At 37.9% G+C, this 144,179-nt stretch overlaps 2 protein-coding genes across 6 annotated transcripts; both read left to right on the top strand.

Moving 5' to 3' along the window:
- Nucleotides 1-87,181: 87,181 nt before the first annotated feature.
- Nucleotides 87,182-102,424, top strand: RNPC3 (RNA binding region (RNP1, RRM) containing 3). Of its 3 annotated transcripts, none has more exons than XM_051624990.1 (15): nt 87,182-87,543; nt 88,561-88,608; nt 89,512-89,630; nt 90,752-90,832; nt 91,569-91,680; nt 92,168-92,236; nt 93,134-93,282; nt 94,236-94,361; nt 95,237-95,370; nt 96,213-96,374; nt 96,552-96,646; nt 96,726-96,784; nt 97,298-97,430; nt 98,400-98,471; nt 102,195-102,424. In XM_051624990.1, exons 1-14 carry the CDS (start codon nt 87,208-87,210, stop codon nt 98,457-98,459), a joined length of 1,683 nt encoding a protein of 560 aa, XP_051480950.1. In that variant the 5' UTR covers nt 87,182-87,207; the 3' UTR covers nt 98,460-98,471; nt 102,195-102,424. The 3 variants fall into 3 exon arrangements, with proteins under 3 accessions (XP_051480950.1, XP_051480949.1, XP_051480948.1); XM_051624989.1 differs by having other exon boundaries at nt 101,284-102,424; XM_051624988.1 differs by having other exon boundaries at nt 98,400-102,424.
- A 2,983-nt stretch (nt 102,425-105,407) lies between these two features.
- Nucleotides 105,408-123,796, top strand: LOC127386887 (pancreatic alpha-amylase). Of its 3 annotated transcripts, none has more exons than XM_051624564.1 (11): nt 105,408-105,485; nt 107,690-107,905; nt 108,958-109,104; nt 109,928-110,125; nt 111,681-111,911; nt 112,688-112,821; nt 112,908-113,030; nt 113,143-113,242; nt 113,454-113,575; nt 113,685-113,810; nt 114,137-114,436. In XM_051624564.1, exons 2-11 carry the CDS (start codon nt 107,738-107,740, stop codon nt 114,324-114,326), a joined length of 1,539 nt encoding a protein of 512 aa, XP_051480524.1. In that variant the 5' UTR covers nt 105,408-105,485; nt 107,690-107,737; the 3' UTR covers nt 114,327-114,436. The 3 variants fall into 3 exon arrangements, with proteins under 3 accessions (XP_051480524.1, XP_051480525.1, XP_051480526.1); XM_051624565.1 differs by lacking the exon at nt 114,137-114,436 and adding an exon at nt 123,497-123,796 and having other exon boundaries at nt 105,409-105,485; XM_051624566.1 differs by lacking the exons at nt 105,408-105,485; nt 107,690-107,905; nt 108,958-109,104; ... (6 more) ...; nt 113,685-113,810; nt 114,137-114,436 and adding exons at nt 119,747-119,929; nt 120,520-120,666; nt 120,870-121,067; ... (5 more) ...; nt 123,045-123,170; nt 123,497-123,796.
- The last annotated feature ends 20,383 nt before the right edge of the window (nt 123,797-144,179 follow it).

Here is a 144,179-nt window from a genome sequence, read left to right as displayed (position 1 = left end):
TTCTGGACCTTATAGAATATAAGGGAATTTGGTCACTTACCTGAAGTGGTTTTAGTTTAATTATAAGTTATTAATACAGTCACCTATGTGATTTGCCTTAAATATATGAGAGAGAATACAATTTTCAGAAGTATGCAGCTAACCAATCAACTTGAGCCATGTTTTCAAATCTGATTTAGGCACCTATACTCTTTAGGCACTATTTTGCCTGTGGGGCATTCTGTGAAATATTTGATAGAGATCATGATGAATTCAGAATGCAAAAAATGTTTATTTGCTACAATAAAATGCATATTTGAGAATAGTTACTGTATATTTTTCTTTGTTTTGTATCATTATTCTGTTCATCACAGTAAGTGGAAGGATTTTTTTTTCTCCCTCTTACAGCCTCTGCCATGCAGTAGTTATTCAGCAAACTATTGGCGTATGTTCTTGAAATAGCTGTCCAGAAGATGACCTGTGGACTAAAAATCCACTAAAAGAATTTGTTGCTCTACTTAAACCAAACAACTGATACTTAAAAATGCAACAGGTAACGCTTTAGTAAGAATTTATCTTAGTTTTATTTATCAGTTGGCTGAGAGGAAAAATTGATAAATGAGTTGTGTATGGGCCACAATTCTCAATCCCTGATTTTGAAGATAATCGAAAACCACACTGTCATCTTCTATTGATGTTTAATTTTGGCAACAAAGCGCTTCATGACACTAGTAGTCATAGCGCTGCAAATAACCACTTGACTATATTGCAAAATTTAGGTGACGCACTTGTTTAAGTTGCAGATATAATAAATGTTCTTGCAAAAATTACAGGCTGTCTAAAAAAAAAATAAAATTAAAACTTCCCTAGGGTTAGTGTTGACCTTTCAAGTAGGTGGGATAAATGGGGATAATGATCAAGTCAGAAATGAGTTTTGTTTGATCCAAACCTGTATTTTCCCAAGGAAATACTTCAGCTGAGAACATTTGCCTGGTGATGATTTTGTAACTGCCTTGAAAATATTCTTAAAGCACTATTCTTTTGCTCCTTTTGTTAACTCATTTTTGCCAGGTGATTGAAGCATATACAGGCTGTTGATTTCCCTTGCAATGTCCAGCTAGTTTAAGTGTCAGAGATAAGAGCTGAGGACTGACTTCAGGTGAAGTCTAAATAGATACCTATCTCAGACAAAATACCCATCTCTAGTCTGGATTCCTGCAAAGCCATGCTCATTGCTGCTGCAGGTGAAGGATGTAGAGGTGTGTAATGCAGTAGCTGTTGCAAAAAGTTTCCTCTTGCAGCAATAGCTCTTTACACATCATCCACTGGCAAGATCACCTCTGGCTCATTCACAGGAAAGCAACTTTCCTTTTTTTTTTTCCCCCACTCTATCTGTGAAGTGCCTATAGCTACTTCTGACAAAGGCACATTATGCCAGCTGTAGACTGGAGGCCTATAGAGTGGACTCTGGGGAACAGGATAATAAAAATTACCTAGGAGGGAATGGTGGCTCTTCTTCCTTCTGGGATGTCCAGAGGTTTCACAAAATGCAGTGCTGCTTGGTCAGTTCAGATTTTAAATTCTTGACCAAATACTAAGAGTGAGTACTTTTATTATTTTCTTAACTCTTGTCAGTATGACTGCTCTTCCAGTGGGGCAAGAATAGAGAAAAAGAAATTGGGAACATGTATGGAAAAATCTATAGGTTTGTGGTTTTTTTCCCTTTTTAATACTGTATTGAATGAAACATTTGGGTCCCATAAAGTTGTTAAAAGTTCGCTTTTTTTCAGGGAACAGTATGTGGATGGTTGATTGCTTCCTCAGATGTGAGGAGGAATTACAGTTTGGATAGGTTAAAAATAGTCTTTCCACTTGGTTCACACTTTTGGGAAAGGAGATCCAGGATCCTGGCTGTAAAAAAGGAAGCTTTCCAAAAGTGATCAGAGTGCTTAGCATATCTGTTAAGTGTAATTACTAATGAAAATAGAGTTTTCAAAATATCATGCTGCAGTTTCCTACATAGAGACCTGAAGGTACTCTATGTTCATGGAAAATGCTAGAGAAAGTATTGCACAAGTAAACCTACTGTGTGAAATATGATAGAAGAATATCCTCCTCTTTGTTATAAATGAATATCCATCTGTAGATTTCTTAATTAAACTTTTCGGTATCGGTATCACAGCATAAGACAGGAGAGCTAGGTGTTGCCTATGGTGAGGATGGTACACGGAGGAGTAATTGAAATGTGGAAGACAGTGCAAAGATTGAATGAAAGAACCTAGGAAGGACAAATTATTTCCTCTGGTGTTTGTTGGAAATAATTTGAGTGGTTTAGAAAGAAAACTGAAACAAAACCAATACAAAACAAACAAACCCCAACTAAAACCAAGAAACAAAACCAAACAAACCCCAAAATAGCACAACAGTTTTTCCAAGCTTTTTCAATTTCTTCTTAAAGATTCACTCATTAATGGAGAGTGAAAATAATGCCCAGTTTACAAGTTCCCTGGCAGAGCACAAGTATTCTGGACTATCAACTGTGTTAGAGCTGTGGTTCTGACCCTGGGATCACTTGCTTTGGAGCTGTGCTAGCTGTACCTTTTTTGGTGAATAATCACAACCTATTTGTTGCAAAACTTGTGCATTTCAGGGATTTTTCTTCTTTGGGAGGAAAAAATAAAAGCTTTTGTTGATACTATTGTTGAAGAAGGTGTTTAATTTTTTAAAGGTTTTCAGTTAAATGTAGTTCATACTACTTTTAACAAACTGATTCATATTTATTTACAGTTCTTAATCAAATAGTCACCATTTCAGTTAAAATTAATTTATTTCTATTTTATTATTATCTTTATCTGAGAGGCATTTTTCCAAATACATTTATTGATTACTTAGACTTCTTTAAGCAAGTTGTATTAGCAGATGAAACTTAAACTTGAAAGGCTGATGCAGAAGATTCAAGTGCTGCTGGTTTATTTTATGTAATATTCTAGGTCTATAGACTTTGATATATGATAGACTACATTTTTTATAACTTTTGCCCAGCACTGAACATGAGCATTTTATAGTGGATATATTTGCATTTCATGTGTTTTGGCAGTCTGATCGCCCAAGTTTATGAATCGGTTTTGTTCTCAGTTTGGAACATCTGTGATTTCACTAGAGTATGTTCAGGCTACTAAATTTTTTACTTCATTTCAGACAGCTAATTAGATGATCACATAGTGGTTTATACTGTCATTATTCTAATTTGCTCAAGCTTTTTCATATTAGATTATCCACTGGGACATAATTTTAAAAATGGAGCTATACTTTGTGATCAATGCAAATGTTTGTTCAAAACTTGGAATTTTCATCCACTTCCTCCCCTGAATTTCTTAGATGCATTCCATGTACAAAGTTTAAGTTCTACTAGTTCTTTGTGGATGATTAGCTTATAATCCTGAATTTCATATGAATCCAATATGTAAGTTTGAATACTACAACTCCTTCTGTGTTCCACCATCAAATATTAGTTTGTTCTGGTTGCTAAACATGCTACTTCTGCTATTTCTTATGTATGCTGCCCTCAGAAATCACCACCTTTTAAACACTGAATTGTCAACTTTAGGGGAAAATGCTGGGTCTGCAGTATGAATTTACTTGCTTATCAGAAATTCTCACTTTGTCCCAGTAAAAGATGGATAGATTTTTGCATTAGCAAACTGGAAAATAAAATGGAAATTAGCAACAGAGTCTTGTCTAAATGTCTTCACAGGAGCAAAAAAGAAATGTAACCCAGGAAGTATTTCTGTCAAGAACCAATGGCGTTTAATTAGCAGCTAAAGTGTAGAAGAGGTTTCCCCTGATATATAGCTAGCTGCAAAGTACTGACTTCTGTCTGGAAATTCCATTTTATTATGTAATATATTTTGGAGCAAATCAGCAACTACTGAGCCAAGACACAAGTGCTACAAGAAGTGGAATTTTCATTACTGCAAAACCACTGCTATATCTTTCAACTGCTTTAAATAAATCACTGAAAGAAAAATGTATGAATGAAATCTGGTACTTAAAAATCCATTTCTGTAGTTTGCTGCCTGGCAGCAAATATATCTAGGAGTGTAGTGTACCTCATTACATCAAGTGTTCAGACATTTTAGGAAGACAAAGCATATGACCTTAATTGTTCTTTGTTGTTCTATTTAGAACAGGATTAAAGAATTAAGAATTCCAGGAATGAAGGTTATTTAGAAACCCTACTCTCCCTTTTAGAATGGCACTATAATGTGTTTGGTACAGAATAAAGCTAATGACAAAATTTTGTCAGGGCTTAAGTTTTTTTTATTATATTTGCTTTGCTGATGAGTATATTGTTCCATAAAGCTACCAAACAGTGAAGTTGGTGTACATAGTTTTTAAAATGCTTGCTTTTACCTTTGCAGGATTCTCTTTTTTAGGTTATAGAAATGACAATGTATGACAATACAGAGACGAAACAGAGAACATCTCTATAATTAGGAGTATGGCTGGACACAGGCTAGTGGGGGTCCTGAATATCACTAGTTATAGAATTTCCAGACTGTTTGTGCATGGGCAGGAGGTGTGTTTTCTTGTTAACCAGGCAAGGAAATTGGGCATGTGTCATGCTAGCTCAGCTCTGCTAACTGTGATAGTAAGCCATAGGTGCGTACACAGAAAACTTACTAGCATCATCTTAATAATCAAGTGGAAGTTTCAGATGTGAGATATGGAAACAGAGCTGAATTTTCCTACACAAATTCTCTGGTTGTCCAGTATAAAAGCATAGTGGATAGGAAGAGTGACTTGCTTTTTCAGCATGTTTTACAGAATCCTTTATTGCACCTTTTCCTCAGTCTTCTCTTTAGAGAATAAATTCAATTATTTAAAGCTTTCTGCACTCCTGAAAAGCTTATAACTTTTTTATTGCTTCTGTATTTTCCACACCTCTTAAATGAAGTGGGTTGGCCAGAGTGTGATACGACCTTCTGGTGAAGTCTTTACCTGGGCTCTGTTGAATGGAATGATTTAATTTTGTGTCATGTCTGGCATCCTTGTCTGTACTCCAAATAGGATGTTTTCTCCAAATAAGACTTTCTCAAACTCTTTGATTTAGGGTTCCAGGCTGTGATATTTAGTGTAATTGTTGTTCTGAAAGCCTCTCAGCTCAGTTTGAGTGTTGCTTATCTGCATCTACCTGTAGCACTTGATCTGTTTAAATGTAAATACAGCTTGAAGTTGTTTCGTAAGATTAATCTGTTAATTTTCAAGGCACAGAAAACCGTCATTTTCAGCTGTGCAAGAAAAAAATTCATTGTGTCCAGAGCTATAAAGTGAATACCAATTCTAACTCCCAAGGCAACCTGGGTATTAAAGCTGTTTTTAAAAGTCATCAGTGAAGGACTTGTTCTCCCAGCAGCTGATTAAAATTTCAATCAAATAAGAACGAATCATGTCTGTGACAGAAAATTGGTATAATGTAATAATGTGTGTTGCCTTAAAATACATTTTAACAATGAAGGACCTGTCCATAAATAGAAGACCAATTTCACTGAACTTAGCTTAAAAATCGTACTTTAGTAAAACAATACAAATACGCATGTGAATCATCTGGAGAATTTTATTTTGACTTCTTTTACTGTGAGGTAGTAATTGACTTTTATCTGCTAACTTGCACACATTTAGAGCTGAATTTAGGATACCATTAAGTAAATGAATATTTTCCCCTTTGCTTTAGATGAACTGAATTAAGTCCTTAAAAAGCATTTTGAGGTTCTAGCTTCTTCATCTGGTTTGCATTCTAAAAACCTGATCTAGTGGAAGATGTCGCAGCCTATGGCAAGGGGGTTGGAATTAGATATTTAAGGTCTCTTCCAACCCAAACCTTTCTATGATTCTGTAAAATTACTAGAGATTATTTAACAGTAAAAGTGTATTTAAGGCTCTAAGAGACCCAAACATTCAAATAAAATATTAACATGCTGCAAGCCTTGCGTATTTCTATAAACATTGTCAATCTGAAAGTTGTCGTGTTTCTTTCAAGTAGCTTTTGTGCAGAGGATCTGAAGTTCATTTCTTCCAATAATCCAAGAAAAAATAAAATACTATGCTTGCAGACAAAGACTTTACTTTGATGGAATGCCAACAGTTATTGTAACTTATAGTTTGAATTTAAGATTACTAGTTTCCCGAAACAATGGGCTGTGTCCTGAAGAACAATGTTATCAGGTTGTTGTTAGTAAATGGCCTTACTGTAAGTGCTCACATTCTCTTTTTAGGAGTGATCGTAAGTAGGCTTACAATGCTGTGAAATAACATTTCATTAATGGTAATGTGACAATTATTAACTCCTATTACAGTAACTTTATGCATTTAAAATACAACTTTAGAAAAACAGTATATGTGGAATATTTGGATAGTGAATAATGTCAATAGCTCTATTGTTCTATTTATAGTAGCAAGTTGAAAGCAGGTCTTCCAACCTACTGCCTAATTAGTACATGTTTTCAATTATTTTTTTTCCTGAGCTGCTGTCTAGCTCTTGGAGGAATAAAGAAAGTGAGAAAACTAACAGCAGAAACTTCCAAATCTGCAACCGGAAAGTAAAATAAATATGAAAAATTAATCCCTTTGGGACCTGCAGTCAAATTTTCCAGACACAAGCTCCACTGGAATCCACTGGTACCACTGCCAAGGAGTTAAGTTCCCTTGATATGTTTTATTTACTTATCCAACTCACTTTGACTTTTTGGTTTAGTGTGTTTAATTCCTCAGCTTCTGAAAATTTATCAGCCTATTTCATTTCTAAAGAAAAAACAAAATAAGTACCTAGCTGCATGGGCAGGAAAAAATAGTTAAAACACTGTCCTCTGCTTCTCTTTTATGCTTTTATTTTTTGGCAACAATAGTTCAGGTAGCCAGGTATAAAGGAGCTTGCTAATGCATGACCTGGGATGCATCCGTAATGTGGCCAGCAGGTCAAGGCAGGTGATTCTCCCCTGCTACTCAGCTCTTGTGAGACCCCACCTGGAGTATTGTGTCCAGTTCTGGAGCCCCCAACACAGAAAGGACATGGAACTCTTGGAGTGAGTCCAGAGAAGGGCCACAAAGATGATCAGAGGGCTGGAGCACCTCTTCTATGAAGGAAGACAGGCTGAGAGAGTTGGTGTTGTTCAGCCTGGAGAAGGGAAGACTCCAGGGAGACATTATAGCAGCCTCCCAGTACTTGAAGGGGCAACTACAGGAAAGCTGGGGAGGGGCTATTTACAAGGGCATCTAGCAACAGGACAAAGGGGTAATGGCTTTAAACTGAAAGAAGCTGGATTCAAGTTAGACATTAGGAAGAAGTTCTTCACTGTGAGAGTGGTGAAACACTGGCACAAGTTGCACAGAGAAGGCCAGATTGGGTGGGGCTTTGAACAATCTGATCTAGAAGGTGCCCCTTCCTAATGGTGGGGGGAGGGGTGGAACTAGGTGCTCTCTAAGGTTCCTTCTAACCCAAACCATTCTGTAATTATCAGTTTCTGTCTGGTTTCTTGTGCAGTGCTATGACAAATCTTCATAGTCTGTAAAACACTTGCTGAAATTTTCTTGGGGCAGGGATGTAGTGGATGTGAAATCTTGTCTCAGTCAATAACAAGAAAATGAGACGCAGACTGTAGTTCCTAGAATGTACAATTACTTACGGGGATGTAAATATTTTTCTTTTGAAATATTGTTCTTTGTGACAAAAAGAACCTCAAGAACACAAAACAATCAACAAGCCATCCAACAAACAAAAAAGGAATACTTAAGAAGTATTTCTGAATGAGGCAAACTTGAGTCTGCAGCTGTAGACTGCTGATCTCTCTTGATGGGGCAAAGATTCTAACTGGCTGGAGAGGTCCTGTTTTTTCCAGCTTTACCACCTCGGAAGGAAAAAAAAAAAGTGCAGAAATCAGACATTAAGAGGGAAAGCAATTCTTAAATTCTACTTGAGCAATGCAACACTACTTGTATTTGTAATAGAAAGTTGAATAATGTTGCTTACTTCAAGCAGCTACATTATCTGAATTTATTTTTTTTTCAAGTGAATGGAAAAGCAAATTGTTTTGCTGGTGAGTTAATCACAATCACAGAATATTGGGGGTTGGAAGGGACCTCTGAAGATCATCAAATCCAACCCCCCTGCCAGAGCAGGATCAAGAAAACTAGGACTGATCACTCAAAAGCATCCAGACAGGTCTTGAAAGTCTCCAGAGAAGGAGACTCCATAACCTTTCTGAGGAGCTTGTTCCAGTGCTCTGTAACCCTCACAGTAAAGAAGTTCTTCCTCATGTAGAGGTGGAACTTCCTGTGCTCGGGTTTGAATCCATTTCCCCTCATCCTATCACAGGGCATAAGTGAAAAGAGGTTGTCCCTGCCTTCTTGTGGCCCAGCCCTCATGTATTTACAGACATGAATTAGATCCCCCCCCAGTCTTCTCCTCTCTAGACTGAGAAGCCCAGAGTCTCTCAGCCTTTCTTTGTAAGGCAGGTGTTCCAGTCCCCTGATCATCCATGTAGCCCTCCATTGGACTTCCTCAAGTAGATCCCTGTCCCTCCTGAAATGGGGACCTCAGAGCTGGATGCAATACTCCAAGTGAGGTCTCACTAGGGCTGAGTAGAAGGGGAGGACAACCTCCCTTGATCTGCTGGAGATACTCCTCTTAATGCACCCCAAGATACCATTGGCCTTCATTGCCACAAGGGCACATTGTTGTTCCATGGATAACTTGTTGTCTACCAGGACTCCAAGGTCCTTCTCCATGGAGCTGCTCTCTAGCAGATCACCTCCTAGCCTATACTGGTGCATTTTGTTGTTCCTTCCCAGTTAAATAATAATAGTGCTTGGAAACTAGCTATATGGTGTTCAAATGCTGATGTTTGGCCTTAGAAGAAAAAAAAGCCATCTATTGTTAAAATGAGATGTGAAATGTATTTGACTTCATAGTGGCCTTTCACTGGATGGAGCAATGTTTTTATTTGAATACTTAGGATAATTGTTTGAATAATCAAATTGGATGCGTTTACTGTAAAAAATGCTGCACCTTTTCAAGTTAATTTTAAAAACCCTAGTGTATCACATCTTAAAATTTCAAGTGATTTTAATGTGATTTTTACTTGTGAATGCTGAGGAGGGGTTTTTTTAGGTGTTTATGTAACACTGAATTAATTAGTCATACATAAGAGAAGCTGGAAGTTGCACTAATCTAAATAGTTACAATTTGCTGCAAGCTGCACATTAGTGGCTCTTCCATGAGGAACCAGACCCACAGACTCCAGCATCAAAAATAGGAAAAAAAATTGTTTCATAAGGAATAGAGAAGAAAGTCAAACTGCTTCTGAGATTGCACTGGAACCAGCAATCTTGCAGCAAAGAGGGGCTGGATTCTTCCCAATGAACACTCATTCTGAAAAAGTCTGGTATCCATCAGCAAGATTAAGCCCTTTCTCAACATTTTATTCCTCTGATACACCAAGTGGCTTGAATTAAGTTCATGCATAGGTAGTGTAGCTTGAATTAATTTTGTTTGGAATAGATTGACCAGATAATCAATATGGTAAAAGACCTAAAATAAAAGTAGTTGTAAAATGGCAACTGAAATATGGATGGTAGGAATAAAATGGAAAGGAGGACATGTAAGGCTTAGGGTGCTGCTAAATGAGCAGTGTCATGTTGTCTAGATTTCACTTCTTCATTGGGCTGGACTGACTGACATAAGCCTAGTTAGCAGTTGGTTTTGTGCTGTTCCCTTTATTCACATGGTTCCTTATATGGTATTAAAAAATACTTTTTATTAGATGAAAGATATGTATCTGGTATGTGACATGACATGAGCAGAGAATTTCTGTGTACTCTAACCAGGTAGTAATTTGTCTATTGGTCCAAAGAAATACTGTCCCACCAAACTAAAAATAGATATTTTTTTGTCTTAGTGGTTCATATGAAGATGGAATCCAGCTGCTTGAAATTTGAATAGTCAAAAGCAATATTGCTTAAACTACAGCTTGTGGAGTCTTTGTAGGTCAGTGGGCTAATTCCTGGGATCTGTGATACACTAATAGTGATGCACTTTCCTGGGAAGCCAGTATTCCCCTCCTGTCAAGTCCTGGCTGCAGGTCTGGCTCTGTGGAGGAGGAAGCCTGGCCAGGTGGCAGTCATGGGGCTCACGGAATGATGACTGTTGGGAGCTGGCCATGTTTAATTACCCTGGCTCCTGCAGCCCATTTCCAGCCTCCGTCACTGTTAGGCCAAAGAGTTTTGGATGTGGGCTGAAAGCAGACTCTGGTCAGATTTGTTGCAGTTGATTTTATTGCCCACAGTCTCTGTCACACACAGTAGCATCATACTAGGATTATAGCCCACATACTAATAATACAAGTATGTCTTGCCTGCCCTACTAGAGACATTAGTTACCCCTGTTGAAGTGCATAGCTTTTATTTCATTATTTACCTCAACTGTATTTTTTCAAATTAGTCTGTTTTTCTCCAAGAAAATACAGGATGATAATAACACATCTGCTAGTCTGTGATTCAATGGATCCTCATTAGAGTAAGACTGAATCAGAAGCTGTCTTATTAACCCCTTGAATATATTGGATTCTGTTCATACATAGGAATTCAAATATGAGTGGAGGAATCAAAATTCCTGCTACCCTTTATTTGAGGATGAAGAGCAGCTTAGATGTTAAGTCACTGCATATTTTTGCCTTGCAATCTTTTGTTCTTTATTAACAGAGAATAACATTTTTATCCCGGCGTATAATTGTGTTCCCAAGGTTCAGGTCATTCAGATCTGTCCAAACAGAAGAAGAAAACTAGCCAAGAGGACATCTGGAAATGTTAAAAGCAAACAATTTCTGGATGCTGGGATATTTGGAAGATGTGAAAATTGAACAGAAACAACTCACAGTTCTGATGTTCCAGGAGAGTAGCAAAATGTTTGAGTTATTCATGTAATAGTACATACTACTTGGACTGCTCTCAACAGCTGGATATTTTTTTTGTTAAATTCTTAATCACAGGGTACCCTTCTAGTTAGCATAATTGATCTTTTACATGTCTGTATGACCCTGCCCTGTTCATTTTTGGAGATACAAATGCAGAAAGCCAACTTAAGAAAATAACGCTCAGAACAAAAAGTTGGTTTTTCACATGCTGTTACAGCAGCCAATTCCATCCTTAGCTTTAGTGTAATGAGAGAGTATTTTTCTAGCACACTGCTAGGCTCACAAATCCCAAGTGCTTTAGTTATATCATTACAAGATACCTGCTTTCATACAAAATTATATATATAGCTTTTTTGCTGCCCTGTTTAATTTTTCCCCACCTTTTCTATAAGTTAATCTGGCAGGCTGCCCTCTTGTTACCTCAGAAGCAGATACCTTTTTTTTTTTTCTCCTAAACTTCGTAGCAGAATGTGCTGATCTAGAGTAGCTGAACTGTCTAAAGCCTGAGCATGGTGATTTTATGATGTGTTAAGCCAGTGCCACTGGTGCCCAAAATGTGATGCTGATCTCTGATTTTAGGTGGTCACACTTGTGAAAAGAGGCAAGAGAATTTGCAGCATCACGCTTCCTTTATTTTGCAGTCTTGCTGAGTCTCATATGCCATCTTTTTCATGTTCCTAAACTTTTGTGTGATGGTTTTAGTATACTTAACAGCTGCCATTCTCAGGAAGAACTGCCTGTCTTTTTAATGCCTAGTTTCAATAATACAGATTCTTCAATGCATTTTTCAAATACATCAAACATTTTTTGTGTTTATCAGGAATGTAGTTAAAATCTTAGGGCTAGGGGAAGGGTAATAAAGGTAGAAAAAAATGAGTGCACTTTCTTTAGTGTACTGGAGAGTAAGACTGTAGATCTAAATCTTGTATTTTCCTCTCCATATTGCACCCATTTACCTTTGGGATCTTAATTTCCTTCCTGCTTCCTTTGCTCTCAGTTTTGCATCAGGGCTTCATTCAGATCAGTATTATATTTCTAACAGGAGGAACGGAAATAATTCCGTGGATTACATTATCCAAAGATAACTATATTTATACCCCTTTTGTTGCTGTGTTTATAGATGTTATTGTAAACTAGTTTCCATTCTTTAAACTATCCTATACTGGATTTGCATAATTATTATTACGGGTGCTTGAATAATTTTATATCATTACATTTTTCAGGTTATAAATAACTCTTCTGCAATTTTATGGAGCATATATTGATGTATTTTATCATGTTTTGGGTTTTTTGGGTTTTGTTGGGTTTTTTTTATTGCTCTGCCACCATTCAAGGTTTCCTGTGGGCTATCCACAGCTCCACATTGCTTTTTTTTTTTTTCCAGATTGCTTCAGACTTTTAAAAATTCACTGTTCAATCCAGTGAACAGGATTTGTTAGATTGGCTTTACTGAAATTTAAACTGAAATTAGATTTCAAAATACTAATTAACAATTGGCCACCATACTGACTGGAGGCCTGGCTAGCATCTCTTGACATGACTACTGCAGGTGCTTTTCCCTCTTTCCTACTCTTTTCTCTGGCAGAGACTGTTCTGCATCAGCCTTTCCCATTTTGCTATTTTGCCTGTTTAAATCCTTAACCTACTTTCCCTTTAGGGCTGTAACACTTCATTATTTCTTCTTTGTCCCAACACTGCACGCTGGGCTGTTGTGCCCAGAACAGACTGCTGAGAGAAATGCAAAAGTAATAGTGCAACAGTCTATACTGAAAATTACACACTTGACCACTGTACTTAGCACTGCTGATTTCCAGCTCTTCTGTTTGGGCATGTTTTACTTGTCTGAATTGGTGTTTCATATAGGAAAAAATAGAAGGGTTTTTAAATTTCTCTATCTGAGAGATTATCTGCTTTCAGCTAATGCCTGAGTCTGAGCTGGTTGCTATTTTTCTCATGAAAACTTACTTCAGGGAGTCAAGATTCTCTGTTGGCAGAAAACATCCCACATTAGCCCCTGGTTTTCTCATTTTCAAAAAATAATCAACATGAAACAGTTAACATAAATTTTCACATACTTTAGGAATCACCTTAACATTTGTTGGGCTGCACTATAGCAAAATGGCTGAAGGAGTTATAGTAGAGAGAGGAAGAAACCAGTAAGAACAGATTAAGAGGAGGTGAAAGATGGGGTTTCATAAACCCTGGAGGGATCATTCTGAGGAAAGCAAACTTTTCCTTCAGGTACAAAATTTCTTCGCATGCAATTGTTTCCACACATTGGAGATTTGGCTTTACAAAACTGACCTGATAAGAAGTTAAGAACAATAGTACAAGTAGGACCTGAGAGAAGTGGACTACACTAGTGATCACATCCAAAAACTCACTTCACTTAGTACTTCTGCTCATGACAGTCTCTGGTCTTCCCCTCCTGTCCATCATGGTGGTTCATTATATTTTTTTTTTTCCTATTTAGTGTAAATACTGCCATTAGTTATCTTGTCTTTTTATTCCTGGCAGGACAGCAATCTGTGAGGTATACAGGCATGTTACAAATAGAGGCACGTGACAAGATATCTGATTCTTTTTTTTAACTCTTTTTCATATTCTGAACTCCATCTCAGCTGAGCTTTCACCCTAAAAGTTTGTGGTATCTTTTAAGTGCCTTTATTGGGTACCTTCTCAGTTGTTTGTTTTTCTGTAGCAAACTCTTGGCCTAGAGAAACTAGCTTTTTTTCCATTCCAATGGTGAAGCCCTAGCAAGTGAGTTCAGTTTGGCTGCTTTTATTCTCCTTCAGGTAAATGTTGTATTTTCATGTCTGAGAATCTATTTCTTGATTATGTTGATACTAGCAACAACAAAGCCATTTTATAAATCTTCATTATGTGTATCAGTATCAGGATTAGTACATGAACTGAGTCCAATCCATTTCTGGATTTATTTGTATTTTATGGGAAAAAGAGTAAATGAATGGGAACATGGGAAAAACTGGTAGAAATGCACTCTTTAGGGATGCACACTGCCTCTAAAATAATGAAATAAAACTATCAAGGCAAGCAGGAAAAGTATAAGAGCCCATAAAGAAAATCTTGTTCTTCTATGACTGCATAGGCACAAATGTGTAAGCTGAGTAGTGCCCTTACCCTTTATTTTCAGCCCCCTTATGCAACCCCCTAAAGTAATTCCATTAATTGCACTTTTTACCAGGAATATATTGCTTTTGGAGGGTGTTTTGTCGCTGCGAATTTGGAGGGGATTATTGACTAAGAGATGTGGATGGCTGTTTTGTATAGCCAGCCTTCAGTATGAGCTGGCATCTGCGTGACCTGCTTCAGCATGTAGAGGTAGGGAAGAGCAGGCTTTCTCTTAGTTGCTCAATGTTGCTTGCATGCCATGGGAAATCACACCAGTGAGTTACTGACTCGAAACTCAGGAATGAAAGCAGTACATGAATTGCAGCTTGTCTATTGAGAGAGCAAGCAAAAATTCCTCTTTGCAGTCATGCTTAAACCAGACTTGGCTCCATGCTATTCTTTCTCTTCATTTTTCTTCCTTTACAGTTTCATGAGCTTTTTACATGTATGCAGGTCTACTTACTTTGTTCATAGCAGAAAGCTAGGGCTATAAGCTCTGAGACAGACCAACTTTTTTCAGTGTTTGTGCAGTGACAAACCCTGTGGGGTCCTTCTTGTTCATGAAAAACAAAAGGATAAATAAAATATTATTTCACTTTTACTCATACAAGCAACGGTCAACAGTGAAGGTTCTCCCACAAATGGCTTTGGAGTCCTATACATGTTAAGGAAAATGTGTGAGTCCCTTGAAGGGAGCACTTTCTCCTAGAACAGGTCCAGTTTTGCCACCCTTATTGTATGTGGCATTGTACATAATTTCTGAAATGCTCTCACTAATTTCCAGACTTCCTTCTTACAAGTAAGGGATCAACTCAGAGAAAAAGTAGCAGGAAATGAAACACCAATGGACTCTCATTATTTTATCACACAGAAACCTTGGGATAATTAGACTTATTTCTTAAAAGCTGATGGTATTGATCTTTGGGTTAGTTAGGCAGAGATCTTCCTTCTGAAGCTGTCATATAGTCCAGCTCTGACAGGTGTGTTGGAAATTGTTGTAATAACTATGGAATATAACATATGGGATATAACAGAGCTCAGCAAATATTGAAACGTGGAAATAAAAGTATCATTCCTACCTAACAGTAAGTAAGAATTGATTACTTTTCTCTTTCCTCTGTTCCTGTAGCTGTTCAGTTAACTATGAGATTAGGAAACACTTTATTCACAGCTGAGTAAACTTGTGAAATATTTTACTATTTTAGCTCTCAATAGTCTAGTGAAAGGTACTGATTCACTATCCTTAGCTATAGCACAATATATGTATTTGGAACTGTTCAGGAGCTCTTAGTAAAGCATTTTTTTATTTAAAATTGCCTGGAGATCACATCTCAAAGATTTCATTTTAAAAAAGAGACTGGTGTGGTATGACTTATATATAATTATTTTTAAAAAGAGACTGGTGTGGTATGACTTATATATAATTATTTTTAAAAAGATAATGTTTTCTTCCTCAGTTCAAATCAATGTTTCTTTCACAGTTTATTCTTAGTGAACAGACTTATTTCTGAATCAGAAACAAAACATAAGACTCTTCAATCACCTAGAAGAGTGCTTAAATTGCTGCAGAAGCCACCTCCTTTGTGAATAATTAGATTTTTCAAAGCAATAATTTTCAGAGCTTTTTGGCCAGAAAACCCTTCTGTCCCATTCACACCATACTTCATAGCAGTATTACATGTGGAAAAAGAAACACTAAACATCAAATAATTCTGAAGTACGATATTATAACTTCTCTGGGGAGGGTCCTCGTGATTCAGATGAGCTGATTTTTTGCAGCTGTAGACCCATGCATGCAGTTCCCTGTGCCTGGCCTGGCTTCCTTTCAGAGGCTCTAGAGAGCCAGGCAGTAAGATCTGTAGTGTAGTTTGGTAGATACAGCTTGGAAATGAGGCTCATCCCCCATTTGCTGGGGAGCCAAGCTATGGTGCATCCCTGGAGAACTGTATCCTAAGGTATAACATAGAATATTTTTCCACAGTGTAGGCGAAGTAAAGAGCTTTTTTTCTGCAATCACTGTTCCACGATCTGCCCTGAATACATTATTTAATTAGTAAAAAATACTTAATCATGGAGCTGTTATTGAGAGAATACTGGAATACTGAGATGGCAGAAGATTAGCTAAAGAAAATTCTTCTAGGCAGAGTAAAAAGGTAAAGAAATAATTGAATATGATCAAAAGCACAATAATTAGTCTCAAAGGCTTTTAAAAATACGTCTAACTTTACGTATCTCTGCAATTTCTGTCATAATACATTTTGCAGAATCACATTTCAAAATGTCAGTAAGTTCTATCAACTAATATGCTCTAAAGATCTATTAATTTTGTTATTTGTTTAATGTATATGGTAGTCACATTAAGGACCTGAGTCTGTCCTCGCTATTTTTTGCTTTGCCCAAATCCACAAATGTTTCTTCCTTCAGGAGTTTGATTTAGATATGGGTTTTGGAGGCATATACTGACTCAAAATACATCACTGACAATTACCAGTGGTAGCAGCATTCAGATAAATCACTCTATCAATGTCAGTGGCATTTTTCACTAGATTTAGTATCATACTCGGAATTCTTTAGTATTGTATATATGTGTATATATATTCCAGGCTTAAGCACCCTTTTGTAAATGTGTATTTTATGTCAATTTATAGGTTTAAAGGTTACTTTTTCCCACCTGAAATCTGTGTATATTTTACCTGAACTAGCCCAGTGTGCTGCTGCTTGAAGTTAGCTCACAACAAATGCAGAAGGCAGATATGAATGCCCAACACAAGAAGATGGACCTGTTGCAGCAAATCCAGAAGAGGGCCACAAAGATGACCAGAGAGCTGGGGCACCTCTCCTATGGAGACAGGCTGAGAGGCTTGTTCAGCCTGCAGAAGTGTCCAAGGAGATCTTATAGAGGCCTTCCAGTACCTGAAGGGGCTACAGGAAAGCTGGGGAGAGACTATTTACAAGGGCATGTAGTAGTAGGACAAGGGGTAATGACTATTAACTGGCGTAGGGTAGATTTAGGTTAGACATTAAGAAGTTCTTCACTGTGAGGGTTGTGAAACACTGGCACAGGTTGTTCAGAGAGCTTGTGGATGCCTCCTCCCTGACAGTGTTTAAGGCCGAGTTGAATGAGGCTTAAACAATCTGGTCTAGTGGGAGATGTCCCTTCCAATGCAGGAGGTTCCTCCCAACCTTAACCATTCTATGATTCCATGAAATCTTAATTCCTGACTTGCAGACAGGTTACGCAGAGGTGCAAGGAAATGCCTCAGATTACTTGAGATTTTATAATCTGCAGCTAGGCCATTCAAACATGCGAAGACCTCAAGCCTAGTTCCTTTTTTGCAGATGAGCAAAATATTAAGTGTTCACCTAGGAAGTGAGTGCTTCTCCCTTCTTTTCTTGAGTGTGTTCACCTCCTTGCCTGCCTTGCAGGGAATGGACTGCTAGTTCATAACCTGTTCTATGCTGGTGCTGTCCTTGCTCTACTTTTTCCCACTTCAGATGCTTTTCTGAATTTTAGCCTATGTCTGCTTAATGGAAAATGCACAGCTAGTCACAGCAATGGGCTCCAACATCCACAGCACTCACTGGAGAATATACCTTTGAATCCTGTCAGGCTGAAGAGAAACCTGATTGGAATTTCATGGGCAAGTCACCTAATCATTAGGTAGTAAAAGGGAGGAATTACTTTTCTTCCTTTTTTTCTTTGCAGGTAGCATTTAAAGAGAAGGTGGGGTGGCTTTTTACTAAAGATTGGCAATTTCAAAACTCTTGTAATGCAATGGTTGAAATAAGTTAAAAAGCAGTTACCTGCATCTCATTCTAAAATCCAAAAGCTTCAAGTTGAGTAGCTGGGTAACTAAGATCCATATATAGGAAAAGTTTGTGTCTGTTTTGATTTTACTGTTTGGTTTTGGTTTTTATTTTTTCCCTTAGGGCTTTAAGGGGTTGGGAAAAGCTGTTGGCCCTCACTTCAAATAGGTGAACATCTGCTGTAACTCTCAAAATGAATGTATATATTATATATTTCTGTGGTTGGTTTTGAGCAGTAAATATATTATTATGTTGTACTTTGTATTGTAATCATCTGTATCCCTTTCTACTTCCAAGAGAACGCCTCTGTCTTTTTAAGCATTTGTTCTTCCATAAACCCACAAATGACAACCTAAAGAATAACTAAATATTCATTCTGGCAAACCTGGCGCTCTTTTCATGACTGTCGTGCCTTTTGCATTACAACCTCACATGGCAAAATGGCTTTGTACTGAAGGACTGAGGCATGTCTAATTGGCAGAGGCAGCATTTTATACAATGTTTAAACTAGAAATGGTTGGAACTTTCATGTGACAATCTATTCTCAACCTATAATGCTGTTTCTACAAACTAGATTTTTTAATAGATGTTAATTTTTTTCAGTTTGTTTTTTATCAGAGGAGGAAACTCAAAATGAATTACTCTTACCTGAATTAAGTTATTTCAAAACACACTAATATATTAATGTTTTGCTTTCTCTGTACATTGCTTTGAGTCTTTATAATCTTAAACAGGAATGTCTGTAGCCTATAGTTCCCATATTTTATATAAGATTTGCCAGATCTAGAGCTGCACTACTACTGCTAATGTAATGGTGCAATATTAATTTATTAATTTAAAAATCAGTTTATTGAAACCAAAACATTTTAGGTCACTTTCACAAGCTGAAAAAAACCAAACATTAATATCTGGGAATAGAACAAAAATTACACAAAAAGACTAGTATTTCAAAATTGATTTTTTCAGAACTTTATCACTTATATTGAGATGGAGCAACTTAAGTGTTTGAAATGCTGGAATTTCTCAGGTGACAAATATTCTTTGTTTCTGATTTTTTAACATTATTGCTAATATGCAAAATATAAAAAATGAAGTTAAAAAATGCAAATTGCATCATTCATTATGATGGAATCTGCATGGGATATGCTCATAAACTTCTTGACAATAAAGGAGTTTACTAGCATAAAATTAATACTTCAGGAAGTAATCACAATTACTTAAAAAATCCTTCCATAAATATTAATGGTTGTGCATTCTGAAAAAAAACAAACCTTTAATTAATTTTTCTTCAAAATCTTTTTCTCAGTTTTTACTTTTATTTCACTAGTTACATCTGAATATAAATATATCCTCAAAGGGTATGTCAGACAGAAGTAATTATCCATTAACTACAGTACAGATCAACTGAAGGAGAAGGAAAACAAACAAGACTAGATAACCTACATGTGGTACATTTTGAGTTCAGGCCTTTATTGGGGGTTTAATCACTTTGACAATATGAGGATTTTGTATTTATTTAAAATATATATTGCACTAGAGTGTTTCTAGCAATGTAACCCTATTCCTGGACTTTGGATTAAGCGTTTGCAAAAAGATGCTGAAATATTTTGCTTTTTGGTAAAAATATTTTTATTATTAAATAATATCCCTTACAGAGAGAAAAGTTACTTTTACCTGTTTTCATACTGGAAGTTGATTACACAGTAGGTACAAAGGTTTTCAGTATTGTCCAACAGAAAACAAGTATACAAGTACTTTTCAAGGGATGGTGGAATATTTTGCTGCCTTTTTGTGCTATTGAGAATGCTTCCTCTGACTTAAGTAAGCATTTCATACTTTCTCACAGAGCTGATTTCTGTGCTGCTCTTTTCTCAACATTCCTAGGTAAGAAAATATCTGCTAACAGGTGCCAGTGTTTGTTCCAAATTTTATATGGTTTGACCTATGTTACTGATGAATCTGTTTAAATAGCTTTCCATGGAGTTTTAATCAGATAGTGTTACCTATAAAAATTAAAAATTTGTGGGGATATGAGAAATGTCTGGGTTTTTATTCCCAAAGACCTACTCCAAATCAAACGAATTAATAGGAAGATTCCCTGTTATTGCTATATGCCAAAGTTTTTGACAGTAGGAGCTCAAGCAATAGCACATCATGAATGCTTCTCCATTCCTCTTTATACCACCATGAGCAATATTTTTTAAGAGTTATTTTGAAATAATTTAAGCCTCAAGAGTGCTAATCTACTTCACAGACCTATTCCTCTAGTTCTTCTGACTCCTGCTGAAGGCAGTGTGCAGATATATGTTGTATAAGATGGTGCACAGTTAAGTAATTGCAAGCTTCTATTTAATTTCCTAGAAGCAGGAGACTAGAAAACCATTTGTTTGTGGTTTAGTGGAGTCAACTTACAATAAATATAGAACTACACCTTTGAAATCGACAATTTTCACCAGCTAACCTTAGCTCAAAGTAAAGGACCACTTCCTTTTTCAAGTTTAATATTTAGTAACCAATAATTTAATGCCTAAAATGCCTTACTATGTAGAAATACAACTCCATGCTTACATTTGGCAACAGGTTTAATGCCATTCAAAGTCCTGTGGGCCTCTCAAAAAAAAAAGAAAAAAGGCAAAAGGGAAAAAAAAAAAGAAGAAAAAATGTATTTAAATTAAAAAAAAAATCTGTTTTTGAAAAAAGAATTTGACATAATTATGCCAAAACTTGTTGCAGTTGTCATTAAGAATGGGATTTATCCAGGCTTTTATCCAGGCCGGAATCATAACTTTGTATAGCTGTGGTACATAAGAAATTAGACTAGCTGAAAGATTCTCATACTTGTCTTCTACTAAGACATAACTTAATATAATATCTTTAGAAAATGAAAAATGTAGTGTTCAGAAAAAATGAAGTAACCAAAGTATTATATCCAAACAGTAACCAGGCAAAGAATGACAATAGGAGGTTGCAATTTTTCTATTACTTGAGAAAGCCACCCAAAATTATGACATGAGAAAGGTGTACAGTGTGTCTATTAATCATGATCCACAGGGGAGAGTATTAACCGTAAAGGTTTAAAACTGCAGAGTAAAGAAAATATTTTAATTTGAAGAGTTTGTGGATGCATGAATAAGGGAATCAAAGTGGAATTTTAATAGTGACAGTTCTTCTGACAGGGGATTGCACTTCCATTTGTGTTCTGTCATTGTTACTGCAACAACATAGGAATATGTGTTCTGAAAGGTATCTTAAAGTAGGGTTTTGCGATTGAAGAGATAACGGAGCATCTGCTTAAGAAGTATGAACTAATCATAATAAGTGATAAATGCTCAGCAGAGAAAATATTTGTTTGTAATAAAACCAACATTTTAAAATAGTTCTGTGAAGCACAGCTGGAATATAGTAAAGCAAATATCTACAAAAATGTGTTATGATAAACTATGAAATACAGAACTACATTAACAAACATACTAAGTAGTACTAATTGATGCTGCTGCTAATAAAATTACAGAGTTCTTTATGGTTTTCTACAAATTAAAAAAATATCCAAATAAAGCAAGAATGCATGATAGAAAATTCTTGATAGAGTTGAAATGCCTTGCAATCATACTGTTTTGAGAATTAAACAGCATAAAGAAATAGACACAGTAGATTTGAACAGATAAGAACACCACACTTTCATTTACAACAGGAATTTTTAGCTAATATGTCAGGAAAATTAAGTAGGAAATTAAATTAGGAGAACTATTAAGAATACTTTAATGGGAAATAAACAGTATATGAGGCTACCCTTGGAGGCTAGGCAATCCTTCACATTTGAAGACAAGGCCAGACAAAAGCTCATTTTATGTGTAGCTGATAATGCTTAATTGCAGTAAGGGGTGAGCTCTGCAGTGAAGATCTCCTGCAGTTCCTCATTTCTGTGACACGAAAAGCACCGAGTAGAGCATGTTCTGAATACTGCAGAGCTTCAACTGCTTTTTCTGGTAGGTTTATATTTCAGTGGTCTATGTGCAATATTACTGCAGCTGTGAAGGATGCTATACTAATATTCTAGAGATGCTGGATGAATTGGAAACAGTAATGGATAATTGCCAGCTTGTTTCTGAAATTATCAGCAATAAAAGAACATTCCAAGATGTGACAATGAGGATAGAACAAGGGTATCCTGTGTTTCACATTGTTGTAGCTTGAATGGTAGCTGAGCAGTTTGCTTATAAAGCAAACAAAAGCATCCAGTTCCACAGGGATTTCAGAATACGTCAGCTTTCTTGTCATTTTAGGATATAATTTTTTCATTATATCTTTAAATACTCCATTGCTTATTAGTGCCATATTACTGTCTTGGTATAAAGGTGTTCAGTCAGACCCAAAGAGAGTGAAAAATGAATACACGAAGCCGTAGCCACTGGGACCTTTCCAGCCTCTTAGGATAGCTGAACAAACTCATTCTTGCTTTATCTGAAATAAATATTATTCAAGTTTTTCTTTGAGGACAGTGCAGAACGGCAATGGGAGAACTGACTAGGTCTCAGAGAGGCATTCAATAGAGAGTCTGCAGTACTGATGAGCACAGAAAGACCATCTGAGATGCAAGCTTACCATGAATTGAATCACATGTGAGAATTACATTGAATGTGGAAGAACTTGTGGAAGTGTGCTTGAGGGAGATATTATATGAAGGAGAAAAGGCATATTTGGCTTGTTGGCCTTTTTTTTTTTTTGTCTGGCTTTCTAAGATAATACTTTCAGTGAAAAGGTGTGGTGATATAGTTGAACCCTCTGCTCTCCTTATATTGTGATAACTTTTTTCTTAGCAATTGTACCACTGTCTCTCAAACCAGAGAGCATCCTGAAGAAAGGACTGCGATAGTATTTGTAACTGTAGATGGTAGAAACCCATAGGACAGTGCAAGGTGGGGTTAGTTGAGAAGATGGGGAAAAAGAGCAGAGTTCACTGAGGAGCTGGGCACAGGGAAAAATAATTCAGGAAATGCTGGATTAGTCTTTCAAGCCACATGCTGTGCTCTCCTGGAGTCATATTTCTCTTGCTTCTTTGTGTCTTCTCTATATGTAACTAATCTGTAGTCAGCCCCTCTGCTTGGATCATTTATCCTGGTGAGTGGCCAAAAGAGCTCTGAACACTCACTCAGTAATATCCCCACTAATATTTTCACAGTTGGATAAACTGTGCCGCATGAAAACCTTCATCATACCTTTCATAAACACTTGCTATTTTCTGTCTTAACCAGGTACTGCTTGTTCTTTCACTCTGTCCTGAATGCCTGTGGCTAAAATAGTTATGCGGACATTTACCAGTACACAGCAAAGAGGACTATTGATTAAATCTGTCTTGGAAAAGGAGGAATATGCAGACTGTCAAGAGGTATGAATTTATCTAGAATTTTAAATTATGAAATTTATTTATATTTTAATTTTGAAAGGTGTAAATATAAGGCTCCTTTTTCCTATCAAGACCTTGTTTTGCCCCCATGAAAACAGAACCATCACTACTGCTCTCAGTCTTGAGTAGAGTGACGAAATTAAATCCATATATCCTTCTGACAGAAAAGAGAACAGCTACTACATTGAGAAAGCATGTGTTAACCACACTACTATCTGAAATATCTTCTCCTAGCATTGCTTAATGAGGAAGACAGGCATTTCTTAAAAGGCAAAATGTGTTTGAGGATCTGATCTAATAAACCTGTTGTGTTTATCATACAAAGATCTCATACCACTCATGACCAGATAGGCCATTATTGTGCTGCACTGCCACGGAACTGTCATTACATTTGTATCTCTGTCTCAAAAATGGCTGACAACTGAGTGTAAGACCAATGCCACCAAATGCCCAGGATTTTTAATGGGAATTTGTTGCTGAAACAATGGGGCCAAGAAAAGTCTCAGCCAAAACCAGCTGAGTCAGAACCACGAAAACTTCTGAACAGCTGTTTCATATTTGCATTTGAATTTACAATTTTCAGCTATTTATCAACTCAGTTTATCGTGTAAATACAATTGCCCCCAGAAATTGGATATAATTACTCACAGCTCAGAAACCTATGGAATCAGCTAACAACAGAATGCACCTGTATTTTATGAACTTTCTGATACTGAATGTTAAATACATTTTTTCACTTAACCAGTTTTATAAATTTTCTTCCTTTATTTAATTTATGTGAACACTGCTTCTAGGCTTGAAGCCATAATTCAGCTGGAATTAGAAATAATAGTCACAAAAAAGGCACCATACTTTTGTGCAGATCTCTGTTGCTTCTTTCCCTCCTAAGAAAAGAGATTGATCCAGAACACATTCTGTGATCTAATTGATTTCACTGGTAATCAGGAAACCAGAGTTTCCAGTAGCCAGTCTTTAATGGGATAGGGATTGGAGGAGGGGGTGGAATCCTGCCTCTATGATCTTCTGTTCAAAGCAGATACTCATTTCATTTTGGCAGGAATCGACTTCAAGCAGAAGGCAGTTATTTGAAAACCATTAAACAAAAATTGTTTTAATCTTTACTAAAGTGGTGTGTGAAGGAATACATTGAAATTGCAAAATCTTTCCATCGTGTGCTGCTGCATGCTCTTTATTATGCATGGAATTTTATACCTCTTAAGTGTAACCTAAAGCTGAATTTATTTCCAGTACTGAAGCAAAATTCAGGCCTGTTGTTTGAAGAGACTGTTTGACAAGTACTATGGAATACTGTAGCCTGAATAAAGACATCCAGGTTGATTTATGGTAATACAAGTTTAAAAATTATTAGGATACAATGTGGACAGGTGCTTAGTGCTTAAACTGAAGAAAAAGAAGAAAGGATAACAAATGAACAAATTACTCTGAATGAAAAACATAGCTTGATATTTTTCCTAGGTTTGTTCATTGATATTCATGTTTACTCAAGCACTTGCTTGAGTAAGCAATAATAATACAAGCACCTTTGTCAAAGAAAAAAATATATGCATTTTTCCTCTAAAAAGATCATTGCCAAGACTAAGAAAATGAAATCTTCCCTACTTTCTTGCATTACGCCCATTAATTGCAGATTTTATTTGCTTACTGAGGTGAAATCTCTCTTTAAGCAAATCTGGCATTGACAAGGCATCAATAGGTTCCCTTAGGGAAAAACAGGCTGACTAAATAAAAATTTCATAAGAAAGAAAAGTTCATACCATAAATATTAGAAGTATTTTTTGGTGGAAGAGACACTGAGTATCTTCTCTATTGCTTCTAAGTTCTGTTTTGGGTAACATGCACACTATCTAGAGTTAGAATGCTAATTTTAATTTCCATTCTGTTTTTACCTGGAATCCTGACCTAGCGACACATGGTTACATGAATGAAAGACAATTTTCTGGTTTTCTTAAATTCTTCCTCAATTCAACTCAGCTCTGTAAGGAATAATATTAAGTGATGAGGAGATTTAACATATACTATTATAAAAGGCCTCTGGTCTTAGCTGGCAGAAGCATGACAAACCCCAATGCATCCAAGCCGAATCCAGAGAGAGAGGAGGTTGATATACTTTATAGTACTGAGGATTAACCTCTAGAGCAGCTTAGAAAGGAAATGGGTATATGGGCAGGACATGAATCAGCCATGAGCTGGCTAGACTTTACTCAGATACTTGGATTAATGCAAGACTGTCACCTACTAATGTCTTCTTCAAAACAAAGTCAATCAGGTACTATCAAGTTATTTAAATTATCTGTGTTTTAACCCCCTCTGAAATATCAACCTGTTTATTTGAAATAATAAAATTTATAATAAGCAATCCTCAAAGGTTTAATAACAACATAGAAATATGTTTTCTGTAAAGTAACTGGAGATTTTATACAGTTAAGATCATAGGAACAAACTGTAATTGCTGGGATCCACATGGTAGCACAAGCATGTTTTTGTGGTTGGGGCATAACTGAAGATTTCAATTTTAAAAGGCTAAGCATGATGGTTTGGGTTTTTAGAAATGACAAATTACAAAACTGCAGGTATTATATTTCCACCCAAATCTTTTTATATATCTCTAAGCTCTTTCATTCAGAATTGGCAATACCATGATAAAGACAACAGGGACTGTACATTCTGCACAAAAGACGGGAACTGAGCCAATGCCTTTGTTCTTTCTATATATCCATCAGTGACATTCAAAGGTAATTTCTGATTGCATTAATCACAGGATGATGAAAGAGGTGTGATTCTCTCCATGTTAGTGGAATGAGAATCCCCCTCTCTGCAAACTGTCTTAAGTTAAAGTTTTTTAGTAGAAGTTGTGTCACTCCTACATTATTTCTGTCCTGTTCTCTGAAACTTTTACTTTTATTCGAGACCCAAAGGGCTGGAGCATCCTCATTAAATCTAGTACCGAATGGAAGTCCAAAGTCAAGTGTGTTACTGCAGAGAGACAGTGTTTCCACTAATGAAAGAAATGGCAATTAGGTCGTGTTTGAAAGAGAAATGCTTGAGTCTTGAGCTGCCTATGCTGCCGTGGCAGCACAGATACCACTTCAGGCTAACATCTGATTATCTGACTAGCTTTTCATGTAGGGTCTTGAGTTTTGCCATGACTACCTAGCCAGTAATGTCCAGATCAGTGGGGCTCTGCTTCTGCCTACCTCCCATCTTCTGTAAGGTAATGTTCTTCTCAGATTACTTCCAGCAACAGAGAAATGGTATTACAGAAGTAAGGGGGAATGCACCATGCTGGAAAATGATATTTTGTAATAAACACATTCGAGTCTTGTACTCATTAAAAACTTGGTGCTGATTCTGCTACTGTGAGCAATAGCTGGAATAAAAATACTATGTTTTTCACAAATAGAACAGTGATAATGACATGAAAATAGTAGAGCATTCTGGAGAAAAGCGAGAGAATTTGGAAATTTTCTCATCCTTCAAAATGACATGGGCAAGTATTGAAAGAAATATACCACACTGAAAAACTAAGAGACAGTCTATCTTTTCATCCCTGATTTCCTGGATATTGTGGTTTGACAGCTAATATGGCTGCTGTGTGACAGGGGTGCTGGATAGATAGTTCCTCTCCCATGTGAAAGGGAGCACATGTGCTAACTAAAAACTGAATATTGCTTAAACAATCTACCTCCCCAGGAAAATCAATGTCTGACTGAACTTGAACTGCCTGGGTTTATTTTGTTGAAGAAACAGTTGCCAAGAGGTTATAGTTGGCATTCTCTGACATCTTTTTGTCTGTCCCCAAAACTTGAAATTTGCTTTTTACTTCAGCTTCATAGTACAGTAACATTTATTTCAACTTCACTACTTTCTCACATTAACAGTAGATACAGAAACTGGTTTTCAGTGGTTTGGTACATAAAACAGGGTTCTCTTTTAATACTGCACAATTGATGGTAGGCAATTTCTCAGCTTGAAGTACTTCTCTTGGTGGAACATCTGTGCTGAGTGCAACAGCTCTAACATACGTTTTCAGTATACAGTAGTACAGGCTCATGAAGAACTATTTGGAAAGGTTGTTCACCAAATATATCACACTGAGTGAGGTCCATTGCTGAAAAATGCTTCCAGCTACTATAAGAGTATTCAAATAAAATAAAATTATTTTATGTGTCAGGGAAATATCTGGAGCCTATCCATGAATAGCTGGAAACAGTGAACAATATATTCCCAGTGTTGAGTATCAAGGGTCCAACTCTAAGTAAATACTCTTTCTATATACAGAAGAGTTCAAGTCTTATATAAATGTTAAATTTTCAAAAAGTTCATCCCAGTACCTTTATTGGGGTGTTAAATATACTTGGTAGCATCAGAAAAATTGTTTATCACATATTGTGCATTAAACAGAAGAATAAGCTAGTATTTTTCTGACTCAAAATATGAAACCAGATTCCAGGACAGATTATGACTTTTAAAAGAAGGTTCACTGTGAATGGAAGAAAAGGAGCTATGCCAGAGCGGAGTTCCCAGGAGAACTGTAGCTGAGTCAAGTTACTTTTTATGGAGGCTGTAGAGTTAAGAACAGAGGAGCACAAGATCTAATCACCCCTCCACCCTAACTCATTGCACTGTGCACAAATTTTCCTCTGTCCTGGTTTTCACTTTGAGCTAATTACCCAAATTATCCTTCTGTATAGTCCATTTTAGTGCAAGACAGAATAAAATTATAAATGCTAGATGTGATATTAACTGTTTTAATAAAACATTTAAGTAGAGATAAAAGTTCTGTTTGCTTTGGAAGGCAGCCACAAGCAAAGTTTATTTGCTGCTTCAGTGCCAAGCTGAACTGCAAAGACAGTGATTCTCTTTACCCTGACTGCAAAGCACATAAATTCTCGAGCCAGCTAAGGGGAGTCCCTGTTTGTGAAAAAGTAATGTGAAAACTTCAGTTTGTGCAGTCTACATACATTTTCTTGTGTTTATAGTACAGAATTCTCCTCTACAGTTTTTTAAATACTTTAATATCATGAAACTGCAACCCTAGTTTACATAGGAAGGTTTAGAAGCTGGAATGTAACTTGTGACAAAGGTGTCACAAGTATCTGCAGGTTTGACATATGGTTCTTTATAGGCTTGAATAGAACTGTCAGTGTTTCTATACCTCCTGTAGGCTGACACAGGACCACTGTATTGCTCTACCCTAGTGGGTTTAGATTTGAAGAAAAAGTCAGAGACAGGAAAGAAGGGGTTGGGTTTTCCTGGTGTGTTGGTAACTGCTTATGAACATTCTCTCCTGTCTTTCTGTGATGAAAAGGACAGTGATGCAGCTCAGCTTGTATCCTCTGAGGCAGCTCATTTCTATGCATGCTTTTAATATGCTGTGAAAAATATTTAGTGCACTATCTCTGTATTTAATTACTTTAATCCTGCAAATCTTTGAATTCACTTGATGCATGCTTTTATCAATCTTTCATCAGCTTCATTTTTCAAAAAAGATTCTTACTCTCTGGCATGGCGATGTACTTGCAGTGTTGGTGTATGTAATATCCAACCTTTGTCTTACAAGCAAATCTATTTTTGTCAAAAGCATAAACTTGTATACAAATACATCATTCACTATATTTAATGGCAATGGTAAAGGTATAAAATGTTTAACACAAACGTATAATATTTGCCTTCTGTAACGTTTATCTGATGGTTGGCACTTTATCGTATTGTTGCTTGTCATTTCAGTGTCACTTCTGGAAACATCAATACAGTTCAGAATAGCTTTAGATTTTGGGAAATATCTGAAAGTACTCTTTCGAAGGCAGTGTGTGGCTATATGCATTTACTCAATACCTGCCTGCAAAATCCTATGGCATAGAAGTAGGAAATATTCAAATGAATATTTGCCAAAATAAAATAACTATTATGCTGATATTAGAAAGTGCATTGAGGAATGTTACGTATAATTGTCCTGATAAGAGAAATATTGATTTTCTTCCCTAATCTGCAAATCCGCAAGTATGTATAATTTTATCACCAAAAATATTCCTGAAACATGCTTTGCCCTGTGATATCTTTTCTGTGGCTAGAAACTTTTTCCCTGTTTCGAGTCCAAATCCTTCTCACACTGACTTCAGTGGTGCAGACCATGTTTCACTGTAAGCAGTCAGTTACTGATTTTGAAGTAGTTTATCTGGGATATTTCACCAGATTTTTGAGGTTTCCTTTCCTCAACATCAAGACAAGCATTGACTTTGGAAAAGGTCCGTAACCCAACAGACTGAAAGAGTTTATAAATCAATGTAAATGACTTCTGAATTTTTACCATTTCAGTTTGGTCATTGTTTTGGGTGTTGCTTTTTTTTTGTTGAGGTGTTTTTTTTTTGGTTGTTTGTTTTCCCCTAAAATAATTACTTGGTACGTCAAAAAAAGTGTTTGAAAATGTACATGCCATTATTTTTGTAGTTCATAGGGTTCTTTACCAAAACTAAAAGTCACAGAAACATGCCTCTTTTTAAGAGCACTTTCATTTTTCACAAGCTGGTGCTTTTCAATGAAAAAAAATGTATTTTGCAAAAGTTTCTGTATGCCCTTTCAGTGTGAGATGCACTGACTTCTCCACTGGTCCTTACCACTTGCTGGGTAAATCAACCATAGCCATAGTAAAGACAACGTTAAAGATGAAAGTTAGAATTATTTGCATTTTATGTTGTATTTTATTATTCCAATTTTTATTCTTTGTCAGCTGTTACAATTTCTTAAATATGCCACCACACAGACTTTTATTTAATGTTTCCAATAAATGGCATAGGCTTCTGCTTCTTAAGATTGAATAGGAAATATTTCGATAGTCCTTCCTGTCTTGCTGAGTGTGAGGTTGTGCAGCTGTAAGGAAAGCCATAAAAGGTTTAATTCATAACATTTGTGAATTTTTTCATAGAATTTTGCAGATGTTCCCTTCTGGTGTGGCTTTTAATTTTGGCTTTGCCTCTTTGTTCTCATATTTCAAATTTCAGTATGAAGTAATAAATGACTGTGGAACACACAGAGTTTACAGATGGATCATGACTTCTCTCTTCTTTTTCCATACTGTTTTGGAAAAATCATGTTGCACTTCTGGTAAGATTCTTTAAATATACAAAGATCAGTAAGACTTTATTGGTAGATGTTCCACAAAAGCTGAAGTGAAAAATATAAACTACTGATAACAGGAAAAATCAGTTGGGTTTAGTTTTGTAGGTTGTTTTTCAAAGATTCAGGAAACTGGGCAGATTGCTTTAGAGGGCAACACCTTATCAAAAAAAATTAGTTACACTGGACTTTGCATTCCCATTCCAAGTTCTATGTATGTTTTATATAATTCACAGGTTTTTTTAAATGAGACATTGACTGGGATTAGGTAGCCAGAGACTACTAAATTCTCTGGCCCCCTCTGCAAGCATGCAGAGCTCACAAAACAATGCAAATGTCATGCTGTGTCTACACTGGGGCAAAATAAGGAGAGAAATGAACCTCCATGCAGACAGACAAACCCACCTACATTCTGCATGTCACACAACCGTGAAGCCTGTTGACTCAGTGCAGATGGGTAGGAGGAGGGAATGAGACTGCACAGCTCCTGTTAAACCCTCTCAGGCAAGCGGGAGTAAAGACAGCAGCTGTGACAAATTGCAATCCCAAACTGTGGTCCAGCATCCTGTGTGGTCAGTTCAAGGTGCACAGGGACTGTACTATTTAACCTCTGAAGGGATCTCACCTGAGTATTTTCCAGGCAGTAAGTGAAACCAAATGACTGACATGGAGAGAGCATGGACTTTCTTTGTGAGGGTGGCTAAATACTAAAAATTGGGTGCCATCCACTCCTGATTTTATGTCAGATCTTCAGGCACCTACAGATGTAAGATGACTTCAATATTTGATTTTTTCTCAAAACCATATGAAAGATCTCTCTCCTCTTTTTTTTCCTCACACCCACAAGCATGCCACTTCTTTCTTCCTCTGGAGTGACACTAGGAGACAGTTTAAAGCAATTTCTATGATTTGGAATAAACAGGACTCACACAGATAATGAGATATAATGCTAGCACAAAGTAAGGCTTTGTAAAAAAAAATAAAAATATATACCCTGCATGTTGAATTCTGAAAAGAACTAATTTTGTATTAAGGAAGAAAAATACGCTGAAGAGTTAAAAGTACTACACGATAGTGTCTGTACTGAGTTGTTGATTTTTTCCTGCTAAGTCTATCCCATAGGAATGTGTCATGCAATTATAAAGATGTACAGAGCACGTAGTGGTTTTTAAAATTCTAGTTAGTTATTTTTTCTCCTAGAGAAATTTTGCCTTGCTGGGTACAAGAGCCACAGGTTCTTACCAAGATCCCCTCGCTTTTTCCAGAAAGTGGACTGTGTTGACCAGGATTAACAAGCACCTCTTTATACCTTTCCTTCAGAGAGCACAAGGATTCTTTTGAGCTCTCTAATAAAGTTTTTTTCTTCCTGAAATTTACACGTTGGGCTAAGCTCTGCCCTGGCTTGCAGTACTGTGACCCCATTGAGCAAGTTCAGTGGGGTTATGTGGGGATAACCGAATCCAACGTCCTAACTACCATTATAATAAACCGAATTTTCTTTTCTTACTTGGTTAATAAAGGTCCATTTTCTTTGAGGTTTTCTTAAAGCTACATCTTAGTAACTTTATTCATATTCTGAACATACCTGTAGACAATCTGAAAAACAAGTTCTTGACACAAAGTAGTGATATTTTATGATATATTCAGAAGTACCCAGCAACAAATCCCTTTTCCATCAGTCATGTGGAAATGGGACCACAACAGAGTCCAGAAAAGCCCTTAGCACTCCCCTTTCTTCATGTGGACCTTGTGAGCTAGCTCTGGCCTATCACTAGGAACTACCAATGTCTCCTGGTTTGTAAGACATTCAGCAAGAAAGAGAGAATTTTAAAGCAAGAACTCCAGGCAAAATGCATCCCTAAAAGATGTTTCTTTTATTTTTTTCATTTATTTTTTTTAATAAGACTGTTCTGGGTTTTATACAGTACATTTTCTGTAAACATTTGTATCTTCACAGTTGTATATGAAAGTATGTGTACACAAGCAAAGAGGCATTCATTAGGAGATGAGTCAGGCAAAACATGACCTGCTCACCTGCAGCAAGGATGGATGTTTTGTGTCATCAGCTTTGTTCCCCCCCACAAATTTTGAAATAATTGTTGCCTTTCTGAGTAATTTTGCACAACAGGAGGTGTTATATTTCAAAAATGCATTTTTAAACTCAAGTCATACTCTGTCCACTGCTTCTCTCTTTCCTTCCCCTCCTTCAGCCTCATGTTACTGAGTAGTTTCAGCTTTCACAGACTGAAGTTTATGATTTCTCTAGATTCCTTTCAGATGAAAGTTCTGGCAAGTCTTTACAAAGACAGCTGGAAGCTACTTAAACCTGCTTCATTAAAATCCAGGTGCAAATAAAATGCAACATTTCTCAATGCAAATAGGTACCTTTCTATCTTGGAAAGAGATGGTCACGTACAGTACCCATGTAACCAAGGTCTAGTAAGAAAAAAAGTCTTTATTTTTGCTGTTTTCATGCAGATATCAAATTGTGTGCTCTGTGAGTCTTAAATGCACCGCCTTTGGGGGAAATGAAGTATCAGGGATTTTTCCTAAAAAAATTCTTCACTAATTATTGGCACTGCTGAAGGGTATATCACAGAGGAACTATCCTCATGGATAACTCCTAAAAATTGGGAACTACATAAACAAGAAAACTAAAAACCCTGGCTAGTCTGAGTTGAAGTGGCAAACATTGTGTAGAGGCTGGCAAAAGAGATGGGACCAGAAAGGGACAAAATGAATAGAGGCAATGATAGATAGAGGAGTGATAGTTATTTATCTCTCTGAAAGCATGAAGAAGTTGTAACTAGATGGGAGGCAAGCAGAGCTTGTGAGGAGCAAGCTATTAAAGAGAGGTGTCATAAATTTACAGGTGTCCTGTGTTCCACTGCATGTTAATACTTGGAATGTCTTTTCAGATTACTAAAGAGTATTTAATCAAATCCTGCTTATAACTTTTACTGAGGCTGTGGAAATAAAGTGCATACAGAGGCAAAATAGTTAGATCTTTCCAGCTGAGTGTGCATCTAAGAGTGTGTAAGCACATAGTTTTATCATTTTTGTAGTTTTAATGAAGACCACATTGGATCTTTAATGATGGACTTCCTTACATTTATTTTCTTTCTTGACATTAACACTTCATGAGCCTTTTTCCATCTCTGCCAATACTGCTGTACATTGACCTAGGCAAAGGGAGATTAATTCTTCTTTTATTCTTTCTTTTCTAGTCTATTAAAAATATCCAGTTATTTGGTATGACCAGTCACTTCGTTTTGTTTAGTCTTTGTAGTGGACAAGCTCTACCGAGCCACTTTATTGTGTACTGAGGCCATCCAGATTAACATTACAGGCTGTCTAGCATTTGGGATTCTGCAAACATTTGCTACCTGGAGCTGTGTGAGTTGCTCAAACAGCTTTCCAGACTCACACAGACAAAAGTTCCATTGAAATGAATAGCTCTATTCATTTGTGAAAAGGAGGGAAAGAACCGAGCAAAATTTTAAAAGGGCTCTCAGTGCGTTTATATAGCTCCTACAGAAGTCACCAGCTTTAGTTCTAGAATGAACTTTGCTATCCTAATTGTTACAGTGCTTTGGCCATTTCTTAATTACTCTCTTTGGACTTCTTAAGATCCTGTATCGGATCTTTTTTAAGCGTCTCCCTTACTAAAATACTGTGCCAGCACATGGCAGAAAAAGTGAAGAACAGATCCAGGCTTCTAAACTCCTATATACATGAGGAATTTTAGTAACAGAAATAATCCCAGAAAAGTAAATATGATTCACTGTGCAACTGAAATTACCTGCATGCATGTTCATAGGATTAAACCCAAGATATTATACTATCATTATATTAGCTGTAAGTTTTTATAGTTTTTGCTTCTAGGAGGCATTGACTCTTAAGCCAGAAAGGCTGATTTGCCCCCTCTGGAACCACACTGTAAGGGAAGAAGTATAGGCAACAGCAACAGTTTTTCTAACCTAGTACTTTTGATGCAATTGAAAAAAAAGTAATGTTATCACTAGCATTCCTCAATTTCAACCAATTGAAACTTCATCTTTTTTTTGCAAACTGAGATTTTGTTGTAAATATGGTCACAGTTCATCCCTTTGAACAAATAGTAAACCTATATCCATCTGCCCTATTGGAAATTTATCTAACTCTAAAAATGTACACTTTTCCAAGTCTTTGTTTCCATTTTCAGAAAGTGTTGAGGCACAACCAAAAGGAGATTTTTTTTTTTTACCAAAGCATAAATCTGGGTATAACTGAAGAATAATGTCTTTTGCCCTGACAAAGATCCACAGAAGCCAAAGGATACATCCGACTAAAGTACATTCAAATCTGGCCAATGTGATGAGTTTCTGGAGACTTGATCTTATTACTCTCTTTGGTTTTCCTGTGCTGTTGCTTCATCCTCGTAATCTCCTTGACAACTCTTGCCTTCCCCTGGCTAGGTTCTTTCCTTTTCCAGTCTAAGGTGTTGCTGCCAAAATAATCACCATAATCTTCTAACTACTTTTCCTTTCACCATCTTGAACCTATTTATTGACTTCCCACCTACTCCCCACATCATTCTCCTTAGTTTTGCCTTCAAAATGCTGCACAAAACAGATTTTGCTTTGGCCTACACCTTTTTTTATTTTATTTTATTTCCTTTTCTGTTCCTTAATCTCTGTTATTACTGCTCCCTTTGCCTACACCTCCCTGTCTTATCTTTGTTGTATACCACCCATCTCTTGGCAATACACCAAAATACAGAGGGAAGAAAACTTATTTTTTTCCTGCTGTCTCCTTTTTAAACTCAATTTTTTTTACAGTCTTCCTAAGGAGAGCTAATGTTGTCACTCTTCATCCTCTAGTAACTGAACTTCACATTTTTTTATCTGGCCTGCTTGAACTCAGTTGTAGGATCTTTGGGACCTTTGCTTTAATGTTCTGAGTAGCTCTGTGTGTATTTATGATAACACAGAGATCTTGGAAGCACAGGCAGTGAATGCAATATGATCAACTAAAGAGAAACACCAGTGTTTAAATTCAGCAGGTGATCATCTTGATCTCATTTCCCAAGCCATCACTGCAAAGTAACAATGAGAATGGGCAGCATTACTTTCACATCCACGTATATCAGGCATAGAAGCTTCTAGTAGAGGGTGATAAAGTGTAGCTGGGACTGACCACTGAAGGTTGCTCTCTTCAGCCAACACAGCTGTTCATAAAATATCCTACAGCTATCCTTTTATAGGTAGCTCCTCTTTTGGACTGGTTCTTGCAAGCATAACACAGCCATGTGTGACCGTTCAGCAGAGAAATGAGACCTTTAAACGACTCAAATAAACATTTGCTGATGTGTTTAAATAAGTCAGCAAATCACCTCCCTTTTTACAAGCCTGTATGCTTCAGTGTCAGACCATACAAAGAACCTTACTTTTGCCAAGATAGCAATGTTTTGCAAACTTTATTGTATTATCAATCTTATCAAAATTACTAATTATCAGTATTATCAATATAGCTAAATAACAAGTGACCAAATAATGTCATGCACAGGGTATTGTAATTTTTTGATGCATGCTTAAATGTTTCCAGGATATATTTATGATGATATGTAAGGATTTTTGCTAATTTCTTCAGAACATGCAGAATTAAATCCATTAGGATTAGGCACAGTGGCTTCTGTGAGGCCAAGGCTCTACCCATAGTAGGCAATGGAGTTGAAGTCACTGGCAGATTATTTATAACTAACTTTTTTGCACAAGCTTTCTTTCATTTATAGTACGAATACTTTCATTGTAGTTTATTACTCTTTCAGAGCAAGGATGTTAGACTGATGCTAGGTATCTTGAAGGAGAGTATTTTTTAAAATACATATTTTTAGTAGATTATTGATTTAAATGTCTCAGCATGTGTGCAGCATACTCTTAATGTTATAAAAGCATTTTTTGCCTGATTTGTGGATCACAGATTTTTTTAATATGTAGTAATATGTTTCTGGGGCTAAATAAATTCCTTTAATAAGCTTTTCCAGGTTCTGCCTCTTCAAACCAACAAACATAGGTTTGGAATGCACACATTACGTAATTTTAAAAGGGTTTTAGAATGAATACTTGAGAAAATAACTCTTATCTATCCGTTGCATTTTTCTTGTGTAGAGGCCAATCCAGGAAAGGCAGTCCTGCTTAATGGAATTCTAAGAAACTAAAAAAGTCTCTATGTAATGTTTGGGTATGAACTGTCAGCAGTATATTTTTGATGACCCTCTTAGCTAAAAAAGAAGCAGATCTCTAAAGCTATACAGATGAGTTGAATAATGTGATTATCAGACACATTTGGTTTTCTTTTCCAGTGGGCTTAATATTGCTTTAAAATGTCCAACTAACTACATATAGCTGGTAAGGCAGCACAACATGTGAAAAGTTTGAAAAGGCACACAATAAAAATCAATATATGGAACTTTGCTTAAAAGATATTATTTCCCTACATATTTGAGTGTTTAAGTACACAAATAAGTTTAAACACTGCATTCTATGATTTTCTCTTATGCGTATGCCACTTGTTTGACAAAACATCTGAAAGATTACCTTCCAGAATCTTCTTTTTGTTAGTATTAGTAATTTTGCTGTAGCTATTAGAAACATCATACTAGTGCTAGCTTTCTGGTAACTGAGTCTTGGGAAAGGGAAGAGAGATACTACTTTAGTTTGCCTGTAGGCAAATTTCCAGGCTCAAAATGATAATATTGTCAAGTGATTAGGCAGAACAACAATAATTATAAAGGACTGATGACAAAAAAATCAGGCTTTCAAATGAGAATGTACTTGATTCAGGTTACCAGTGCATTAAGAGAAATTATAATGAAGAAAATAATCAAACTTTGCACACTAAATATGAATTATTTGACTTTGTGCTGCCTGTCTTGAAAACAGTTCTTTGATAGTCTATATTGCAGTCATCCATAAGGAGACTTTCCCCTTTTCAGAGTATTTTTCTTTTTTCCTTTCTTTTCCTTTCTCTCTGTAAGTATCTTAAAAGCACAGCTACTAAATAGGGCCACATTTGTAGAATGTATTTTTCATTTGAGCGGATCCTCTAAGTTGCTGAGAATGGAAGACTGCTTTGCAAAGTCTGTTTCCACTCAAGGATTCCAGCCTCTAGTTTTGCAAAGCCTTCTGGGAATACATTTTCCTGGTCTGCATTCCAGTAGCTTTTTATTTCCTGTAGCTGTGTCAAAAGCAGTAATAGAAAGTCTAAAGAATGGAACAGGTTACTTTATAATATATGTACCATATGGCTTTGCAGACTTCTTTCTTCATTTGTTTGGAAATGATTGCAGAGGATAATAGTGACTCTGTTCACTAATTGCTGTCCCATGTGCCATATTCACATATTTGAACTGGGCTGTCAATGAAGAATTTATGTTTTCTTTTCAAATGTTCTTTTAGATCATTATATGATCAGAAGAAGCTAATTTCAATTTTTCAGAAAACTGACTTCAACAGCAATGTCTTTTGGATCCTCATCAACTCCATACACTATATATGTACTTTGCATTATTTATTGCTTTATATTCCAGTCTGCTTTTCTATGGAAAGAAATGACACTTTTTGCCCTAGCATCTCCAAACTGACTGTGAGAAGCTGATAATTTACAGAAGCTGCAAATCTTAATCAAGACATCAGTGTCAGAGCTGCAGACCATAGTGGCGTAACATTCTTTATGACTTTTTTAAAGCCCCAACCTTTACAAGCTCAGATTTAATTTATGAAAGAGAACCACAATGTTAATCAATATTGTATTTCCCCAAAACATTGCTCATCTTTGATTTAAAAGCAAAACAAATAATGATTCATTCCAAGGTACCTTATAAATTTTACTGTAACACAATTATAAAACCTTACTGTGTGCATTTTTAAAAGCATGATTAGAAGACAATAATGTAAATGTTGAAATTATGATAGGATCCCTTGATATTAAAGTACTGCCTGTACTTGAGCTTCATTAATTATTAATTATTTTCATAAAAAATTTACACAGGGTGTGGTACAATGTCATAAGTAGTTTTAATGCTATATATTGCATAAAAGCTTAGTGTTCTCTCTATATTCAGTGACTTTTATTTCCTTTTTCCTGTCATTGTGAAATGCAATTACACTGGAGTATTAGTGAGAGCAGAAAGTTGTGTGCATTTCAGAGCTTTTGGCTTCAGATAGCTAATTCATCTGAGGCACAGCTAGGACTGGGGGGAAAGCAGGGGAAAGTGGGCTTTTAAAACATTTTTCAAGTCCTGAACAGCAAGACAGAAGAGGTAATGTTCATGCACGACTGTGAAAAACAGCACAAAGATACAAGAGTAGTAACAGAGACAACAGTCAAAAGACCTTTATTTTTTATTTTTTATTTTTTTGTCCAGTGGGTTACAAAACTGAACAACTAACTAGGTGCAAGAGAGAGGGTGAAATAAAAGACATGAAACTGCTGAAGGAGTTGGCCGGACTGATCTAGTTCTTACTGATACATTTAGTTTACAAATTATCAGTGCTGAAAAGAGAAATCAAGGATGTTGATGGAGAAGGGCAAAAAGGGCAAAAGAATCCTGGCTAAAGAAACTTATCTTTAAATTTCGTACATCTTGGATAACACAGCAACAGGATGGACTCCTGAAACAAAACAAAATGGGGCACTTATAACATGTCTTTGATTCTGACTCTTTCAAAAAAGAAACTTGCAACCACTGAAGTGTAACAGCTCTGGAGAAGAACAAGGCTGCCTTGTAGGGCCAGCACACTATTAATCAGCTGGGGTGGGAAACTGTATGCAGTAAGTGGTGGATAAGGTGAAGTGATTCTTTGGCTGCAAAGACTTCATGTCAGTGGTCTAACATGTAGCCTGGCAGAGATTTCCTACGTGTCATTGCAAAAGGGTAAAGCAAGCTTTCCACTTAAGCGCTCCCAAAATCTTAATAATTGAAACTAAAGGAGAACCTTCTTATCCCATCATAAACCAGCCATGAGGAAGTGACAAAGTCACAAAGCTCTTGTTTCATCAGAGAGAAGCCAAGGGTGTCTTACACCATAGCAGCAAAAATTCTCTTTATGCCTATAATGTTCCAAATATGTGGCAGGTATAAAACGAACACCCTGAAGCACATGAATTTGGATGGGCAGAAAAGGCATATGAGGAAAAAAGACATCCATTCAGTTTTACAGTGGGTTTTTTTCACACTATCCAATTACAGTTTGCTGTTTTAACATTAGCAATTTTGAATGAAGTACTTTAGGAAACTTTTAGGTGCTCTCCCTCATATGTGGGTTTTTTTCCTTTTGAAATTCAATTACCACTTCTCTGAAATGCCATGTCACTGAAAAGGACTTGAATTAAAATTATTAGTATGTTTTTCTTTAGTTTCTTCTTGTTTATCACTGTACTTGTCACATTTTCTATCCTTTCTAGAAGGAGGACAGGTAGGGAGAAGGAAACAATTGCCTGTTTGTCAGGCAACTGAAGAGCCAAAGAGGTAAATTACCCAAGGTCTCCTGGTGACACAAATGAATCAGGTCACCAGATGGGAGAACACAAAACAGTAGCTGAAACACCAAAACAAGAGCCTTAGAGAGCTACAAAAGGCTAATGTGGGGTTTAATCTGAGTCATAGATTACAAAAGCACATAAATTGTATTTTATGCCATTCCTTCCTGTAATGAGCCATTGATACAAAACACTGGAAGAAGTAACTTCACATTATCTGTCATTAATCCATACCATGGTTCCGTATCGGTTCCAGTAATAAGCATGATATCTAAGTTGAAGTACCTGCTACTTGATGAAATCTGTCTCAATTTTGTGTGAGTCAGCAATCCCTAAATTTTATCTTCTAGGTCTAAATTTATCTTTGAGACATGCTCTTCAGTATCCTCTTCATAAGGAGTCATGGACATGCTAGAGAACCTGTGGCCAGGGCTTCTGGTGACACTTCTGTGAAGTAAGACAAGTTAAAATGCAGAACCACAACTCAATGGTGCCTGTTAGCTCTCCAGAAAGCCTATCTGGAGCACAGAGAATTAGAAGCAGAAGTTAAAATGAGATCTTGGGAGTGGCTGAAAAGTCTAATTAAATGAAATATACCCTTAGCTGAGGAAACACTTCCAAATCCACTTGAATATAGAACAACTTATTTCTAGAGTGTTCTGCTTTCCTTATTAAAAGCTTTATCTTTGTCCTGAAGAGGAATGGAACCCAAAGCCTATGTTAATTTCCTGCACATTCACTTTGTACAGAAGAGGCTTGTTTAGAGGATACATTTCTTTACAGGTTTTCTTTTTGTTGTTAAAAGAAGAAACCTGTGTTCCAAGTCCATTTGACAACTTTTCCCCGAATTTCTTCAAAGGAAAAATGGAGAAAAGGAGTTGTCATTATCAAGACAAATGAGTTTGAAGAAAAAATACAGTTAGTATAAATTGAAGGCTTAGGTAAGACTGGAGCATCACAAAACAAAGTAGATGACAGTTTAACTTTCTGCAGTTTATCTAAGCGAAATAAAGTCTAGGCTAGGATAGTAATTTCCCCCAAGTCTTCTAAAATCTCTGTGAAGAGGAATAGGAAGGTAACAGCTATTGTTCAGACTCATCAATATGTAACATTTATACTATTTTACAACATTTGCATAAAAAATAGTATTATCCTGTGGTACTTAATGTAAGGAGACAGATCCAGTGTCTACTGTACTGCCTCAATAAGTACAATGCAGTGATTGTACTAAAAGAAGTCTATTGGCTCAAGGTGGAATCCTTTTCTCATTAGTATCTTCAGTCTAACATATTCCTAACAGGGAAACAGAGGATTTGCTAAACATTGGTAAACTGCAGACAGCTTGAAGTTAATTTATGTCAGCTGTTATTCTCATTGCTTACCCTACCCACTGCAAAGGGTACTTGGGAGCTTAGGCTGAATGGGGAGAAAAGATTTGGGCCAGAATATGTATCACATTACTGAAAGAGTTAAAGCTGATCCAGAGTACAGCAGCCGTGAACTGTTGTCTGTGCTGCCACTTACCTGTGCTGAAAAAGAGCTTGGTAGAATTGAGCTTGAAGCCCAGGTTCTGGACAGTCAGTAGAATTGTCTCAATTTAAGAAGTGTTTGCAATAGGGGAGACCAACGCTCAATAAGGAACTAGTCTGGCAATTACTCAGATACTTGGCATATGGCATTTCTATTTCCATTTGCCAAAGAATGTTTGTAATGTATTTTCTGTGTCATTATCTTGTTATCGACTCACACACAAAATTTCTGACTAAGATTACATGTCTAAATTGGCACTTGCAATCAGGTCATTGCAGTTGAAGATCCTGTGTGCACTTTACTGTAACTGTGCTAGACATCTTTTAGCCGACTGTTTCTCCAGCATCTCTTGGTGAATTTTGCAGTGTCTGCAGTTAATTTGTACAAAGCTGTGTGTACAGGGTTGATAACCCAGTAATATGGGTTTCAAACTATGAAATCAACATGTTATTTTTTCATGTGGAATTTCACACATTTTTATTTCCATATATTGCTCTTCCGCTTGTCTGCTGATCCCTCTCTCAGTTGTTTGGTTTTGGTTGTTGTTTATAGTTGGGTCTTTTTGTGGTGGTTGACAAAGTATTCAGTTATAATGTACAATATAAAATTGAGGTAAATAATTTTGTGAAAAAAATGCTTGGATTTAAACTTATCTTTTTTTATACTCCACTATATACTACAGCATATCTCAACATTGGTACCATTCAGAGTGGTAAACAAGAGACATGGTGCAGATCCCATTTTCTCATGCTGATGATTAGCCCTACATTGGGAAAGGCCTCTTTCATGGTTGTCAATGTGAAAGTGCCCACAGCTACCAGCCCACCCATCATAGTCAGTGCAGACACATCACAGCAGAGAGAAAACTGGAGATATCAGGCTGTTTCATAGCTACTCTCACTGACAGACTGTCTTCTGGGAACTCTTGCCAGCTGGCAGAGGTTAGAGCAGTCCACAGGTTGCATTACTGCAACTGGAAGAACAGAAAAGTAGGGAGCACAGCCAGCTCTCTGATGGTCTCCTCTTTCTGCTTCACTGAAGCAGATAATGTAACACTCAGTGCTTGTGTCAGACGTAGTCTGAAAGGATGGTTCCCAGTGTTGCTGCTGTTTCTTTACTGTCTCTCTCAATACTAACAGATAGAGACTATGATCCCAAGAGGGGCCAAGAGCCATGAAGTGCCATGGAGGAGCCCATAAGCGCTAGATACCTTTTCACATGGAGTTAAGAGTTAGTTGTTGGCTTCACAGGAAATAAAGTGCTAAAGTTAATGCACTGAAAATCTGTCAGACCCATTGGTTGAACTTGAACTGCCAGAGGTCTTGTTTTATACAGGAGTTTTTAAATTAATTCAAGGGTATTCTAACTTCTCTTCAAACAAAATTTAATATCTAAATACCAGACAGATAACATATCATACTTTCTTACGGTTCAGAAGCAAAGGCAGTTCAGCAGACATCTGTAAAACACATTGCTATGGAATGACAATAGAGGTGATCCATAAATTGAAGTGGGCACTTGTTCTTTATTATGAAATACAGATATAGTGACACATAACATTGCTTTTCAAGTAAGTGTGCTCAGTGCAGTCTGTAAACACAATATAACTGCATGCCAGACATTGATTTTCTCTTGCCAGTGAACATCTGCTTGATATACACAGACATCTTGTGATTAGATTCCACCCAGTAGCTAGACCAGCAAATGAAGGGGGTGGAGTGGAAGAGGATGAACAAGCTTTCTTTCTGCAAGCAATAAACAAACCATAAATGTGTTTATTTCCATAAAGAGTGGAAATAGAGATTCAGAGTTCAAAAAGTATTAGCTTTCAGCACTTTTCTTCAACAGAGCTGGCTGTTTACTTTTCATCGCCAGTCATTTATAATGAAGTGTGTTTCTGCAGGAAGGAGATTTTCATCTGCTGCATTTAAAGGCTTAAGAATAAGGAAGCACCATGCATATTAATTTATTATATGCATGAATGTCAAACTGACTTACTAAACTAATTATCCAAAGCAGTACAGAATGAAAATGTTGTAATCTATTGTTCTTAAGAAATGTGACATCTCACTGGGGTATTTCAAACCCTCTAATTCCTGTGGGTTGTTATTTCCAGTTTCAGAAATACCTCCGTCAGCTCTGTACGTCATTGCAATAAAATCCAGTTGGGGCAAGATATTACCATGATCCCAGTTTCTGTTCCTGAGTAACAAGTACCAGTGCTGCTAAACAAACATCACAGTCTCCATTTTGCAGGTTACAATGTATTTCAGTAACTACAATAACCAAATGAAGTGTCTACTGTGGTCTGCCAGCTAATTTATACATCTTATACTTGCAAAGTTATATTACCTAGCTTGTTTTCCCTTGGGGTTTGTTTACTATTCATTTTGGAAAGAAGACAGCCTTGGATAGAAATTTAGGAAGTGTGGTTCAGTTCAGAGACCTGTCAAAGATTCTAAACCACAGTTTACAGGTACATCACCCTCCTCAGTTAAAAATAGAAACACTTTTGCTAATCTAATGTCTGCCTGGGGCCTTTTTGCCACTCAAGAGAATGTTACATTCTGTAAAGCCGTAAGGGAGTTGGTAATTTATCTAGTTAGTCTTGCCACATAAAAGGCCAAAAGAGTTCCCTGAATTAATTCCTGTAAGAAAAACATTTTATTCTCCGAAGTTCTATAGGTACCTACGCAAAGAAGTAGGGAAGATTGTTCTGTGCCTAATATTTTCCAATATTTGCTGTCCCTCTAGTTTCAGTGTGAAAGTTTACTGTGTGGCTGGAGGAATCCAGAAGAGGTTTAATGTTTATTTATTTCATTGCTGAAGAATACCCATCTTATTCCTTATGGTGGAAATATGATATTTCTCCAAGTTCTTATGATATGAATGCTTTTCCCAAATATCTAACCAAAATCTTCCTTTCTGCAAATAGCAACGAATTAGTCATTCTCTATCTTTTTGTCCATTTCTGATAAAAGTGTTTAACACAGCATCAGGAACTGATACATTGGCCGACAGCACTAGCTAGTTTGGTAAATGCCCATTGTCTTCCAAAGTAAGTGAATTGTATTGAATATTTTTGCATTTCTGGTAAATAGACATATGCCTTTATGAAGAGGTATTAAAGATCCAGCAAAAGACTATATATTTTCAGTGCCATCTCTTGTACAATGTATGTGAAGAAAACACCGTTCCATTCCTCAATACCTTCTTCTAGGCTACTTTGTATCACAGCAATTATAGATTTTGTGCTTGTAGAAATAAAGGAAATTTTGTTCTATCCAGTCAGCAATAAAATGACAGAAAATACACCTCACAGTGTATCAATTATTTGGGTATTACCAAATGGCTAAAAAATAACAGTAGAGTATTTTTTTAATCCCTCTAGGCAATCTTAGAGAGATACCGAGTCTCAAAGAATATTTGTTGTCTCATAAAAAAATACAGCAGGTACCTCTGCCATACATAATCTTTTTAATGGTTACTTATGGAATGTCTATGTATTCTACAAATAAATGCTTCAAACATAAAAATAGAGCAGAACTTTATACATGGTATCCAGAAAATAAAGTTTCACTACTTGTTGGCCCATACTGCAGTGTATCTTAAAAACTCTTGGATTTACTATAAAACATGCATCAACCTATGTAGTAGTGGTAGGCTAAAAAGGACCCATAATAACACTTATGTTTTAAATACATTGTTAATATTTGATGAAATTGCAAAGCCACCAGTAAGTATATGGGATAATTATATCCAAGTATTTAGGTTTTAATTTTTCAAACTTTTGGCTTTAGCTGGCTATCTCTGCACTTTTTCGTGGAACATAAAAACAATTATGCACATTCAGGCAAAAAAATTGCTCTGAAAAGGATTTCTAAAAGATTTCATACTTAGCAAAACAGCACTGCTAGAGACTCACATAGCATTTCTTTTTGTTTTTAAAGGCCTAATCCAAAATCTATTTAAAGTTGATGAGAATGTTTTTATTGAATTCCATGTGCTCAGAACTGTGTTGTAAATGCAAAAGAGTTGCTTCCAACTGGAAAGAGAAATATTAAATACAAATATATGGTAACTTATATGTAGAAATATATACCAAGGTTTTTTTTCTAAGAAACTGAGATTCTTTTTAATAGACTTTCATAGTAACAATCTAACCAATGTCTCCACACTGATTGCCTAATTTTTTGGTTAATGAAGCAGCATCTTTCCCTCAGAAGAGCATAAAATAATATAATGGACACAACAGATACATTACTATTTTTAGGTCTCAGAACATATAAATTGCACTTCTCTAAAATTACATTAACTGTCTGTTACATTTTCTTATAAGGAGCACCTTCACTACAATCAATATAAATTCTTTTCTCTTAATTTACAAATGTTGTCCTGGAGAAAATCCCTTCACTGCTGCATTATTAACTGAATATGGATTGTGTGTGTATATATATATATATATGTGCGTCTGTGAATATCTGAAAGATATTCATACTGCCTGTTAGATATCCACTTATTTTGAATACCATTTTGATGAGTCTCTTTCCTTCCATTGGCATAGGAATAACATAGGGTCTAACATAACCCAAAACTTGATAGCTGTGTGCCATGTGTTTCCTTCATACCTTGTAGGGGAGAAAACAAACAAAAAACAAAACATAAACGTTGAGAAAAATGTCCAGTAATTTTCTTAGGAGTTACAGCAAGACATCTAGACAAGGCACCTTAATGAAAAAGGCACCTATAAGAAATAATTATTTCTTCCTTTGTGAGAAATATTGGAAGCAATCAACTGTATTCCTTGTAGTTTTTTCCTTATTAATGTTTCCAATGCCTGGATTAGCATACGTGTAAATCTGCCTTTCTATTATTTTGCTTCTTATTCCACCCTCCCTCTGTACTGTTTTATTCATTGAAGGGTTAGAGCATAGTTTTAATGCATGAGAGATCTCAGAGGTTAACTTTTGCTTCTCCAGCCTCTCATTCATCCCTGGCCATTTTAAACCTCCTTATGTTACTGTATCCTGAACATAGTTGGCTTTCAAAATATTTGTTAAAAATACTACTAGGCAACAGTTTCTAACAATGTGGGATAAGCAGATATTCTCTATTAAAGAATTAATCACCTAAAATAAAGAATACATAGACTCATGTATGCATTCTATCTTATATAGACTATAGTAGCAAAAAAGAAAAAAATATAACAGTGAACTGAAGGGGAAAAAATCCTGAACTGGAAAGTGGGCTTACTAGTTCCTGAATTCAGACAGACTTCAACCCAACTTTTTACTAAATAATAAATCAGCGAGTAAGTAAATCGACTTGCTTTTTGCAAGTCCAAGTTTTTTAAGAGTACTGTTTTCTAATAAAAAACAATAGCCTGTAGTAAAAGCCTTTGCCCATAACTATAATAGAAGCTCTTCTCACAGAACAGGGGAAAAAAAAAAAAAAAAAAAGAAAGAGATGGAAATGTTTTTTTCTGGCAACTGAGAATATGCGTTTAATCTGTGACCTTTCAGACAGTCGTGTTTTCAGGTTCAAAAGTAGGTTTGTTGCACAGTCAGAGACTGTACAGAGTTCTCTGAGGTCCTTCATCTTTGGAGGCCTTTACCATGAAGACTTATTTTTCTTTTCTTCCTAAAAAATGCTTGCTTTCTTATAAAACAATAAAACAATGTATGTTAGAAAGGGCACCAAAATGTTATGGTTCCAAGATTGAAGAACTCTCAATCTCAAGGAACTTGTCTAAACTTAAAATCTGAAATGTAAATTAATAGCAATACTAACATCTCTGAAACAAAAGACAATTTTGAGAAAACAAAACAAAAACATTAGAGAATAATCTCTGAACCAGAAGATCTACTAGAGTTTTGCAGGAGTGATAAAAAGGTCATGCATCCATGATTTTGAGCTGGGAAAGTCAGAAAAATAAGTAATGTGAAGCAGAGGAAGATGCTAATAGGGACAGGTAAAACGTGAGGATAAATTCTGAGTATGAAGTTTCTTTTACAAACATCTCACTGACTATGAAAGCTTCTGCAACAGAAAAAAGCTACTTGGGTGTTTTTTGAGGTGATCACTTCAAGGATGGGAAGAGGAAATTCCACTTCTCAGGAACTCATCTGAGTAATTATGGGATTAGCTTGGATTGAAAATTATAAATTATAAATTGTAGCCTAATAGAAATACAAGTACCCTACAAGCTTATTATGCAAATAACATTTAATATGAAGTTAACATCAAGTTAATGCTCATTGACTGTAAAGTATTAAAAACTGGAAGCAGCACAGTGCAAAACTATCAGTTGATTCCCTGCAGTCAGAAGGAAGGACCTTTTACAATTGGTAATAGTTTTTGCACTTAGTGTCAGCTGAAGGACATAGATGTGGCAGTAGCTAATGGCAGGTGTATTATTTATGGGCAAAAGCCTGTAAGTGTTTATTGTCCATTTTCATCCACATGTGATGAAGACTTTCACCCTGGCTGAGCACTGATGATAGTAATGCTGGTTTTGTGCTTTTACTTTAAGCTATGGTTCCCTGTAAAGATAAGCATAAGTGACCATATGGGAACAGAGGGCCATGCAACTCCTCATTTTGTAGAGAGTCCTCTCTTTCTTTGAACTGGTGTTCAAATACACTATCCAATTACACAAAATATATGTGTAGCCTTTTTCTCCTTCTCAAATTTACCTTGCAATTTTAGAGGTTGTTTCCTCACAGTGACACTAAAATGTAGAAAACTTTTTGGACAATACAGATAATGAGAACATACAATTAAAATTACCCACTGTTTTCCATTATAATTCCCTGTTACCAGTACAAATTTCATATTTATTATATTTCATGGATTGTATGGAGATTATTTATGCTGAGTATCAACAAAACTAAAAGTGGTACATTCTCTTGGAATTATGCTAGTTATCTACCTTATGCTATTAGTGATAAAAGTTGATTCCTTTTATTGGTTCAGTGTCTTATTTGGAATCTTTTTGATACATCAAAGAAATAAGAAATGAATAAGAGTGCAATAAGTACTTATATATTAGTCCACTGGCAGGAACTGCGAGGTGCCTCATGGAAAAAATGTACTCAGCAACTGTGGAAACTAAAGCTTCTTTTTTTTTTTGCTGATGGCAGCAAAACTGAATCAACTAATTGACTCCGTCTATATTTTTACAGTTGGCTTCTAATATATTCTGAAGTGGGTTTGTACACTGCCTTTTTGAATTTCTGTTTCTGCTTCAAGAATGCACTGCCTTTGAAAACAGTCTGATCACCGTCATGCTACAAGTAATAATCAATTTACGGTAGGATAGAAACACAAACAGTGTCTAAATATACTCTGCAGAAATATGAGAGTTCTTTAGCCTAGATGGTTTCTCGGCCTAGAACTGAGAAATAATACACAAAAAAAGAAACTGCAAACAGATGGTATTTGGCATGCCTTTAAATATAAAGATGATATAAACACAAACTATTCATGTGTAAAACCAGTGTGAAACTGGGAGGAGATGTGACATTTACAAAGTAATATCTTTGAAATCAGGTTGAGTTTTTAAAATTTTTTCATTTTAAGTATTTTTGGTTCAAAACAACAGAAAACAAATTTAATGGCATGCCAGATTATTTTTTTTTTTTTCTCAGAGCATTAAAATGACTCCTCAGAGATTCCAGGAAATTATTTATTCACAATAAATTAGACCTGCTGAAACTGCCAGCCAGACTGTCTGCAGGAAAACTTACAAATGTTTTATTGTCTAGCATCATTGAAGTCTGCCAATAAAACTGGGTTTCATTCTACAGTCAGTGAAATATTGTACTCCCTCTCTATAGGGCTGTTTATTTAGTAACCACTCATGTCACGTGTGTCTGTGCATGTGCACTGACAATTGAGAGTTATCTTATAAAGGTGAAAATCAAACCAGACATAGAATCATAGAGTGGTTTGGGTTGGAAAGGATCTTAACGATCAACTAATTCCAACTCTCCTGCCATGGACAGGGACACCTCCCACTAGACCAGGTTGCTCAGAGTCCCATCCAACCTGGCCTTGAACACTTTCAGGGAGAGGACATCCACAACTTTCCTGGGCAACCTGTTCCTGTGTCTCACCATCTCTCATAATAATAAATTTGTTTCTAATATCTAACCTAAATCTCCCCTCTTTCAGCTTGAAACAATTACCCCTCATTCTATCGCTACATGTCTTTGTAAAAAGTCCCTCCCCAGCTTTCCTATAGCCCCTTCGGGTACTGAAAAGCCACTATAAGGCTTCCTAGAGCTTTCTCTTCCCGAGGCTGCACAACCCCAACTATCTCAGCCTGTCTTCGTAGGAGAGGTGCTCCAGCCTTCTGATCATCTTTGTGGCCCTCCTCTGGACTCAGACCGAGAAGTCATTCATAGAAGACAGAGTACAAGGACCCTGTATTAAACTATTTTCATTCTGAATCTTGTTCATAGACCAAGTAATATATATTCTCTTCCAGCATTTACAAACATATGTATCCTTTATAACAGTATAGTGGGCCAAGAAGCTGTACAATTGAAATTTTGTTGAAGCCTTTTACTTTTACTCTATTTTACCTCTACACACTAATGAAAAATGTATTTAGAAAAATAATTTGGGGAGTTCACAGATTAACAGAGTGACACACAGTATGCTCACACACAGTCTTTGGGCAGAAGGGCAGGCCTCATCTGTATGGCATTTGTTTTGGTATTTGTCTGGATGTATTACTTTAAAATTGATTAAAATATGTTTGCTCAGTCTTTAAAATAAAAAAGATTGACAAGGCATGGAAGAATCCTCTAAAAGCTCAGCTGTGAACTTGAATAAGAAAAAGCAATCTAAGTTCTTCCACAAGTCAGGCTGCCCACAGAGTGCTCCCTGAAAGAAATTCCATCATTAACAGGATACATCATAAAGTAATATGGGCATTTTCTCTATTTTCCCCTACAAGTTTGGAGAAGAGTGAATCTGTAGAAGCTTATTGAATTACCTATTTCAGTGGACTTCTGAAAAAGGCTCCTGAAGGGGCTTTGCAAGACCTAGGCTGTGGGAATCATGCTATAATTCCAGAAAGGTAGGTTTTAGCTTTCTCTCCTGGGATGGGAGGCTGCTATACATACCCTATGGAGAAGAGGAGAGAAAGGGAAGGAATAACAGACTACACAAATTCCTGTAGTCCTCACTCAGTTAAAAACTATTGCCTGGAATTTGTTGCTTAATTCTATACTTCAAAGAATTTGAGCCAACAATTATATTTGTTTCAGAGGTCAAACAGACTTTCAGTTACTTCCCTTTGCCCACTCTTATTTTTCTTTTTTTTAAGTTGCATGTTATTGCCTTTGTGAATTTTCAAATGAATGAGAACACAGTGTTTTGGCATTCTGTACTCTTTTGCAGTTTTCAGTGGCTCTTAAGGTGATGCCAAAACATACTGTGGAATGTCCTATGACTTTAAGATGAAAACACTACATTTTCTGAGGTACAAAACTGAGATGGGTACTTAAAATACCTCTTCCAGAGAATAACATAGGACAGTTAAAATAATAACACAGGAAAACAGCAAAAAAGGGATCTTACTCCTGTTTCCAGCTCAGTTCCAGACCGACTGTTTATTTCCAATTGTACTGACAGCATGTTTTCAATTATTAAAGTTTTTTACCAGTGACAGTGGACATAAACGTGGCCATGAGGTTAGAATGCTGATGCATTATACTGAAGAGTGTCTGTTTCCTTTTTGTTAAAAGGTATGCATCACTTCAGTTTTTATTTGCTATGCACAAGGATTTCAGCTCTTTGCCACTCATAGTTGGAAGTTTCTGATAGTGGATGTATTCCATCCTGTCTGGACTTCTGACTTTGACTTGAGTCAAACAGAAAATTTTGGATTATGATCTTTCTAAAACCTGGCTTCATACATACATAATTAGAAACTGTTACCATACTTCATTAATACAGATGATGCAATTTGAGAGATAATGAAATAAAAATGTGACATGAGTCAGAAGAAACTCCAGCACTTATTTTGCATTGCTGATCTGCAGAATGTCAGAAGATAGTCATGACTAGATAATTACAGCAACTTTCCAATACGGTATTAACATAATAATTAGTCAAGAGCACTGTTAATTGTTCATTCATAGCTGATGTCCTAAATTCCACATGCCATGTCATAGCTGAAATTCCATGAAAAGAATGGTAATTCTAGAAAACACAGAGAACAATTATACTACATAAAAAAAATCCTTATCTGAACATTCTGATTACATTTTGCTTCATCTTCAGGAGAAGGTCAAAACCATTGCTGCCTCCATTATCTTATTAAAGCATCATAAAACCTTACTGCAATATGGAGTTATTATTTTACCATGAATTCAAGTGAGAACATTAGATAAAATCTTTGTGCATATTTTTCAGTCCTCTCTAATGAGTCTTCACATGCCAAAATTATTAACCTGGGATGGTTATTAATTAATCTGCTACATGGATTCCATTTAACCCACATGACAAATTTATTTAAAGAAACAGATTATAAACTCCATAACATATGACTTGTATAATGACTTTGCACAAATTTGGTTTAGGTATAACCCTGCTAACTTCTGTGGAATTACTTCTGTTTTACAAAGCATAAATGAAAGAGATGCTTTCTATTGCAATTAAAATATGTTTGCATGTTTCTTAATTATTTAATGTGCAACTTTGAAAGACTTTAGTTTTAAGAAAGGATCTCTTGTTTGTTTTCAACAGATGAAATGATTGATGTTAGGATTGTATTTGGCTATTAGTATGATGGAAATTACAGAGGTCTATAATTCAGTGGTGGCCTGCTCATAATGTGAGATCTCATTAATACTGTACGATAATATACCTTGTCGTTCTTTGGAAAGTGTACTACTTGTTCTGTGAAGTTAGCAAAAAATGTAATATTTTATCATGATTTGCTAAGCCACTGCCAGTATATTCCTACTAAAAACATGACTGATGGTATAATAAGAATTCTAAATTGTTATTTTCTTGGACAGTAATGCAACTTTCCTTGTATTTTCTTTATAATTAAATTTTATACTAGCTATTTTGAAAAGAGAGAGGCTCTTAGCTAATTATGAGGCAGTTTCTGTCGTTGACCAAGAATGAAGTTCAGTCAAAACATCCTTGGGCTTTTCTAATAAAGTGAGATTGTTTTACATCTTCAGTGGATTCAAAGATTGCTTATGTATTTAATTCCTGCAGAGGGATAAGAGCATTTTAGTCTGATGTTGTTTGCTTGGAACTGATGAAAAGTGTTCTGTGGATCAACTGCATCTTGCTAGTTCCTTTCTAGGCCTGTTGTCTGGGCAGGATATAATTGCAATGTACATCATCTAACAGATTTCCTCAGGTTACCAAAAGCTCAGAATTAACAAATGCTTTTTTCTGCCCTTCTTTAGTTTCCATTTTGTTGTTTTGTGAGAGGAGTGTTTTTGCAAGGTTTCATATCTAACTGTGACCTGTGAGACAGGAATCCACTTGTTAGGTACCAGTGCAAATCTGAATGGGAATTGGTCAACAAAACAAAAATACTCAATCCTGATGAAATGCTGTCACTAAAAGCAAACCTGTATGTGCTAGATAACATCTACTCTGGCTCTGTGCTGAGGGTGTGACAGGAAGGAATCATCACTCTTCCTTTCTTCTCCCTTCCATGCTAATGAGCACTTCATTACTTTATTACTCACTTAAGAAGACACCTACATTTTCTTAACCTTGCCACCCACTACCATGGCGGGGGGGTCACAATTACAGAATCTGCTGAGAAGGGCACTAATATTGCTTGCCTCAAAATACATTTTCTGACCTAGCACAATTATTCTTGCCAAAATTTCTAAAGGAAAATCTCCAATCCTGTGTTTTCTGATACAGATCATCTAGACTGCAGTTTTTGAAGTGCTGACAATATCCAGCAAAATTAGTAAATGTTAATAGGACCCTAATTACTGACCTATTACCAGCATTTATTTCTTGCGTGGCTTCCACTAAGGAAAGGAAGGAAAGAATGGGAAGAGGAAAAGTAAGGGAAAAATAGACAGGTATTGTAACTTTTAAAGCATCTCAGTAGGAAGAGCAGGTCTTGTGAGCAGAACCCATTTCTGTTTGCTTACAGCCAAAGTGTTATACCAGCCTCAACAAACCCACATATGAGTTGAATATTGGACTTTGGTTTATATAATCTTAAAGTAGACACTTCTGCAGGACAATGTTACTAAAAATTGTATTGTTGTTCACATTAAGCCTGGCTCTGCCTTACATACACATGCAGGCAGACACTATCCCATGATCCAAAGAGCATTTAGAATAACACATTAAATAATACACAAAGTGAAAAGGAGAGGGACAATTAAGGCACAGTGTACTGATGGAATATATAGTGATATGTATGAAAAATGCCTCTGTATGTTCTAAACCATGATTGGAGAAATCTAATGACGACTAGATCCAATGGGAGTTTTATCACTGACTCTAAGCCTCATTAAAGGATAAAACCTAATATATAGTAAAAAGGATGCCAGTTTGCACATGCAGGGTGTAGTTTTTCATCATTAGTATGGTGGTTAGCACTGTAGGAGGTATCATACTGGAAGATTTTTATAACTTTCAAAATTCTTTCTCTGTCTCTCTTGTATGAATGGCCCTATTTACTCCTCCAAGAGTTGGGGAGAGCTGGCGTGGGAGGCAGGGGAGAGAGGGCACATTTGAGGTCTGAGTAGCAAATGCTCAGCTCTGGCATTTTGAGGTTCTCTGTGGGTCAGGTTTCGTGTGGTTATTTTGGTACTCTTTACAGGGAATGGGTACTACAAATTTAGCCCCTTAGTGTTTGGCCCTTAAGAGTGAGAATAGCTGCTTTTGGGTAGCCCAGTGAAGGAAAATATCCAATGTATCTGCTGACAGGCAGGCATTGTGCGTCTCACCAACAACACTTATGCACAGTACCTTCTTCCAAAGTTACTACTGGTATCAATTATGTTTGTCTTACTCCTCCTAGATGTAATTTCTGCAAAACCTTGAATACAGTCTTTTCAATGTTTAAAACTATTCTTCTTTCTTTTAAGGAAAAAATGCGCTTTCTTTTCCATTACTTTAAAGGAAAGGGAAGGGAAAGGAAAAGGAAACCTGCTTTTGCAGTAAACTACTTTCTAAAATCCTTAGGATTTAACTCTATAATTGATGAGGCTTACAGAAACACATAGCATTAAAGCATGACATATAAACAATTCCATGCTTCTGAAGTAGTGAGAACTTGTGAAAACAATAAAAATTGAGCATAAATAGGTTCCCTTAAGCAAAGCTCAGCATAATCTTTCTGGTTAGTCTTGCCTGTAAGAAGGAGCCATTTAGATTTTAGCTGCTAATCAGGAAGATACATAATGGAATTTTTTTAAAGCATCCTATGATGTTTATTTTCCCTGAAAAGAGTAGACTACAGTGAGCCTTCTATTTCTCTTTCATCAGTTTCTGGACTTATATTTATTCTAATAAAATGTATAATGCTGCCAACTCAAACAGCAGTGTGGTGAAACAGAGTTCCAGTAAGCCGAGTGTAAACCACCTTCCACACACAGAAAAATGGGAACTGAATGGGACTAATGATACCCTAAATAGCAAGGTACTCCTCCTTCTGCTTCCTTCAGTCACAAGCCATCAACAGTTCAAACTCAGTACTAAAAAGGAGACTTGCAGAAAAACTGAAAGGGAACTCTAGGGCGTGACAATGATGGAAAGATCTTGAGGATTTCTTGTGTTAAAGCAAGACCAAGGCTACCAAAAGAGCTATTCAGGTAATTCTAAAGCCCATTGTGTTACTGAATATCGTAGTTATTAAATTTAAGCCTGTAACACACACAGAAAAAAACCCTCTAGTATTCTAATGCCATTCTTTGCCTCACATACCTCTGCAAGTGCTTCCAGCCTTTTCAGTCAGACTTGCCCCAAGGAGAGCTGGCCACCAACTAGTCCTTCCCTGTGCCAATAAGCCCTGTTTCTCTGCCAGTATGGGTGGAGCGCCTGTGTAAAACAATCTTCTCCCCGCAGGAGGCTGTACCAGTCTTTGTGAGGGTGGCATGACTGACCCACTTTCTTTGGAAGGCACCTCAGCACAAGTCCTATGAGCACATTCCAGAGCTCCCTTTTTCCCTGTTCACCCAAGAAGCAATTCCTTGGCAGCTTTCCCCCTTGCTTCACCCTGCCTGCACCAACTGTCTCTCTCAGGGCCTCCCTCTGAATACGTTGCTGCTAGGCCTAATGATATGGAGACAGCTGTCAATAATGGGGAAATAAACCTGGGGTGTAATTTTCAGCTTTTTTGTGTCCAGCAAATTAAGTAGGAAGCCAGATTTATTTTTCTGGTAATGGCCAAATATGCTGAGAAGAGCTCAAGGAATACAAGACCAAATACAGTAATTGCCCAGGTATTCAACAGCGGTAATATAAGCACCATTGATGGTGTTGCTGGTATCCTCTCAACAGCAAAACTAGCTCCTGGGAATTTGCAGCATAGGCCTAGCAATATTCTATCTCACCTTTACTATCACGTCTGAGGTAGGGCAGTATGCCCATCCCATGTTTACTGGTAAGTATACTCTTTACATAGCAGTGGGCACCAACAAACATCTCTGCCCCAGTAATTTTGCCTAAATGAAGTAAAAAAGGCCATACTCATGTATGATGTGAGAGAAGAGGAAATGAAGGATTGGAAATAGAAAAGAGCAAGTCATAGAAGTTTTACTTTCCTTCAGAAATTCTATTCAGTGGTTACAGTCCACTTTGGCTTGAGCATATCAGTGTAATGGCTATAAATACTTACGTTGTGAAACCATGATGGACTTAAAATGGAAAATATCCTTCACGTGTTAAGTACAAAACTGCTCCTAGTTCCTTTAGGTTATGCAAGGTAATGGCTTCTCATCTTAGTCACATCAACTGTCTCAGATTTTCTCTTTAACTATTCCTTGATCGGCTCACCTGTGAGCTTGACTTTTTTCTCAGGAAAAAAGGAAATTATTTTGTTTATGACATGGATTGGAGAAATGAAAAGGTAGACCTTCATTTGGTCTCAAGGTAGAAATGTAGGTTAGCCACTCTGTTAAAATTATTTTCTGTTAAGCTAATTGTTTTTCTCTTTCCTTTACACTTGAGAAAATTAGTTTCTTCACTGATTCTCACAAAAACTTTAAACAAGAATCTGTTTCCTGGCAGTAAGTTGGAATTTTTATGTGAGAAAAGCAATGAAACACTAGTCTTCATTATGGGACAAAGAAAGCAAAGGAAACACTTAAGCAAGTTTCCCTATGTAATACTAGGAAATAGGTTTTTTTTAAATAAACATTGAATAAAGCCAAGGCAACTTTCTCCTGCCTGGATGAGTTAGGTCAGAGGCATGAATGAAGTATTGGTGTCTTACTTAGTAGTCATCATTATTTATCTTGTCTCAAGCATTTATATTGCCCCCTTGCTGGTACTTTTGCTTATCAAATGATGTGGTTGATTCACCCAGGTTTGCTCTCAGAAAGTAGTTCAAATTTGCACTTTTTGATGAGTTTCAGTATGGAGTAAACTTCAAGTTCTCCTAAAAAGACCAATAAGCATAATGTTCCTGATAATATGATGTGGGCAGAGAGTAGGAGAGTTTTCTGAATTTTAGAAGCAAAATGCTTCTCAATTTGACAATTAGTAAATTAAAGTGAGTTGGAGTTTTTGGTGGTTTCTTGGGTTTTAGTGTTTTTATTTTATTTTTTGTTTTGTTGTGGTTTTATTTATTTTATTTTTGTTTTTGTTTTTTAACTATGGGATGAAATTAATTTCCTATAACATAAGTTGGTCACACATACCAGCTTAAGCAGTGCTAGTTCTGAATATTTACCTTCTATCCCTCAAATAATCTGGGAGGCTTCTGTCATTCTGTAGTTCTGCTCACAGAACCAAGAGCCCTTGTGTCCCTTCAGAATATTATGTTTGGAGTAAGGGAAATCTACAAGGCTGAATTTTTTATATTCTGAGTCCATTGTGTTACCAATGCACAGGTAGCACTTGTAACATTCCATTCCTAAGTTTTCTGAAGACACTTATTAATGTTTTCATAAAATTCATTAGAAAACAAACAGTTGGAATTACTGTGGTATCCTTGTCTTTCTGATGTAATGCCACTAAAGAACATTTCAAAAGCCTGAATTCATGTATTATAAGTGTTCTCCAAACACAATCCTGTATCCTGGCAATGGCTTTCTTTAATTTGCACTTTCTCAAAGTGAAGTTCTGGCTAAAGGAAGTATAAACCCCACTGTTCTAAGGCACGTGATACAACTTAAGAATCCTGTCTCCTGAGCTCTGTAGACCATGGGCTGTGTAGACCATGCTTGAAAAAATGTGTGAAAGAAGTTATAGCATGAGGTAGCAGACAAACTGATTTATTCTTCACAGGGGTCTCCTGAACTGTGGGTCTAGACTGTCTTTTTCTGTCACCAACCAGTTTTGCCAGTGCTTCCATGATAGACTCTGTCTTCACTTTTTAAAACGCTAACAGGCTCCTTGTGGATGGGATCAAATGACTGCCCTGTTCCCTTCACCTGTGAAATTTCAGAGACTACTTGAAAAGGGCCATTGTTTCCCAGGAATGCCAGGCCTAGTCCAGGAAAGAAAGTCTTCATTTCAGCAGGAATTTGGAGTCTGCTTGAGAAGGCCTTGCAGTTAGTAGGTGAAAGCTATGGCACATTCATTAAACATCCGAACATTTATAGTGACTGGGCCTCACCCTTTCTGGGTTCTTTTGCTTACCCCTGCTGAGTGGGTGGGAAGGAGAAGGAAGGCTTCACCACTAAAACCATTGGTTTGAACTATGATTAGCCTTACACACACATAGGTTTCTCTGTTCTTGACTCTGTCCTAAGCATTTATAGCACTTACGTGCTTTCATGTGGATAAGCCTCTATGTTTAATGAGCATTTTGTAAAATATTTCTAATAGAATATACTTGAATACAAGGAAAAGACACAGTGAATGTATTCAAGTTCAAACAGATGATGTCTGCTTCAACAAGTTAGAAGTCACTTGTAGAGTGAATACTGGGAACAGAAGCTGTGAGAATGCTCTGGTATTGTAAAAACCATTTGAAACACACATAGGCAAACCACTTTTACAAGATTGTACTGGGGCTGGCCAACAGTTCTACTATCTAAGAGTCCTACCTGTTAAATTTCTGGGATATTTTCTGCAGAATGAATTGAGAATGTTGCCAGAATGGACTGATGATGCTAATGAAATTGTGTAACTTTTCATAATCCTTATTAGGAGTATTTGATCTAGAGTCATGAAATCTTCAATGCATTGCATAGTAGATGAAGAACATGCAAATATGACACACAAAGTAATGGTGAATAATATTAGTAACTTTGTAACCAGATAGGTAAGGGGAAGATGGGCGAAGTCTTCAAAGGTTTTTTCAACCTGATTTTCAAAGGAAGAAGGAATCTGACCTGAATATGAACTGATGATAAGTGCTGTACTCAGTGAGCTCAAGTGCTGAAAATTTTATTTTTTTTTACAAATGCATTTCTTCTCTGTTTGGGTTTCAGACCTCATTTGCTCTCCAAACGGTATCACCCTATTTACATTAAATACTCACCTTATAGTAAGCTGACTGTGACTACTTTCTGACAGTATGGACCAGAATGTAATAATAAAGCTAATAAATAATGTATCTTAGAAAGCTCAGGAGTATGATTTATGACATTTTGGATTTTATTTCTTTTCTTTTTAAAGATGTTTCCTGTGATCTAGCTAAAAACAAAAAGTGGTAGCACTGTGTGTCCTTAGACCCTGGTATAGATGGCACACAAAAGGAAGCTTGTCCTTTTGGGACCTGGCTCTGAATCAATTACAGACGACAGAGAAATACTCTTTTGTGGCTGCTAAAGTTCAGGAATGAATTCTGGCAGGCTTAGCCAATTCCCTAATGCAGCATCCACATTACCAACATCAAATTGGCAGCTTTTGCCTGTCCCAATGGGGACAGGGTAATGAATGGATTTAGTTAAGGTGTCCTGACTCATCTACAAAGTGCCTGGTATATGCACCAGTGCTCTCTTGTATAACTTCCAAAAAGCTGTCATTCAAAGAAAAATGAAGTTTAGAAAGTTTGCTGGCTAGCACTAGTATAGCACACGAGCAGGTTTCAGTCTGCCCTGAGTGCCCTAGAAAAAGCTGCTGTTCATTTTATTTTTAACTGGTAGAATCTAAGGCAAGACAAGACAAGTATGTTTGTCATGATTATTATTTTCCACTACATTTTTAAGAAAGTTAATTTCTTTATGGTCTTCATACTTTCCTCTTTTTTTTATTTTTTTTTTTTATTTTTCACCATCCCTTCAAAATAATTTACATCATGCCAAAAGGCTGCTTGGCCTAATGATAATTTTAAATTACTTTCCTTAGACTAAGGCTAAGACACTGTCATTCTTGAGATTCCAAAAGTAAAGACATCAGAAAGTCCAGCGAAATCTAGATTCTACAGGTATGAACTGCCTGCTCTTTTATTTTCTTTCCACAAGTATCTCTAAATTGCTACTCTTTTTTATAGGGCCTATTCTTAAAATTTCATTACATTTATTTTTAATGGAAACAAAAAAAAAAAATGGGGAAAATTTTTAACTCCATTTATATTTCAGTTTTTCTGTCCTCACTTACGAACCTAAAAGCCATGCCAATGTTCAGGGTAAAAAAAACGCTAATAAAACAAAAGTAAGAATTTGGTCTCCTTATGCACTCTTCTTTGTTTAACCTTACCTTTTCCTTCATTGAGAAAAATGAAAAAGAACTAAATAACCAAAGTTAAGTTCACGTTTCCTTGTTTATTTTGGTTGCTTCAGCAAAGATTGGTAACATTCTTGGACTCTGAAGATACAGGTGATTGACTGCTGTAGAAAGATGATTAAAAAAACAAACTAATGTGAGTTATTGGAATGATCAATTTGACTGTTTCTTTCAATATGAAATTGAAATCTGACTTGCTGAAGGGCTTTTGTTAGACAGAAATTCATTCTTGTCCTCACACTACTGTAAATCACATTATATTTCACTGCACAGAATCGCATTGGACTAGTGTCCAATGTATTATGGACTGAGCCCACTTGCACAATTATAAATATGTGTATATGTATGTATAGTTTCTATAAAGTTTGTTTATTATTTCATTACTTTCAAATTAGTAAATTATTTGTTGCCATGCATAAGACCCCGAGGAATTACATTAGAGAATAATTTAAAATATTTGCAGAACCTCCCAGGCAGAACATGTTATAAGTGTTAAACGCATAGAGAGATATCACCCATTTTTCACCCTGTCTATGATAAGCAATAAGGAAAAAAAGAGAAAGAAAAAAGTCTCAATAACAAAATCCACATTGAAAAGTTAGGCACTTTGAACTTTCCCATCACCTTACCAGTGTTTCCCCACAGGCTGTCTAAAAGACAACTTAGCAATGTCTGAATGGAACTGCACACAATAGCTCCTTCACAAGTAGGTCTTTAATTGATTACGGCTGTGTTTATAGAAGCAGAAGAGAATTTACTCAAAATGACAGATTGCCTTTAGTGTTAAAATAGTTTAGTAATGTTAATGGTAAAAGAGGTCCCCGCTACCTCCTCTTCAGCTGCATGAAGTCCTAAAGATGAGTTCTTTGTTACTTCAGCCTCCAATTGCTTTTTTTCTTTCCCTCCACCCCTCAACACTTTTTTCTTCCTTTCAAAGTAGTGATATTCCTAACCTCATGAATTGCATGAGCTGTGCAAAATTACGTAGAGAATAGCAACTGACTCTTGCAATATTAAAATCCTCCGAAATTGCAGAATCAAATTTTAAATATTAAAAAGTAGAAGAATAAACAATACAAACCTACAGGAACTCATCCTTGTTGCACCCCTGCCTGTGTCAGTTTGCTCAGATAATCACAAAGGCAGAGTGTTTAAGAGTACAGTCAAAAGGTTAATCCAAATCAAGTAGTGGGAGTAAATTCCTTTTTTTCTTTTTCTTTCCTATTTATATTAAAATAAACTCCCACCTAACAAGTTAATAGTGCAGTGGGTGGATGTGGCCCGGCAGCCCTGGAGCCCCCCCGGGTGCTGGCAGCGCGGGCAGGGGAGGGAAGGAATCCGCTGGGCCTCCCCTCAGCCGCGGACTCGCTCCGCTCTCCCAGCCCAGGGACAGCCCCGGGTTAACCCTGTCTGCCTGCACTCGGGAAGGATCTGCCATTTGCCTGCTAATAGTGACCTCTAATGGCTACAGGCTCGAATATTCCTGACTTTGTTAACTGTAAAAGGTTATTGTGCTTTTGCGACACAGGGTTTAGCTTCAAGACAGATACTTAGTTTCCTAACTGGAAAACTGTTTAAAGCCTTGTCACGCTTCCCAGCCTAAAGAACACATCAGCTTTTTTATTTATTTTTTTTCAGATATTTTAAAAAAATAATAAAAATTTGTAATATTTTCCTGATTTTTAATAATTTTTAACTAGGACTTGTTAACTTCTAGACACTCAGGTTAATTTGGTTGAGATTGATTATAATGCTGAGCCATGTATTGCACATGCCTGGTTTCTTCCTCTGTCATAAAGGGGAGATAATTTTAAACAGTGTTTCTTTTGTTTTTGATGCTGCTGAATTAGTTGATGTTTGAAATAAGCCCAGACAAAAAAAAATGTTGGAGATGATGCTGTGCAGTTGTTATTTATTTGGAAGGCATTGCTAATGTTGTCTCATCTGACACTGTATTTATTTAATACAAAAGGTGTTTAAAATCGATTCTTTCTTTCACCTGTATGACTTTAAGCATCAGGAGAGAGCTGTCTTAAGTAAATTATAGCCTTCCAGAAACACAGACATGAATAAATCAGGTGGATATGATCAATATCAAAATACCCTAAAGAAGGCTCAGAGGGTATGAATATCCCTGCCAAGTATCTTCTAAGCTATGATTGCACTGAATGACACTTGATGGGAAAACATGTTGTCCTGATGCTTTTTAGTAAGATTGGTCTTTTCCAGATTCTGAGGCTTGACTTGCCACTGGATGATTCATCATGCTGCCTGCTTATATTGGCTTGCTGAAATATGCTACTAGCACAATTTAACAATCTTTTAGAATAGTAATATCTCCATCATAAGAATATCGGGAAAGAGCCCTTTCCCAAAATTAGCAGTAGGAAGAAAGGGCTGGGGACACAGGGATAGGAAGTTCTTTCTCTTGTTACAGTGCAAAGTCAGAGCAAATATTCTCATGGCTGTTAAATTATTCTGGTTCTACAAAGAGTTTGAGTGGTTATTAAGAATGATTTTTTCAAGGTTTTTCAGAACTAGTCAAGTATTTATGAATGCATTTCTACTTCTTATCTACAGCTTAAAAAACATAAATAAATAAATAAATAAATAAATAAAATATCTGAAGAGTTATTTGCATTTCACAGCAAATTCTGTTTGACTGTGCTCTCAGCCATTGTGCATCTACTTCCATAACAAAAGATCAGTTTGCGTGGTATTCATGGAAGCAGTTGACTTGAAATGAGTATTAAAAAATACCTGCAAGAGTCAAAACTCTTACTCCATACAACATCATCAATTCAAGGTCTAATGACAGATGTACTCTCTCGTATTAATATTCAGGGGAATAAAAACTGGAAAAAAACCAGTAAATTAAATGTATATGGGAGTTTATGAGCTTGATCCTGTGTGAGTTACTGTGGCTCCATTAACATCAGTTGGGCTAATGAAGAACTACTTTAGCTCAATTTCTGTCTCTGAACACATTAAGTTGGCTTTGCTATACATTTGCTTATGATCAGTGTAGTTAATAGCTCAGAAAGGGAATCTGGCCTTTGATTTTTAAACATTGAAAAGGCTAATAAATTCTTGTGCCCAACATATAATTAACCTATGAAACTGAGTGACACAGGCTAGTATTCTGGCAGATGCAAAAGCTGATTAAAAATAAAGCTCAACAGGGATAATGCAGTTGCAGCAGCTAGGACAAAACTTATAATAAGATCTGTCAATCAGGAGACTTTAAGGAATACATTTCTACCCTTGCACAGAAAAAGGAGTGATTACTACAGTGTTACACAATCTGATGCTTGCTGCTTTTCCTTCAAAACCTGTCATTAGCTGCATACAAAGTAGTGAACAAGATGGAAGAATTAATCTGCTCTTGTTAGACATTTCTTAGACTCTTTTGCCATTAGAAGAGACACTGTAAGTGGAGTCAGAGAAGCATTGATGTGTTGCCTGGGGTCTTTTTTAAAATGCAGTGAAACTCTTAAAGTGCTTCAAATTATTTCAGTGGATGCTAGATCATATGATAGCTAGGACTGTGTTTAGAAAATGAATCCTTACTTTTATTCACTCTATTCAGTACAGTAACTTCTGTAGAGCTGAATCAGTGCACCTGTAGGATAACGGTGGGATTCTTCCGAAACATTCATTTTGTTTCATTAAGTATATCAAAGGTAGTAAACCTTAATATGGATACAAATGCTTATGCTTTTAAAAATCAATATATTATATCTGATTTAAATAAAATAAATAATATCTGTAGTATACCTATGTAATATATATGCGTTATTTAAATAACTTATTCAAATTCATTTACTGTATTGTATTTATTGAATTTTAAATAAAATTTTTATTATTTTATAGTAACACTTCAAAAGTACAGTAACACATAGTTATAAGTTAAATTTGATTTTTTGAGGAGAAAAAGTATATTGTAAATTGTTTTTACCTAATATACAAAAAGGCATGGTAACCACAGAAACTCCAAGGACATGTCTGCATCTGATTAATCTAGTAACAGACCTTAAAAGGATCAAAGAGGTTGATGCTTCTGTGGGCATATTTGGTGCCTGACTTTCTGTTTTGACAGCATCATTGCATCTTTTACTTTTCTTTAACATTCTGTGCTATGCTCTTTTAAACTGTGCTTCGAAAAAACATAAGGATGTTTTAGTTATTGTGACCTGTGCTTTTAGCGGAATATTTAATAAGAAGCTGCAGTTACTCAGTGTGCAGAATGTAAAGCTGAGGGGGCATAAACAAAGTTTGCAAAACTGTGGAAGACCTGAGTAAGGTGAATGAAGAACTGGTTTTCTTACCCACTGCCACATCATTTGATAAAAGATACAGCAGAGTAAACAAAACACTTCTTGATGTAGTGGGAAGCAACTCCTGGGCCTTGCTACCACAGGCTTTCATGGAGACAGACAGCATGTACAGGTTCAAAAAAGGACTAGACTAGTTCAGGGCTGGTGAGATTGTAAAATGATACTAAAATGATTACGTATCCACTAGTGCCTGTTCCTAGGACAGACGTCATGGATGCTGGGGGGTGACGAAAGGAACAAATTGCAGTTAGTGGCTAGACTTAAATATTCTCTGTAACTAAATTCTCCTACTGCAACAGATTAGAGCAGACTTTGGATGAGATGGAATGATTCTGTGAATAGTCATTTGACCGAGCAGGGTATTTCTTATATTTTTGTTTTCCTTAAAAGCTTTCATTGAGGTTTTTATATTTAGGTTTTTATGGCAAGGCTTATCAAATATCTGATTGAGACCACTATTTTGTAGATAATCGCTTGTTTGTGTACAAATACAGCAAAGTAAATTTGTGATATAACTGATAATAACTGGACTAAGCTGGAATTTTAAAATATTCCCATTAACTGTATAGTAGTTAATTATGCACCAAAGATTTTAAAGAAAATATTTATTAAACTCAAAGACAAAAATAACTTCTTTAAATGCTGATGCTAATTTACATTTTAAAACTTCCTTTAAGAACTGAAGCTGAGTAAAACTATTATTTTAAGGCCTGAAAAATCTTTATATAGCTTATGATCATTCATACAAATAAAAATAAAATTTAAACTCTTATAACGGAATTAAAGTAATACATCAGAAAGCAAATTATTCAAAGGAAATAAATAAAGACTCATTTGGTAGTCTTAAGATATTTCTGTCTGAAAAAAGTAATTATTATATAGTGTGATACTATCACCAAGGCTTCAACAGCATTAAAGTAAAAGAAGTTTGCCAAAGCTTTGTCAAGAGTTTTTATTAATTTTTAGTATGTGGAATTTTGAAGACTATTTTAAAGTATTGACACCTCTTTTTTGATTAATCAATGTATTGGAAATGAGGTAGAAATTGATCTTGGTAACCACAGAAAATAAAAAGAATTGTATTAGTTTGCTTGTTTCAAGGTGGCTGCTTCAACAGCCACCTAAAAATAACAGGTAAATCTATTTCCTTCAATTTCATAACATTATTAATACTTTTTTCTTTGCCCACCCATGACATGCTTAGTGTAATTACGTTAGAAAATTAAATGAAAAATTAAAGGTCAGATGCAATGCCAAGACACTTAATTTTAAAGACAGAATTTTGAAAATACTTATTGAAAAAATATCCCATATTCTACTAAACTGTAGAAATCTTAAACTCAGCGGGGTGTCAACAATCTTAAAATACTCAGTTCATAGTAGCATACTTGCATTGCAGTAATTTGTATTTAGTCTCTGAGGAACCTTCAAATTTTAATTTGCCTCTCTCAAACCACGCCTTAATAGTACATATAGACAGGTTTGTCATTACATATATGTAAGAACTAGTGAAATCTGAATACTTCTTGTGATCTCAGTTAGCAGAATATTACTAATTTGTGACAGACTGATCTTCTTGGCTTAACAAAAGCAATATGCTAACTATATTACAAATAATGCTAGAACTTTTGGTATATGTGTAAACTAGTCTCAATTCAAAACCAGAACATACTGAGCAATTATGTCCTTTCACAGTACTTCATTGCAACTTCACATCTTGAGTGCACCTGATGTTTGAATTTCCTAAAAGGAAAAAGATGAAACACAAAAATATACCATATGTACAGTAGAGCCAAATATTCTGGCAGTATTAAATTGGCACAGATCTATTGACAAAACAATGTAAATACATAACAGCATTGTAAAACAGCTGAGTAACTAAGATTTTAAAGTAAAACCAGTAAAACACAATACAACTGTGTTTCAATGTATAACCCTTTTCTAGTTTGCTATGGTTAACAAACATTATAAAACATGCTCCTGAAGAACAATATTAATCTTGACTGGCAACACACTTTGTTTTTTAGGTTTAATTGATGGCTGCTGTGCATAAAAATAACGTAATTTTTCCTCTAATTTACTAATATACTTTTATCATTAGCATTAGAAATCTACTATGCAGTTTACAGACTGGAAAGAGAGAAAGCAGGAACCTTTACATGTTACAGGATGACTGAATTTGGTTTGCACATTGTGAAACAATTCCATTTACTAGATTGGCACTAGTTCTGTATCATTTGCTCGGTGATTACACAACATTTGCAGTCAGCAGTTCAACTTGTGAAATTATTAACACAACTACATTTTAACCTGACCAATTGGAAAACTATGTCAGAAAATTTTAATCACAATTGATTAGGTTTTCAAATTCTATGAACAGTCCTGTGAAAATGCTAGGTTGCAACTTCAAAATAGCCAACCTAGCAATCACCTGAAGGCAAAAATGTTGAATATGTTCATATTCTTTCTTCATAAAGCTCCTAAAGCAAGATTTTCCAATGCTCAAATCAAGGGCATAAGACTCTTGCTGTTTGGATAAAAGGGTATAGATGAGCAGGAAGCTCTAGTCCAAAACAGAATTATGTCTTCAACACAGAGAAGATTACATGCCCTTTGAACATGCAGAAACAAAAGTGTCTGCTATGTACCTCTTCAGCTACTTAATCAGAAAAAGACAGTAATCTCATCAAGCAGAGAAAATACCCTAAAGATGAGAGCATAACCAAAAATGAATTTGTGTTTTTAAAAAGATCAAAATCATTCTGAAGCAAAAATACAGAGCATGTAAATATAGTAGAATGGTTGTATAGACTACTAGTGATAAATAAGCAGTGTTAGGGAACCCATCTACTATAAAATCACACATTTTTTTTCTAAGATTGTGTTGTAGTTGTCTGATGAAGCTATTTTGGATCTACATCTAACAGCATGGGCTTGCTTCAAGTCCAGCATGTTAAATAACATGCACAGTTCTTTGTGTAAAGTCTTCAGATGAGACACAAAGCAACCTTGCAGAAGGAATGGTTACTTCTCCTCTGCCATCATAGCTGATGTTACTGAAATAATCTTTTTTATTTCTCTGCTATATGTATGTATCCACTTGACCTGTTGTTCTAGATTTATGTGGTGTTTTTTTTAAATCCAAGTCTAAAGCAGAATGTGGGAGCCTAGATAGAACATGAAAGATATGATCAAAGACTAGTGATAACAAGAGATCTGTCAGTTGAGAAAACCAATGAACTGAGAAAAAAATCCAGGAAGACTTACTGTCATCACTTCTACATACTTGAAATAAAACTGTATTTCACAAAAGCTCTGATAAAGCTTCTAAGATAGTGTCTTAAAACCCAGAGAGTGAAGATTAACCTTTTTTTGGTAAGTCTCAGATTGTTATTTCATTCTATTACAAAAAGGTTAATCCATATTTACACTAGCATTTTATAAAATCTGAATTTTCTTGTTGTTAGGTTCTTACAATAATAGCACAGGTGATAAAGGTAGGAACAGCTCAGTCTTTCATAGACTTTAGATGTCCTCAAACACAGCATCCTCCCATTTGTCCACCAATATGCAAAGTGATGGTGTTCAAGAAATATTTTTATTAGTTATGTTTGAGTGGTTGGTTGGTAGAAAGCCAGTGCCAGTCACAGACTGTGTGGAACACTTTTTGTAGTCATACAAAATCAATGACTGTTATTTTTTTTTCCCTTGAGCTTCTCTGTCTTTTGCAGTAAGAGTTCCAACAGTGCTGCAAACCATTCAGTGATCTATGTCTCCCGTTCCAACAAGCAAGGCTGAGAAGCTGTTAACACCAAGTGATACAATACAGTGCATACAGTCTGAGCTGCATCACAAGAAATTGATAAATCTGTAAGGAGAACTTAAAAAACCCATTGTTTTAATGAGGCACTGATATCCTCCCTGTTTAGATTAAATCCTGTTAGAAATGGAGCAGCCCAATGTGACTTGCCGTTGTTGTATCAAAAATGAGCATGAAGAGAGAGAGCTACAGGAGTAGTTCCTTGCTCCCACTTCTGATCTGGGCAGTAACATGCTGCATTAGCATTGTTGGAGCACTGCCCCTCACTGTGAAACAGTGCCAGCCTGACAACACAGGAAAGCTAGAGTATAGCTTTGCTCTGAAACTGCTGAAATTCCATGCAGGTGGATTTCTGGTTTGGGGGCAGAAAATAAGATTTTGCTCACAACTACAAATATAATACAGGCTTAAGAATATCTCTTACTAATCTCTGCATCAAGTTACTTAGCTGGACACTGAGCCCGATCCAGCTCCTGGTGACAGCTGCAGGATTTTATAAGCTCATCCAAATGCATTATCTTTGATGTCAGGCACTTAGGAAAATAAGCAGGGATTTCACTGTGCTATTGGGAGTGACAGTTTTTCATACATTGGTTTGCATGGATTTTAGTTATTTTTGCAAAGTAGTTTTAGGCAATAAAAGTTCAGTGAATCAGCATAGCTTAGTGCACCATCACAGCTAGCTCACAGCATCTCGGCACACTTCTCCCGGTCAGTGACTCAGGGGAGTCTTAGTCTTCATGTACGTTGCCTGGCCAGTGGTCTAATATAATTCACAGTCAAAAAACAAACAAAAGGTGGAAATGTCATGTAACCAATGTAATTTTTTCTGTAGTGCAACAGCTTATAGTTAGTGATTGCTGCTGTTTCTTCTGCTATAACTTTGAGTACATGTTCGTATTCAGCAAGATGTTAACACATAGCACTTAGTTTCATTTTACACTACACAAATTTAACATAAAGAAGATTATCCAGTGTCCAGGAGGCTCTCAACATCTGCTTTTTCTAAGCACAGCTTTATCAGAATACTTGCTTCTCTGCAGTACATGCTGGAATTGATAATCAAGTTTTACTTTTAAAAAGTGGGAGAGCCTAACTTAAAAAATACACACCTTGCCTAACTTGACTCTCAAGAGCAAGTTTTATAACAATTGAATATTCCTTATACATACTGAATTTGTGCACCTTAAGTATTGCAACACATGTACTCATCCTAAATTAGTCTAGTCAGAAATCTTGTGGAAATTCATCAGTCCCTATATTTGTATGGAGCAGACTTCTAGATGTAGCCAATGTGCTACAGGCATATTAATGTACTATCAGCCATATTAATATAAGCTCATTTTAATCACCTTGACTAGATGCTGTTTCAGATGCTAGTTTCCCTATGAAATGACAGTCTTATCTGTCCTGTAAGAGTTAATTTTTATTTTCTTGCCTAGAAAGAATCCTAATCTCCCAATGTGCCCAAGATGGATACATAAACGTAGGTGACAATGACCCCAAAGACTGCCTCTAATAATGGAAGCTATTCCTTAGCGAGAATCTTTCGTCACATAATGCCCTGGTGTTTTCAGTTTGATATACTTATTCTAAACACCAGAGCAGTCTAAATATATCCATGAACACAGATGTTTTCCTTTCTACTCATCCTGTGCAGGCTTTATTAAATTGTCTGTAACTAAACAGTAGGACTGAGCCTCCTAGTTGTGTCATGCTTTTTGTTTGCTTGTTCTGACTGGCACATCTTGATGGTGTGACTCAATTAGACATGCTTGGTGCAAACCCTGCCACGCAGGGGATCCGAATGTGCTCCTCCACATTTACTCTCCACTTGCTATAGGCTATGGAGGAAACTTCAGGGCTGAGAACTCAAATCCAAATGTGCACAATGACAATTTTTTTTGTTTTCCAATATAATAATTATGAAGCCTTTATGAACATCATAATCCTGTTCTGTACAAAGCCCTAATTAAAATAAAAGCTTGCTGTTGGCATATAACTGGCTTGTGATCTCATCACATAACCATCAAGTTACCTTCTGTATTTTGCTTTTATTTGCCCCTTCTTGCACATTCTGCTTTGCCAATAGATGCTGCTGGTAGCTTGCCAAAATGCTACTTGGAAATTGCATTTACATTTTCCAAATTATATGTTAGGTTTTTGTAATACTTTAAATAGATAAATATTTTAAGAAAGTCCCAACAATACATTTATAATTTTTTGCCTAATGAGGTAATTTTCCCATGTAAAGTGGGAAAATACAAGGTTTTTGGGATGCAAACCCAGGTCTTTGTTATTTACGGAACTACAGTCCTTGGTCCTGGTTTTCATGTCAGCTAAGCAAAATTTATGCCAGTTTCAGTAACTGTGATCTGTGTACAAATTTTGTATTAAATTTGGATGTCTACAGTCAGCAAATTCATCCTAACTGAAATTCTTTCTGAATCTGTATTAACATTAGAAAACAGTTTTGAAATCATAATATATTCTGTTTCTAATATGCAAACCAGTCATTTTCAATGGTAGAACAGTTTTAAATGAGAGTCAGTGAGATTCACAGTATTAAAATATTGCTAAATAGATCAGGTGTTTTAGCAATTAAGCTGAGTTTCCTTTAATTTTCCATCAGTTGTTGGCTCAAATGGTGAAAAGCCATCAAAGTAAAGATTAAAGTAGAAAATTTATCACTGTACAGAGTGGAATGATACACTATTCTGAAAAAAGGACAAACTAATACATACTCATTCCCATTAAGCATGTATAATATCTCATCAATTCATAATGAATTTTAAAGAATCAATAATCCATACTGCATACTGGTAGCTTTATTAAAGATAAACTAGTATTTCTTAGAAAACATTGTAAAAAAAAAAATAATAAACTTATTTTTTTAAGGACTTCTCCAAAGTTTTACTCAATGTATTCGTAACGTCTTTATCTTTGGATTAGACTGGACACTACTGTCTATATTCAATATTGACAGTCTTGAGTTTAAGCTTGCTATACATGATGCTGTTCACTTGCCTCAAATCAATGCCTGCCAACTGTAACCGTCTGGGACAGATTCTGCAGGAACAGTGTGTGAAACAAAGTTTTGCTTCAGAATGCTTCAAATACATACAATATTTCAAAAATGTATTAAAATTAATGGAAGGGACTTTTTACACATCAACAGGCAGAGGGTGAGGCTGAGTAGCTTCCCTCTCACAATCCATAAATGGTCCTCTATGTCTGTGCCACCCTGATGGTAGGACTGCGGCTTAATTTCAGACATGGTATCACAAACTGGCAAGGTAAGCAAGCCAGAGAAGATAAAAAGCCTAGATATTAATAGAATTTACAGGTCAGATATATTTTTACATTTATATGTAAATAAGATAAATTAGTGATAGCACCAGACTTAACTACCTGCCCATGGCATTTTGCTCACGCTTAGTGACTGTGTCTGTCACAAGCTGACTGGACCTGTACTTGTCTTGCACCTGTAAGGAGCTGATTCCCTCCTGTCTTTTATCTTGTGTAGATACTTGTCCCAGTGCCAACTGGCTTAAAATGTATTGGATTTGATGGATGAGCTTTATTTGCTCTTTACAGATTGCCAAGACATATTTGATCTTTGCTGCTATGTACCTGGTCAGAAAAAGAGAAGCATCAGCAAGACAGAACTTTCTTAGCAGACATTTTAGCTGATGCTACATTTTAGAAAATTATATCTGTCATGTCTGGTTTCACTCAGATAACTACTTCCTGATGCCTTCCTCAGTTCTTAGATGTGACCTTAGTTTAGGCAAGCCCACAGACCTAATATCCTGTCATTTCTGGATGCCTGCAGCATAAAGGAAGGGAAAACCAGCTTTTTTTCCTGGATAGAATAGAAAATATTGTTTAATTGTATTTTTTAGGCAAAATCAGCAAAGTTCAGTGATGATTCAGTCTATATTAAAGCAAGATGAAGACCTATTGTAGACTTTACTTCTGGTGGCATGTTAACTGTTGCATGATTTTGCTGAAGAAAAGGAACAGAGACTGTTTTCTGGGTGTTTTAAAATTAAATTATAAAAGTCCAGACTGTACCAGACACTGTACAGGAACACAGCTTAGCACAATCTAATGGTCATGGAAAGCACACACTGTTCAAGATAATTAAGAAAACCTTAGCAGGTCTGCAGTGTGGTCAGTCTAGTGTATGGTCAGGACATGGCAGTGCCCCACCCAAAGGCTGATCCTGCTCACACTCTTGTCCTCGCACTTTCCAGCTAAATACTACATAGTAACCAGGAAGCAGATTATTAGAAAGTTAGAAATCAAATTATGTCTGTTCCTCTGTTTTCTAGTAATATAGCACCAACATAAGACAATGCTTTCCAGACTTCTGCTTTTCTCCAGTTTTCTGTAATACCAGTTCTCACTCTGTAATATAATAGGGAACTACTTCTGTGACTTTTCTTTCTTTCATAATTGAATTTGCAGTTTGTACACTGTAAGTAATAAAAGCAGTACTTCTATATATCAAACTATTTGAAAGATCTTAATTTTTTATTTACTTTTAGTTAAACATAATCAAATGTGAGTACAATTACTAAAAAAAAATGTATTGTAACTGATTTCCATATATTCTTAGTAAGCCAAGCAAACGTGTCATATTATACTTCCTAAAATTGTGTTCGATAGTAACATCTATAGTTAGCAAGTCCATTCCTGCTGTTGCACAGAGCTTGTGTTAATTGCCAATGACAGATTTATTGCACAGTACAGTACACCAGGGAATTACTCTAGTTCAGTGATATTCACTAGGAATTACTATTCTTATGTGGTGAAGGATTTAAATGTATTATTCCATGTTAATTAACAAGATGAAGGCTGGCACTGACTAGCTGTCTTAAGATGTGCTATACCAATATACTCCTCATGGAAAATACACATTTTCTTAATTTGAAACCCACTGTTTGAATTTAAAAGAAACAACTTACTCTAAGCCTTACAATGTCTGGGTGTAGTGAGCTCTTTCTGTTTTTCCAACTAGATCACTTTTATAGTGCTAGAATAAAACAAGCCAAATCAATGGATGCATAATAGGAAGGCATGAATTTTTCTACAGAGAGTGCTGGCATGAAATAATATAGTTAACAGACCTTTTTTCACTAGATAGTTTTGTGGAACTCAACACTTATGAATGCAGAGCCTCTATCTCCATTGGGATCTGGGTTTTTTTGGCTTATATTGTGTATGCTTCACTCGGAAATTTTTTTTTTTTTTCTTGTAAAAATACAGCTGGACAACCAGCAAACACATTTGAATATACATGCTAAAATCTACATGGATGCTTTCTGAAATATTAATCTCTTAATGCCTGACGGAATATCTGAAAGCAATGAGACAACACAGTTTGCAACATGAACTGTGGTTTTAGTTTTTTTCTAAGGTAAGGGGACATTGTACTGTAAGAAAATCAGATACATAAGCAACAAAAATGTTGAACTATTGTTGATTGTAATCAAGTACAAGGTTACCAAATTCATAAGTGGGTCTTATTCACGGTTATGGACAGAATCAAAGCAGTGTTTTATTATTTACTGTTTGCTATTTATTAAAGAACGCTTGTATAGAGGTGGAAGGTTATCTCAGCTTTTTACATTTGTCCTGTAGATATGTTCCCTGTCTGGGAGATATTACAGTTTAACAGATGTCTCCCAGATGGTCATCTGATACAAAGTCATACACAGAACTCAGGTCAGCAACTTTGGAAATAAAATCCAACAGGAAATATAGTTGGTTCAGTATGCAGCAATATGATCTTTATTAATGTTTAGAGAAAAACAAGATAAAAAGTTTACATACTTAGAATAGAAAGCTTTTGGTAAAAATATCAGGGAAACTTTTAGTTTGGCATTCCTGAAGCTTACTCAATGTAAAAAAAAAAAAGGAAAAAATCTCATAAATATAATATCATGACATTTGCTTAAAATGGATTAAACGGATTGTAAAAAACCTTATGAATTGGAAACACAATACATTATCTTCCACATATTCCAAGTGCCTGCCCATAGTTAACCAATCATTTATCTAAAAGTCATTCAAGCTATTTGGAGTTCTGACACACAATGACCTGTTATTTCTATCAATTAATAGCCAAAGAATCATACTTCTTCATGAGCAGTAGTAGAGGCATAAGTATGAGTAAAGCATATAATTTGTCTTCTCAACTTTGATAGAAAATTGAACTACCAAAGGACAAATTACATTAGGATGGAATAATTTTATCTCAGATTAGTTCTGTCTGCTTTTTAGCATGTAGTAGACACCTTGCTTTGACACTCTGCAAACACTATGTCCAAAATTAAAATAAATGCTAATGCTCAGTTATCTATTTGATGGGTTATTCACAAAGTCTAACATTATGATCCCTAAAGCTGATAAAGATTAAAGCTACTAACTTAAAAGTAGTCTGCATTGCCCCCAGAGGGGTTATACATCCAGCCAGGGGATCAGGGCCAAGGGATGAAGGCCATCATCCAGCATTGGTTAATGAAAGGGAGGTCTTGCTTGACCAACATGATCTCTTTCTATGACCATGTGACGCTCCTATTTGGGAAGGGTGTGGACATTGTCTACCTAGACTTTGGTAAGGCCTTTGACACCATCTCCCACACTATTCTCCCAGAGAAGCTGACAAATCATGGCTGGGTAAAAAACTGGCTGGATGGCCATGCCCAGAGAGTTGTGATAAATGGGGTCAAATCTAGTTGGTGGCTGGTCACCAGTGGTGTCCCTCAGAGCTCAGTTTTGGGGCCAGTCTTGTTCAGTATCTTTATCAATGATCTGGATGAAGGGATTGAGTGGACCCTCAGTAATGACACCAAATTGGGTGGAAATGTTGCTCTGCTTGAGGGTAGGAAGGCTCTACAGAGGGACCTGGACAGGCTGGGTTGATGAGCCAAGGCCAGTTGTATGAGGTTCAATAAGACCAAGTGCTGGGTCCTGCATTTCAGTCAAAACAAACTCAGGCAACATTACAGGCTTGAGGAAGGGTGGCTGGAAAGCTGTACAGCAGAAAATTACCTGGGGCTGGTGGTTGACAGCTGGATCAACATGAGCCAGCAGTGTGCCCAGGTGGCCAAGAAGGCCAATAGAATTCTGGCTTGCATCAGGAATAGCGTGGCCAGCAGGAGCAGGGAAGTGATTGTGTCCCTGTACTCGGCACTGGTGAGGCTGCACCTCGAGTACTGTGTGCAGTTCTGGGCCCCTCACTACAGAAAGGACATTGAGGTGCTGGAGCATGTCCAGAGGAGAGTGACCAAGCTGGTGAAGGGTCTAGAGAACAAGTCATATGAGGAGCAGCTGAGTGAACGGGGGATATTTAGTTTGAAGAGGAGACTGAGGGGGGAACCTCATTGCCCTCTACAACTACCTGAGAGGAGGTTGTAGGGAGGTGGGTGTTGGCCTCTTCTGCCACATAAATAATGACAGGACGAGAGGAAATGGCCTCAAGTTGTGGCAGAGTTGGTTTAGATTGGATATTATGAAGAATGTTTGTAATGAAAGAGTGGTCAGGCACTGGAACAGCCTGCCCAGGAAGGCGGGTGAGTCAATGCAAGCCCCAGGGGGGCTATCGGCTGTCAGGACGCTTTTGTGACTTCCCCATCCCAGTTTGGAGGGGTTGTTGAATAAGACCAAGGGCACACATGTGGCATTCGCCTTTCACAGAGGAGGCTTGGAGATGTTCAAGAAACGTGTAGATGTGGCACTTCAGGGCATGCTCTAGTGGCTGAGGTTGTGGGGTTTTTTTGTGGGTGTATTTGGTGGAGTATATGTGGTTGGTTTTGTTTGCTTGGTGGGATTTTTTTGTGCTGATGGTTGGACTTGGTGATCTCAGAGGTCCTTTCCAACCATGACAATTCTGTGGTTCTGTGATCTTTTCTAGGACAGGGAAGTTTGTGCCGTAGCAAAGCATTTCAGGCATATGCCTAAAGTTAAACTATTCTGCTCCTGTTGGGATCAGCCAGATCAGCAAGCAGAAACACAGTGGTAGGACCATACCAGCAGTCTGCCAGAACAGAGAAGACAGCAGAACATGCAGCCTAGGGTGGAGGGAATGCCATTTCTGACAGCAGCATTAGTGAGTTTAAGCTGATTATGGCACTCTAACCGTTTTTCAGTACCTGCCAAAACAATCATCCAAATTGCACTGGAGTACTTCCAGATATTACACTGGAATTCTCCTTTCAACATCAGACCAGCCAATTTGCTATAACATTTCCTTTACTCTGCTTTGGATTGCATAGGAAGTTTATATTTCTCTCCTGGTCATTGTGTGTCACTAATTTGTGTAGAATATTTCATTCACAAAACCAAAAGTGTATGGTGACTTTATAGGCTTGAAAAAGTATTTAAAGAACAAAAAAGGTGGATTGTAAGTAATTTCCAAATCCGATTCTAATACCAGTTTTCACAGTTTGTTACACTCCATACACATTATAGTTTATTTCAATCTTCTGTAACTGCTCAGGTTGAAAAATTTGTTTTTGTTCTGTGTCGCGATCCACAACTTGTTTATTTCCTTTTTGGAGAGATTTTAATGTATCAGGATCTGCTGAGAGGTCCGTGTGTGGCGCTCACCTCTCACAGAGGAGCAGTGAGCTCCAGCACTGACACTTAGGGTGAGGCACTCACTGTTTCTAATGAAAGCAGCTGACTCTAAATCATAATTTATGAATATGCGGTTTATTAAAGGAATAAATAAATCAATTTGGGGCAGGAGGTTCAAAAAAGGGTAATCAAGAAACAATAGTAGCAATAATAATAATAAAGAATAATGGAAAAACAACAATAATACTATACCAAGGTAATTTCAATTAACAACACCACCACCCCAGTAATTTAAGGAATAACAATGACCACACCAATAAGGAGAAGGAAAGAAATGGGAAAAGAGGAGGTGGAGGGTGTACGTACTGGATTGTAAAAGGAATTGTGGAGACTAAGGAAAGGGCCAGGTAAATGGGTAAGGAAGAATTATGGGCAAGTAGATGTTTGTTTTTACCCAAATCCCAAGATGGTCAGTTGTTCTATGGGTTTTCACTGTCTCCCTGCCTTAGTTCTAAACAGATTTTAATATCCTGAGGGTAGATAGTACTTTTTAAAGGTTTTACAAATGTCAAGGTCACTGTAGTTTTTTTATTTATCAGGCAGTTTGGGAAGGAGAATATGTTTTCCTGTTGGTGTTACAGCTTTTTGCAACAGGGTTTTTAAATAGAAATTTACATTTGATGTTACAAGATTCTATACAAGAGAAAGGAATAGAAAATAAGTTTACTTCTTGACAGCGGAAGCATGACTCGGGAGCTTGGCTATGCTATGTCAGTTCAAATTAATCTTGCTTAGTGGGAATGTTGCTTGAAATTTAAAACACAGATTTTTGCACTAAATTCACCTGCAGTTCATGAAATGGTATGTAGAAAATATGCAAGCAGCAGTTCATTTTCTCTAACCTCTATTAACCCTTTCATTATTACACTGAGTTTCAACTAGTCACATCCCTTTCTCTTCACACTGTCTCTACGTTCCCTTTAGAGAAGAAAAGATTTGCCTGCTCTTACTTTCAGAGTCCTCAAGGCACTAATAGTCTTTAATGGCCCTGACCAGCCTCAGCTGGAGCCTCCACTGGCATCCCTTGCCCATGGGCCCAGGAGCTCTATTTAAGCTCAACCTTGGCCTTTTAGTGGTCTGAGAGACTGCTGGAGGAGTACTGGTCTTGGCTTAGTGCTAGTCATACTTATGCTTGGCTATTGAGCCCCTTGATTGCAGACTGGACCTGCAAACTGACTTCCTGCCTTCACCTTGGGCTATCATGTTACAGTGGACCTGCTTGGCAACCACTGAAACTGCTCTTGATGTGTGTGGATTGATTCTTTCCCCTGATCTCAGCCCTGTATCATCACAACGACCTTGTCTTGTGATCTGGACTCTTGGCTGGATATGGTGACCACCTCTGGACATGCCCTTGCTCAGGTACTGTGGGGTTCAGCCTTGGCTGCTCTGTTATGCTTGGCTCCTAGCATGTTTTCCCTTGGAGTGACACAGGTTAGTGCTGTTCCCTGATGCTTACTTTTGTGCAGCTTGTCTGTAGTCTTGAGTATACTTTCTCATTATGTGGCAGTAAATAATTTTTCTTGTATTTTAACTGTACCTTTCCTTCTTAGGTTTTTCTGCCCCTTTTTCTCTTCAGTTTTCCAATTGACGTTTGGTTTGCCTGTCCTTTCATATCCTGTTTCTCAGGTTCTCACTAGGCCTCCTAGCTGTGGATCTCACTCCTTTCTCAAATCTCACTGTCCCTTTACACTAGGAAATCCCTGTCGAGTTGTCTTCAGTAGAACTACATCATGCCTATACTGATGAAAATGGTGCCATGAATTGATCTGTTCCTAAATCAATAAAAGTGACTTTCTCACAAAATACATCAGAATCTTTCTACAGAATAAGTGAAAAACAGAGAGAAAAATCCTGCGAGTTAGAAGGTAAGTAATAATTTAGTATAAACTCTTAGTGACATTTAAGAAAGGTCACCACACAGAGGAAGAGGGGGCAAGGGAGGAACCGAAAATGCCAAGCTCTCTCTTAAGTAGAATTTAAGATGTACAAACTCCAAGCTCTTCCTCTTAAAATTTGTATGTAAACTTTGTCTCAGGAAACTTAATGCTGAATGAACAGAAAAGAAAATGCCAACATGTCTTTTTCTGGGCCAAGATTCTGGAATGAGTAATAAGCTGGAAGAATGTTCTGCAGTAAATGTAGTGTTTGACAGATGTGCTTCTCTCAGAGCAGACAAGAAGTGTCCTTGACTAACTGAAAGTTCTGTGAAGTGTAAATAAGTGTAAACAAAACACCCAACAAAATACAAATCACTGCAAAACAACAAAAAAATAAAACAACACCTGACCATGGCCATACAGGACAGCTCTTGGGAGTAGTAGCTCTGAGCACCAAAGAAACTTCCTCCTGTTGATCTTGTCACAGTGGCAGCCCTCTCATGAAGAATATCATTTATATTTTTCTGATCCAAGTGTTTTGCTGAACATGAGAGCATGCAGTCTTCTTCCACTACACGAAGTGATTGAGTGCTAGGTATTACTTCAGTACAAATTCTTTATCTATAACAAGAATCAACCCACAGCAGCTGATGTCTTTACAGTTCCAAATCTCTTTCCATTATCATTCTGATCATGAAAATAGCTGTTTTATGACCTCCTGACTGCTATGCTCCCAAGACTCTGTTCAACAATTCCTTGTTCCCATTTGTTCCACCACTTCATTTCACTGCTGTCTCCCTGGAGCAGACACAACAGCTACTTTAGTATTTTAAAAAGGCAGTGTGTCCTTTCTTTCTCCTAAGTTAAAGAACTAAGAGGAGGAAATTCCAGTGGTTCCTTCAACCAGAGTATGCCATATGCATGTTCTTCAATGTGCCATAAATTTAAATTGCAGTTTTACAAGTGGATTTCAAGTCTAAACTATATTGAATATTTAGACCTCAATCTAGAGAGTAATTAATGAGGTTAATATGCTTTCAGCTTATGCTTGAAGTGCTCTACTTGAGGTAGAGTGCTCAGCACCATGCATGTAGAAGCTTTCAGCAAAGTGAGCACCTATGTGTAACACTTACTGCATCTAGTAGGATTCAGTGAAACTGGATGGAATGCTCTTGGCTCAAAGGAGCCTGCTCTAAAAAATATTAACCTTATAGGGAAAAAAGGTCTAGTAAGATGATGATCTTTTACTTGAAGACCTGTGCCAGATCATTCTGAAAGCGTATAGATGAACGCATTGAGATGCTTCACTGTGTAGATTTTATCAAAGTTCTAAAAAAAATATTGTTCTAAATATATAAAATGATTTATTAGCCCCACAGATTTTTTAGCTAGTGTGCAAAAAGAAAAAAGACTGTTTTCCTCAAGTGGAAAATTAATACTTCAATATCATCATATCAACATAAAAACTAGTTGCTTTATAAAGCCAGAAAAACTCAAGTGGACTTATGAGTGTGCACCTGAAAGCCTTCTAAGTCGTGCTCTTGTTCAGCAGAATCAGAATAATAGCAAACTAGATTAAAACTCTAATTAGGATACAATGAGGAGAAAAACCTAGGGGGAAATAGAGCCTTTTATGGTCTTGTCTTAAATGAAGCAGAGTTGCAAAATAACTTTTACAGACACTCTACACTGGAAATAATTTAACCATGGGTGAATATTCTTATATTTTGCAGTTTGGCTTAAGATAGTGTCCTCTCATTCTTCTCTATTCCTCTTTTAAATATGACCTGACTCCAATCTCAGGCTGACTTTGGCACCAATATATAAAGTAGATGTACACATCTAATATTAATGACTATTTGAGCTCTTCTGTTTATCAGTGACGATGTGTGAAATCCACTATATTCCCCTATGAAATTTGTCATCCTCTTTTGTCATTTACACAAAGCCTAAGTGTAAGTCAGCTGCTATAATTCAAGCCAACAAATCTCCAGATGACTTTTTAAAGTTATTGAAGAAAATGCTTCTTGCAGCAGGGAAGCCTCTTCTGACCAATGAAGTTCTGCCAGAGTAGAAATGGATATACCTACTCACATCTAAAAATGGATTTGAGACACAAAGAAAAAAGTACATAATAAATAAATCACTCTCAAACAAAATAGGAGTCTGTTACAACCCAGAACTCTTCAGGGTTTGAAAAAATATATAGATACATTTAAATGGAAAATCTGGTGATGAAGCTTTAATCAACTGTACACCAATAGTTTTAAGACCAGAAAAAGTCCAAGTAGAATGTTGATATCCTTACTAATACTGAAGAAATACTTCTTATAGTACTTGGATATCAGTGGAACAATTAGTGAAACAGGAGTCTACATTGCCTAGTCGGGGGGTGGAAGAAAAAAAATAAGTGGCTTTCAGTCTTTGCTCTAGTCTTTTAGAACTTAAGACCCAAAGAAAGCCTTATAACTCTTCGTTGTGCTTCGTTGTTAGAGTATGTTACTGCATGCACACTGCAACTGTGTAAGCATGCTCTGTAGGTTGAGGTCCCCAACTGTCATTCTAGTGGCACAGAATTTTCAACAAATTTTAATGGCAACTAATTCATGTAAGGACTTTTACTTCATGCACTTCTTGCCTATATAAATGTATAATTACTATTTTGGGAGGCAGTTTTAAAAGTCTTTGAAGATGCCAAGTAAAAATTTTACTGGAAGTAAAATGAATAATATCCTATATATTTAGCATAACTACTGCAACTTGGTGTCCTTTATGTAAGCCTCCTTCAAAGTAAAGCAGTAAAGACATACATCAAAGCAAGACAGCACACTTATGTGACAGAAGCCCAGTTTCAGTATAATAGTTAAGGAGTTTGCAAAAAAAGGAAGCTGCCTTTTAAAATGAGTGTAGAATTATACCTCAACTCCGAGCCTGGTGTGGACATAACAATGTCATGGTGAAGTTGGCATTGTAGTGCAATGAAGCCATTTCCCAATTAGATCTCAGTGTGACAGGCAGATGCTCTTTCCATGAGGGCAAAACAGGCTTTACATACTACTTATCTCTCAAAGAGTGTAATTTCCTTGCTTACATATTGAAAATAGGATCCAGATCGCTGACTGGCAGACATACACTACATGCATGTCTAGAAGTGGGAAAGTCTGATATGAAGCTGGTTGCAAGCCTCCTTTATGCTGGAGCTGACAGGCGCTGACCTCGCTACAGGCTGTTCTGAACTGTATACCCTGTTTTTATTCCTGCAGTTTTTGACATATGGGGATGACCTGAATGGAGTTGGCCTTTAACAGGCCTATACAGGAGGGAGCTAGCTGAGTAGGTGTGCTTTGTCTGCTGCAATCAATCGTATTGTAGTTAATATCTTCTATAAGAAGATGGAAGAATTACTGCAGAAATTAAAAAGTGGTTTGTAGGAGTTTGCAGAAATGGCAAACAGGGAAAACCAGTCAGCTCACATGAAAGCAGATGTTCTTCAGAAATCACCTTGAGAACATGATCGGTAAAATGGTGTCATCTTTGAAAGTCTAATGGAGCTCTTGGCTAAGAGACCCAATAGTGTGGATCAAACCACTGCACTTCTTGATATGAAAAGGTGAAATTACTTACGGCAACAGAAATCAGAACTAATGCCTATGGAAAGAAGTAAGGTCATCTCATTTTTTAGCAATAGTTGCGAAATAGAAATGTTACCCTTAATTCTATATGCAGTTATTGCATGGAAAAATAAATTGTAAAGCTGAAACTAAACCCACTATTATAACTAATTATGTAGGACAGATAAAACTGAATGAAATATAAATATTAATCTGAATTAAACATATCAAATCTCTTTTTAGGATACTTTCAACTTTTTGCAAAAGTCTGTACTCAAAGCAGTCCATATTTGGAGAAAATATATGTGCACAGCTTCTAGAATAATGTGATATTCTCAGTATCAGCAGAAAGAGCTACCACTAAGATCTGTGATCTATATGGATTTGTATAAAATATAACTAGTCTATATATAGTATATACAGCTACAACCCATGTAAGAACAACAAAGAAAATACCAAGTTTTTGTATATAAAAATGCTGCAGATTTCTATAAAATGAAAGAATAACATCAAAATATTGACAGTACAGTGTCATTTGCAATTAAGAGTCACAGCATCATCTAGTGGTCCAATATGAAAGGCAGAATCCTAAGTTAATGATACATTCTTTTGGTACTTTATTCAGACAAAAAAATTAAAAGAATAAGTTAAATGGCTACTTACACTTCAGGGAGCATTATATACAAAGCCCAGGAAAGCAGTTACCTGGCTTAAAACTTTTTTACACATCTAGTTTCTCTTTTCTTTTCACAGAAAAGGAATGTAATAATACCGTGTGCTCTTACTCACTTTTTCTTTAACTGTTTTTGGATATAATCTGAGTAGAAATAAAATCCTCAAACAAAATGCATAAGTGAAGTGAAATGGCATTTAGCAATCTTCTTTCAGACTCTCTCAGGTATATTTGTGCTTACGTAGTACCTAACAAAATGCAGCTCTTGTCCATGCCTGAAACCTCTGTAACCTGGATACATGATGCTGACAGTAATAGCTACTATCTTTTCAGAGGTTTTCTGGTCCTTCTGTCACCTTATTTCTAAGGCGACTTTGTTACACTATTCATAGAAATATGAAGAAAGTTAAAGAACTGCCACCGTGAAAATAAAATTTTCTTTAGCAGTTTTGCCATTTATGTCTCAAAGCTGTTCTTGTGGTTCTCTTTTTCTTCCTTAGTAATTAAAATATTTTGCGCTGAGGCTTCTGAAACTCTTTAACAAATATCTTGCTAGTCTTGTCTAGCTCAGAAGCAATTTGGCAGATAAAATATATTTTGGGAACTGAATTTGAATAACATGTAATACTGCCTATACCTCCAATACTTTTGATCTACAGAGTTATTATTGCAGTAATGACCTGGTAATATAGATTGTTACCCTGTAGGCCAGTAAATACAGTATTGCCCTTACTCATAATAGCTACAGGCTTTCCCTGAGTTTGCAAAGCCTCAGGACCTAGGCATGTCAGACTGGCTTTCCTTGATCTCATCTAAAACTGTCTGGAATTTTGTCTTAACTTCTTTAGATGTAACATCAATTTTTCTTATCAGATGGCTAAGCAGAGGTTATCTGCCTCTGTACTGAAAAAGAGATTTTATATAAACAGTAGTAACAAGTCGTTATTTTATATTGAATGAAACATCACTCTAATCTAACTCAGGCATACAGGCCTAGTATGACAGCAGAGACCTTGAAATCAGTGAAGTGTATGGAGAGACATTCTTATCGACCTCTCAAGTTGCAACTGTACGCAAACATACCAGAGCAGTTGCAGAAGCTTTTCAGAAACTGGAGTGCTACACAGTATTGCTAACCTGTGTTTTGAATCTATCAAGGGAAAATAAAAGCAGACTTTGCTCGGAGACCCACCAGTCACACAGTCCTGGCTGCACGTTCTACAGTTCTCCAAGTCACGGTATAGTTAGAAGTTACTTGTATAGTTACAGATCAGCTATTTCATGTGGAGTTTGAGACCAAAGATGGAACCTGTACTTTGAAATTATATTAATCTTTCTTTAACACTTGTTCCAAGAATAAAGCTGAGTACCCTAGTGTTGGGTATGGTTTCATTTAGAGACTGCTACTTGTGATGTAGGCGTATGGTTCATTTTCCCACGAGGTACTTGTGGTCTTCCCTTTACTCACTATCTGCACCATGATCCACAATCAGAAGTTCTGCTTTAAAGGATGCAGTTGCTGAAATAGCAGTCAGCACTGATACCATCCTAAAGAACAGCTAATGCTGAACAGGTCAGTATTTTTTATAAAATCCACATATACTTTACAATTGGAATGCGATTAATTTTATGTATAGTTTTGAGTGTCTTTGGTTTCTTCTGCCAAACACTTGGTATGCAAAAATTAAAGTCACCAGACACTTTTAACACTGAAGTTAGAGTAATGATGTCACCAAATCCTATATGATGAATTAACCTGATTCACAGGTAATAAATATCCTCAGCTAGATAGTCTTTGATTAGACCAAGTCTCTTGATGACTTCTGAAATGAGTCAGAAATTTAAAAAATATGCTGGAGAAAGTCCCAAGTGATGTGGTTGGAATTCAGTGTAAACCCTGCTTTGAGTAGGATGCTGGATTAGAGATCTCCATAAAAGGATCTCCTTCCTTTCTGAGCTGAATGAATCTGTATTTCTGGCTCATAATGGTATTACTAAAACACTTGCATTGAAATTTATCTCTGTGAATGAGAAACCCTATTTGTCAACTATCTAAAAATTTAGCATATTGGAAAGTTAAAAAAAAAAAAACAAACCAACACCACAGTCGTTTATTTGGAATGTGAGGATGAGGGGAAGGGAAAAAAAAATAAATTTTGCTTTCTGCAACTTATAAAAAACCCACACATTTTTATCACCTTGACTTGCGTGATACTGTTAAACCTCTGCTCTAGCTTTTGTTCAGCTTCAAGGGCCCAGTCCATCAGGTTGAACAGAGTTTTTAAAAAAATTCTCTCTTTTTTTGAGGAGGATTCTGTGCTGAGAGGGACAGGTGGGCTGAATTAAAAAGTTGTTTCCAGTGAAATTGTTCTTATCACTTTAGTGTTTAACATCATTAGAAAATATATATTTTTCTTAGCCTACCCTGACTGGAACTGAGAACAGTGTTTCTCAGTTCTGACAGGAAAATGTATTTAAAGGTGTATCATTATTTCACCATCTGGTGACTGATGTGGATTAGTAATTGGCATGTACTGGTGAGACAGAAGGGGACAGAGAAGTCTGGTTTGCCAATGAGTTTCACAGACCTGCTGCATTAAGAGTTCTCCTATGTCAATACCCAGGGGTGAACTGAAAGTCAGGCCAGTTTAAACAGGATGCAGCAGCACAGCCTCCACAGACGTGCTTCTGCCATCCTGATGCTCCGGTCTCCTACAACTGCATGTTGACCAGCACCTCCCAGAAGTCCAGTGGACTTCATACAAAGCACAGGCCACAGACACAACTTACTAGGCCTGTGTTACTTTTTAAGTTTCAGCAAAAGGGGTTCTGTAATAAATTGCTGATAAATTCCTTTTCTCCTAGATCCCTTCTGAACATCCTGTGCCTCTCCAGTGTTTTTTTTTCCCCAACTCCTTCCCAAACCCATCTGGATCAGCCTGGACTGTCATCTGATCTACTTGGTGGGACCAGGGTGAGCACCCACAAGGGGCAGGTGCTTCCCTTGATGGCCACTCACTAAACGAGCACGGCCCAAGCCCCTCCCGGCTGCATCGCACAAGCAGCACCAGGTCCATCACTCTTCAAGGAAAACAAGTGGCCTTGAGGGCTTCACAGACTGGAGGCATTATTTGTTTTATCGAAAAACGTAATGAACACTCATTCCCTGTTCACCAGGGATACTGCACAGCCCGCAAAACGTTTTTTCTCTGCGGCTGGTGTCGGGCCGGCCCCAGCAGGTCACGGCCCCAGCGGCAGCGCATGGGCACAGGCCCAGCCCCAGCCCCAGCTCCAGCCCCAGCCCCAGGCTCAGCCCCAGCCCCAGCTCCAGCCCCAGCCCCAGGCTCAGCCCCAGCCCCAGCCCCAGCTCCAGCCCCAGCCCCAGGCTCAGCCCCAGCTCCAGCTCCAGCCCCAGCCCCAGCCCCAGCCCCAGCTCCAGCCCCAGCCCCAGGCTCAGCCCCAGCCCCAGCTCCAGCCCCAGCCCCAGCCCCAGCCCCAGGCTCAGCCCCAGCTCCAGCCCCAGCCCCAGCCCCAGCCCCAGCCCCAGCCCCAACCGGCCCCAGCCCCAGGCTCAGCCCCAGCCCCAGCCCCAGCCCCAGGCTCAGCCCCAGCCCCAGCCCCAGGCTCAGCCCCAGCCCCAGCCCCAGCCCCAGGCTCAGCCCCAGCCCCAGCCCCAGCCCCAGGCCCAGCCCCAACCGGCCCCAGCCCCGCCCCTCGCTCCCCAGCTGCGCGCGCCCAACATGGCGCCGGGGCCCCAACCCGCCGCCGCGGCGCGCGCCTCCCGCACTTCTTGCCGGCCGCAACGCCAGTCTCGCGAGGTTTGAGGCCCAAGTCTCTGCCTCCGCTCTCGCGCGATTTGTCCCTTTGCTTCCGGGTGCGCGCGGCTGCGGCCCGGGCCCCGCGCGCGGCGATGGCGGCGCTGGGCGGCGAGGAGGCGCGGGCGGCCGGGCCGGGGGTCCCGCCGGGGCCGGGGGTCCCGCCTCCTCACCCCGGGGTCCCGCCTCCTCACCCCGGGGTCCCGCCTCCTCACCCCGGGGTCCCGCCTCCTCACCCCGGGGTCCCGCTGGGGCCGGGGGTCCCGCCTCCTCACCCCGGCGTCCCGCCGCACCCCGGCGTGGCACGGCGCCGGGGCCGGACGCTGCTGGTGCGGCACCTGCCCGCCGAGCTGACGGCGGCGGAGAAGGAGGACCTGCTGAAGCACTTCGGCGCCGCGTCTGTGCGCGTCCTGTCGGACCACGGGCGGCTGGTGAGGGCCGGGGCCTGGCGCGGCTCCGGGAGGCGGGCGGAGGGCCCTGCCTCCGGCCTCGGGGTGCGGAGCGGGCACCGGGAGGGGGCCGCGGGGTTGCCGCGTCAGGCCTCGTCCTTCTTCCCGCTCGGGGGAGCAGCGGGGGCCGAGGCGGGGCCGCAGTGTCTGGCACGGAGGTCCTGTCTGTCCGCCGGCTGCAGACCCTGTGCCCTTGTCGGCAGCTCTGGCCTCTTGTTAGGAGCAAGGTCGAAGTGTGTTGGTAGGTGCAGGGAGGTAGCTTCACAGTCCTGTCTTTGAGGTCTTTATTCTTTTAAATTGCAAAAGCACAGGAGTGCCTGCCGTGTGAGGATTGCTGTTTGAGAAGAGCCTTGTGGTCCTGCAGAACTGCAGATTTTTCCGATAGCTCCTGTTATGGCAGTATTAATGTTTTAAGGTTTAAATACCGAATCGTGTAGTGGCGAGATGAAGTAATAAACTGTGTTAAAACAAGTTTATGATGAACTGTGTGTTCTGTTTAGATGTGATTAATTTGGAAGCCTGAGGAGTTTTTATACTTAAAAAGTAAGGGAAAATGTTAGAAACCATCCAAACTTCCAGAGCTCAACAATGGTTGTGACTTTTGCAGCAGGAAGACTAATGCTTTTAGGAGTTGCTTTGATGAAAATGTCTTACGGAGAGGTGCTGAAATAAATTTCCATTTTTGAAAAGAGGTTTAAACTTCTTTATCAATGCCTACTTCCCTGCAGTTTAGGATGGCTTTTTGCTCACTGGAAAAAAAAAATAAAATGTTGTTTTCCTGTATTCCTCAAACTGCTGCGTTTCTATCTTAATTTTTGACAAATTCTTAACAAAAAAATTCCCTGGTTTTTCACCTTTTCCTCACATAAGAATTAAATGACTACTAGCTGAAAGCTTTCAAATATGTAAACGTGAATTGAAAAATTACTTGTGGATATGTCTTACATGGAATTTCTTTTTATTTTGAATTCAGTATGACAGATTATTTTTCTCTTTTAGAAACATACTGCATTTGCTACCTTTCCCAGTGAAAATGCAGCTATGAAGGTTTGTATTGAGTTTGTTACTGGATGTTTTAGCAAAGCACTTTTCTGACTTGCTGGTTGTGCTCTAAAATGTTTTACGCTAAACCTGGCCTTCTCTGATTCTGTGAAGCATATATGAGTTGAAAGTGATCAGGGCCTTGTGTAGGGTGTGTTTGCATTTAAATATAAAAGTAAGCCAAACACAATTTACTTGTCTTCCTGCATAACAGCGTATTTGCCATCAGATTCATACATAGTGATGTCCACAACTCCAGATTGCCTTGCATGCCCAACTTTGATGCAAGAAACTACCATGTTAATGGGGGTCCTGGATGCCAAAAAAAGTGATACTGATGATGCTTTTAAGAGATGAACCTGGTAAAAAGCCTCTGTCCTGAATTTCCCTCTTGTACCCTGTTGCTTTTTTTTGATGTTGCTTTTATTTTTTTTGTTGTTGGCCCTGCTGTAAAGTACTGCTGAAAATAGTTAGGCCACATGTGGTGAACGGTGTTGAAATTAGGTCGCTCCATGTCAAATGTTAGCAGCCCCTCAGGATCTGGCCTTTCAGAATGCTTGAGCTACCTGGTGTCAAGTGTGAAGAATCTTGATTTCAAAATTTCCAGCTATTACCAGTGGACTTCAGCATGTCTGTAGATCATGAGCATGAGATTGGTTACTTGAAATCACAGATATGTACTAGGCTATGTAGTAGGTTAAGGCTGCAGTCTTGCTAATGTGTTCAGATGAACCAAACCTGTTCGGTGGAAAGGTGCAGAACTACCTGTGTCTGTAGTGGCACAAACTTAGATTAAAGTGGTTGGGGCTGTATCCTATGGCTAGTTTGCCAATCAAAGAAAAAAATGCTTTGAAATAATTCTGCTGGTTTTCACCTTCACTTTCTTTTCTCCATTATAATTATTTTAAGGCTTTGTCAAGACTGCATCAGCTGAAACTGTTAGGTCACACCTTAGTTGTGGAATTTGCGAAGGAGCAAGATGCTGTGCAGGTTCTTAGCCAGCCTTCTGTTTCAGAGACCTCTAAAAGGTATGTGCATAGTCATGTAGTTTCTATGTTTGTGGTGAAGGAAAGGAAGCTCCGTATTGGTGAAACTATCATAGTACTGTTAAGTCAAAAGATAAATTGTAACTATTTAGAACTATAGTTAAGTGACTGCATTCCTCCCATTAGCGTTGTTTCATTCAGTGTTACTGTGTAATAATTCCCGTCATTATTCCTATAGTTATGAATGTCTTTTGATCAGCAGATGGGTCTGTTCTCATTTACGGCTCAAGACTCTAGTCTGTATAAGCTGATCTCTGTGTTGTGCTGGTTTACTGTGTTTAAAGAAACTCTTCCAGTTTTCATTTGTGTCAGGATTATAATTTTATTTTGCTAAACGGTGCGTACAATGTCTTCCTGATTTTTTTTCTAATCTAATTAAGAGTCAGGCAGAATTGACACCTGCTAGTGTAACTGGACAAGACTATACTATTCAAGCCACTGGCTTCTAGGCTGGAGCTGGTTTCCGTGTGTCTTGCTTGAAGCATGAGCACAACAAACAGAAGTGTCTGAATCAGTCTTCAAATTGTTAATTAATACGTAAGATTTGGAAAAATAAACCAAAACAACAATGGCATCCTAATGCTAGTGTGACCAAGAACAGTAGTATTTTGGGTTTCAGATGTCTGTCAAGTACTTCATTTAAAAAAAAAAAGTTACATGGTTATGCTTTCAGGTTTACCTGTGTAATATGTAACTAAGTGGTAGAAACTGTATGATAGTGCTTAACTAAAATCAACTATAGAGCTTTCAAGTTATTTCTCCAACTCTCAGTATTAACAAATCAATAATTCAATGCCTTTGATTTTGTACAGTCTCTGAACAGAGAGTTGCAGTCTCTGTACAGAGAGAACATGAAATAGTTTTCTTTTTCTGTGAGTATATGTAAGTCAGCAGTGTTTAAATATAGAGAGACTTAATTAAGTCTGCATAAATATTTATTAATGTAGGCCTTAGAAGTCTGGCTACTGTAAAGATCCACATGTATTTATTCTGTATTAATCGATTTCTTGCAATTTTTAACATATGATCGTAAACATATTTGATACTTTATGTAAGGCACTTAATTTTTGCCCCATTTTAATTAATGCTAAATTACTTTTCAGTTTGGAAGAACCAGTGAAAGAAGAAGAGAAGAAAGAACCAAACTGTGTTAAAATAGATAATGGAATTGCACCCAACCATGGGTTAGTGGTTTATATATTCTGAATCTGCTACAGTTTATTGTGAAAAAAGGTCATGCCCTGTTGAATGAAAATGTTGCATGTTGCATTCTCTCTTGTTTCATAATATGCCACGGTTATACATGCATAGCTGTAGGAGTTGCCATAAAGGTGAAATTTTAGTTCTTCAAGTTCAGAATACTTGCAGTTGAGTAGCAAGCGGTGCTTTGAGCCATGAAGTTGAGGATTGCATCAGAGCCTTCTAGCTCAATGTATTGCTTCCTCAGGAAGAGTTTGTATTAACAAACAGTGTTAACAGCAGAATATTGACTTTTTTTTCCAGGGTTTTCTTGTTCTTTTTACCCCATTTGCTTTTTTGCATACCTGAAGAATACAATTATTTTTTGACTAATAAAGCCAGCACTTTGAGCATTGAGTCAGTGATGTTTGTACAACATGCTGTGCCGTGCTTTTGGTTGTGATGGGTGGTGTCTTGTGCTGTAGGCTCTCTTCATGTATTGGTACTTTGAGCCAAAGCCCAGAAGGTCTGTCATGCATTAAGGGACTGCTCCCTGATTTTAAAGACATAATGTAAGTGGCCCAAAACTGTTCTAGGGAAAATAGTACTATTTCAGTGGTACTTCGTATGTAACAAATAGTTACATCTCTAGTAATCTTTAAACCTCTAGTAATCAGTAATTGTTAGCATAATCATCAGATAATGACTGATGTGTCCTTGTTTTTAATCTTGTTTCCTCAGCCTCACATTTCCCATCAATTCTTGCCTCAAATATTTGTATCCGCCACCTTCAAGTACAATTCTAGCAAATATAGCAAATGCTTTGGCAAGTGTGCCCAAATTTTATGTCCAGGTAAGTAAAAAACAGCAAAAAAAGAAGGCATAAAAATACCTCCTTTTTCCTCTTTTAATTTTCCAGAGAAATAATGTTTGTCATAGAAAATATTAAGTTCGTTTTCCTGTGATAGTGTTAACTGATGTTAATTTTTTGCAATGTTGAGATAATAAGATTTAATTGATAAGAAGTAACCATTACTTCACTGACACTGAAGGCTTAACTGGATACCATCTTCTTATTTAAATGTGATTTAAGTACTTGGAATTTCATTCTGAGAAGGTGCTTTATTTTTTTTTTTATTAGCCTTTTTAGGGTGTTGCTCATTTACCATTAGTGCTGGATCTCAAGTGCAGGCTTTCACATTGTCTAATAACCTATGTAGTGTCTTCATTAAAAATACAATGATTTACAGCTGCCAGAAGTTTTTGGCTGTAATACCTACCAAGGAGCTGATTTTATTCATTCATTTAAAGGAAATCTTACGTATCTTAAATAATTTCAGGTACTTCATCTTATGAATAAAATGAATCTTCCTCCACCTTTTGGACCAATTACGGCTCGCCCTCCCATGGTAACTTTTTTAATATATGTTTTAAGTACTGTAAAATGGATTCACAATTTTAAATATTAGCAACATGGTAGGAGTTCAAAGTTCAAAAATTTGGAGAAATCTCTAAGGATAGTGAATGCTGGTACAGTTCCTTGGCTAAGATGTACATGTTCTAAAGAAATCTTTGTATCTCTACGTAGAACAAAGAAATATACATGTGTGACAGTAGCACTGGAATATTTCAAACTGTGTTGAGTATATTTAAAAAAAGGGAAGTTTTAGCATCATGTTACAGTAAATAAAGAATACCATTAGCCCCTTGTCTTACAGTGGTAACACATGTTCAGTTCTTTGATCTGTGTGTTGGAGTTTTGATGAGATTCTGACTTAATGAGATCATAGAACCCTTTTGGATTTAACTTGCTCTGTCTAGTGTGTTTTTTGAAAGAGGCAGGGTTGAGGGAAACTAGCAGAGGGTTAAGGGTGAGCTGTTTATGAAGACAAACAGGTTTGTCTCTGTTGTGTCAGTCTGTGTTGCTGCAATAGAGTATTTTAACTGACTGCCAGTGGAAGATAGAGCAGGTGAGGGCTTGTATTCATAGTGATGCCTACAGTATTTTGCTCTAACAGAACACCTGCTTCTATTAACAGGAGGGCTAGCTGGTAAAGAAAACTGGGAAATCTATTAAATAAATGGATTCAGACTAATTTTCTGGGAATAATATGACTTGTTGTCTCATACTGGGTGAGCGTAAGCACTCTGAATGTAGTGGTCATGCAAAATAAGTAGTAATAGTAGTAAGGTGAGAAGCCAGGCCTCAAAATTCTGTGACTGTTTTTATTATGTAAAGGAAAACAAGATACACATTTTTTTCTTAAAATGTTTAGTTACTTTTTTAATGTTATTTCCGTAATTAGTATGAAGAGTATTTACCACTGCCTGTGCCACTGCCCCCAGTCCCACCTCTGCCTCCTGAAGAGCCTCCTTTGCCTGAAGAGGAAGAAGAGCAAGTATCTAGTGGAGATGAATCAGAATATGAAAGCGATGATGAGGAGGAAAAGGAGAGGTATACATTGTAGTAATTTCCAAGCTTTTGGGCTATTTTAAAGCGATGTTTTCACTTTTCTATCTTCTAGTTCAGCAAATGGTGGCATCTCTCAACAATTGCAGTATATAGATTATCTTTCCAGGTGCTGAAGGAAGCTCTAAATTGACTTAGAAACAGAAGGACAATACTTATTTGAATCACAATAAGAGAATGAAGATGGTCAAGTGGTATGCAAATCATCATTTGTTCCTATGTCCAAAAACCAAGAGCCAACAAAACCTCAAAATGAGGAGACAGTGCAGATATAAAGAAGCAATAATTAGTTTGGTTTTTTGATTCTTCATTTTCCCACATCTTTACTTTGTAAACTACTCATCCTGAATTACATGTGCACTCTGACTTCCAAAATGTTCTTTGTACATCAGTATGTGTTGCTAGGAGTAATCACAATGAGCAGTTGTGGGTGCTGAGAATTCTGTTGCAGTTCTGGGACTGAATTGCATCATAGCTGCATGTTTTCAGTCTTTAATACTAGATAAAGAAACAATTTTGTTTGTTTGGTATTTTAACTGAGAAGTAAACCAGAAGGTCCTTATGCTATATTCAGAGCCATACATGCAATTGCAAAAAGGCACTCCTGTTGAGTGAAAATAGCACTATTAAAAAAAAGGTTCAACTTGGGGCTTCTTAGCACTTCTACATCTTCATTGTCTTAATGAGACGTGTCCTTGGGGAGGAAAGGATGGAAAGGATCACTGAATTCTTTGTTTTTGATCAGTCACTTAAGCGCTATACTTATTTGCCATGTGTTACTGTTTATTAATGTAGTTTCAAACTTAAGGTATCTTGATTTATAAGCATATTCTGAAAAGTTGTATTTTGAGGCCTTTAAGGAAGGCAGAAGGGTTTTCAAATTTTCAAATAAACTGTCAATGACTTTGGTTCTTTTTCAATTTTTTTTTTTTAAATAGAATGACCAAATTGATGGAATTAGCAACCCTTCAGCCAAAAAGACCAATAAACACCAAGAGGCGTGGTGTTAGAAAAAAGCAAAGAATTAAAGACTTGCTGACTGTTCCCGTTTGTACTCCTCACAGGTTTGTATTATTTCTGTGGTTTTCGCACTTTTTCAATTATTCCTTTTACTAAATGACATCCTTTGTATCATGTTTGCTTTTGTGTTGCTGTTTTAAAACAAGCATTCTTCACTGTTGTGTAAATTTGGTAGTGGAGTTGCTCTTCCTTTATCCTCTTGCTTGGTTTTATTGCATGAAAGGTCCAAATTTTTGTGTGGTTTGAATTCAAGCCTGCTCAACAACCTTAACCTATAAAGTGTGTCTGGTTCAAGCTCTGTATTTCTCTTGCTATCAAACTAATAAAATCCCTTTTTCATAAAATAGAAAAACAAATTCATATCACAGCCCAGACAGAAGCCGTATCAGTTTATTGCTTGGTATACTTTGTAAAATAAAAATTTAAAATAAATTAAAAGGATGATACTGGAAGAATAAAAACTGATTTGGTTTTAAATAATTTTGGTTTTTGAAGGTGCATTAGTATGGCAAAGTAGATGACAGTGTAGTATTTCTATGTAGTAACAATCAATTGTGAATGCATTTTGACTTCCTTCTCCAAGTTATTTTGTTTGTTTTTAGTTTGGTATGTTTTATACACTGTGAGAGCATCAGCAAGGCTCACATTTTTTGTATTTAAGTTACTGATAGAAGTTTTTCATAAGTGCCTATCTAAACTCTATGGTGGTATTAATTTTTGGTTTTGCTTTCACGGCCAGCCACACCTGCTGGATTTGCAGTGTTTTAATCAACTTGGACTGTATTGGGCAAAATTTGTGAAATGAAGAACTCGTGTATTTGTTGTGAGCAGCAGCATAAAATCTATCTGGAACAAATCTTTTATGTGATTATGTATTCATCAGTGTCTGACTTTTTAATTAACATGTTGTTTTAAACAGTAATTTGCACCCTGCACTGTCACCTTCAGATGTCTTTGAGCAGCCACAGCATATAGGTCATAAAAAAATTGAGTTCCATATTACTACTGACATCCCAGCTATTCAGATAAACTCAGAGAAAGAAGAAAAAAATGGTAAGAGAATTCGTACTTCAAATGTATTTAATATTAAATTCCTGTGGTTTCAGTCTGTAGAATGCTGCTGAAACTTAGGCTGGGAATTCTTTTATTTTTTTTAATTGGAACTTCAGTAAATAGTATTCATCAGACTTGTTTAGAAACACCAACTTGCATCTTGTCTGCATTTGCTGTTTTTCCCATGTTAAATCACAGAACTCCATGCTTTGGTAAAGGATCCATAGGATTTTAAAGGTCTCTCTCCTATGTGATCTGTGTGTTTATGGTGAATTGCACTCTTTTAAATGTTAAGGTGTTTTTAGCAAATACGTTACGAATGTATTCTCAATGTTATATAGTGTTATCGAATGTATCAGACTAATTTCACATTCTTCTTTTCCAGCTCTTAGAGAGTAGCATTCACGTGGTTGCCAGCTCCTCTGTGATGCACTAATTATCTACTGTAAAAATGCTGGTTGATAATTAGCAATGAGTTGTGGTGGTTTCTTATAGGGTTATGGTCAGTCTGTGTTTCTTGGAACTTTACAGTAAGGTATGGTTTCTTTGAAAGAAAATTTGATAAACCATTGAAATGGATGCAGGCTTGAACAGCAAGGCTAGTTTAACCTTAACTGGCACGTGTCACGGCTTTTATTTGTAGTCCAGTTGATTTTACAGGACCATATAACTCAGGTATGTTTGTCAAACCAGGTATTAAAGACACATTTCTTTAAGGATGTGTTCAGATTGCTTTGCAAAGTCTACTATGTTAAAATGTTACTGGAAGTAGTAAACTTTTTTGCTTGCTGTTGATCCTCTTGTGACTAAACGTACAAACCACTTACGTGTTGAAATTCCAGACCTTTCTGCAACCACAGAAGAAATCAATAACACGGGCTTTGGAAGGATTTTCCCAGCTCCTAGCTCAAATGATAAAATGGAAACTGAAGAGGAGGAGGATGAAATACCATCAGAATTTATTTCTAGAAGGGATCTAGAAAAAAACAGACTTTCTAGAGAAGGTATAACTGTGAGCATAAAGTTCATAATAATAGCTCTTTGATTTGTTGTAACAAATAGTTTAAACAAGTATCTCCTTTATTGATAGTATATTAAATATAGTTATTTTATACTGAGGAAAAAAATACAAAGTACTTAAATGACCTAACATACTGTCTGTTTTTCTGTTGTTCTCCAAGAAATGGAAAAATTTTCTGTTTTCAAAAACTATGAGCCAGGTGATCCAAATTGCAGGATATATGTGAAGAATTTAGCTAAACAAGTTCAAGAAAAGGTAGGTAAACAAGCAAATTAAATATTTATCAGAAAGGTGTTTTGGTAGCTTTCCTCTTATACCTACCCTTTAATTTCAGGATCTCAAGTTCATTTTTGGAAGATATGTTGACTTCCAGTCAGAAGTGGAACGAAATATGTGAGTTAATTTGATACTTCGATAAAGTTAAGCCTTTTATGTTCTATAACACTGATGAAAATTGTCATGTCTATTTTTTCTTTCTGCTTCTGCATTAAGGAAAATATGTTTAATCTGAAATTCTTAATTTATCAAAAGTACAGAAATAGAATTATGTTTTGAACTCGATCTGAAAACCCTACTATTTTGCCCTTACATTTTTGTTACTGAATTTACTGTTACTGACTGAGTGATGCAGAATGACCAGTGTAGGTGACTCTGTGTGTCTGATCATTTTGCATGTGTCACATTTATTCTAGTTGCACACCAGTTTCCCATCCTGCAGTCCAATGTCACTACTTTCTAAATGGTTCCCCCAAGCAAAATGGTCTCCGATGGCATCATTTCTGCTTGTAGGCTCTGCTCCCTTTTCTGCTATTTTTCCAAATTGAAGCATAGGAATTCTGTTTGTACTGTGAAATATGAAAGTGTGGTTAAACATGAGTATTTCCTAATTCTCAATTTTGCCTCTAGGTTTGATATACGTTTGATGAAAGAAGGCCGTATGAAGGGACAGGCTTTCATTGGACTTCCTAATGAAAAAGCAGCTGCTAAAGCTTTAAAAGAAGCAAATGGATACGTCTTATTTGAAAAACCCATGGTGGTTGTATCTTTTTCTTCAAACACTTACATTACATTCCTTGTAATCTGTCTGTCAATCTCTAGTTTCTCTCATAGTGTTCTTACGTATTAGAAATCTATGGACAGAGGAAATACGTTAAGAAAACTGGGCAGCATAGCTTAATGTACAACTGTTAATTTTATGGCAACTGAAAAAGTATACAGAGGCATCTCCTCTGAAGTAGGAAAGTAAATGTGCTTTCTTTAAGACAATAAAATTTACTTCTCTGGTCTTAGCTCTTTGACCTTGCAAACACAATACAAAAGACAATTTAGCTTGTATGACCATTGTATTTAAACTTAGTAGGCTTTTTGACTTGGTTAATCTTGTGTTTGCAGAATGAAGAACGTGAAGAAATGTTCCTCTCAGGGTTAGTGGTCTCTGTTTAGACTGCTTCTCCAGCTGGAACTGTCAGTTACTTTTTGAACCTGTGTAACATGTTGGGATTTCTGCACTTTTCAGTTGCTCTGGTTTGGTCTATAAGTTTTAAATATCTTGCTGTCCTTTTTTATTTTTCATTTAAATGTCTCATAGTTTACTTTTTTTTGTACGCTTGTTCACCCCAACCTCTGTTCCTTTTAGATTTCTTTACTCCTAAATACCTGCTGAGACAAAGTTGTAGAATAATGAACATGCTGGTGTGGAAGTTTGTTAATATAAAGCATTTATCCTGCTGTAGTTTTTCTATTTTCACCTGCCCCACCCCCTGACTAGTCCTCCTTATTTACTTAGTATTGCAAACTTTTGAACAGTCTCTCAACATTTTTCAAACTGCAGATTAGTTAGGTTCTACTCTGACTAATAGACACCATAGTTATAATATATAATACTGTAGTAGAATTAATTCACAGAGGCCACCTTTTAACCTCTCTTTTGCTGAAATAATAATTCATTTTTATTTCTTGATTGGTTTCTGTTTATCAGTCACACTTGTAGTCCTTAACAGAATCTCAGCAATTTGCTCGTTCAGCTAGACCAAAACAGGATGCCAATGAAGGGAAAAGGAAAAAGTAGAACACTGCCAAGGTATGGACTCTTTGCTTGAAAATAAAGAAGTAGGCTGGGGGTTTTTTGTTAACTTGTTTTTTTTGGTTTGGTTTTATTTAGTATCTTTTTAATGGCTGCTTTAGAAATAGTGATGATGGAGGGGAAATGTTCTATACTATTTTCTTAATTGCGCACTTAAATCAGAAAAACAGAACACAAGGTATATAATTGGTGTAAGTGTAAAATGTTGCTTATTTCTCTGTTTAGAAACTTGGACACTGCCATTTCCGTAACCCTGATATCCTAGGATAGTTGTCAGTTTCTCTAATCCATAATCTGGGGAGAATAACTGTGGAATCCAACCACTTACATTATAGTAATCTGAGGTTTCAGCTTTGAAGAGATACCTCTTTTCTCCTTCCCTTCCATCCCTGCCATTGTAAAGTGATCCTGATGAACTGTTTCCAGCAATAAACTCAGTTCTACTAGCTTTACAAAGGACCTTTGGCTTTGCTGGTTCTAGAAAATGAGATCTGAATACTTCTGCAGGGATCCTTTAAACTTGCCTGATTTAGAAAAGGATGTGTCAGAAAGTGCTACTTAATGTTGCATGGATCAAAGCTTCTTTTGTTGTGAAACACATACGTCCTGATTTTTGGCATTGTTGTCTAAACTTGATGGGAAAATAACTTTTAGCAGAATGTAATCACTAACTTTATCTCCTGTCATACAGCTTTACTTCACTACTGCTTACTCGAAGTGTTTGCGTTATGTGACAGTAACCCAAGAAAAATCAGCTCTAACTTAACTGTGAGGGTTTACATGGCCTAAAAACATTTGAGTAGGATCTCAAATTAGCATGTGAAGTAACTGATGCAAGAATTAGAAGCATGTATTTCTCAGTCTGCACCCTTTGATAGAGCAGCTGGCTCAAATGTAAAGAACATTTAACCTAATTACAGATTACAGTTGGGCATCACTCTAGTTATGTCTCCACGCAGGACCAAATGAACTCAAAGGTTAGGCTGACTGCTTCTGAAACATTCTACTTACTCCATGATGTGTTTTTAATCTAGATATTTTGATCATTGTTACTTTGGAAAATACCCTGACTTTTGAAAAAAATAATGTGAATAGCTGCTTTTAAATTTTAAAAATTGGTTGGAGACACTGCAGTATGGTTATTGTGAGGATAGTATTTCTATTTATAACAGTTACTTTAATTGTAGGTTTCTTGTTCTGTAAATTATCTAAGGATTTTTTACATCAGATTATATTTGGGCTTGTTTCCCCTCATTTCTGAGATGCATTTCAGTCTTACTAGTTCTTATTTTAAGTTACTGATTTGTGATTTGCAAAATTTGTATTTTATCAAGTTAAAGGTCATGTTTATTTACAGGCATTTTTCTGAATTGGTCATTGAAAAGAGACAATTGAGCCTTGGCTAAAGTGTTCTACTAGGAGGAAGGGTTTATGGGAATGTTTCAGTCTTGTTTCTTACTCCTTCCTTGTTAGAAAAAACCCTTGTATTTATATTACTTTATTCAGTGTCTAATATTAAGGAAGGTTTCTTTAAATGCGAAAAAGAAACGTGAAGATTTTAGCTATTGCAAAGCCTTACAATTTAGTCTGTACACTTTTAGGAATTTCTTATCTTTCCAACCACTTTTATACATTAATTCTGAGTTCACTAAACATGCAAATAATACTTGAATTACATAAGAAAAATAACAAGGTACTTCTTTAGTTAATAATAATGTTGGTCAACTCTAAAAAAAGTTTGAGTGAGCAAACACGTAGTTGTGCAAGATTTACTTGTGCTCCTGAAAGTGAACACAAGGTACTTTGGTGCCATTGGTTTAATGTACCCTGGCCAGAACTTCTTCCTTACCTTGACCAGTTGTATGTGAAGATTACAGAATGTCCCATGGACTAATGCAGATTTCTAGGGCTCCATGAGTCTTAATTAAAAAAAATATTTCACTTCCCAACTAATAATTAAACTGAACTCTTATTTCTGCATGACTCTGTTTTCCTGTTCCTGCTGGAATATTCGATGATGGATGTTGATTTATGATGCAAAATTCTGTGATAGAATTCTGTATCTGTAAGGAGGAAGCCTATCAGAGTCTCAGCTGAAAAGAAATATGATATAAACAAGTTTGTGTAAACATTTGAGGGACTTCAAATTTGATCTGTATCCTGCATCTTAATGTTGTTGCCCTTTTTTTTAACAACTAAATTGCCATAAGTTTTAAACAGGAAGAATTTAAATTTAAGGATGTTATTGCAAATATTTGGGTTTTTTAGTATTTTCAAGGGTTTTATCCTTTGTGAAGAAAATAACACAAATGATTTATAAAAATACTATGTAACTGCTTGCTAGCTTAAAGTCTTTTTCTTGATGGATTGCAAAAAAATTTCAGTTAGTATTTGGGGTGCTAAAATACAGCTTTTGGGGAGAAAGGTTATGTAGAAGAAACTGATGTTGAGAGGTCTCCAGGTTCTTCATAGGGAAGAAGTGACTTGAAAACCTTCAGTCAATGGAAACATGATTGGGTTTTGGACCTGATGGAAAAAGTGAGTCTGTAAAATGGCAAAGACTTGAAGGAGAATTAATGAGACAGAAAACTTTGGTGTTGTCCTAGTAGTGCAAGTTATCAAAAAATGTATTAAGTTGAATATGGAGTTTAGTATTGGTGGACTCATCAGCCCTCATTAAATTTCAGAAGAGATCAAAACTGTATTTTATCAAAGAGGCATATTTGCTGTTGATAGGTGGCATAAAGTTATGTGTATGCAATACTGAGAATCAAGTAAAATTAAACCACATTCTGCTGTTCTTCTTTAGAAACATTCCTGCGTAAATACTGCAGTAATACTGTCATGCAGAGTGTATCCTTTCTTGTTGTATCCTTTTTTCGTGCAATGTTTCCTGTAGCACTCAACTGCATCTAAGTTTTTGTATAGAGTAGGTGTGGGGGAGGAGTTTACACATTTTGGAGCTTAAACTGATCTGGTAATTTCAAAAGCAAAAGGCCATTTTCTCAGGGGAAAAAAAAATATCAGTGACTTGCCTGTGTTTCGTGAATAGACACAATGAAGGTTCCTCGTCTTAAAAGATGCCCTTCACCTTCTTTCTCAAAGGTCATATAACTTGCCAATTTGTGGTCCAATTCCTTAGCTTATGTGAGCTACAAGTGTTCCACTGATGTGTGTGGAGCTGTGCTGAGCTCGCAGTGAGGATTTAATCTTGTTTTTCTTTAAAAAAATATTGTAATACTTGGTTTAAAATATGTTATAGAGCAATTCTAAACATTAAAGAGTTGATGACTGCTTTACATTATTTGATGATTACTTTTATCGTGGTATATGAGAAACAAACTGTAGTTGCCTTAGTTTGTACATTCCTTACTTTTCTGAGCAGAGAAGAAAATCTAACAATATCTCACAGTGAAGTATTTGGAATGGAACTGTTAAACAGTTATTAATCACTGCTACCTTTTTGTCGTTGGTTGGGTTTTTTTACATTGTTCCCTGTTGGTGCCAGTGATTTATATTTTTCTTGTGGGTTGCATATTACATTATTGTTTAACTTACTGTAATACAAAATTAATACAGCCTTTGTCATTAAGTGAGATTTTTGCAGACATTCAGGACTTTATAAATACTAAGCATCTTTCACTTGAGTTGTCAAAAGAAAGCATAATGCTACTATTTGCTGGTTGTTCTTACTTTTAACATGCCTTTGTGATGTTCCAGGTCCCTTTTGTGTTCCACCTCTTTCAAGTATTTTCAAGCCTGGGGAAGAAGCAGTGTAATCATCAGGACTCTTGAACTGTGCGTAGTAGCGTTTCTAAAGTATTTAAGGCAGAGTATAAATTTTCTCATCTTAAAGATTCCAGGTGTCTTTAAACAGTCACAAGACTTACCTGATAAATGTATGCTAGTGTGCTTGTGAAATCTCTAATAAATTATTTTGTTTCTCTTCATTTTGCCCTTTTCATTTTGACTTGTTCTGTTGTGGGGTTTGGGAGTGGGAAGGAGGAGGAAGACACTTGTTTGGGGCTTTTTTTAAAAAAGGTGAACACTCCAGTTGTAACTGCATGCAGCATGTTCTAGATGATTCAGAGTATATATTCATATGCATCTCCTGGAGTGCAAGGTTTAGCTCTTGGTGTATCAGAATAAAAAGTTAAGAAAATCTAAGGATAACCTAATTTTAGCGTAAATCTCTTTCTTGAAGACTAAGCAGGACCAGTGCACTGGCATGGATTTGTACTGTAAAATTAGGCACCCTTTTTTCCTCAGTTCATCCAAATATGGAAAAATATTACTAGTGAGACTGAACTCATTAAAATAACAGTAGCAGTTAAAACAGTGCTAACATAACTGCTTAAGGTCACATAACATAGTAAGTTTGTCACATACTAGGAAGGTAAGCATAACTTTCTAAAACCATGTAGGAAACATTGCAATAACAAGTACTTGGCAAGAGAGTTGAGTGGTTTTAAGGAGAAATTTATTATATAAAATATGAATTCATAATTGAATGAATAGGTGTGGTAAGAGACTGGGGTTAAGACTTCTGTTTTGTCATTCTAGCTGCAAACAGCCTAAATCACTAGTATTGAGTGCTGAATCAAAATAAGTATTTTTGCTGTTTTTTCAGTATGAACTGTCTTAGCAGATTACTTACAAATACTTTTATTGGAATTCTTCTTAGCTTATTTGCTGTGTTGCCATGTGGACTATGTAGTTGTTTCTTAGTATCTTACCTGTGTTTGCAGTAGTAGGCCAGGAAAAGTACACTGAGAGAGGAAGTTTTATGAGACCTTCTGAAGCATTTGATGCTTAGATGAGAGAAAAATGTGGCTTAAAAAATAAAAAACTTACTGTTTTATAGACATTTGGTAATGAATAAAGCTAAGCTATGTTCTTATATTATTTAAGAACAAACAAAACATACTCCCCACCATCCTGTACTGATAAGCTTTTCAAGGAAATTTCTGGAATCAAGGTATCTTTTTTAAAGTCAGAAGGCAAAGCTTTCATTCCCTTTAATCAACTGTTTTTTCATACACCCATTTCTGCTGGCTGGTTTTTGGTTTTTTTTTCCTCTCAACCTTTGTTCTGTTTGATCTGGTATTTCAGGTCAAATGACCTTTTTTTTTTTTTTTTTTTTAACAAATCATAATGCCAGCTTTCAAGATGGTACATCAGCAGTGAATGCAGGCTTATTTCACAATTTTTCTTCGTTAGCGAATGACACAGATGCAACAGCATTTCTTAATTAAACTTTTGGATATGCTCATATAACTAATTTACACGGTGAGGCATCAGATAATCTGATGCTCAGTAATTTTACCATAATGCTTTTGTATAAATTGACTCCTTGATACAGCAAAGATCTTGCGATAGAAGCTGCTAAAATAGATGTATTTTCTTTATGTAAATGTCAGTTGTGTGCCTTGACAGAATTTTCTTTCAAAGCCAAATGGAGAGGGTCATTCTAATATTCTTTTAATTCTAAAGAGATGGATTTTTAAAAAGCATGCACATTTCTCCAGTGTCCTCTGTTGTGAGTTTGATATAAAGCTCATCTTCAGTTCCAGTTTTTTGAGTGATTTTTCCTCAAAAATGTCGAACTTTAGGGACTTTACTAAATGGTAGTGAAAAGAAATTTTGGTTTAGAGAAGGTAAAAATAATAATGTCATCTGCTAAGTGGAGTTAACGTGCATTCAGAAAAGAGAGGTGGTTATCCTTATGACAGTAGGAACTTGAAAAATTCACTAAGACATTTCACATGTTACATAGTTGGAAGCTGTTAACTTTGGAAGTTGACAGCTAAGAGGGAATGCTCAGTCAAACTGAGAATCACTTTTCCTTTATTAATTTCTAGGACATTTCCAGCTGCTTTCAGTTGGTTCTTTAAATGTATCTCCCTACTTGACAGAAGACTGAAGATAACACATTTGCCATTGTAAATACTTTGGTTACATTGCTGCTATTCCTGTTGTAGGACAAATACTTGAGTCTTGCAGATCCTACCTGGCTCTTACTCCAGCCTAGCAAGCAGCTTCTGGCATGAGTTCCTTTTGTTTTATATACAAATATGTACTGTAGTTGTGGTTTTAACTGTGCCCAGAGAAGAAAAACATCTTCTGGTAATGAAAACCCTATTTGTTACTGTGTATGGCAAAGCCCCTCTACGAACATTAAGGTAGAAATACTTGTTAATCCACTGTATCTTCCACTATGCAGAACTGGATGGAGCCACTTTACAAAGCTTTGTAGCTCAATTTATTGCACATAAAAAGGTAGAGGAAACAAGCATTATGTCCTAACACATTGAGTTACATGAACGGAACCAAGCTATTAAGATACTGTGGTAGAGGTCAACAAACTAAATTTTCAAAGCAGTGAAGCAGAAGAGCAGCAAGGACAAAAATGCCGCAAAAAAAAAGTTTATACGCAGCGATTTCGTTTGTCACATCTCGAGAACAAATACTTTCCAGAACGGAAATCGATCTTGAATCAACGTAATCACGTGTAAGAGGAAGCTTTTGGATAAACCGCTTTGTTTTACGGTGTGCCGGGTCTCGCTCGCAAGCCCGTCGCTGCGACGGGCTGCAGCTCGTTTCCCCGGCCGCCCCGAGCGGCGGGAGCGCGGCGGCCGCGCCCTGGGCCCCAGCTCCGGGCCCCGCCCGGCGGAAGGGGCCGGGCTCCCGTCCTGGCCCGGGCGGGCCGGGTGTTGCTGCCGGAGCCCGCGGGCTGAGCCAGGCTGCCCCCTAATCGCGGGCCCTGAGCCCTGCTGCTGGCCTTCGGCGCGCTGGGCGTGTGCGCGGAGGAGGCGGGCGGGGTTTGCGGCCTGCCCGCACCTTAGGACGCCCCCAGGAGAGCTGTGTAAAGGGCAGCGCTGCCTCCTGAGGGGGAGCCGGGGCGGAGCTGCGTCTGTCGTGTGCATCTTCTGAGAGAGGGCCTGTGGGAGTCACGGGAAGCCGGCGTGGAAGCCCCTGTGGCAGCCTTCGGCACCTGCAGCTCCAGCAGAGGTGCGTCCAACCTCTTGCAAACTTAAATGTCGTCACTAGTGTTTTGGAGATTGCAGCTGAGTTTCATAGCACAGCCTTTAAACACAGCAGAAGACAAGCATATTGTCTTGAGTTCTCACGTGTCGAAAACACCAATAGTGTTCTTCAAAAACAGAACTCTCCCGTGTTCTTTGAATAGAAATCAGTTGTACTCTCTTTTCTTCCATAGAAGAATACAGGCCTCTTTCCAAGTTTCAGAAACATTTTGAAGCTAGAGCCTTTGGAGTGTTTCTGGAGATTTCATCTCCATTCTCTTATTGTTTGTACTGAAGCCAGAGGAGCCATAAACCTTTCTCAATTAAATAAAAAACTACATTGAGTCTTCTCTTCAAACACTAGGCTTTGGAGCTGGTTCGGTCAGTATATTTTTACTGCCTTGTGTAATTTACTGCTTTGTGTACTTAATGCTGTAAGTAAAAATTGCTAATCTGATAAATGGCTTCTCTCATTAGAGAAAATCAAACTTTCTTTGCTTGTTTCCTGTTAATGTATGTTCCTCCTACCAGGGCAGCGAAGGGTTTCATGAAAATGGAAACACACGGTACAACTGCTTATGGCTCAGGTTTATATGTGTACTGTACTTAAGATGTACCAGTAAATTATTTAATTGAAATTATTTTGGTCACAAGGAGAGAACAAAGCTAAATTTATCACAGGATTCATTCTCTGCCTGCCTGTGAAGTCCAGTGACAGCTGATAGCAACAAACACTGGAAAGCAGGTTCTACACTTCACAAGCAGATGTATTTTGTGCTTGAATTTGCTCCAAGGAGTGCAGCTCCACTGATCGGGAGGTATGGATCATCCTTTCCTTGAAATAAAATTGAAGGTCATTGTGTAGAAATCATATAAGAGTTTTACATAAACCTTTGTTTGGCTATCTGCATCATAGTAGGCTGGAGTTTTCGGCAGTGAGTTAATATGTATATTAAATCAGGAAAGAGGCAGGTTTCTTTCATGTGGCAAACCTGAAGGCCCTTGAGTTCATATTTAAACTGTCACTGAAGTGTTTGGTGTCCCCCATGACAGCAGCCAGGAATCTCCTTATTCCCTCTTTGCTTTGTGTTGTTTTTGTGTTAAGATAGCTTTTTACAAATAATAGATACTCTGAGGAAAGTAGAGTCTCTGTTTTGTAATATAAGAGAAATAGTAGTTCAGCCTTTTGTTTGCAGAAGATCGATCGCCTTGTAGGATTTCTGCATCAATTCTAAATCTCTGATTTAACTTCTAAATCAACTTCTTAACATGAACTGTGCAAAATGAGATCCTAAACAGTGTAATGTAAACCTGGATAGCTCTTTAACTTCTGGTTGGTTATAAGTTGTATCTTTCTTTAGATGAGAAAAAGGAGAGGCAATCATCTGTGTTTGTGTATAAGTAAATACAAATACGATATGATTTGCAAAGTATAGTTCGTAGCCTAACTTATCAAAATGTAGTGAGTATAGCTTGTTTTCCTCCTCTGGAAAGCTTATTCACTGTATTTGCAGAACTATGTACCTGATCTCTGAGAAGGAGACTTCTTGCATGCCATTGCATTATGTTATCTGGGAGAAAAGTATCTCCACACAAATTGTACAGGTGTACAGAGATTAAATGTTTAGCATTTCTGGTTTTGAGTTACTATGGTCTCTTCTGTGTTTGAGAGATCTTCCAAGATCATGGATGTTTGAAAAATAGATGTCATATGTACCACAAAAGACAGGCTCATATATGTTAGACTTCCAAAATATCTGGGGTTTTCTGTCAGCTCACAAGAGGAAACACACTGCTTCTCAAAGGCCTAAATATGCACAAGTCATGGTAACACAGACTGAAAAAAAAGATGGATAAATAGTAATGTAAAATATTATACATTAAAATGAGAAATTTCCATTTCAGTCTGTATAAGTACTTCTTTGCCTTTTGATGCTTGTTTTTTGGTTGTATTTTTTACTTCATGCTAAGAAAAATACAACTTCCACACATTAGAGACAACCTGTGTTAGACAACATCTGAATTTTAACTTGATAAAAACAAAGTTATTAGTATGGGAGGTTGATAGAGCTTAGATAGAATCCAATTCTCAAACAAAATTACAATGAAAAAGTTAACTAAATACGATGCCAAAAGCAGGCATTTACTTTTAAGTGTGTACTTTGTAATGTGTACTTTACCCTCTTGCAGGAACAGAAATAGGCAGTAAGAAGAACTCAGCTGATCACAGAGCAGGGGATGGGTATCTACTTCCTTCTGTTAATTATAGGGCTGTGCTGGGCACAGTACAACCCTAATACTCTCCCTGAGAGGACGTCAGTTGTACATCTCTTTGAATGGCGCTGGGCTGATGTTGCTCTTGAGTGTGAACGCTATTTAGCTCCTAATGGATTTGGAGGAGTTCAGGTATGTCTGTTCCTATCAGTAGGTAGTAAAGTTGCTACATAGATGATCATTTATTTTTCAGACAAAGTGTGCAATTCACCAAAGGACAGGTAATGAGAAAGAAAAATAGAAATAGATAATGGGAGTAGTAAATGCTTACCAATATATTCTTTAGCACTTATTGTGTAAGGGTGAATTCATTTCATTCCTCCAAAGTGTGTGTTTTGCACTCTGTGCTATTACTGTCTCTTGTAGCCCAGGAGTTTGCAAGCTGGCCTGACTGAGAACTTTTCCATAATTTTCAAATAATATATCTTTTATTTGCAAAATTATTTCCAGGCACACAGGTCTGATTGGTTTTAAACTGATTTCTCATAGTTTGGTGTGTGCTTGGATATCCTTATAATCCATGCTGTGACAGAGTCTCAAAAATAAAGTTTTTTCAGATGCAGACTTGCTGAGCTTGTCACAAAGGTGTGTCAGCTTAGAAGGCTGTAAGTTAGGGATCTTTGTGAGAGATGATGGGATCAGGTGGTTGTACCCAGGGACTTGGAGATAGCAGCAAAAGCTTTTTACCTGAAAAGTATCTTGGAAAGAATCTATAAAAGGAATGGCAAGTCTGTAAGTTGGATGGCAAGAACACTTTTCTCCAAAACATCACAAAAATGGGAAGTAATTTGACCCAATTTTAAGGGTAGACTGCTACATCAGCTGTTCTACAGTTAGTTATTTCCTGATTCAGGGTTATGTCTACTGACCTAGACCTTTAGATTTCAGACCCTTATTTTGAATTTTGAGGCCTGCATTCATGAAGATAATTAGGACACCATGTCCATGGAAGATGATTTTACTAGTATGTTTCTACCAGATGAAGGCCCAGATCCAAGTCTTTTATTTCCAGCCCAGTACAGTGTAAGCAGAGGATACTGAGGATATACGTGGGTTTGATATTATGAGTGTCTTCCATTAAAGGGACCTGATTTTCTCTTTTTTCTTCTTTCTGCAACAATACTGGGCAAACAAATAAATAATTATTGCTATCCTGTTACCAAGAGACACTCTCTTATTCACAGATTTCACCTCCAAATGAAAATGTTATCATTACTGACCCCAAGCAACCATGGTGGGACAGATACCAGCCTGTCAGCTATAAGCTGTGCACGCGTTCTGGAAATGAAACTGAATTTAGAGACATGGTGACCAGGTGCAATAATGCTGGAGTAAGTGATCTGAAAACCTTCTGGTGTTAACAGTGCAAGGATATAGACAACTGGTAATGCAGAAGGGAAGACATGGTAACACTGAGAAAAACTATTTTTTTTTTTCATAGATCCATAGAATAGTTGGGGTTGGAAGGGACCTTCAAAGTCCAACCCCCCTGCAGTGAGCAGGGAGAGGTTACTTAGGTCCCCATCCAATCTGACCTGGAATGTTTCCAGGGGTGGGGCATCTCTGGGCACCCTGCTCCAGTGTTTCACCACCCTTTCCTGTGCTGAGGGCTCCAGAGCTGTATGCAGTACTCCAAGTGGGGTCTCACCAAAGCTGAGCAGAGGGGGAACATCACCTCCCTTGACCTGCTGGCCCCACTTATTTTGATGCAGCTCAGGATAATGTTGGCTTTCTGGCCTGTGAACACACATTCTTGGCTCATGTCCCACTTTTTATCCACTGGTACTCCCAAGTCCTCTGCAGGGCTGTTCTCATGCTCTTCATCCCCCAGCCTGTATTGATACCAGGGGTTCCCCTGACCCACATGCAGGACCCTGCATTTGGCCTTGCTGAACCTCATGAGGTTCACGTGGGCCCACATCTTGAGCTTGTATACACTTTTGAAAAATGGATGCAATGTTATCTGCTTGTCAGTTGGTGTTATGTCACCATTGCTATTTGTTAATAAAAGATGAATATTTTAAATAGAATGTTGGGGGAAGCAAGAAAGCAGAAGTAGAGGGATAGGTCATGAGGTAATAAGAGAGAGAATGTTAATTAGTGGTGCTGTGGGAAGTAGCTTTCTGAAACTGAAATGTGAATACTGTTCTCTAGGTACGTATTTATGTGGATGCAGTAATCAACCATATGTGTGGAGCTAATGCTGGTGCTGGTGACCATGCTACTTGTGGAAGCTATTTCAATGCAAAGACTGAAGATTTTCCAGCTGTGCCATATTCTGCCTGGGACTTTAATGATGGTAAATGTAAATCTAGAAGTGGAGACATTGAGAATTATCATGATAAATCTCAGGTAAGCCTTGAACTATAATTATATTTTCCATCTACCTCTGTTCCTGATCTGAGGTTTCTTTGCTCCTCTTTACTGTCAGACATTTTGTCACCATTTGACTCAACAATGCTCTTGATCTCCTCCCCCTCCCATCCAGGTAGGGAAGGGGAGAGAGAATGAGGAGAAAGACATTCTGGATTGAAAACTTAACTATACAGTTTTATTAAACACCAATGATAAAAGAAAATATATACAGTTATATACAAATGTGTTCAGGAAATACACAGAAACCCTATTGCCTCCCCCCGCCCCCAGCAACTCCCACAGCATCTCCTTAGCTGTGAATAGTCCTGAAAAATCCCGGAGCTGCTGGAGAGAGTACAGTAAAAGGAAAATTGGTTTCATCCTGGCTCAAACCAGGAGACATTTAAAAAAACCACAAAAACCCTCATGGAAAACCATCCAAATTGGTAACAGAGGTTAGCATTGCTATCAGGAACACCAATTCTTAAAGGAATAGCTCTACTTGAGCCAATGGCTCAGTTTCCAGTTTAGACAAATGTGCTCAGCTAAACTTTATAAAGACAGTTTTAAAGTTGTGGGCTATTTGTGTTAAAAAAAATTCAAGAGTAACTATTTATTATCCTTTGAAGTTTTCTTTGGTCTCAATTTCAAGAGAGACATTAGAATTTCGTAAGGAAGAACAGTAATGCTGAAATCTTGAAAATCAACAATCTGTTTAGAGATTTTTCTTCCTAGGAGCTTGTGTTCCTCTGTATCAAATGTAAGATCATTGTAAGAGTAACTACAAAATGTATTTCAGTATATTCAGTGTATGTTTAAAGTATTATTTTGATTAAAAATTCATGCCTATCATTTTGTATTTACTGGAAAGAAAGGCAAAAAGGTGACAAAAGAGTTTAATATACGGTAAGGCTATAATAATTCAAGATTTTCTAAAGGTTTAGAAATCTAATTTCTGGAAATACTTACTATATCAGAGAAGAAATGAGTGCACTTGAAATAATAATTAATCTGTTCCTTGATACACTGGAGTAAAAATAATTTATCCAATTTTTATCCTATACTTGCACTAAAAGGCTAATTACAGATGTAATGGTTTGACTCTGTTATAATCCTTGAGTACATACAGCTGTATGAGCTGGGTGAATGCAGACTACTTAATTTTTCTTCTGTGTAGATGACTGTCCAAGATAAATGTCCAAGACAAAGTACATCAAGGTGATATCCTTCACTAACTGTCCTAACTTGGGTATTGAGTTTTATAATAAATTTACTTTTGTCTAGGTGCAGACCTGGACATAATTCTCTTCTGTGCAAATTAAATATCCAAACAGAATTGATTTTATGGCTCAAAATATTCAAATATTTCATGGAAAGGTTTTACAAGCTGACATAGTGGCACATAAAACCTTTTTTTCCAAGGCAAAGGTATGCATAGTGGACAGTAGCTAATGAAGGATTTATTTGGTATTGTTACATAAATAACAAAATTCAAAATGTTTGTAGAGCAGTGCATGAGGTGAAAAATGATTCATTCAGAATTTTTACACAGGTCCGGGACTGCCGCTTGGTTAGCCTTCTGGATCTGGCCCTGGAGAAGGACTATGTGCGCTCAAAAGTTGCTGAGTACATGAACTACCTGATTGATATTGGTGTGGCAGGCTTCAGAATTGATGCTGCCAAGCATATGTGGCCTGAGGATGTGAAGGCAATTTTGGACAAGCTGAAAGATCTAAATACTACATGGTTTTCTGCAGGAACAAAACCTTTTATTTACCAGGAGGTAATCTTTATTTTATTTTACTTTACAAACATATTTCTTGCGGGCACAGCATAGACTCAGTCCCACACTGGACATGATGCTTTGCTTGAGCTGGCTCACATTCAAGTTCTATAGAAATCATCATTTTGATTTAATAACCATAGCTTACAAATATCTGATCAGCCCAGAAGGGGTAACTGATGTGCAAAGTGCCCCAGTTGTTTTGGACCTTATGGAACTAGGTACGCTGGAAGTCTCACCTGAGATTAAATTTACTGCATTTGAGGTTAGTGTAAAAATTCAGTTGGTTTAAAAAAGATATTTCACTCCCTGAATTTTAAATTCTGGATTATAAATTGCAACAAAAGATAGAAATGGCAGTTATGGTCTGAAACTTTGTTTTCCAGTTGCATAACCATTGTTACTTGACATTCTGAATTGATGCCTCCAGGGTCTAGGGCCAACAGGGAAGCATTCCTCAGCTACATAGTGAAATGAGGTTGCCCATGTGAGGAAAGAAGAGGCATTGGTGACTAGACCACATACAGAGTTGGTATGGCCCAAGCCTGAATTATGTGGTAGGGATCAATCAACTCAGGAGATTTAGGATGGGAATGAAAAAGAAGTTAATTGCCAGACTGAGATAAAATGAAGAAAATAGCTTTAAATACATTTTTGCAATAAAGTCAAATAATATGCTAGATCAAGAACTGCCTCTTCCTTAAAACACTGAGTTCAATGCCTTTACTTGCTTGGCTTTTTAAGCAGAAAGGAACGATTTGTTTTTCCTGTACCAGGTTATTGACTTGGGTGGAGAGCCCATCAAGGGCAGCGACTACTTCGGAAACGGCCGAGTGACAGAATTCAAATATGGTGCAAAACTGGGGACAGTGATCCGCAAGTGGAACGGAGAAAAGATGGCCTACTTAAAGTAAGGATGAAGATGCTGAGACTTACCCAGGATAGGCTGGATACAGCAGTTGAAGGGCAGCTTCAAGTCTTTGTGTTTTTGGCTAGGAACTGGGGAGAAGGCTGGGGCTTTATGCCTTCTGACAGAGCCCTGGTTTTTGTGGATAATCACGACAACCAGCGGGGACACGGGGCTGGTGGAGCTTCCATTCTAACCTTCTGGGATGCCAGGTAAGGGGCTGCCCTTGTCTGGGTGATGCTGCTTCCTTTTGCTTGTTTGTCTCTCTGTTCTCTGGCACCATTTCTCTTCCCACATCTCATTAAATTTTTCTCTAACAAACAGACTTTATAAAATGGCAGTTGGTTTCATGCTTGCTCATCCATACGGGTTCACACGTGTGATGTCAAGTTTTCGCTGGCCAAGATATTTTGAAAATGGACGGGTAAGCTTGTAATGCTGAAGATACATTCATGGTGAGTAAGGATCAGAAGAGGGCCAGAGAAGCAGGCCAGTGCATTTACATTTGCTAAGTGGTTTTTCTGTCCTGTGCTGGATCTATCAGGGGGAAACTCGATGCTCCGTCCAGCTTTTCTGTACAGATAGGCTCTCTGCATTTTCAGTGGGAAGTTTTAAATTTCTCTTTTTAATTGCAGGATGTCAACGACTGGGTTGGACCACCAAGTGGCTCGGATGGATCCATAAAGCCCGTGACAATCAATCCAGACACTACCTGTGGCAACGACTGGGTTTGTGAACATCGTTGGCGTCAAATCAAGTAGGTCACTGTGGGGAAAAAATAAGTAAAAGCGGTTGCTTTTGCTTTGTGTTCCTTGTGGTTTGAGAGCTCTTTCAGCCCCAGTGACTGCTCTTCCTTGCCTTTTCAGAAACATGGTTATCTTCCGTAACGTGGTGGATGGTCAGCCTTTCTCCAACTGGTGGGACAACAACAGCAATCAAGTAGCCTTTGGCCGTGGTAACAAAGGCTTCATCATTTTCAATAACGATGACTGGTAAGTCAGTGGGACAGACCACCTCCCCAGAGAAGCACTGCATCCCTCATCAGCAATACTGATGGGGAGGGGAATGTCCTCTTCTCCTGATGAGAAGGAGCTCAGGTCTAGCTGTAGCCTGAGCTAGAGTCATTCGGTTGCACTCCAGGTCTAGAGGGCCAAACCAGGAGCAAAGGGAGCAAAGCAGGGATAGGACCAAAAAGCTCATCCTTCACATTGCCCTTCAAAGTGAGGGAGGAGCATCTGGTTCTAAAGTCCTATGACCATTTTGAAATACCTGTTTTGAAAAAAAAATGGATAAATAGCATTCCCTTGTTTTTACGTAGGGACATGAACGTCTATTTGCAAACTGGACTGCCTGCTGGTACCTACTGTGATGTTATTTCTGGACAAAAGGAGGGTGACAAATGTACTGGAAAACAGGTGTACGTTTCTCGTGACGGAATGGCTAATTTCCAGATCAGCAGCAGTGCTGAAGACCCATTTGTTGCAATTCACGTTAACGCCAAATTATAACTGGGAGACATTTCCTTCTCTGCTTGGTCTGTGCATCTCTGTTGATTCCCTGGTATTTAGCATGAGTGTGTCTCTGTATCTGGTGCATAATAAATGGCAATCAAATTGGAGAGTGATGCTGCTTCCCGTAATGACTTGGACTGTAACCGTATCATGCTGTAACTAGTGGCAGAGCAGGGGTGGGTTTGAAGGCAACACAGCACTCCCATTTCCCAGATCACAGAAACCTGGGAGAAACTAAAATAAACAAAAGTCCCCAAAACAATGCCTGGGTAGGTTAAAATGCAGTGTTTCCAATGCTGATAGATCTACACACAACTGTATCCCAGAGCAGCTGCACTGCAGGCAATCAGCTAAGAGCAGTGCAGATGCTGCTGATAGTTGAGTACTGTTTCTTTCCTGAGAGAACAATCTCAACTTTGTAGCATGCTAAGATAATTCTCTGGTGAATAGCAATAAAGGTAAATATATTCCTTTTTTATAAGGTGCTAATTCAAGTCTAATACATCTAACTGAGCTTCTTTAGATTCTCATCTCTAGTAGTCTTTTTATAACCTTTCTGGGAATAGCTCAATGCTTCGATTAATACACAGGTACTCCTTACTTTCCCTTCAAGCCTTTGTTTTGACATAGCACAATACTGGTTATTCATTTGGTCAAGGTAAATATCAGTAAGGCAGATGATTGCGTTGAGATTGCTCTGACCATGTCAGAGTTCAGTACTCTCCGACCAGCTTTTTAGATATTCCATGTGTGGAGGATGTAATGTTTAATATCTAATTTACTTATTTTAACATAATTGATGCTAGATACTTTTTCTGACTTAACAGGGTGATACAGAGTATACTGAAATCACAATACAAATGTTAGTTAGAGTTAGCAAAATATAACAATTGCAATATACAGTTCAACCACACTATCTACATGATCTCCATGGAATCATAGAATCATAGAATCATAGGGGTTGGAAGGGACCTCGAAAGATCATCTAGTCCAACCCCCCTGCCAGGGCAGGGTCACCTAGAGCACATCACACAGGAAGGCGTCCAAGCGGGTTTTGAATGTCTCCAGAGATGGAGACTCCACAACCTCTCTGGGCAGCCTGTTCCAGTGCTCTGTCACTCTCACAGTAAAAAAATGTTTTCTGATATTCACCTTAAACCTCCTATGCTCCAATTTGTATCCATTACTCCTTGTCCTATCACTGGTCATCACTGAAAAAAGCTTAACTCCATCTTCTTGACACTCACCCTTTACGTATTTGTAAACATTGATGAGGTCACCCCTCAGTCTCCTTTTCTCCAAACTAAAGAGACCCAGCTCCCTCAGCCTTTCCTCATAAGGGAGATGTTCCACTCCCTTAATCATCTTCGTGGCTCTGCGCTGGACTCTTTCAAGCAGTTCCCTGTCCTTCTTGAACTGAGGGGCCCAGAACTGGACACAATACTCCAGATGTGGCCTCACCAATGCAGAATAGAGGGGGAGGAGAACCTCTCTTGACCAACTAACCACCCCCTTTCTAATGCACCCCAGGATGCCATTGGCCTTCTTAGCCACAAGGGCACCCTGCTGGCTCTGGTCTACTAGGACCCCCAGGTCCCTTTCACCTACACTGCTCTCCAGCAGGTCAGCCCCCAACCTGTACTGGTGCATGACATTTTTCTTCCCCAAATGCAAAACTCTACACTTGCCCTTGTTAAACTTCATCAGGTTTTTCCCCGCCCATTTCTGGTGTCTTTAATACACTCACCATCAGGATGCTGTATGTTCTAAGTCAGTGGAAAGTATGTGGATTGAAACCAGCTAAAGCCCATTGCTGTCTTGAAAAACCTTTTGTTTGTTGTTTAGCTTTTATAAACTCTGTTGTGTTGAGCCACGTATACACTCCTCCCCACGCTGGTCTGGCTAAATCAGGCAGACGTTCAAACTCTTTTAATTATCTTGGGGTTAAACAGTCACACAACCAGCTGATGCACTCAACTGACCTGGTGTTTTGTCTAAAATAAAGGCCATCCTCTAGCTCTCTTTGTGTTGAGATAAAGTCAGCATTCAAGTCACTCTTGCCTTTCTCCTCTGAGCCTTCTTCCTTTGGAGAGGTCTATTGGTCAGTCAGATGCTGGTAGATCTGTACACACAGACACTGCAGCAGTGTATTGGGAAAATGTTGCCATTACAGCATGGAATCCACTGTGTATTTGATTGGCAGGGCTGTGGTATGATCATTTAGACATGTATAAGAGCAGGCCTGCTTTTTTAGGTTTGTAGTGTATGTTGGTTTTGGCTGGGATTTTCTTCATAGTAGCTAGTATCTCACTGTGTTTTGGATTTGTGCTGAAAACAGTGTTGATAATGCAGAAATGTTTTAATTATTGCTGAACAGAGCTTACACAGAGCCAAGGCCTTTTCTGCTCCTCAAACCAGCCCACTAATGAGGACGCTGAGGGTGCACAAGAATTTGGGAGGGGGCACAGCTGGGATGGCTGATCCCAACTGACCAAAGGGATATTCCATACCATATGACACCAGGCTCAGCATATAAAGCTGGGGAAAGAATAAGGAAGGAGGGATGTTTGAAGCAATGGTGTTTGTCTTCCCATGTAAGCATTAAGTGTGATGGAGCTCTGCTTTCCTGGAGATAGCTGAACCCCTGCCTGCTGATGGGAAGCAGTAAATTAATTCCTTCTCTTGCTTTGCATGTGTGACTTTTGCTTTACCTGTTAATCCCACCATTTTTCTCACTTTTACTCTTCTGATTTTCTCCCCCATTTCACCAGGGGGAGTCAGTGAGTGGCTGCGTGGTGCTTAGTTGCCAACAGGAGTTAAACCATGACACAGTGTAAAAGCTTGCCAATAAAAGGGTCTCATTTCAAATGTTTAGAACCCGCATGCTCCAGTTCTTCACAATCAGGTTTCCAGTGATGCTGGAGGATCAAAAAGATTAAAACATGGGATTTCAAAACAAAGCCAAACCCCTCCAATGTCTCATCTGCCCAGTTTCAAGTCCCCTGAAACTCCCCTGAAACCAGTGCAAAGTTGTTAAGCACCAGACATTTTTACCATACTGAAAGAGATTCTATGTCTGACAATGCGCATTAAATACTTTCTACTTGGGGTTATACTTCAGAAAGATTTGTAAATCATCATTGCTGGATGGCTGCCTGCTCTCCCTCCTCATGCATTTCCTCTGATTGCTAAAATACTGCAGCGTGTTCTGCTTGAGCTGCTGAATAGACCATCACATGAGGTATCTCCGTTCTCTTGCTAGTGCCTCGACCATCCATTGTATCAGGCTGTCAAGGATGCGTCTTTGGCTGATGGCAGTGCATTTCAGTGGAAAACAAGTATCTTTGGAAGCAGGTGTTTTGCAGTGGCATGCCATCACATCAATGGAACCCTACAGGGAAAGGTGATGTAAAAAGTAACCTCAAGCACATTTTCTTACTCTAGGAAATATTGAGGAATGGGAGAGGGTCTGTTCTTACTGAATTGGTAATCACAAGGTGCAGTGATCTCACTGGTTCTTTGCTGTGAGTAGGCAAGGTAATTTGTAGGAATTTACTGCTTCATCGTTGTAGTGGAAAAAGTGACCTTTGATAAGATCTGTGATAAGAAAACGAACAGGTGGGCAAATGGGACCTGCTTCTGTGTTTTGTCCTTGAAGACAACTCTGGGAAAGGAAGGATGCATGTAGCATTCAATGGCATGGCTAGTTTCAGAAGATACATACTAGAGGTAGTTCAGGTACCAAGTGCACTGAGGAGGTCTTTTCTCTTGGAGTAGGTGTTCCATTTTGTGGACTTTGTGGTTTCCTCACAAATATTAATCAAATGTCAGGGGGTTTTCGGATCTTCATATTCTCTCAGAGTGTTGTTTTATCATTGGTATGACTTGGTCTTATTCATGGAGCGTTGTTTCAGAGACCTTGATCTTACAAGTCAGTTCCAAATGAAGACCTGAAATTATGTCATGAACAAAAGTCAAAAGATTTTTCTGAAGGAGAAAATTGTAGTAAAAACCAGAAGGGACTTGGACAACAGCTTTGGCTTTCAAATTGAGTTTTATGCCAGGCAACTAAAACTCACTTGCAGTTTCACTTTGCATCTGATTTTGGGTTTCCTTCTGTCTTCATTTAGTCAGTTGTTCTTTTACCTGATGACCCCTTCCCACCCAAGAAGGAGGATCAGGAGAAGGAAAGGAGACCCATGGATTGAAATGGGGACAGATTTAATAAAATAATAATAACAAACTAATATTAATACCAATACTGATATAAAATACAGAGAGTTATACTTAGCCCTTATAGTGGTGGCAAGATGTGCACTCCCAGCAGTGAATGTTAAACACAGTGAGCACCACAATTCTGGTGAAAGCACAAAGGTCACAGCAAATGGGAAAGTAGGCCTCAGGGGCAGAAGGATGGATGACACCCTCTGGGGTTGTGACAGTGGAGGAAACAGACCTGTCCCCAGCAAATTCTTCAATTTATAGTGAGCATGACGTTTATGGTATGGAATACTTCTGTTGGCCAGCTTGGGTCAGCTGCCCTGGGTTTTGCTCCTCCTAGCTGTAGTACCTGGCTGACTTGAAACTGCTTAAGACCTTGATTGCTATGGAAACTTGCACACTGTGGCTGGCCACAAACTAAAACAAAGAGTCTTATCAACTTTGTTCTTGCCAAATCAGGTGCTGCAGTCTTCTCAAAAATGCAGCTTTACCAAATAGAGAATTGAATCTAGGGGTCTATCCTAGTAAAACCAAGACACCTCCCTTCACTCAGATGAATCATTGGTCATTTAAAGTGAGAAGATACCTTATGCAGTTTGTGTTGGAGAGGACAATACTTGAAGCTCTTACCAGTTTTAATCAGGTAGCACAGCAGTTGCTCTGCATGACAGTGTGAAGAAAACTGGTGACAGTTCCTAGCAGGGACTGGACAATGACATTAGAAAAGCTTCAGGCATGAAAAGGGGTTTAGTTTCTTGTTAGCGTAATTCACCTGGTGAAGACACAGGATGTGTTGTGATACATCTGTTACTGACTGAGAGTGGCTGATCAGGCACACTGGTTTGAGCTCAGATTCAGCTCCTTTTACCTTTCAGTGACCCCTTTGAGTGTCTATGTATGTGTTATGTTTCAGAATACTTTTGATAAAGTTTGTTGACATGAATGGAAAGAGTACAGTTCTGAATTTGGGCACGCTGCTCATGGACTTCTCGGTTTATGATAATGTATAATCATTGCGAAAAGGTATTTTAGCTTCAGCTGTTGATCACTCAGGGAGAAAACAAAACAGAAGACTGATACCAAGCTAGCTAGCCAAATAATAACTGATAGCACTGGTCTGTGTGAATTTTGACAGCTGCAATAGGAACTTTGTAATCTTGCAGGAGTATAAATTCCCAGTGGAGAGCCCACAGCCTTAAACTGAAGGCATCATGCAAGTCCTCCTCCTGCTTGCAGCTGTAGGGCTGTGCTGGGCACAGTACAACCCTAATACTCTCCCTGGGAGGACATCAATTGTACATCTCTTTGAATGGCGCTGGGCTGATATTGCTCTTGAGTGTGAACGCTATTTAGCTCCTAATGGATTTGGAGGAGTTCAGGTAAGTTGTTTCCTGTGGGGCAGGAAAGTGGCATTGTAGTATTCAACTATTAAATCAAGATGCCTGAATCAGAAAGAGACAGCTCTAAGTAACTCTGGTGTTGGAAAAGGGGAGATGGAAGTAGTAACTGCTCTTAGACACTACCCTAGAGCTTGTAGCTCTAGGTACAAATTATACTGTAGCTCTACCAGATCAGTTACAAAGGGGCACATTTTCCTCTGAAGTGCTTGCCCTGCAAAGCTAAGTTTTCCTCTTTACCTTGTTCTGAAGGAAGTGCATAAGCATAGACTTTTGGCTTTCCTAAGGACATCACGCTTCCAGGTAAAACAATTTCCTGTGGTTTCAGCCCTCCCACGGCATGTGTCCTTGAAAGTAGACCCATGCTGGACCTGAGCAGCCCATGGGAATTTCTTTCTTGCCATTCTACAGGATGGACATCTCACAGACCTGAGCTTATGCTGTGGGAGAAAGAGACTGGGTTGGGCACTAGCTTGCCTCTTAGGGCAGAGGTGCTGAGCACAGATTTTGCCCTTAAAATGTTGAAATAAACCCAGTTATTTTCTCATCAAAGCACATAATTTAATCTGCAGATTTCACCTCCAAATGAAAATATTGTCATCACTAACCCAAACAGACCCTGGTGGGAAAGATACCAGCCTATCAGCTACAAGCTCTGCACTCGATCAGGAAATGAAAATGAATTCAGAGACATGGTGACCAGATGCAACAATGTTGGAGTAAGTGTCCTGAAAATTATCTGATACAGCAAGAAGTGCTGTGTCAGCTGAGGGAGGCTACTGCTGCTGTCCTCAAAGGAGGCGTAAGCTGAGACTAAATGTCAGGGGAAGAAAATATCAAATTAGAGTGATGTGGTAAAGCTCTGACTATCACTTCACCATCATTACAAAACATACTGAAATGCACTTAATTGCTTTTCCAGGTTCGTATTTATGTGGATGCTGTTGTCAACCACATGTGTGGGGCTGCAGGTGGCTCAGGCACACATTCTACCTGTGGAAGCTATTTTAATGCTGGGAACAGAGCTTTTCCAGCTGTGCCATATTCTGGCTGGGATTTCAATGATGACAAATGTCGAACTGGAAGTGGAGAAATTGAAAATTATGGTGATATATATCAGGTAACTTTCTCTGGCATAAGATTTTTTGTAGTTTTTTGGTTTATTATTATTATTATTATTATTATTATTATTATTATTATTATTATTATTATTATTATTATTATTATTTTAACCTCTTGTGTAAACATTGCAGTAAGGCCAAACAAAGGGAGTAGCAGCTGTTACTTAGCCTCGGTTCTGATGACTTAAGTGAGATCAGGAAGGTGATATCCTTCACTAACTGTCCTAACTTGGGTATTGAGTTTTATAATAAATTTACCTATGCCTTGGTAAAGACCTTCGCATAATTCTCTTCTGTGCAAATTAAATATCCAAACAGAATTGATTTTAGGGCTCAAAACATGCAAACTTCTCAAGGAAAGGTTTTACAAGCTGACATAGTGGCACATGTCAAAACTTTTTTTCTTTTTTCATTATACAGGTCCGGGACTGCCGCTTGGTTAGCCTTCTGGATCTGGCCCTGGAGAAGGACTATGTGCGCTCAAAAGTTGCTGAGTACATGAACTACCTGATTGATATTGGTGTGGCAGGCTTCAGAATTGATGCTGCCAAGCATATGTGGCCTGGAGACATTAGAGCATTTCTGGACAAGCTGAAAGATCTAAATACTACATGGTTTCCTTCAGGAACAAAACCTTTTATTTACCAGGAGGTAATCTCCATGTGTTTTCCTTTATGTTTGTCTTTGGTATCTCTTTTACCTTCCTCCTTGAGAGAAATGGTGGTAATGCATCGTCATCAAATTTTATCCCAAAAAGAGGTAGGCATTTCTTTGGAGCAGACCTGCAGACATAAGTAGCTTTTTACATGTGTCCATCGTGTAATACAATGACTTTGGGTTGACCTACACTGCAGAAATAAACATACATTAATACTTTTTCTTCAAATGTAAAGCAAGAACTAATGCTGAGGACTGTACACTTCACTATTTTTGTCTCTGTGAGACGAGTACAGATGCACAGTGTCTCCTTTGCGTACCAGGTAATTGACTTGGGTGGAGAGCCCATCAAGGGCAGCGACTACTTCGGAAACGGCCGAGTGACAGAATTCAAATACGGTGCAAAACTGGGGACAGTGATCCGCAAGTGGAACGGAGAAAAGATGGCCTACTTAAAGTAAGGATGAAGATGCTGAGACTTACCCAGGATAGGCTGGATACAGCAGTTGAAGGGCAGCTTCAAGTCTTTGTGTTTTTGGCTAGGAACTGGGGAGAAGGCTGGGGCTTTATGCCTTCTGACAGAGCCCTGGTTTTTGTGGATAATCACGACAACCAGCGGGGACACGGGGCTGGTGGAGCTTCCATTCTAACCTTCTGGGATGCCAGGTAAGGGCTGCCCTTGTCTGGGTGATGCTGCTTCCTTTTGCTTGTTTGTCTCTCTGTTCTCTGGCACCATTTCTCTTCCCACATCTCATTAAATTTTTCTCTAACAAACAGACTTTATAAAATGGCAGTTGGTTTCATGCTTGCTCATCCATACGGGTTCACACGTGTGATGTCAAGTTTTCGCTGGCCAAGATATTTTGAAAATGGACGGGTAAGCTTGTAATGCTGAAGATACATTCATGGTGAGTAAGGATCAGAAGAGGGCCAGAGAAGCAGGCCAGTGCATTTACATTTGCTAAGTGGTTTTTCTGTCCTGTGCTGGATCTATCAGGGGGAAACTCGATGCTCCGTCCAGCTTTTCTGTACAGATAGGCTCTCTGCATTTTCAGTGGGAAGTTTTAAATTTCTCTTTTTAATTGCAGGATGTCAACGACTGGGTTGGACCACCAAGTGGCTCGGATGGATCCATAAAGCCCGTGACAATCAATCCAGACACTACCTGTGGCAACGACTGGGTTTGTGAACATCGTTGGCGTCAAATCAAGTAGGTCACTGTGGGGAAAAAATAAGTAAAAGCGGTTGCTTTTGCTTTGTGTTCCTTGTGGTTTGAGAGCTCTTTCAGCCCCAGTGACTGCTCTTCCTTGCCTTTTCAGAAACATGGTTATCTTCCGTAACGTGGTGGATGGTCAGCCTTTCTCCAACTGGTGGGACAACAACAGCAATCAAGTAGCCTTTGGCCGTGGTAACAAAGGCTTCATCATTTTCAATAACGATGACTGGTAAGTCAGTGGGACAGACCACCTCCCCAGAGAAGCACTGCATCCCTCATCAGCAATACTGATGGGGAGGGGAATGTCCTCTTCTCCTGATGAGAAGGAGCTCAGGTCTAGCTGTAGCCTGAGCTAGAGTCATTCGGTTGCACTCCAGGTCTAGAGGGCCAAACCAGGAGCAAAGGGAGCAAAGCAGGGATAGGACCAAAAAGCTCATCCTTCACATTGCCCTTCAAAGTGAGGGAGGAGCATCTGGTTCTAAAGTCCTATGACCATTTTGAAATACCTGTTTTGAAAAAAAAATGGATAAATAGCATTCCCTTGTTTTTACGTAGGGACATGAACGTCTATTTGCAAACTGGACTGCCTGCTGGTACCTACTGTGATGTTATTTCTGGACAAAAGGAGGGTGACAAATGTACTGGAAAACAGGTGTACGTTTCTCGTGACGGAATGGCTAATTTCCAGATCAGCAGCAGTGCTGAAGACCCATTTGTTGCAATTCACGTTAACGCCAAATTATAACTGGGAGACATTTCCTTCTCTGCTTGGTCTGTGCATCTCTGTTGATTCCCTGGTATTTAGCATGAGTGTGTCTCTGTATCTGGTGCATAATAAATGGCAATCAAATTGGAGAGTGATGCTGCTTCCCGTAATGACTTGGACTGTAACCGTATCATGCTGTAACTAGTGGCAGAGCAGGGGTGGGTTTGAAGGCAACACAGCACTCCCATTTCCCAGATCACAGAAACCTGGGAGAAACTAAAATAAACAAAAGTCCCCAAAACAATGCCTGGGTAGGTTAAAATGCAGTGTTTCCAATGCTGATAGATCTACACACAACTGTATCCCAGAGCAGCTGCACTGCAGGCAGTCAGCTAAGAGCAGTGTCTGCACTCACATTTTATCTAACCAAATCCAGTTCTGCACTAGCAGAGGAAGCTGTGCCATGTCAGTAAATTATTCCAGCCTATAATATCAATCAAGCCAGTAGTTTTACTTAGGTCACAATTAATTTGTGGCTGTGCAAGTCAAAACCAGCTCTTCCCTTGTTAGCTTCAGTGGTTCCCTGCAAACAAACATTCCCTGTACTGTTCCATAGGTGTCTGAGGATTGCACATGGTATATTCAAGCTTCACTGAGACCTTGTGGCAGAGGCTGAAGCACAGCATGTTCTGGTCTCTGTACTGTGTGAGGTTTGGTTAGCCTGCAGTATCTCAGACAACGATACAGCTGGACCACAGCCTTGGTGGCTTTCCCAGTTTCATTTTCAGCTGTGAGAAAATGCCGTCGTAGACCCGTGAGTGTAGCCCTTGCTTTAAGTCAGAATGTCTGCTTGGCCAGAAGTACACAGGGACCCAGTGTGGAGAGAAAAACGGGAGAGGAATGCTTGGATTTATGATTTTTTAGGTCAAGGTGTACTGCTAAGAGCTGTTTCCCTTTTGTGGTGGAAGAGAGTCCATGGATGTTGGGGGTGGATATTGGCTGTCAGTGTGTCCCAGGGCTTGTGGTGTCTGGTAAGGCAGCTGATGGATCTGCTCCGTGGTGTCAACGCTGGTGAAGGGTGTAGAAAACAAGTTATATGAGGAGCGGCTGAGGGGAGACCTGATCACTCTCTACAACCACCTGAGAGGAGGTTGTAGGGAGGCGGGTGTTGGCCTCTTCTCCCGAGTGAATAATGACAGGACCAGAGGAAATTGCCTCAAGGTGCGGCACAAACTGGATATTAGGAAGAATTTTTGTAGTGAAAGAGTGGTCAGGCACTGGAACAGTCTACCAAGGTGGTTGTTTTTTGGTTTGGGTTGGGTTTTTTTTTTTGTTTTTGTTTGTTTGTTTGTTTTTGTGGGGTTTTTTTGTGGTTTATTTTGGTTTTGTTTGGTTTGGGGGTTTTTATGTTTGTTAGGGGGCTTTTTTTGTGTTGATGGTTTGACTCAGTGATCCAACTCATAGATTCTTTCCAACAATGATGATTCTGTGATTCTGTATAAATATACACCACTACCATCATATTTTATTTTTCATGCCAGTTGTGAAGAAAACCTTTGGAAGTGCTGCAAGTTCTGTAAGTTCATAGCTGACAAATGGTAGTAACTGGACGCTAATTTCTGCAATGTTCTGAATACTCTGTGGAGCATGAAGCCAGCCACAAGATTCTTGAAGAAAGTTAACCTTTGGAATTTGGGCAAGATGACTATGGGGAGCTCATTATGTTTACAATAATAAACACTCAGATATTGGCCTGGTTTACATTGGTATTATTCTTGAGCTGTTCCCTTACAGCATGAGTGGGAGGCAGTCACTAAAATTTGTATCCATTATTTTACAGGACCTTGTTGTATATTTTAAGCACTGGAATTTGTCAGTATTTAAATGAACTGTTTGTTACACCATCACTGTCCGAAGTCTTCTGTCTTTCAGATTTTATAAGCATACCTGTGTCTTGGGAATTGTCAAGACTAAGTTTAAATGATTCCTGCCTGAGCTCATAAGATAAAAACATTCACTTGCAGGATAGCTGTGGACTGGATTTAGGTCATTTAGATACTAATCAAGTTGAATCTCACCAGTTATAATGTTCAGCAGCAACAAAAGGAAGAGGATAAGAACACTGAGCTGGTTGGATTAACACCAGTGCTAAAAGGGTAATTTTGGCTTTTTTTTCCCCTTCCTCCTCCCCCCCCAAGTGTTTTCTTCTTGTTCTTTCCTGTGTCTTGTTTTCTACCACTAAAACCAAAGTGAACGCGAAAAGCATCTTGCATAGCCTTCGTTAGCAAGAAAAGTGATGTAAACATTTGTTAGGAAGTTATGGGGAGTCACAGTCCACTGTTAAAAGCACAACAAATGCAGCAGCCTTAGTGTGTAGACCCAATGCTTCCCACAAAGCAATACAATTACAAGGACAGCATTTTCCTAAATGAAAGTTTATTGGAAATGACAAACATATATCCACATCTCTCTACAGAGATCTGAATATCTCTACATTTGTCTTTTACTCTTCTGCTTTTCAGCATTTGTAGCCACCATTTTGATTGTATTTAAACATATATAATTTGTATGGGCTGGCAGAAAATAGCAGGACAATATCCTAGTATGAAGCTGCAGCAAGATAATACAGGAATCAATAACATATCAGGACTTTCTTGTTGAGATAGACACATTTCTGCCTTCGTACCAATACTTACATGTACTCTTTACTAGATAGGGCAGTTAGCAACAGACAGCTGGTAAGCATCATGATGACTGTGACAGGTCAGAGTAGTCAGTGGTGGATAGACAGTGTGGCAGGACAATTATATAGGAGGTAAGACAGCATGAATAGCAGTGTTGATGAATGTGGTACTGACACGGTGAATAAACACAAATGATAGATAACAAGATAGAACACAGAGAATAGATAAACTCCTTCTGGATGACTCATCTAGAGCATCAGACTATGTATCCATGGGTAGGAATCATGGATGCTTGAAAAAACAAAAAGACAGGACTAAATCGAGTGAATCAGTAAGCACCGTGTTTATGGATGGTAGGTAAGGCTTTTGTACTTTAACTGGGAAAAGAAATAATATCTTGGAACAGCTGTGATAGAACCTTATGATACTGTAACGTAGCAAACTGTCTATTTACTCTATGAAGATAAAAGTAATGACCTTGTGCTAACAAATAAACTGCCATATTTTTGTGTCATATTGTCTGCTAAGAGAGATAGGATGTTAAAATCTCTTGATAGGAGACTTCAGATGATACATGACAGAAGGAAATCTGGCAGAAAACATTTGAGCAATGAATTTAGATCTAGTTTTCTACTTTTCTTTGGAATCCATTTCAGTATCTGCTTCTACAAATAATTTTTTTTTTTAATTAGCCATCTTTTACATATAATAGCTACCAAATTCTTTGCCAGCCTTGACAGAAATTAAGTTGTGGTCTACTAGATAAGTACTCTGTTGCTTGCCAAGGGAAGTGAACTCAGAAGTTCTGCAGCAGCCCTACATATGCAAAACCAGAAGTCAAAATAGCTGCAATAAAAATAACTTTCCTGATTTTCTACATTGTGGGAAAATGCCTTCTACCCCTCTTCATGAGGAAAGCCATATACTGTCTCTGCTGATACTCCTTTGTGCCACTGTACAGGTTATCACAGCCAGTCAAGTAATTTTCTCGCCTCACATGAGATTAGAGTAGGTTTGTCTCAACAAGTCTGCAGCTTATTTACTAAGCTGACAAACTGGAGACGTGATGTAGCTTCACTGTGGAGGGCTGCGTTCTTCGAAAATACATGAACATCACGTAATCCAGCCCTGAATTGCTACTACTATCTTCCCATTTGTCATGGATGCCATACAATTGCTCTTTCCATGACTGCTGACTTTGGAAAAATATTCATATTCTGTTGTCACAAGTGGCTTTCTGTTAATTTGATCTTCACACTCCAAATGCCATGTCCTGTTTATCCTACACTTAAGAGACCAGAAGGTTGGATAAGACTATTGGGGTCATTTCAGTTGCACTATAATTACAAGATAATCCTCGCCACTTCCCTCTTATTTGTTTTATCTGGTCTACTTTGAACATAGCTTTGTTGATGTATCAGTAACTTCTTTTGAAAAGTTACTCTACTGCCTAATGGACTTTATTGGTAGATTTCTTTTTTAACAGTAAGCTAAAAATTATATTTTTTATTATAGTTTCTTACTCTTTAATCATCTTAAATAATGCCTTGTCTTTCCCCTGACAATATTTCTTATCAGTGGCCAAGAAACTAAGTGTATGCTGAATGTCAGTATAGTGCAGATTAATTAGAAATAAATCCACTCTCACAAAATGAAAGCCACTTCCATTTTTTCCTTCCTTGCTTTTATTGATGTATTAAAAAAAAAACCAACTAGTAATAGAAATTTTTTAATCCTGCATGATTCATTAGATTTTTAACCTAATATAATCTGATACTTCTACACTTAGAAACTTTGTTAGTTAACCTGTAATAATTGCAGTTAGAACCTTGTTTCATTGTATCTATCTACCCTGAAAAAGACTGGTAAACAAGTGGTCTGACTAATGTAAATTAAGTATTTATAGATCCCATGATGTTCAATTTCTACTGTAACTGTTTAGGGATCTGAATTAGCAAATAATGTTTTATTTCTGGGATAATCAATGGTCCAGTCTCATACTTCTTGTGCATCCAGAATTTTCATGGGGATCAAGTAGACATCAGTATGGGGGGGGGAAGCACTGAAACCATAATTATTAGATACAACAATCTTTTTGGCTTATGCATATTTCCCTTAAAATGTCTGAAGTAACAAGTCATTTCTATATGGTGTTCTAGTATCAACTTTTAAGATTCTTGTATGATTTTGCAGTGAGATAGGATATTAATCCATCCTTACCCTAACAAATGAGTGAAAAAGCGGAGAATTTTTTACTGAAGCCCAAGAACCTTTTAACAGTAAAATATCTGCAGTCTGAACACTCCCTACTTCCTCCTCCTATGCCTCAAAAAATTCAGAAATAACAGTTCTTTTTCAAGCCTGTATTTATGGGTAAACTTGATTTCTGTCCTCCCTTCACTATTTGCAGGCATACACTCCATTTCTACATGGTTACTTGAAATATTACTTTGTGGGAGGTGACGTCAGATTTGGAAGAGGGAAAAGAGAATAGAAAGATGATTTTTTTCCACCCTCTCTGTACTCTGATGGTGGACACTTAAGGATCTGATGATTAAGCTGTTGTATCATGAGATGAGTCAGGGGCCATAGACTGCTTTCTGAAACACCTACGTCTTTTTGTTTAATGCCATCTACTGTTTGTTTAGGTGCTGTAACATCTACTTGGGGCACTTAAAACAGACAGTCTGAACCATGCCTAGACTTCATACCTGAGAACAAACAATACTGGGGGCCTGATTCACGTTTCCTTTTTAATATTGTTAAGAATTAGGAGTGTAAGATAACATTAATGTTTTTCTATTAATTTTCCTTTCTTATACTTGAACCCACTGTTCTCATGGAATATGTAGAAGAGAAAATACTTGATAGAAAAGGTTTCAACAATACATGTATCCTGTTTTAAAACAGAATGATAAATAACGCATAATTGTTCATATCCTCAATGGCAAGATACTAGCCATATCCATTTTAACAAAATGTCCTTTATTTTTATGGAATAAATGTTCAGTAACTTGATCACAGAGATGGATAAAGCTGCAATCTAAACACCAAATACAGCAATAAAAAAATAAACATCAACTCAATGTCAAGAAATTGATCTTATGAGAGTGAGATGGTTATTTTGTTATAATTGTATATTCTAATTATTTATTGCTTTTTGACTCCTAGATTAGCTATATATATAACCTCATGTTCTTGATCCCACATTCTTAACAATGCTTCAAAAGACTTTAACTGTTGCACAACAAAGTGTATATTTTTAAAGCCAGATTTATAGTAGAACTATCTCAAGCAAATCTACAGCTCAATTTTTCTGTTAATGAAAAGCTTGTTATATAAATGAGCTAGGTGAAGAATCTTGTCCCCAAGCAACTCCTAGGAAACACTACTCAGTTACCTAATATGTGAGCAAAGTGAGCACTAATTAGTATTTGCAGACTCATGATAATATTGTTCAGCTGTTCAAAAAAACTGCTGCTGTTCAAAGTGCTACTAGTTAAAATTACTTCAGAATTTTAGGAATGTACTGCTGTAGAGCACCTTGGTAGCACATCTTCAGCCTGTGGTTCCATGCATTTTTCTATCATTTCTATCATAGGCATTCTGCTCTCAAAAAAAATGAGCTATTAAAAAAAAAAAAAAAATCCTATTTCATGTAATTAGAAAATGATTTTGTTCACACCTATATTTGATTATTGCTATAATGACAGTGATTACATCAACTTAAATCTGCATGGGATTTCCAATCTACAGTATCCCAAAAAGCAACCAGATTTTCTCAGTGCTAAAATATATAAAAAGAGGGGGAAAAAAAACACCTTTACATTCATGACATCTTTTGCTTGTTTTCAGCTGGGAGCCATACGACACAGCTCCACAAGTGCTTGTATCTGCAAAACTGAGGAATTCCCAAACTTTTAATATGTGCGAATGAATAAATTTTCTAAAAATATCTAGAGATTCTAGAAAAGCTGTCTGTTCCGCCCTTGAGCTCATGGTCACAATTTTGGCATTTTAAACTATGCTACTATTTACGTTGGTAACAATATGTACTAAACCAGAGATAGTGTGTAAAAGCACAATTCTGCTGCTCTCTAATTTTGAAAGTATTTAAAGTGTGCAAAATGAATATATTCTTACTCTAGCTGCTGATGTGTATATATATTGTATATACACATATATATACAGAAAGGCAGTGTTGTATCTGTATTTTTAAACAAAGATGGCATAATTTGCATGTTCAGGAGACACTGTATTTCTACAAAATATAACAGAATTGTAAGCTTTGCTGCATATTTCATTGAATTGAAATAAATAGCTCAGGCTTTTCAAATTCTGTTTTTATGCTCAACAAACTGTCCCTGAAGAAGTAGTTTTGCATGGGTTATGACAGCTTCAAGAGATTTGCAGTTGTGCCCTGAATGCTTTCAATTATACTTAATATCAACCTTCAGAATTACTTTTTACCTTTACCTGGACAACTTTAGTGCAGAGCAAAGTGCTTTGTTCAGAGACAGTATGCTAATGTCATCTATTTGAACATCTGATATATTCTAACAAGCCATTCTGTATGGAGAAAGAATTCCATCAAGTATATATTAAATATCATACTCCTTTTTTCCCCTAGTATTATCTGGTTGAGCAGTTAACTACAGTCAGCTGGCAAGAAGCTGAGGACAGGCCGGGCCCTGGGAAACCCAGCTGCTGCCACAGACCCCGGGACTGCACATGGGCCTCCAACACAAGGAGCTGCCTCTTCTTTGTCACTTGGCTGTGGCTGCAGTCTCTAGAAAACTCTAGAAAAACAGACTATTAAAATACTATGTTGAAAAAACCACCTAGGATTTCTGCTTCCCTTTGCTTTGAACAAGGTGGATAGTTTTTCACTGTGTGCCTCACCCCGGGCTCTGGCTGGGAACAGCTCCACTGGCCCGATGCATTGGGCCTTCCCAGATTAACCTCACCTGAGAACCGCCCCTGCAACAGGTGCTGGCAACATATTATTAGGCAGTCATTGCTACTCTGTGTTTGCAAACGCAGCAGGCTCTTTAAAGCTAAATACTGGATCTGCTGGCCTTTGGGCTCTGGAAGCCAGTCAGTAACATGAGCTGGCAGAACTAAAACACAGAAGTTGTAATTTTGGACATACAGGCATGCCTTGGTGTGTACTTTATGTGACATCCCTTGAGAGGACTCTACTACCCCCTGCGCGTGGCGGTGCGGGCTGCCCTCGTGAGGCGGGGGCGGGGCCGGACACCGCCGGTTCCAGCCGGTTCCAGCCGGTTCCGGCGTGTCGTGCAGCAGCCCCCGAGCAGGGCGCTGCTGAGCCCCTCAGGGAAAACCGCCGGCCGCTCTGTGAACCTACGTTTTTGGAAGGACAAGCACGCTGCGTAGGCAGAGGAGTGAGTGAAGAAGTGCGAGGCACAGCCCTGCCACCAGCCAGGTAAGAGATAAAGACAGGGGGGAGGAGGAGGTGATCCGGGTGCTGGAGCAGAGAGTGCTCAGCAGCCCATGGAGGGGACCGTGGTGGAGCATACATACATCCACCCTGCAGCCTGTGGAGATCCGTACCCTGGAGCAGGTGGAGATGCCCAGAAGGTCACTCCCTGCCTGGGCTCCATGCCGGCCGTGCCCGTGCCCGGCCCCACACCTCATGGCTGCCCGCCCGGCCACCGCCCCGAGGCTGTGCCTGGCTATGGCAGGCTGGGGTGGTGGCTGTGCCCCCTTCCCTGGCCGGCCCTGCCCTGCCTGCGCTGTGCAGGTACCACGGCACGAGTCCCGGAGGGCCTGGCCACGCTGGCTGGCCTCCCTGGGACCAACAGGGCGAGTTCTGCGGGTGAGCACAAAACTCTGCCCAGATGTGTGGACACTGACACAAACACAGAGTTTATGTGTTTAAAATACCGCTTTACTGTAACAGTTTTTAAAGTGTGTGTGGGAACTGGATATGCGAACGTACCCGGTCGGTAAACAGACTATTACAGTTGGGGGTAGAGAGAGCCGAAGCCTTTCTTGTATAGGGGCGACGAGGTGCGCGTGTGTGAGCGATTGCTTCTGCCCGGGGAAAAGAACGCAGGAAAAGAAAGTGTTCGTGGTTAGCGAGTCTGAAGTTCCCTGCTCAGAAACACTGATAGGAGTAGTGGCGACGGCCACTTCGGGAAAGCGGCTGCGGCTGCTGGGGCTTTGGGGTTGCTGCGGCGGCTGGGAGCCCAGGGGACAGCAGGGACACGGCTGGAGCTGTGGCTGGAGCTCAGGAGCGCGGCTGGAAGGGCTGGAGCTGTGGCTGGAGCTCAGGAGCGCGGCTGGAAGGGCTGGAGCTGTGGCTGGAGCTCAGGCTGCCAGGGCTGCTTTAGGAGCGCTTGATGACAGAGGTTTTGAGGAGCGAGCAGTGACCCCAGCTTTTTTAGTGTGCGCCAACTCCCTTCTTCCGTTTCTCCGGCTCCGTTTGTGTAGCTCCTCGGCGAGCAGGCTCCACGAGAAAAAGCAGGAACAAGCTCCTTCCCCCAGCCACAGAAGGCTCCCTTTTATGCGGCCTCCTATTCCTCTTCTATCTTCTCTCTCCTTCAAGAGCAGCTAACAATAGGCGGCAACGACCCTTAATGGCCCTTAGCGACCGGTCTTTTTGTCCGCTCAGCTCCCAGCCTCAAGGTCTGCTTCCTGCAAGGGCTGGGTGCTGGCTGCAAACACAGCCAGGTGTCCTTCATTGTGCAAGTCCCCGCCCGCAGCCCCCCCCGAAGTGTTGCCGCCGTTTCTCTCTCTCTTTTTTTTTTTTCGTCTTCCTTTTTTTGTTTTTCCCTTTTTTTTTTCTTTCTTTTTTTTTCCTTTTTTGTCCTTTTCGTCTGTTACGTCTCTCTTCTGCAGTCAGTTTGGTTGAGAGATATCTTTTGTGGAAGCCGGTTCTCCACAGAGACATCGTAAATTCATATAAGAAAAATTTGCTTTCATCATGAGTAAATATGATGCTTTAGTTTGTTACTTGTGCTGATCTACAGCCTAAGTTTGCATGTAGTAAAGCGTAACTAGATTTTTTTTTTTTAAATTTCAAATCTCTATTCCTTGAATGTAATTGTATGAATTATTGATCCTGTGATTAAAGAATATTTCAGAAAGATCATGTGCAATTCAGAGATAAGTCCCAATTACTAGGTGTTTCTTGGAACACAAAGTGATGATTCTGTCTATGAATCTATGGTTCTGGGGTTCTATGTATCAGTAAAGTAATGAGACCAACAAAAAAATTGAAAAGATTGTTTACAAAAGCAATCTTACATAGACATGCTTATGTGCCTAATTAAAGCAGCTGGATTATGATCATCAGGAGAACGTAATTACTAATAGCATAATGGTTTCACTTAATCTAAATTGGACTGTTCTGGAAAATAACCACTAATTGGTTTTGAGAGAGATTGAAGAAATTGTGTAATTTTTGATGCTCATTAATTAGCAAAAAGGCAGCATTTATGCTATGAACTTACTTGAAATTCACTGGAACTTTTTCATATAGCATTGGAGTGAACTGGTTTTCTGTGTGCCCAGTATAGCACTGTTAGCAAAAGAAAGCTTCAGGTCTTGACAGAAGTAACAAAACATCCTAAGTGTTGGCAGCACTTTGGAGGCCCAGGTTCAGCTGGCCTAGGCTGTAATAACTCATCGAGTTTTCTGCTAGTGCATCTCCTCGGGCAGCCTGAGCCAGGGGGGTCAGTTCCTAATGATTACTGGCTCTGGCAGATTTCCTCCTATGAGAAACTTAACACTTTATTGGAGTCTTTATGGTCCTGCAAAGTTTCCACCATCGTGTTAAAAATAACACAATAAAATTCTACAAGGGCACTGATGGCTGTACAAGAAATAGAAAAGACTGTTAACTAACTCAAATGATAGGATAATATCCTCTAACGTTTTTCTCTTAGTAACCACTGAAGTAATGTAAAGGTTCTAAACCTACCTCTTATTTTCCCTCATTTTGGCAGGGAGGGAAACAAGAAAAAAGCAAGACAATTAAATATACTATGCTGTAGTTAGAGGAATAGTGTTAAAAATCAGAACATTACAAAACTCAGTTTTTCATATTAAACACTACTTTGGACATTTTTTATATTATTCTATTATATTTTATATTTATATTCTATTATATTTTATATTTATATTTTATATTTTATATTTATGTAGTGATACAATCTTTCTGTGCTACTAAACCTGTACCTTGAAATAGAAAAAGAATACAAGTTCAGCAGTTTCATTGCAGACTTTAGGGAAGCTTATGCATTTTAATTTCCATGTCACTGTTTTTTATAGGCATCTAATGAGTCTGTATAACAATTATAAATAGTATATGTAATTCCATGTGTTTTAGTTATTGGTCGAGTCTAAACACTTTGTCATTCTGCTTACTGCAACTTCAGCTGCTAGTTTTGACTCAATGAGTATGTACCTGCTTCAGGTTGCCATCATATCTGCAGATGGATACCATGAAAATTTTGTTTGCATTAAGCAAGAACAGGGTGCACAAGACAGGTGATCTTTTGATTTAGCTTTTAGAACAAGATCTTTGCTGATGACAGAGCAGATGGTCAACTTTGTTGCAATGGAGAATTGAAATAACTAGACAGATTTTGGCAGATACTCACTGCATTCATGCATAAATAAATATTATCCTCATCCTTTATCTCCCCAATTTGATGCTAGGTGTAAAGGCTGTGCAGTGCATAAACGTGTAGCGTGTTCTGAAACCTAGACCATGATACCACTTGATTTTCTAGTATCATGACAGTGAAAGGATGATGTCTTTTGTTTTTATCAATTTTTGTATCCATCAAAAGACATAAAGATTGTTAAAATCTCAATTTAGTTAATATATTTGCTTTATGGTTTATTGCAGAGAGAAAGTGGTATTTTCAGGATAGGCTTGCTCATTTAAGGATAAAAATAGGAACTGTGCAGCACAAGTCCTCTAGCAGTGCTCACTGCACAAAAAAATTATGTCAATAAGTATTATTACCCAGCCTTGAAACTCATGTGTAAATACAGATCCTGTTGTTTGTGTTTAGCTTACTTTCATTAGAAGGCTATTCAGCTGGGGATTTTCCAGTCTGAAGATTCTACTTCCACAAACTCATCTTTTACTTCAGCTTTGACCAGCTTGACCAAAAAATCAGCATGGTGGGAGTAAAGTGACTAAGCTGATTAGGGGTCTTGAGAACTGGCCCTGTGAGGAGAGGCTGAGGGAGCTGCAGCTGTTCAGCCTGGAGGAGGCTGAGGGGAGACTTCATTGCTCTCTAAACTACCTGAGAGGAGGTTGTAGTGAGGTGGGTGTTGGCCTCTTCTCCCTGGTGACTTAGCAATAGGACAAGAGGAAATGCGGTCAAGTTGCAACAGGGGAGGTTCAGATTGGATATTAGGAAAAATTTCTTCACAGAAAGAGTGGTGAGGCATTGGAACAGGCTGCCCAGGGAGGTCGTACAGGCACTGTCCCTGGAGGTGTTAAAAAATGAGTATATGTGGTATTTCAGGAGATGGTTTAGTGGTTAGGGGTTGTAGGGTGGACAGTTGGACTTGTTGATCTTGAAGGTCTTCCAACCTTGATGATGATTTGATGATTCTATGATACGAAATACACGTATCTCTTCACACATCATACTGTAAATCAAAGATTGCCTAATTTCTGAGGATATGGTGATTTTTTCATGAGAAGATGTTAATTAATTTAAAAGTGAAATACTTCACAGAGATGTAAGCTTTAATATGGGGAAAGTTTGTCAGGAATCCTTGGTTTATGAAGAAAAGTTCTTGCCAATAACCTTTCCTCCCTGACAATATGGTGTCCCTGGAATTTACCTGCAAAACAAGGAATCCTTGTTTGTAGGCTCAACCTGAAAAGGTGTTCTGAAAAAAACAGCAAGTTAATGTACACTGTACAGAGTTTTGCAGAAATAGGATTTTCAGAGGTCTGTGCTCAGTACTTAGTAGATTTTTTCGGGACCTCACATCCAGAATATTGAAAATTACTGTTGGGAGAACAATTCCAAGATGACTGGGAAAGAGCAAAGCCCCAGGGAAACCATCACTTGTTTTAAGGGTCTTGGCTTCAGGTATGGAAAGCCTTGGCTCTGGGCATGATGGGTGACACTTTCTTGGAGGCCATCAGCAGATTGCATGCCAGGAATATAAGTAGTTCTGGTATGAGACTTCTATACAAGTTTGAGCAGAAAATAAGCAGGTTGACATCTTCTGTAGAAAAGAGCAATGGCAGTCACAGCCTCTTTCTTTCAGTGGGACCATGTAACATCAGGTGCTCAGCAACTCATCTAATAAGGCAGAGCTCTAAAGTTACCTGACAAATGGCTCATGCAGTGAAAAGGCTTGAGCCTTTCCTGTTACAGAAGGTGACAAAGGCATCATATCTTCAGTTTCTGGACCAAGGGTCTGATTGCATTCATTCTATGAGATACTGAGTGTTCCTGTCCATTGCCAAATGGGCTGCATGTCTTGAACTCAGGGTGTTGTCTGAGGCCAGTGACAGGGCTATATTATTACTGACTAACATTCTCCACAAATGAGTCATGGCGTGGTCCCTTAATACTGGAAAATGTCTTTTTAATAAAAAAAGTAAGATTATTTCTGCCATTGTGAATTCAGAACACTTTTCTGAGCCCTTATCATTAATGTCTAAAATAAAAGTACTACTGAGATAGCACAAGTCTCTTTTTGGACTGTGGATGATCTTGTGGACTCTCAGTGGTCCAGGAGCCACAGGATGAAGAGTCTAGACCCTTGCTGAAGGTTATGCCTCTGGGAAAAACTCCCATTTCAGAAGTGAACAACAGTTAATAATGCAGCTCGCATCATCAGGTATCTCACAATGACCCTTCTAATAAAAACCTTAACTATATACTGTCTTCCTGTCAGTGGAAGGAGATAAAATTATCTTGTTGAAAGACTGATTAAATAGTTTATGATGTTCAGATACAGGCTTTAATTGTTTTCCTGTGAATGTTTTGCAACTGGGGCAATAGCAGTTATGTTTTATGTGCCATGGCATTTCAGGAATTCTTGCCAACACAAAGAATAAAAGGGCTGCAAAAAGAAACAGAATGATAAAACTTGTCAGAACCACAAGATGGCAATACTGTTTAAATTATAAAGCTTACTCAACTAAAACGATAGTGGTATGACCATTCAAAGCAGATAGCATGCATACAATTTGTTTACAACTACAGTGTATGATGGATACTTTCAAGGAAGATAATCACAGGTTAGTAATATCTGCAGGGTTTGCTTTAATTGTCCTTTTAACAGGTACTGTAGAACAGGTTGTTAAGTATCATAGCTCAGACTTCAGTGCAGCAATGCTGCTGGATTTCAACACAAAAACCATGAGGTAAGAATGAACATGTTGCAATCACTGAGCATATTGCACACTCATTTTTTCTTTAATGTCCTTAGTTTCTAGAGAAGAAAAATTTGAGGCCACTAAATAGTGTTTGGCAGCTATTTTTGTTGACTAGCGATCTTGCTAATAATTACAGCCACTTTCAAGCAGCAGAGGGCAGACGCAGGAAGCTGCTATGGCATTGCTTCATCGATGTATAAAATGTGTTGCAAGTAAAAGGTGTCATTCAGAGCAAGCAGATAAAATTACACTATATACTGAAGGGTAAAGATCATATTCCCATTTCTGGGTCACTGCCTGGTTGTTGTTAAATAGTTATCGATACTGTCTGTTAAAGAATCACACCAAACCAAAGTGCTTCTGCAGCAGCATCTTGAAGAAGATAGGTGATGAGCTTCACAAGTAATGAGAGTGAGAATTAGATGGTCTCACAGCCAGGCAAAGAGGTTTGTCAAAGGCATATGACCTCATTGAGACGTGCTCATAAACATACACATGCTTATGCAGTGCTAGAAGGAGTGATGGAAAATTATAAATGCATTCATTAGTAGCCATTAATATCTACTCTTCATGAAAGCAAAAACTTCACATTGATCTCAGTGTAACTTCTCTGTCATAATTCAATGAGAAAGAAGTAGCAGTTCCCTCCACAAGTATTACAAATTGAATTTTCTCCCATATGTCTAGCACTTAGGCTAGACATTCACACCTAGTTACAAATTTGCCTGTCCTGTGGGGAATTCAGCCTTCACAGGTGATTAGGCAAAGAACTATCTTAGTTGCCTTCTAACACAAATTCTCAATTAGCCTGCAGTGATACAGAGATGCAGGATATGTAAGCAGTAGGCTGAAAACATCAAGGCCTTAGTATCAAGTGTATGGAAAACTGTACGGCCTTGGTACTTAAAAACAGCCTTCTATAATTTATTGTAACAGGTGATATTTGCTAGAGATCAGGATGCAAAAGGACCCATTAAAGCAGTGAAGATTAGAGAGGTCAGAACAGTAAAGGATTTACCAGAACTTTTAGTATTTTACTGTGCAAATATGTAAATACATTGTAAATATATATGTATATATATGTCTTTAAAAAAAGTAGGAAACAGAGAAAAAGGTAATAACTGATAATATTGATTATTTTATTAACTCTGCACTGCAACATAACCTAGATCTAAAAATCAGAATCTCTTTCCTGCACTTTCACTAACATGACAGTGTGGGAAGAAAGCATAAATAAATAAATAATAAAGTGACCTGTAGACTAAGGTGCTCCCTAGGTGGAAAGTGTTTTGAAGTATGTATTTTAAGATGATGTGCCATTAAAAATAAAAAATTGATAGAAGCAACAAAAAGCAACATACTTCATTTCACATCAAATACATCTAAGTGGTATGTCCCTCTGCCATATCTTACTTGAGGGTGAGAGAGAGAAGAGGCTACAGGACCAAAGGACAAGAGCTGTCATAAGCCATCTTGAACTTGAGCACTGGATCTGCTGTGCCAGAGCAGAAGCACCATGTATCTTTTCCAGTATTCTGTCTTTGAAAGTGACCAGCTTCTGTAGAAAGTGCAAGAAAACAATGTATGGGAAAATTATGGGATAACTTCTTTAGATGTGAGGAACTGCTTAATTAAGTAAAACAGTAGCTGACTAGGCACACAGGTTTCTTTATCCTATCTTAAATATAATCCAGATCATTCCTTTGCAGTGTTTTCAGGTTAAAGAATTCTTACTACACAGCAGGTTTGTAAAGAGGAACAGTGCTGCCCCAGGGGCAAGAATCGCAGGTTTTATTTTTGTTTGTTTTGAGAGGTGGCAGAAGACACTTAAGCTTGAAGAAAAAAACAGGGCAGAGTACAGGAAGACCAGAAGGGTCAAATTGTCTTTGCTTTTGATTGTCTTTCATCCTCTAGAGGTTTCTACACACTGGCTGAAAAATGGATGGATGTGTGCAGTTCTGTTATGTGCATGCTCTTCAGTTGACATGGAGCTCAAAGATACTCAGGGAGATAAAAGCTTTAAGCTTTGGCATATTTGAAAAATCAATTTCCAGAGGTTTCCAGCAAGAGATATATCTGGGAGTGATTTCAGAATGTACGCATTGCCTAATGTTACAGTGTCATTTTGGGAAGAATTGTCTCTTGCAAAGGGTACTTCTGGGAGCCATGACACATCCCATAACCTCCTCTGACTACCCTGCAGTGAACAGGATGAGAACATGTAAATAATGGATAATGTTGCATGGAGAAAAGAAGAATCAAGCCATCCAAATTTTAAATTGAGGTTTCTGTTGTAGTGGCATTGGTAGAGGGGTCTAAGTTACTAAAAAACATCATGATTTGCTACTTCATGCCACCAATAGAAAATTACAAAAGTGATAAGCCTGCAAGACTGGCCTTAGTTACACAAAGTAACAGAGATGTGGGTATTAGGGCATGGAAGTGGCTGTTAGGTGCATTTGACGTGCAACAGCTACTTCTCGTGGGCTAGTATTAAAAGTGGAGTTGGTTACCTTGTGCTTTTAACCCAGTGGTAGCCTATAAAGGAAATTAATGCAGAAATGCCCAGTGTACTGCAGTATCATATGTTTATGTTCAGTAATTTCCTATATAGACAAGATCTAACAATTAAAAACCAATACACCTAAGACACTGAAAGCTTTTGAAGACAACAATCAGCAACAAGAGCCTGAACTGTTCATAGCAAGTGATTAACAGCTGAAATATTAACTGCTAAAAGATTGCTTTTGAATGTGTTCCTGTAGATTTGTTTACCCCAATCATTTTAGCAAAACCTGACTGAATCTCATCTAGATCTCTTGTAGACCCTTTTTTCATGTTTTCTATGACACAGCAAAAGCTCTGCAAGTCTTCATATGCTTTCTGCTGGTACTCAAATCCATTTTCTGCTTTTAAAGGTGACTGAATTAAAAAAAAAAAAAAATCCTAGCCAAAGAAAGACAATGCTGTGTATGAGGCTCCAGTCAAATGTGCTGTTCAGCTGCATTTAAAACAACTGTGGAGTCACCATTCTGCTCCAAATTCATCAATCTGCCTTCCAGTGCTCTGTGAAAATCACTCTGCTGGCACTGCAATATTTGGAGTATATCCCCAGCCTGTGTCTTTCTACTCCAGAGTATTTGAAAAACTTCTAACAGTAGTGTTTTGGTTGCTTTTCCCCAAGAAAACAGATTAACATAAAACTGCTAGAACTAGAAAGAGGAAGAGCAATTTATAATGAGCAGAATGACATGGTCAGTGTTTCAGCAACCTCTGGATACCACATGTAACTTCAGCCTTTAAAAATAAAACATGCATGAGATCAGTTCTCAGTTTTTATTCCTCTCTTTCTGAGGGTAAATTAAGATGCTGTAGGGACTTCACTATACAAATTTGCCTCTCCTTTGCCCTTGTGTTTGCATATCTTTCTCTGGTTTTCTTGCCTTCCTTTTCAGTAAGCTAGAAAACCAGTAAGAGGAGAAACGAATTTTGAAAACCCTAAGAGGAGACTTAAAGATAGGCAAAAAGGGATTCTGCCAAATCTCTTAACATCAGCACACTTGATGAAGGCAGAAATTGTCTGATTTTTGTAATACCTATTAAAAGTTAATAGACAATTATAACTTCAATGTCTTTGCATGGTAAATGATCTAGTAAGCAAATACTCTAATTTTATAAAAGTATGGCACTCTAAATGTAGTTTCTTGACATGTTACTGAAATACTGACTGGAAGAGTGAAAGACAGATAAGTAAGTGAGCAGATTTCCCAGCTCTTTGCACACCCAGTACGCTAAACAGCCCTACACAGATATACCAGCTGCAAAAGTTTAGTGCACATTTACAAATTCAGATTCCAGAGAACACTTCATACAGAGTCTCTAGGGGCTACTTTTGTGTTTATAAGCATACAGCTGAATTTCTACATCAGAAGAACCGGAGGTTTGCATTTAGCAGAAAGGTTCTCAGGAGCATCGATACTTTTAAGCTCAATCTTAATGGCTGAGCTGGGTACTTCATGGTAATAGAGAAATCTGCTATGGCAGTTTTACTACCCAGTTTAAAAAATGCAAAAATTTCATCACTTTGTATTTACACGAAGGGAAATAGCTTTAAATTTGTTTAGCAAGTTTAAAGCATAAAAAAATTCGTATTAGAGTCCTGTGTTTTTTTTCTCTGTAAAAAAACCCCAAACATGTTACCTCCTTTCAGGAGAAAGTTTTATTTCTTAAAATTCATGTTACGCACAGCATTAATTTTTTTTTCTGTTCTATGTCAGATGAGCTCTCTAAGCTCATTCTAGCTTTTGTTAAACGTTAACATCAGACTTACAAAATGTTTATTAATCCTTGCTCTAACAGAAGAAAGGCAAGGAAAAAGACTTAACAGAATGGTTCGGGTTGGAAGGGGACTTTCAAGGTCCATATGAATAAAAAGTTTATTTTCTATATTTTTTTCTCCTAAGGCTTGGTTGGGCCTCTGCATTTTAAGTAGTGGAGAAGATACAGTGTGCCAGGATAGCATTGTTTCCTACAGAAAACAGGTTACTGACAATATTTCATTTCTGGAATGGCAGTGTAATTTTCCTGCATTTGTCTCTGCTTTCATGCATAGAAAGCATGAGAAAATGCTGCTTACATCATCAAAACAAACTCTCATAGAAATTTTATAAGCCAGCAGAGCACAGATGGTTGAAGACATATGTTACATCACTATTACAGTTTTATTTGCTTAGGAAGACTTTCTCAGCTCAGGTTCTGAAAAGTTACTCTTAGAACTCCAAATGAGCATGCAAAACAAATTATGTGGCATATCGCTGTATAAAGGCCCTTTCATTCCCATGTAAGTACTTGTCCAACTAAAAATGAGATCAAAACTGCTTTAGAATAAGAGAAGTATCCATTATTACTACCCGTTTTTTCTCATTTCTTCAGTAGTATACTTTTGTTCCAGTAGGCAAGGCCAATTGTTTTAAAGATTCTGAAGATTTTTAGTAAAAAAGTAATTTCTGTGACTGAGTTTTCAAATTTATATGCTGCTTAATAGGTAAAAAAGACAATTTGAAAAATAAGTTTTGCTTTACCATTTAGAATTGTTCTTGCACCTTAGTTGTTACAGATTCATGTGTACAATTTGTGGATCCAACTACAAAAACGTTACCCACTGCAATTTTTTCAGCAAGAAATACATGGTGCATGATAGTAGGAGGGGGGAAGAGGATCTCTACTTTAGTATAAAAGCTTCTTATTATACTTGAGTGACAGTGACTAAATAAACAATTCAGTATTGGTGACATGTGGCTCTGAGGTGAGGACTATTACAAGGTATGTAACATTGCTTCAGACTTGGGCAAAGGTGCCATTTGTAAAACCTGGAAGTATTTCTCAAGGTTTGTGCCAAAGTCTGGAACATTATTCTGCTCTGGCAAGACAGTTCTAACACTTGAACCCAGATAATCTCTGTAACAGAAAAGCAAACAGCAAAACTGAAAAATTAACAAACTGTCCCTTCTCTCCCCTTGGCAACCTCCAGTAGCCAAACAGACAGAACTGATTCCATCCCCTACACAGTCAGTAATTAACATGGTCCCATGATAACCAATTTGTTTTAGTGTGGTTTTTTTTTGTTTGGTTGTTTTTTTTGTTTGGTTGTGGGTTTTTTTGTTTGTTTTGTTTCTTTGTTTTTTGTTTGTTGTTTTTTTCCCCCTGAGAGGCAGTACCTAGGTCTCTAGGAAGGATATTCCAATGATAAATAGTTTAATACTCTGACTAAATCTCATGCATATGCTGTGGAAAGACTGAACATTTCCCGTTATTGCAAATATTGTGAAATCTGGCAATATGGAAAAAGCTATGTTGCAAAAAGTATGGAAGAAGGAAGACCACAAGACCTGAATACCCACACTTCCTGTTTTAGGGCATGTTGTTGGACAGACTTAAAAACTTGTGCCTACCATTTGCTGAATGCAAAGTGTCAACATGGCTCCTTGGTGGGACTGAGAAGACAACACACATGTGCCCTTCCTTCTCATTCACCTCAGTTGGCATTAGCAGTTAATTCTATGTTGTCCTGAACCAGACTCTTTTCTTTAACTGGAAGATTATAAAGAGCATCAGCACAAATACTGCCTAGATTTTTGCAGACAATTTATGTTTATTAAAAATCCGTTATTCTTACCTTAGTGTGAAGTGCCCTAGAAATCAGTTGAACACTGTAATGCCTACAGAGTCCCAATGCACAAAGCCCTGTTAGCTGTACTGGTATAATAATCTCTTCTTACCTACTCTGTAAGGACAGGACATAAAGTGTTTCTGGATATCCCTCATTTGTTTACAGAGCTGAAAGCTGAGCTTTTGTTTTTGCACACAACATTAAGCGTTGAACATAGTCAGCAAATAGCTTAAACCCTATGGTAATGTATTATATAACTGGGTAAGATTATAACAAAGTGGCTAATG

Source organism: Apus apus, chromosome 7, assembly GCF_020740795.1.
Source record: "Apus apus isolate bApuApu2 chromosome 7, bApuApu2.pri.cur, whole genome shotgun sequence".
In the NCBI taxonomy this organism is placed as follows: Eukaryota; Metazoa; Chordata; class Aves; order Apodiformes; family Apodidae; genus Apus; species Apus apus.
Note: the sequence above shows the minus strand (reverse complement) of the source record. Positions and strands in the feature narration are given on the sequence as shown.

Coding starts and splice junctions, on each gene's coding strand:
- RNPC3 (XM_051624990.1), top strand. CDS start 87,208: ATGGCGGCGCTGGGCGGCGAGGAGGCGCGGGCGGCCGGGCCGGGGGTC. Junction 87,544..88,560: donor TGTCGGACCACGGGCGGCTG/GTGAGGGCCGGG, acceptor TTTCTCTTTTAG/AAACATACTGCATTTGCTAC. Junction 89,631..90,751: donor GTTTCAGAGACCTCTAAAAG/GTATGTGCATAG, acceptor ATTACTTTTCAG/TTTGGAAGAACCAGTGAAAG.
- LOC127386887 (XM_051624565.1), top strand. CDS start 107,738: ATGGGTATCTACTTCCTTCTGTTAATTATAGGGCTGTGCTGGGCACAG. Junction 107,906..108,957: donor ATGGATTTGGAGGAGTTCAG/GTATGTCTGTTC, acceptor TCTTATTCACAG/ATTTCACCTCCAAATGAAAA. Junction 113,031..113,142: donor CTAACCTTCTGGGATGCCAG/GTAAGGGGCTGC, acceptor TCTAACAAACAG/ACTTTATAAAATGGCAGTTG.